The 141,460-nt window shown below is 53.6% G+C and overlaps 2 protein-coding genes across 2 annotated transcripts; both read left to right on the top strand.

The window, feature by feature from the left end:
* Positions 1 to 25,045: 25,045 nt before the first annotated feature.
* Positions 25,046 to 66,289, top strand: KIAA1755 (KIAA1755 ortholog). Its single transcript, XM_030309621.1, has 15 exons — positions 25,046 to 25,205; positions 35,828 to 36,025; positions 40,636 to 41,965; positions 42,412 to 42,600; positions 47,313 to 47,436; positions 49,934 to 50,027; positions 50,872 to 50,958; positions 52,504 to 52,620; positions 54,333 to 54,431; positions 55,396 to 55,544; positions 57,538 to 57,676; positions 57,938 to 58,180; positions 58,912 to 59,034; positions 59,723 to 59,926; positions 63,736 to 66,289. Exons 1-15 carry the CDS (start codon positions 25,203 to 25,205, stop codon positions 64,321 to 64,323), a joined length of 3,687 nt encoding a protein of 1,228 aa, XP_030165481.1. The 5' UTR covers positions 25,046 to 25,202; the 3' UTR covers positions 64,324 to 66,289.
* Positions 66,290 to 103,464: 37,175 nt separating this feature from the next.
* Positions 103,465 to 135,377, top strand: TGM2 (transglutaminase 2). The gene is made up of 13 exons (XM_030309623.1): positions 103,465 to 103,589; positions 107,137 to 107,316; positions 111,907 to 112,149; positions 115,608 to 115,726; positions 118,217 to 118,345; positions 119,409 to 119,586; positions 123,204 to 123,339; positions 124,036 to 124,139; positions 125,688 to 125,930; positions 127,944 to 128,216; positions 131,951 to 132,111; positions 132,708 to 132,844; positions 133,576 to 135,377. The coding sequence occupies exons 1-13, from the start codon at positions 103,580 to 103,582 to the stop codon at positions 133,724 to 133,726; spliced, it is 2,064 nt and encodes a 687-aa protein (XP_030165483.1). The 5' UTR covers positions 103,465 to 103,579; the 3' UTR covers positions 133,727 to 135,377.
* The last annotated feature ends 6,083 nt before the right edge of the window (positions 135,378 to 141,460 follow it).

A 141,460-nucleotide genomic window follows, 5' to 3' on the forward strand; every position in this document is an offset into this window, starting at 1 on the left:
GGAGACACAGAATCCCAAGCAGGCTCCAGGCCCCGAGCTGTGGGCACAGAGCCCGAGGCGGGGCTCGAACCCGTGAACCGTGAGATCATGACCCGAGCTGCAGTTGGACGCACAACCGACTGAGCCACCCAGGCCCCTAAAACTGTATCCATTTAAAGTATACAGCGTGATGATTTGATATATGTATACATTGTGGAATAATTGCCACAGCCAAGCTGATTAACACAGGCATCACCTTATACAGCTATCCTTTCTTGATAGTGTGTGTGTGGGGGGGGGTGAGGGGAGACACTTAAAATCTCTTGGTTTAGCGAATTCCAAGTACACAATATAGTATTCTTAACTGTACTTTACCATGTTGTACATTAGCTCCCCAGAATTTATTCACGTCATAACTGGAAGTTACATTTTTCTTTCTACTTTTGATATCCTTGATATTTCCCATAGTAAAACAGTTTTCAAAAACAGACTCTTTCGTATTTTCTTGTCCTCAGAAGCAGTAGGGGATAATGAAATGCTCGAACTTTGGAGTCCAGTAGCTTAGCTGTGGTTTTAAATCTGAGCCCTGTCACTCTCTGGTGGTTTGACCTTGGTCAAGCCCCTTAACCCCTCTGAAACTCAATTTCCTCTTCGGTAAAGTGGGGGTAATCAGAGTACCCTCACTTCTGGGATTGTTGTGAAGACAGAGAGGGCTTTAAACCATGCAAAGCAGTTGGCACAATGCCCCCGCATAATAAACACAGAAATGGTAGCTATTAATGCCTCTCTGACTTTAAAAGTAATCCGTGTTCATTGGCCAAAATTTGAGAAAGAACTAGGAGAAGAAAAATCGCATGCAATCCCCAATTCTGGAGACACCAAGCAGAAGTGAGTTTTAGAGTACCCCTTCCGTGTTTTTTGAACAAAGAAAAATGGGATGACACTGGTCAGTTTTTTAAAAAATTTTTTTTCTAATGTTTATTTATTTTTTAAAGAGAGAGACAGAGCATGAGCGGGGGAGACGCAGAGAGAGAGGGAGACACAGAGTCCCAAGCAGGCTCCAGGCTCTGAGCTGTCAGCACAGAGCTCGACACGGGGCTCAAACTCACAGACCGCGAGATCATGACCTGAGCCGAAGTCGGACACTCGACCGACTGAGCCACCCAGGCGCCCCCACACTGGTCAGTTTTGTAAAGTTCCCTTTTTCCAATGAACGGTACGTAGTGAATGTCCCCCTCCCCACCCCCCCCAGCACTACGCGCACCATATGTCATTGCTTCCACGCCCCACATGCTTCTACGCGCACCATATGTCATTGCTTCCACGCCCCACGGTGTTCTGCACCAAGCTTTTTTTTGCTCCTTTTTCCCCCTTCCTTTGACAGTTGTGGAACCCGAGGCTTGGACAGGGGAAGTGTTCTTCCCCCAGTCACACAGCTAGCTGCTGGCAGAGCTGGGACTCAAATGCAGGTTGTCAGGCACATCCCACATCGGCCTGAGTCCTTGAGCGCCTGCAGGGGGGTGGGGAGGTGGGGGAGGTGTAGCCACTCCCCACACCCCCACCCCAGCTTTCCAGACAGGTCTCCGTCTTCTTCGCCCCTGCCCCTCCCTTTGCCGCAGCCTCAGGCCCTGGGTGGGCGGGAACCCCACCGGGCAGCCGGTTCAGTCTCCATGGTGATGAGAGGAGGGGCGGGGCTGCTGAGGGGGAGGCCAGCTTCTCTCCTGCTGGGTCCCCATCAGCCCCCTGGTGCCCCGGCTCCTCGTGTCCTCCTCGTCTCCTCTAATTTTATGAAAGTCTAATGACGCCCGCCGAGCCGGGAGGATGTGAGACCCGAGGTTTTTTGTTTTTGTTTTGTCTTGTTTTTCCTTCTCTTTGCCTGGTGCTAAAAGGCTCTCCCTTCCTGCCCCCATCCACAACAAGAATCCTTCTGGCTTGCTTGAGAATAAAAAACGGTGGCCACCCCTGGCATCTACTATGTGCCAGACGCTTTGCATATATTATCTCCAAGCCTAAAAACAGCCCTCGAGGGAGGGATGAGAGGGAGGGGTGATTATTCTCCATTTTGGAGATGAGGAAACTGAGCGATCGTGTCCCTGGCAAGGTCACACCGCCTTTCATGGAGAGAAGACTTCTTCCGCTTACTTGGAGCCATTGCCAGGAGGACTCGTCACCCTGGGCCCTCACCCTGGCTCTACCTTCTTGGCCCCCCAGAGTCAGATGCCTGTGTCTGTACAAGGAAGAGAGCGCTGAGCAGCAGCCGAGACACCTAGACTGATGATTTGTCAAAAACTTAGATTTTGAAAAAAAATGATCTCATACAGATTTGAACACTTGCAGCTCTCACTGCCCCCAAGTTCCCGAGTCCCCTGGGCCCAGGCAGATGTTGCATCTGTGAGGGTGTCAGACAGGAAAGGAGCGTTATGATGGAATTCATGTGACTGTGACTTACATTGCCACCAAAACGAAATCTTAAAGCCAACTGGCGAGTTTCTGCACAAGCCACCCCCCCCCCACTTCCACGCCCAGCCAAATCCTTTTCAGTGCTGCCACTGGCCATGGAGGTGCCTCACTGCTTCACATCTGACTCTCCACCGAGTCACAGAAATCCCCAGTTGACATTGGCTTCCACAATAGGCACATTATCTCAGAGGACTCCAAAGAGACAGGGCAGGTTTATGCTGATTCAGCAGCTAGCAGACATTTGCCATCTCTCCACCTCTCTGCTCTGTCATCCTGGCGTCTCAGATCTACCTTCACCCTGGCTTCTTTCATGGCTACAAGATGGCTGCAGCGGCTCCAGCCATTGCAGCTAAGCAAGCTTCTTCCAGTGTCTCCTCTTCCTCTGCTCCTCTTCCTCCTCTTCCTCCTCTTTGTTGGGTCTTATCGTTACTGTAAAATATTCCAAACATGTAGATAGGAATAGACTACCCAGGTTTATAAAATCTTCACATTATGCCATACTTGCTTCCTATAGTTTCTTTCCGATCTGTGAATTTTAATACACGTGTAGCTATATGTAAGGATTAGAATTTGCCCACCGTCCTCTCAAACTCTCTCCTCCTGTCCCGACTCACCATTGCTGCAAGCATAAGGAAAATACAGCATCCCTACAGGAATTCCAAGGTGGGGTGGATCCAAGATAGTTAATTCAGGTTTTGTCCATCTTTCTACTCTGTGGTCCTTGGGAAGCTGACTTTTCCCAGAGGCAAGCGCATCGGGTTTAGAGCAGGTGGGTCCGTCGTGGCCACCAGGCTACCCCACTCTCTGTGCGACCCTGATCACAGAATCCCTTCCGAAATCCAGGTTCCTTATTGAAAGATGGGGAGACAGCGCCAGTCGTGTGATGTGTTCTGAGGGCTGAGCTCATGTGTGAATCAGTCTGCACGGAGAAGGCGCTCGGTACGTAGTCTTAGTTCAGTCACTGGCTGGCTGGAGCGTCCTGAAACCGCCAGGAAAACATGGCAGGGGCACTACAGACTGAGCTCTCCGTCCTCTGAGCCTTGGGTCTGGGCTTGACGTGTGCAAGAGAGAGGCGTCCGTGGCTCGCATCCCCTCGGGGAGCCGCCTGGTGCTGTGAGCAGTGGCCGGTCGCCACACAGCAGTGGAGAGTGTGGGCTGGGAACCTTACAGACCTGGGCCCACATCCCAGCTCGCCGCCTGCCCGCTGTGTGAGTTTCGGCTGGTAGCCTAACCTTGATGAACCCCGCGTTCCCCCGTGGTCCCCACTTTATCCTCAAGCAAGAGTCCTTCGTGGAGGTCTGACCTCAACGTGCACTATGTACAAGGCAATCAGACGCTGCACTGTGTGGATGACCCCTTGAGAGGGTGTCTCCCCGACCTTGTTATACTAAGGAAGTGCCTCCTTCTGAGCCTCTGTCTCATAAACGGGCCCTTTGGGGTTCCCCGGTTGGGGAGGTGTGGGCAGATCTTCCTTATGGTATTCTTCTTCTTCTTTTTTTTTTTTCAACGTTTATTTATTTTTTTGGGGGGGGGGACAGAGAGAGACAGAGCATGAACGGGGGAGGGGCAGAGAGAGAGGGGGAGACACAGAATCGGAAACAGGCTCCAGGCTCTGAGCCATCAGCCCAGAGCCTGACGCGGGGCTCGAACTCCCGGACCGCGAGATCGTGACCTGGCTGAAGTCGGACGCTTAACCGACTGAGCCACCCAGGCGCCCCTATTATTATTATTCTTGTTGCCGCTGTTGTTGTTGTGGTTGTAATTGCTTCAAAGCCCAGAGTAGATCACAAGATATGTTTAATGGTGAACAAATGAAAGGAGGGTCAGAACCCAGAGCGTGAATTCCAGACGATGCGTGTTTGGAGCCTGAGAAGCTAAAGCACAGCCTGACCTGACGATCCCCCAAGGCTTCCAGAAGGAGGCGACCTTGGCCCTGGAGTGCCAGCCCACCCGGGTGTGGTGCTGGCGGAAAGCCGGCCTCTGAGACTGAAGGCGCTGGCTGTGCACAGAGGTTAGTTTCTGCAAAGAGCTGCGTCGCCCTCCCAGGGGACGGCAGGGACAGAGCGTGGCTCTCACTTCTTTCTCTCCGAACAGCTTCACCTCTGTTACGACACGGGCTCTGGCAGGCTGGGCCTCTTCCAGCCCGAGGGAGGGTCACAGGAAGTAAGGCAACATGCGGTTGCCAAATGGCCAAGGGCCTCCAGCAGCCAAGGCCAAGTCCCCTCGGCCACATGTGGAAATCGGCGCCTGTGCTCAGCCAGCCCCGGGGGCCGAGGGTGGTGGTCCCAAGGAGAACTGTTGCTGGGAAAGAGCAAATGATCCCTGCTTGGTCCTACCCAGGGTGATAAGAGCACGGGGCCGGGGACACAGACAGGCGGGGATGAGAGGAAGCCAGTGACAGACAAGGGCCTGGCTTTGGCTTTGCCTCTACGTGGCCCTGCCTCTCTGGACTCCAGGGTCCCCGTCCATAAGAGCAGCCTCCGTCTTTGGAGGGCTTAAACCGTGCCAGGAATGAAGCCAGGCCTTTGGCTGACGTTCCCTTTTAATCCTCCCCCATCCCTGAAAGTAGGTCTCCTTGGCTCCATTTCACAGATGAGAAGCTTGAGGCTCAGAACAGTGAACCAGCTTGCCCAGGGCCACACAGCTGAGAGGTGGCAAAGGGAGGTTGAGGGCTTCTGAATGAGGGGACAGAGGACGTCCTGCCACGTTGTGGGGTGACAGACCAGGTGGAGGGAATAGCTTGAGCCGAGGCATGGAGGGTGAAGATCCCCAGGGGCCGCAGTGTGGACTGCAAGGGGGAAGGTGCTGGGGGAGGGCCGTGGGGCCAGGCCGTGGTCTTGTTCTTGGGGACCAGGGACCACCCAAGTTTTTCAAGTACGAAGGTCGGCCCACGACCCGTAGCTGGATTTGCAGCTGGTGGGCCGAGGAAAACCACCGCAAATTTAGCAACTCTTTTAAATGAATTTGCATTTTTCTGGCCTCCCCTTTGCAGGCATTTGACATGAGGAGCCGGGGGCGTGTTTTGATGATATTTGATGGTTTGGCGAAGGGACCTCTGAATGCCCAAAAGTTGCCCTGTCCGTTCCCTGCCCCCCCCACCCCCCCACCCTGCCCGGCCCTCACTACACCTGGGAGCTGAACCCAGAGACCATCCTGTTCAGAAACAAAGTATTGATTCATTGTCATCTGGGCCAGTGGCCAGTGGCTGGGCTGGGCAGGAGCCAGAAGGCAGTGGGACGGGCCTCTTCCCCCTGCCCAGCCCTTCTCGTCCCGGCCTTGGGCTGGCCTCTGTGCTGAGTGGGGGGAGAAATCCCAAGGATGGCTGGCTTGGCTGGTGGGGGAGAGAGGGAGAGAGTTTGCAATTACTAACCAGTCGCACAGTTTGAAGAACAGAGAAAGGGACCCTGGGCCTCCAGCCACAGAGGCTAGGACACCAAGGCCTAGCGGCGTCCTAAATCCAGCTGATCGGAGCAGTAATTCCAAATTCCTAGGGGTCGGGGAAGGGCCAGAGATCAGAGAGGCAGGTGGGGTGAGTGTTTCTTCCCCCTGACTTGAGGATGTGTGCCAGCCCCCCAGACAATGCTTCATGGCCACGTGGGTTTGCAGACCCTTGGAAAGAAGTCAGAGCCTCTATCCCCGTGCCCACTGCGAGCACCCACAGCCTAGAGGCCAAGGCTTCCTTGGTGACAGTTGGGACCATGGAAGGACTTGGAACAGAGATGTGCTTTCGTTATCGGGTAACATTTATGGGACACGAACTCGACGCAAACGCACACAGTGGCCGCCTGAGCCGCTCAATTAATTTTTAAGAAGTTCACTCTGCCTTCGCGGTAGAGGCCTGGAGAACTTCCTATGATTCCACAAGTCAAACTCTTATCCTTGGCGCAATTCCTTTTCTGCTCTGATTAGCCACAGTTGCTCTCTGTTGCTTGCAGTTAGGAACAACACCCGCGTCTGTGCTGTGTACAAGGGCACGCACGTGTGGCTCTAAGGAACTGAGGCGGCCACAGGGACAAGCACTGCCACAGGCGGTGTCCTCGGGTCGGTTCCCAGGTGCCTGAGAGTCTGAAGGTGGTTTCTTTTTGGAGAGAGAAGGCAGACGAGCCTTCACAAAATGGCTCCATATGCCACATCTCATTTAACTCTCTCCACCAAGGAAGGGGTTAGCATTCACATTGGACAGATAAAGACACTGAGGGTCGGGAAGGTTGGCAGGTCTCAGAGCGACTAGGGGGTGGGGCTGAGGAGAAGTCCACATCCTGGCCTCCTCCCACCGCGCCCTCTTCCTGCCCCATGACGTTGACGCACTGAGGGCTCAGTGGCCGGAGAGGTAGCTAGGCGGGTGTTGACGGAGACAGAGCTCTGTGACGTCGCCCAGAGGAAACCCTGGCTGGGCCAGTGAGCGCCTCCCTTCCCCCGCCACCACACGTCTCCCAGCACATCAGTGGGTTCTGACGTGGGCCGTCCATGGGCTCCAAGAGAGATCAGTCCATGGGGCGCCCTAGAGAGCCCTGCCGGCCATCAAGAGGCTACTGTGCCCCTTGTCCTCAAAGGGTGAACAACTTTGGGGCTCTGCCCGCAAGTTGCTGCCAGTCCAACTGGGGATGAGGTGACTGCTGTAAACTGGGGCCACCCTTGCTGGGCCAGAGCTGGCGCTCTGCACGCGTAATGGGACACCGTTGTTGATGGCTGGAGATACTCAGTCTCTGCTCAAGCCCTGTTGCCGACTCAGCTGCTTCTGTCCCCTGCCACCTGAGGAGGGGGCTGCAGGGTTTTCTGGAGTTCTGGATGAAGAGGGTGGGGAAGGACCAAGGTTCTAGGTTTTAGGGTCCCCTCTGGGGACAGATCTGGAATCTACATGTGAACAACGAAGATTCTTACCTGTTTCCTGATTTATCCTAAGTATGGCTCCTGGCACCCAGTAGGTGCTCAGCACCTGCCTGTTGGCTGAACCAAGGGAGTTTGGAGCAGGAGGACCCCCAGAGAGATGGCAGAGATGGCGGGCGGCGAGGGAAGCGGCTGGTTGAAGAGACGGAAAGATTAGAAAGTGTTTCTGTAGACTGCACGTATTCCCTTCAGGATGCTCTAAATCACCGTGAAGAACTTGACCCGTTTTAAATTCATCCGGGGGGTGTCGGGTCCGCGACCCTGAGACCGCCACATGCCCTGGGATGGGGCCAGTAGGCTCATACATCTATCGGCTAGATTCCCACAACAGTCCCTTTATTTTTTAAATTCTTTAATGTTTATTATTTATTTTAGAGAGAGAGAGAGAGTGTGTGAGCGAGGGAGGGTCAGAGAGAGAAGACACAGAATCCAAAGTAGGCGCCAGGCTCTGAGCTGTCAGCACAGAGCCCGACGTGGGGCTCGAACCCACAAACTTTGAGATCATGACCTGAGCCGAAGTCGGAAGCTTGACCGACTGAGCCTCCCAGGCGCCCGATGCAACAATCCTTCTAAACATTACTGACACTTAAATGAGCCAGGTGTCCTTCTAAGCTATTTGTACGTGCACACCCGCACATATGCACACACAACATCCTGACGATGTCCACACCATCTTTATCCCCGTGTTACAGGGGAAGATACGGAGGCACAGAGAAGTTAGGTAACTGGCCCAGGGACACACAGCGCTAAGTAACGAAGTGGGAGTTGATCTGGCGGGAGCCAGAGGCCACCCTCTTGACCTTAACAGTTATCTACAAGAGCCTGGGGAGCGAGGGAGGGGTGAGCCGGCTCTGAGGGGCAGGGTGCCCTGAACGAGACTTCTGAGTCTGAATTTCTGTCCCTCCTTCCAGGCCCCGGCCTTGTCTGCCCAGGGAGGAAAAATAAACATTGACAGGACGAGACTCAGGGTTCATTCGGGGGCTGCTGTTTTCCCAGCTGCAGAGTGGCCGTCTCCTCCCAGCGTCCCCAAGCCAGCCCTGGACTCCAGCGGCTCCAAAGAGCCAGGACAAAGTGTGCTCATCGTGGGAAAATGAGCAAACACAGGCGCAAAAGAAAATAAAGATGAGCTGTAACCCCTGCGCTCAGAGAGACTCCTGGACACCGTTTACGATGCTTATCTGGCAGTTTGACTTTCTACCAGTGTGTGCATATGTGCACACACATACACACACACACACACACACGGAAGCTCATTTTACAGTTGTAGGACATGGATATTCATCTGACGATACTGCGGATGTTAATTCCATCTCATTGAATTGTTCTCGCACAGCAGGTGTTTTTTTAGCTCTCACATTGCTGGCTCATTTCATTTACAACATGCGGCACGTCTTACAGTTTGCATTTTGTTATTGAGGCGTCATTCGCCTACAGGAAGAGCCACCCTTTCTAGCGTTTAGGTCTCAGTTTTGAGCCGACTCACGGCCGTGTGATCATCACCATAATCAACACCAATCGCCTTCCTCCCCGACAAGTTCCCTGTACCCCTGTGTAGTCAGCCCCGCCCAACTCCCCAGCCCCCCCCGGCAACCCCTGGTGTTTTCTTTTCCCAGAAATTTGCCTGTTCCGGAAAGTCATGTAAAAGGGATCACAGAGTATGCAGCCTTTGAGTCTGGCTTCCGTCCCTTCACATAGTGCACTGAGGTTAACCATGGAGCTACAATCTATCAGCAGTGTTTCTTTTTAGAGCTGAGTAATAATCCACTGTATGGATATACCACAGTTTGTTTATCCATTCCCCAGGTGAAGGAATCTGGGTTGTTTCCGGCTTTGGGTGATTATGATTAGAGCTGCTGTAAACATTCATGTGCAGGCTTTGGTGTAAACTTATGCTTTTTTACTCTTTTGGAAATTCCTTAGGTTGGAATTGCCAGATCCTATGGTATGAGCCTAAACACACACCACATTTTGGGGGGGAATATGTAAAAAAAACGAATTGCATTTATTTGTGGTGTTTTTTTTTAATTTTTAAATTTTTAAAAATGTTTGTTTTTCAGAAAAAGAGAGACAGAGCATAGGCAAGGGAGGGTTAGAGAGAGAGGGAGACACAGAATCTGAGACGGGCTTTAGTCTCTGAGCTGTCAGCACAGAGCCTGATGCAGGGCTCAAACCCACGAACCATGAGATCATGACCTGAGCCAAAGTCGGACGCTTAACCGACTAAGCCACCCAGGGGCCCTTTATTTGTGTTTTTTTCACATTGTTATAACAATTCAAATAATACAGAGGAACAACTAACAGCTTACTGTAAATCCTTTCTTCTTTGTAATGCGTGTATGGACATCTTCTGGAGTACACAAAGAGGATTATACTATATATGTGGTCCTACCACCTGCTGTTTTCAGTACATCCGTGTTACCATGTTAAAACCCACCACACCTTTTTGGGTTACTGCACAACATACCGTTGTATGGATACACAAAAATGTATTTAAACAATCCCCTCTTGTTGGACAGACAAGTAGATGGTTTTTATTTTTCGGTTCTTACAAACAACATCCTACAACTAAGTATTGTTTCACATTGACAGTTATTTCTTTAGGATAAATTCCTAGATGTGGACTTGCCGACATTAAGAGTCACAGGCCATTTTATTTCATTTCACTTTTTCTTTAATATTTTTCTTTCTCTTGCATAGACGAGCAGCTGATATTCAGCCCAACCTGCGTTGCCAATCTGGGAAGAAAAGATGGCCTGTCTAATAAACAGTGCCGGAATAATTGGCTATTCAGACGGAAGAAAATGGAAGTGATCCCCTAACTCACGCCATACACTAAAAATCTATACCAGATGGATTAAGGATTTAAATGTAAACGGTGAAACTTACAGCTTTAGAATGAAATATAGGACAGCCTCCTTACAGATAGGTCCTTGAGGAAAGCTTTTAAACATATTATTCCAAAAATTGAAACCATAAAGGAAATATTTGGTAAGTTTGGCCACCTTCAAGTTGAAAACTTCCATTCATCAAAAACCCCATTAAAAGAATAAAAAGGCCAGTTCACGATCTGTAGTAAGATGTTTGCAACTCTCATTACTAGACAAAAAGTAGCATCCATAATATATAAACAACATCTATGAATCAAAGAGACTAATAAATAACACAATAGAAAATGAACAAAAAAACGTGAACAGAAATTTCATAAAAGAAGGAACATTTGTCATTATTCTCCAAACTGCACACACAGGCCTTTCTTTCTGTGGTACGTTCCGCAATAAAAATGAAAAAAAATCCATAATCATTTTTATTTCCTGTAAAAGCAACACATCATTGTACCAACATTAACTTCTTAGTTTTGACAAACGTGCTATGATTGTGCAAGACGTTATCATTAGGAGAATTGAGGTGAAGGATAAATCGGAATTCTTTATACAGTCTTTGCAACTGTTCTGCAAGCCTAAAATTATGTCAAAATAAAAAGATTCCTGTTCAAGTACTGCAGAAGTCAAGCCATGCAGAGACTTGGAGACTAACTCCTCTGAAGAACTTGGATTCTGTTCTGTGAGCCGTGGGGTCAACGCAGGGTTTCCAGAAGGTGGGGCAGAGTCCAATGGATGTGAAAAGACAAAACACAGCTTCTTAAAAGTCTCAAGTACTGTCAGAGATGTGGAGGCAGAACTTCCCTTCGGCCAGATGGAGATTGCCTTGACCATGGTCCCTGTGAGTCCCTGTGACGGGGAGACGCGTGGAGGCGAGCCAGGGAGAACACAGCATCCATTGATCAGAGTGGACATCGGGTGGGGAGGGAGAGTCCCACAGCCGGTCGTCACAGGGTCCTGGGGGACACAGGGAGGAAACGGGGGCGGGGGGAGCCAGAGGCTGCGGGGGTTGGTGGGGTTGGGAGGGAAGCCTGGGAACTGAGCATACAACGCCCCCCCACCCCCAACTTCCTGTGTCCTGCAGTCAAACCCTGGGGCTGTCTGCTCCCCCCAGCTTCCCACCTCTGGTACTTCCACCCTCAACAAGTGGCCTCCTTCTCCTCCTTTCTCTCTCTTCCGATGCTCAGGCACACACACCTGCCTCTCCCCCCTCTGCCTCCCTCCCTTCTTCTCAGCTCCCAGGAGAGGCTCTTGCCTTTTCTGAATTTTTTTGTCTTCTCGGCTCACAAAATTCTCCATCAGAAAATCAGATAAACCTTCTCTTTGATCCCACGCCTCCCTCCTGCCACCCCTTCCTCCTCCTCTCCTTGGCCAAACCTCCTCAAAGCCCCATTTGTCTGGGGGGGGGGGCCTGACTTCTGCTTCTTGCCCTCAGGCCACCCTCTCCACTCAACTGCTGGAAACTCCCATCCCATAGATGAGAGCAACACCTTTCCCTTGGCCAACTCACCCCTGCGCCCTGCTTTCTCTCTTTCCGTTACACCCCTCATCCCCCAGAGGTGTTGTGTTTCTTGTCTGTCTCCCTCACCCTGTTGAATTGTGTGTCCTCCCCCCTCCCCCAGCCCTGCTGCTGGATTCCTATGCTGTGGTCCTGACTTCCAGGACCACAGAATGTGTCCTTCTTTCGAGATACGGTCTTTACAGAGGCGATGAAGTCAAAATGAGGTCGTTACAATGGGCCCTCATCCACTATGACTGGTGTCCTCATAAAAAGTGGAAATTTGAGCCCGCGTATTCACAGGAACATGTCGCGTGAACATGAAGGTGGCCAATCACAAGCCAACGAGAGAGATCTAGAACAAATCATTCCGTTTCCTCCCTGCCGCCACCCTGATTTCAGACTCTTAGCTTCCAGAACGGGGAGAAAGTAAGTTTTTGTTGTTTAAACTATCCGGTCTATAGTACTTGGTTACCGCAGCCCTACAGACTGATCTAGATGGTGACAGCAGGGACCTCGCTCTGCTCACTCCAGTGTTTCTGGTGCCAATGACAATGCCTGGCACGCAGCGGGAACTCAGTAAAAATATTTGTTGTGGGAGGGAATGAAAGGCCTTTTTCTGAACTCAATGGACACTCCTGTTGGTCACCTGGTAATTATTATTATTTTTTAATATATTTCTTAGACGGGGAGGAACCTGTAAGATTCAAAGGGACAAGCCACAAAGAGCATCTCCTCTCAGAGGTGCTCACTGAAACAGGCACCGTGTGCTTAGGTAGATGGGTGACCTTCTAAAGACTTCCACAAACCACTGTGCACCAAACATACGGTGTTCTTACTGTCTTTGTTGTGGAGGCTGGCCTCCACGGTGGCCCCCGGGACCCCTGCCTCCGTGTAGAGTGCCCTCCCACACCGAATAGGACTGTGACATGGAGGAAATAACAAGGTGTGACTTCCGAGGTTAGGCCATAAGACACGGTGGTTTGCACACTCTCAGGTCACTGGCTCTGGGGAAAGCCAGCCGCCATGTTGTGAGGCCGCTCAGGCAGCGCCCGTGGGATGAGGAACTGAGGCCTCCTGCCAATAGCCAGCACCAGCCAGCAGCCGTGAGGACCAGCGGGCTCGGAAGCGGGTCTGCCAGCCCCAGTCAAGCCTTCGGGTGACCGCAGCCCTGGCCAACGGCCTCGTGAGAGACTCTGAGCCGCGACAGTGCGACTACGCCATTCCTGAGTGCCTCATCCGCAGAAAACTGGGCAACAGTCAATGCTCCTTGTTGCTTTAAGCTGCCGAGTTGAGGAGCCATTTGCTACCCAGCAACATATAAGGGACATGACCTTGGAAACAGCTCCACATCAGTGCACCGAGAGCACTGTCGTTCGGCTCAACGCCCGGCCAAGTTCCCACCATGGATTTTAGCCCTCGATTGAATGGGTCTTTGAGCAGCCTGAACACTGCCTGCCTCTCTCTCCGCCTGGAGCATCTGTGCCTTCACCCAGCTCTCTCCTCACTCTCCTGGGGGCCAGGACAACTCCTGATCTGGCTTCTTGGGGGCTTTTATTCCACCCCTTAAGCCCCGGGGCTTCCTGAGGCTCTATCCTGGGCTCCCTTCCCTTCCCACTCAACAATCATGAGCCAACTCAAACCACCAGGGGGTCAAGGGTCCCCCACCCCTCGTCGTGCTGCCAGCTCGCCAACCCCCTCTCCAGCTCAGATCTCCTGGGAGCCCCCAGTTCGTCATCCTCCTGGTCAGGGACATCCCCCACGAGGCTCGAGCCCAAAGTTCCGATCTAAAGGCACCTTCTCGTCAGTCTGGCTCATCCGGGTACGCCTCCATCACGAGTGGCATCCCACCAGGAACCTGATGCCATCCTGGGCCTCCTTTGCCCCCAGCGATAGCAACCACTCCAGCCCTGTGGGTTTGCCTCTCGTACCGGGATGTAAGGTCCGCGAGGGTGAACATTTTGTCTGTTTTGTTCAGTGTGCCCAAACTCAGTGCCGGAATAGGGTCTGGCATACAGTAAATGAATGAATGAATGAGCCTGGATCTAGCCATAAAACTTGCTTTGTAACCCTGAGCAAGTCTGTGTCCCTCTCTGGACCCTAGTTTTTCTCCTCCGTGTAACCAAATGTCTCACCAACCAGCTGTGTTTATTAAAAATACAGTTTCTGGTCCTAGCCCTGGGGGTTCTGATCCTAGTGAAGGGGGGATATCTGCGTGAGCGCTCCTCATGGGCCACTCTGATGTGGCAACAGCTTAGACACCATGGCTTTCCAGACCACGTCTTGCCCTGCAGACCTGAGATGACGCTTTGACAAGAAACCAGAAGGGGACGGTGGCGCCTGATGGCCCCTGGAGGGCTGGGGGTGGAGGTACGAGGGTGTGGGCACAAAGAAGGCGGCTGTCCCCTCTCCTATCAGGGCTGTGAGACTGAAAGGGGGAGAAAGACCAGCACAGCTGCACAAGACAATTTAGCTCTTTCATGACGAGCTAAGTTCTCGGGCAGGATGACCCTGCCCCCTCCCCGTTGCCGTCCCCACAGCACCATCTGCCCAGTTTTTTCACACTGTCCAGACCCCTTCACCCCAGGAAGAGGCCCAGGGCGTCCTTGGGCGGCCCCAGATCCCTGGAGTGGGGCCACAGAGGGAAGGGGCCACCGCCATGAGAAAGGACTCAGAGGGAATTAGCACTTTGGGGGAGGAGACAGCACTGCTGGGACTCCCAGGGATGGGGGTAAATCAGGCTAAGGTGTGGCCTTGGAGGCAGGTGTGGCTTGGGGAGCCCCACTTCCTCTTTTTTGGCAGCTCTGACACTCCAAGGTGATGTGGGGACAGTCCACTAACCCTCTGAGCCCCCCTTGCCTTCTCTGTGCCAGCTCTGGTGATGCTTTAAAGTGGTCTGTCTGGTCCCTGCCATTCCCAACACTCAGATTTTGGGGTAGATCCCTGGGCTAGGGGTCAGAATGGTATATTCTTATCCTGATGCTGCCATGGACATGCTGTGTGGCCTTGGAGAAGACTGTTGCCGTCTCTGGGCCTCTTTGCAAGGCAGGTAGGGTCAGAATGGAGGGTGTCTGAGACAGTCTGTAACTTAATTACCCCGTTCTTACAGCATATCAGGAGTATCAACTATCAACATGACTCATCAGTGTTGATGTTGACCTTGATCCCCTGGTCAGGTTTATACCCTGTAAAGCTGTTGTTCCCTCCTTTCCATACATGCTCTTTGGAAGGAAGTCACCAAGTACGGTTCGCTTTAGGACTGGGGAGTTCTTCTCCATCTCAAGGGCTAAGTATCTGCATAAATTCTTTGGAATTCTTGTGCATGGGAGATTTGTCTATTCTCTCCCATTTATTGATATCCATGTAATGCTTCCAGGTTTTTTTCTTGCTCAGATCGTCCCAGCTTTGGTCATTAGGAGCCCTTCCAGTGGGTTCCTGGGTCTTTGTGCCATACTTCCATCATTGTGGGTTTTGTCTGTTTTTTAGCACCTCCTTACTTTTTCCAGGCTCACTGTGTATTTCCTACCTCAGTCCTAGAATCAGCGATTTCCCCCTCTGGTTTCTTTTATTGGAGAATGATATTAGAAACCAAGATGTGGGTGTTACGTGTGCTTGTTGCTGCTGGGGTATCATTAGCTTGTAAGCTCTTCAGTTAATAGAGCAAGCAAATATATGTGTATATACTGAGTTCTGTATACACACATATCTGTAATTTTCTATACGTATCTATCAATCTCCCTTCATCTTTATCTATATTAAACTAAGCATGAGTTCGTATCATCTCTGGCTCTAACCTATTAGCTGCTTGTCTGTAAGCTCACACCATCCCTGCTTATCTGTAAGCTCTCACTCCAACAGGGAGAAACCACATCATTCTTCTTTTGATGGTCAAATGGTCCGAACTTTGGTTAGTGGAAGCCCTTTAAGTTGGACCCTTTCACTTGGCCTCACCATTCTTGAGTGCTTCCTTGCTTTCTGATGTGAGATCTCCCAGGTTCACCTTGTACTTTCCCTGTTCTATCCTGGGATCGGTCTCTTCTTTAAAGATGTGGGTTTTATTTAGTGGGGATTGGTATTTAGGAACCAAGATCTGGGCACTGGGTGTGCTAATTGCTATGAGGGTATTGCAATTCCCTAGTCCTGTCAGTGGGCAGAACTAGGGAGTGTGTGTGTGTGGGGGGTTAATGGTATGTTTTTTGTTTGTTTGTTTGTTTGTTTGTTTGAGAGAGAGAGAGAGAGAGAGCACAAATGGTAGAGGGAGAAAGAGAGAATCTTAAGCAGATTCTATGCCCATCACAGAGCTTCAGGTGGGGCTCTATCTCACGACCATGAGATCATGACCCAAGCTGAAATCAAGAGTCAGATTCTTAATCCCTGTGCGTGTCTTTTAAACCATGAGATAGGGGCGCCTGGGTGGCTCAGTCGGTTAAGCGTCTGACTTCGGCTCAGGTCATGATCTCACAGCTTGTGAGTTTCAGACCAGCATCGGGCTCTGTGCTGACAGCTCAGAACCTGGAGCCTGCTTTGGATTCTGTCTCTGTCTCTGTCTCTGTCTCTCTCTCTGCCCCTCCCCTGCTCACGTTCTCTCTCTCTCACACAAATAAATAAACGTTAAAAAAAGCATGATCTCATACTGACGTCTCCAGTTAAAACTCAGAGCCACAGATCTTTCCGCCATTCCATAGTTTTAATTTCCTTTTCCCATAATGAGGGCTTGGGTTCCCAGGTCAACATATTTGCTCATTTCTTCAACACACACAGTAGCTTCAGAATTATAACACTGATACTCTGCCAACTTCTACATATTAAAGTTCAAGATTTCTTTTTACTTTTTTTTTAAGTTTATCCATTTATTTTGAGGTTGGGGAAGGGCAGAGAGAAGGAGAGACAGAATCCCAAGAAGGCTCCATGCTGACAGTGCAGAGCCCTACGCAGGTCTCTAACTCAAGAAGCATGAGATCATGATCTGAGCCAAGGTCAAGAGTTGGATGTTTAAATAGACTGAGCCACCCAGGCGCCCCTAAAGTTTCGGATTTCTTTGTTGTTCTCTTTATCCATAAAGTCTATCCCACTAAGGGGTCAGGACTCAGTTACTTGGCCAAAAGTTACTTGAATGAATTCTTTTCTTTGTGTGGCTATACTATTTACTCGACATATGGTTAAGCTCATGTTTTCTCTTTGTTTTCAAGTTTAGAGTTTGGGTTTTCATATCTTTATTTAATTTTTGAAAATGTAAAGTGTTTACATCGTCAAAACGTCAAGATTGTATTATACAAATATATTCAGAAAAATCTTACTGCCACCTCTTTCTTCTCCACGGTGTTACCACCAGCTCCTTATGGGTAACGGTTTTCAATACGTTTCTGATTTATCCTTCCTGGATACATTTTTGCATAGTTAACTAAGTAAGCACACACATAGCACAAATACATGGTTTTGAAAAACTTTTTCTCACGTGGAAAATAACACACCATATACAGTCTTTTATACTTTGCTTTTGTCTTTGGTTTTGCTTAACCGTATGTGCTGTAAATCACCATATAGGTTCATAGAGACCTTCCTTCCTGCTTACATGACTGTGTGATATTCCTTGTTTGGTATCATAGTTCATTCACCCCGTTTCCTATACATGGATATGGCTATTTTGCTATTGCAGATAATGCCTCTGTGAATAAATGTGTGCACGAGGTCTTTTGTTGTTGTTGCTTGGTATTTGTGGGATTGTATCTTCAGGATAAGTTCTGGAAATAAAAATCCTGGGTCGTAGGGTACAGCGTTTGTCATTCTGCGAGGTACCATCAAATTCCCTTCTACCAGTGAGCGTTCCTACCAGTGATGTGTGAAGGTGCCTGTTTGCTCAAAGCCTCGCCAGCATGTGTTGTCAAGCTTTCGAGCCTTTGCCAACTTGATAGACAAGAAATGGCATTTCAGCGCGGGTGGATGAGTATTAAAGCTTTTCCTACGTGTCAGGCTCATTTGTAGATATGTTTCCCTGGGACACATGCTGGGCTATTTCAAATAATCCCAATGGACTGGATCTCAGGGTTGACCTAACCCATGAGGGGCTGGTGGCTGTGGCTCCCCATCACGCCGGGGGCCAACGGGGTCCCCACAGAAGATTGAGCCAAGGGGGTAACTGCTTCCTCCGCACAAAGAAGGCTCAGTGAGGAGGGTGACTTGCTCTCTGAGAAGTGCTCAAGTCTTGACCTCCTCCACAGCCCAGAGGGCCAGTCGGGGCTGGGGAATGACAGGGCCAGAAACACGGGGTGCAAAGGATAGAGTCAGGCTGCTGCTGGGGGAAGCTGGGTCTGGAGACACGAGGCAGCCCGTCTCCCGGAATGACTGACACAGCCACTTGCTTGGCTCTCAGCCCCAAGGCTCGTCAATTCCACTGTCCCCTACCTTTCTGCTGAATGGCCCACCTTAAACTTAGATATGACTGTGGCAGTCCCGGATTACAAATTTCTTTTGGCTTTCCAGGATCTGACCCCCCTCTTGCTTTCCCAGTAGACTCTCTGTCCCTACCTCACACACTCTTTATCCATTCATTCTATCTATCCCCCCCCACCCATCCTGGGTTGGAGGGTCCACGTGCGGCCTGTTCCCACGGCCAGCAGGTTGGTACCGACCACCGGCCGGAGGCTTCGGTTCCCCGCCACGTGGGTGTTTCTGCAGAGTCACTCGAGCGTCCCAACAACACAGAAGCCGCCTGTCTCTTACGACCTACTCCCGCCAGTCCCGTGCCATCACTTCCTCCACGGTTCTGATTCTTGCCAGGTGGGTGTCTAAATCCAGCCCACACTGAAGGGGGCCCCACCTTGGGAAGGCAGGAGTGCTAAGATATTTGTGGACACGGTTGAGAATCACCCTATCCATCCAGCGGGCCAGCATTTACCGATCACCTGCTGTGTGCCTGGTGCGGTTAGCAGCTTGCGTGGTTCAGGGCCTTGGGAAGCATCTCGTCCAGATCAGGGGCGCAAACTCGAATGTCTACAGGGTCCAGAAAGTGACTGAGGAAGTGTCAGTGAGTGAAGTGAGCCAGGAGGATACCAGGCACCCGAAGTGCACGAAGGGAGAGGCTGCTGCCCGGGTTAGGTAAAGCCTCCCTGTTGTTAGATGTTGACAACTAGTTCCGCTCTGGGTGTTTTTGTTTTGAACCCCGTGTTTGCCTGGTTTGGCCCATACATCGCCACCTTTGCCAACGGATGCGGCTCTCCTGAACTTCTCCATGTTCTCCTCAAACCTTCCTTCATTAAGGGGCGCCTGGGTGGCTTGGTCGGTTGAGCGTCTGACTTCGGCTCAGGTCATGATCTCACGGTCCGTGGGTTCGAGCCCCGCGTCGGGCTCTGTGCCGACCGCTCGGAGCCTGGAGCCTGCTTCGGATGCTGTGTCTCCCTTTCTCTCTGCCCCTGCCCTGCTCATGCTCTGTCTCTCTCTGTCTCAAAAATAAATAAAAACATTAAAAAAAAAAAAGACGTTCCTTCATTAAAAAATGCATGGGGGTCCCTTTCGCACATTACAGAAACGACTCACAAACACAAACTGTGTCCTTGGCCCGGAAGGCCTTCTCCTCTTTCTTCCCAGCCTCCTCTGACCCTTCTCCTGGGGGCGTTGCTGGTTTCCTCCTGAAGCCTGTCACCATATTTGTGTCCCCAGTGCCATCTTTGTACTCCCCTGCCTCCCTCACCTTGAAGAGGGCTCCTGAGGGCTTCGTGGAGGGACGGGGTTGTTGAGCAGAGGGGGCGCGATCAGGGGTAGCGCGTGGGGAAGAGCTTCCCAAAGGAGGTGGTCCTGGGGGGGGGGGGGCGATGCAGATGCAGACGGGGAATCCCCCCGCAGGAGGGAAGATGAACAAAATCAGAGGCAGGAAAGCGTGGGTGGCGCCTGAGCTGGCAAAGCCCCAGCTCCTTCCTCCCCAGACTTCCCCCCCAGCTGGAGGGGCTCTTGGCTGCCTTCCTAGATGGTGAGGGGCTCAAGGAGCTCTAAGTAGCTGGGGAGGGGGAGGGGGCTGGAACAAGAAATCCAAGTCCTGGATGAGTCATGGATGGAGTGTGTCCTACAATAATAAGAAAAGGGCTGGACTGGGAGGAAAAGAGAGGCCCGGGGGGTTGGGGTGCAAGCCCAGAGGGGTGGGGGCTAAAGGATGGGCTGGGGGAGTGGGGTGGCCCTCGGTGGTCCCTGCCTTGGGGTCTTGGCTCTTGGCTTCCACCGTCCTTAGAGCTCTGCCTTTCTCCAGCTCTTCGTGTCAACCCCTTGCTGGTGGGTGTCCTGGCAGCCTCTGCCCCACCCCCCACCCCCAAGCAGCTAGAGGAATCTTTTGGGGAAAAAAGCCTGATCACATTACTCTCTTCTTTGTTGCCTCCCATGGCTTTTCGGGGCCCTAAGGAGAAAAACCTCCCCCACCTCTTCTTGTGTTCCTGTCCCTCCCACTGTGCCTCTTTTGTGCCTCCAACCGTTCTCCTGCCCCAGGACTTTTGCACATGCTGTTCCTTCTGACCGTAATGCTCTTCTCTGACTTCTTTCACTAGTTCATTCTTTTCTGTCTTCAGATCTCAGCTTAAGTTTTCAGGGGAGCCCTCCAAGACCCTTGGAATCTATTGGGTCCCTTTGATATGTGCCTTTCCATACCACAATCTGTATGATGCTTCGTTATTACGACACGATTCCCTACTGCCCTGTGAACTACACGAGGGCAGGGCCCTTCTGCCACGTCCACCCTGCTACTCCCAGCACTCAGCACACTGTCCCTGGCATACAGGGGGTGATCAATAAATGCATCTCTGCCTCTTGTAGGACACGGCCAGTGCTCATGACTACTGCCTCACAGCAGACAGGGGACGGAAGCAAAGCAGAGATTCTTGGCTCCGTGGCACAGCTGAGAAAACTGAGATTTGGATGATTTAAGTAACCCCCCATGAACCCCCAGGGAGTGAGTGAGTGGGCGGGCAGGGACTTGAACTCAGGGCCCTGGATATATATCATGGGCTCCCCTACCAGGAAGCAATGTTAGCAACAGTCTAAGACCTGGTATCAGGAAACTCATTTAAACATCACACTTTCACCTCCAAGAAGAGAAGGTCCTTGAGGGATAACACCAAGTCTTTTCCGTCTTTTCTCTTCCCGCTGTTTACGAACTGGGCAATGATCCCCCAAGCTTTTGTTGGCTTAACCTGTGTCTCCATCCCCCTCCTTCTCATTTCTTTGAGGAACGTCTCCCCACACCGTGCAGTCCTAACAGAGGTACCATCATGTGCTCTCACGCAGGGGTGGGCATAGAATCTATTCCAATGAAGCAGAATATCCTCGCTCCCCTGACCATGGTGATTGGCTTAGGAATAGCCATGGGGCCCAGACAAGGCCAATCAGGGTCTCTTCTTTAGGATTAGTATATAGATGTGGCGGGGGGCCGGGCTGGTGCCAGCGGTGCTGAGTTGAGATCCTGCAGGCCTGGAGTTCCTATCAGCCATCTTCCATTGGACAGGAGAGAAACTACCAGAAGAATGATGGCAGATATCTGGCACCCGTTCTCACTTTGAAGACCCTAAATTCCCTTTTTTAAAAAATTAGACTGAGTTGAACTTCTGTCATTTACAACCAAGATATGGGCAAGGCCAATTTCACCGAGGGCGGGCCATAGGTTGTTTCTCTACTCGTCAGCTTCCCTGTTCTGGGTCTTTGCTTCCAGCCCTGACAATAATCTCTGTGCCTCCCCTTAGTCCCAGCATCCCGGAGAGGAGCACACTCCCTCGCAACCCAGACTCAGGTGGCTCAGCGCTGTGTGAACCGCATCGTCTGCAACAGATGCCAGAGACAGAGTTAGAAGGGCGAGCAATTTGTTGGGGGTGATGCCTCTGAGGATGAAGGGGAGCTGGAGGCAGGAAGAGCCCGGGAGAGCCTGCAGACCGTGCCACAGTCCTGGCATCTGCGAAAGGAAGAGGGGACGAGAGAAGGACGGCGGAGAAAGAATTTCAGACTGTGGGACAGCGCTGAGAAAGTCTCAGCCAGCCCGGGGGGGACCTCTGGCACAAAGATTGTTCGTAAGAGAGCCCACATCAGGCAGACATGGTGACCCCTTGAGCACACTGTGCTTAGCCGGACGCTACCCCAGAAGCCTGTATCCTAGGAGAATCCACGACTCATGGAACGTCCCGCTAGAGGATCCTTCTTGAAAGGATGTCTAAGTGGGACACTCCATGGCTGATACGGTGCCTCAGTCCCTACTCACTTTAATAACAGTCTACAGGGGATTTTCACGCAGGAGTCAAACCCAAGCCTTCTGCCTCCAGAGCCTGTGCTGTTTGCAGTGTTAATCTTCCTTATACATCAGGGACTGTAAATAACAAATAAGCATTGTCTTAATGCCAACTCACATTGATTGGTAGTGGCTGCTTGGGCTCTGTGTTGAGGGGCGTTCCGAGGCTGCTTCTAAGTTCTGCAGGAAGTTCCATGATTAGTTAATGATGTCTACCATGGGTAGGGAAGGGGTGAAACGTGCAAATGTGTGCCAAGTATTTGCTATCCTTATGGAAGGAACAGATAAATATGTATTGAAAATGAATGAATTCTGAAGTAGGCAACTCTCTTCCCCCAAGTGAGACCGTCTCCGGGTGAGGTGTCCCGGCACCCAGCCCTGGGGATCTCAGAATCATAGGGACAACTGGCATTTGCTGAGGACCTACTATATGCCGGGCACTGAGTTCAGCTCTTGCAATCATTATCTCATTGGATTCTCCCAAGAGCCTCATGAGGAAACGATGAGAGCCTCCATTTTACGCGGAGGAAATTGTGGTCCCCAAAGAGGAAGGATCTGTGCAAAGCTACCCAGCGAATCAGTAGCAGAGACCCATTTCTACAGCGCTTCCCCTTATACGCCACACCAGCATGTGTAAGACCAGTGATGGCTTTCATTATTTCTCTGAATCTGGTGTAGCAAGCAGAGCAGTATTCAGTGAATCGTTTGCCAAAGAGAGAGGAAATACTTTGAACAGTCCTTGGAAAGTCCTCTGGAAAGTCCCTGAGAAATACACCAAATCCAATCCAATAGTCAAGCCTGTGTAGCTGGAGACTGATTTCACAACCATTGGCCCCTAACATAAAAACACCATTTTTCCGGGTTCTGTATTGATTCTGCTGGGTACCAGAAACGGTGCAAAGCGCTTTACAATCATTAGCTCGTTTGATGTCCAGCATGGTTTCATGAGGACGGAAGTTACATGCTCTCTGTCTTACGAAGGATGGATCTGACGCTCAGAAAGGTGAACTTCCTTGAGGTCACACCCAGAACAGAGCCAAGCCATACAAGGCTGTAGGTAGGTGTGTGCACATTTTTGGCTGCGTGCGGAACAGCACCAGGTCAACAGGGAGTATTTTTGGAAGAGTGTGGATGGGAACAGAGGTGCAAGGATGTTGAGGGGCCCAAGGGCTGGACTGTTGTGAGTACTGATCTTTATCAGACATTTCAGATCCAATCCCACCTTCTCATGCAGCCTAAGTTCCCTTTAGGTGACCAGCTCTTCCCGATTATGTCCAGTGTTAGGGGACCTTGTGCACACGGTCCGATTAGAATCTCTCCGTTAAGTCTCTGAATCTGCCAGGGAGCGGCACGCGGCTTGGGATTCATTCAGGTAGCGCAGGAAGGTGGCTAACAACATGATTTCTGGGAATGGACAGCCTCGTTCAATTCCAGGCTCCACGGTCAGTACCTATCCCACACTGGGCAAGCTACATAACCTTTCTGTGCCCTGGTTTTTTCATCTGTAAGATAAGGACCGTAATAGAATCGACTTCATAAATGTTACACACGTAGAGAAGTACTTGACACAGAGAAGGTTCTCCTTTGGCGTGTTTTTCTGTCTTGTTGCATTGTCATCAGTCTTCAAGGGTTTGCAATTCATTCCCACAATGAGACCCCCGGCACATCTCATTTGGTTCCTGTGCTTTCCAGAGGGCGGGTCCCTAAGCCTTTTCATTGGTTCTGTGAGCTCCCGAAATTCTGCTAATCCATTGTTTCTTGATAAACGAACTCAGAGTCAGTCTCTGTTGCCTGCGACCCCAGAACACTAGATGTAGATGTCATGTCAAATCTGTCTCCCTGCAAAGCTGGGACTCTGGTCCCTCCAAGCTGCGATCCCTCCAATTCCCAGTAAATTCTGCACCTGACATCAACAGGGCTGTTCTCTCCCAAGTTCATGTCTGGGGCAGTGTTACCAAAAGCAGACTGGCTCCTGAAGGTTGGAGATGCTTGTTTGATTGCTTAATACAGACTATCGGGGGACTCTCTGGGCTGAAGCTTAATGGTGTCTCAGGGCCTTTGCACATGCTGTTCTTTCTGCCCGGAACTCTGTTTCTTTCCCCCAACCCTACCTCCACTCTTCACCTAATTCCTTACCCTCTTTCAGATCTCGGCTTCTCTGTCCCTTCCTAGACCACCAGCTCCAGGATGGTCCCCCACAGTTCCCAGAGCCAATATTTGCCTTTGCCTCGGTAGCTACCACACTCAATTATTATTTTTTTCCTGTTTCTCTGTTTCCTTGTCCAACTAGATTATACATTACCTGAGGGCAGAGACTCTGACTTATTCTGGCTCAGGGCTTGGACCCTGTTTGGTCAATATATGGATGAATCCCAGATCATCCAACCAGAAATCATTTAGTTTCTAGTCTCCCTCCAAAGCGGAGGAACAATGGCTTGACCGAGGTCACAAAGCTGTCATTTTCTAGGAGAAGGAAGCCCAGAACTCGCCAACAGCCACTGTCACCTCTAAGCTTGAATTGAGCCATCTTGATGGTGTGCAACGTGGACTTCACAGGGGAAGGACGTTGGGACAGATGCCTACTCCTCGCCACCAACCCTAAGAGGCAGATACTATCACCATCATCATACTATCGCCAGCAGCATCACCCCCATGTTACAGATGAGGAAACTGAGGCTTACGACACTTCGTGACTTGCCCAAATCGCCCATCTGGGAAGTAGACGAGGAGGAGCCTCGAACCCAGGGCTGATGCCCAGGTCGGTGCGCGCCTCACCCGGCGGGGGGCCTGGCCCGTCTGTGCAGCGGGAGCTGAGGGGTTGCGAGGACCGAAGGGAGCAGGGGAGCAGGGGAGCGGTCGGAAAGGCGGCGGGCGGCCCAGCTCCTCTTGGCAGCCAAGGCCCTGGCTGGGAGGGGGGCGCCTGCCTGTCATCCCGCGCGGCGGGCGGGGCGCGGGCGAGGCGCCGGCACAAAAGGGCTGCCGTCGCGCCGCCCCGTCCCACGCGGGGAGCAGCGCTCCGACCCGCCCCTGCGGCCGCAGGCGGCCCCCGCTCGCCTCGCCCTGACGCCAGTCTCCTCTGGCCCGCCGCCTCTCTCTGGCTCTCTCCCTGGGTCACCGGCCTCCCCTTCCCCTCCCGGCCAGCCCGCTCCGCTCGCTCCAGGGCTAGGTGGGGGCTGGGGCTGCGCACCGGATAGACGGACCCGCGGACCGACTGACCCGGCACCAGCTACAGGAGAAGCCCGTCATCATGGTAACGCCTGCCAAGGCCTGGACCACCTGGCGCTGTCCCCTTTTGGTGGGGGTGTCAGGGCAGACCCCAACCTTTTATACTATGACCCTCAGCACCTCACCACCGGTCCGTGTTAACTGGTCGCGGGGCGGGGCGGGGCGAGGGGGGGGGTTGGGAGGGAGGTGGGCTGGCGGTGCCGGGTGCCCCCCTTCTGGCCACATCCTCTCTCCTCTCTGGGCCCCATCGATCGAGGCGCGAAGTGGATGGATAAGATTGGATGACTTGGGAACTTCTGATGTCGCCCCATCGCAGGCACAGATCAGAGCTGAACTCCAGCCCTTGGGCCTTAGATGAAACAGGGGGCGGGGGGCTGTTGCATTTTAGACTTGGGGTGGAGGGTCGGGTATGCCCAGTGTCCCCGCGCAGGGTTTGGATGGAGAGGGGAGTTAAAGGCCCTTCCCAGTCCCACAGAGCTGGGCAAGGTGGGTTAAGGGTGCCCAGGGGAGAGGAGGGACCTGCTCACCAAAATTTGGGGTGCTCTTGCCACTTGAGAGTCAGGGCAGGAAAGTCAGATGTGCACAGAGTCCTGACATGAGGTGGCCCCATGGGAATCGGGTGGGGAGGTAGGCCTAGGAGGAGGGCAGGGGGCACCTCGATAAGGTTGGGATGCTCTGAGAGGTGTGTGTGTGTGTGTGTGTGTGTGCGCGTGCACCTCACGCATGCCAGTATCTGGGAACAGGGGATGAAAGAAAAGTCTGTTTTCAGGGAATCCCAGCCCAGCCCCGAACAGGCCCCGGAGCCCCGGGCGGATTCATGGGAGCCGTGGGGATTTGGAAAAGTGCTCTGAAGACAGGCCAAGGCTTTAACCTCTTAGCTGTGATCGAGCGTGTCGAATTGGTGTGGGCTTTCACTGGATGCACGTTCACACGCGGACTTCTGTTTAGAGACATGTGTGCACGCAGGCTGAGCACACCAAAACGCGTTCCACTGACCTACGTGGCCGAACCCACGCGCCCTCTCGCGCACACAAGCCTTACCCACCTGCTCTCTCTACCGCTGAAATATGAGCACACACCGGCGTGCGTGCCGCAGACCTATTGCAAAACCAGGCTGCTAAATCCACACGCCCGCAGGACAGGTGGATTCGCACATCGCTCTTGGAGCTGTTTGACGGTAACCTTCATACGCCAATGGGTATTCACCTCTCACCACAGGCAAGGTCCTGTGCTGTGGGATTTGTGTGCAGGAGCTCGCGTAGCTCACACCAGCTCTAAGAATACACCTGCTGGTATCTCCACCCCCACAGACGGGGACCTGAAGCTCTGGGAGCTTCCGTGGCTGCCCAAGGTCACCCAACCAGAAAGCAGGAGGTAGGATAGCCTGAATTCTGAACGTGCATTCAGCTGTCACGGCCACCCCAGAGCCACACCTGCACCAAGCAGTGTTTGCTAAGCTTTACCTAGTTTTGGACCTAACTCCGTGATTACTTTTTTAAAATCCAGAAATTCCTTGCTGAACGCCAGACTCTCAGATCAAGAGTCAGGCCTCGGGGGGGCTCCTTGAAAAGGTTTAGCAACTCCTTCCTGAATAGGAATGACGGACAGATTTTTCTCCCACCACCCACCTACCTCTCTGCTCTCACCTCTGTACTTCAGCTGCTCTGACATTGGTTCAGAGCCTCGTATGTTTCAAGCTCCCTCCCGCCACAGGGCCTTTGCATATGCCGTGCCTGCTGGGTGTCACCCCTTCACCTAAAGAATTCTTATCCCTCCTATAAATCTCCACCCCAATATCGTGTCCTCAGGCAAGTCCCACTCTAGCATGCCATGTATCTTTCCTTCGTGGCCCCATCACAGTTGTCCTTTTCATGGGATGATTTGATTAAAGGCTATGTAGTGTTCTGAAGCAGCCCAGTGTCAGAGCACCTTATGGCAGAGGGGCTTCGGGCTTGTCCAGGTTCATGTTCCCGAAATTTTAGTATCATCGTGAAATTTTTTGCATCTTCTCTTACTGGATAAGGTATTATAAAGAAATAACACAATCTACTATTTATTCTTTGCTTACTATTTCTCTCTGAATCAACTCACTTTATAAACGTAAAGATATATTTAAACAAGACATTTTATATCAAGACCATGAAAAATCTGTATCCATTGTCATCAATACAAAGTCACTCTAAAAATGTATACCATGAAGGCGAATTTGTATCCGTCAATTCTGGCCGGAAGAGGTCGGCTGTGGATGATTCCAAGCCAGGGGGCTGCTTTCTTTTTGTTAAAAGGAATAATCGCTCAGTGTCTGGGAGGTATTTTAAGATCTACCGGCTGAACGGAGACCGTCTCTTTGGTGTTACCGTGAGGACTGGATGAGACTTGGGGTAACTTTCTTTCTGTGGTTTCACATAGAGTTCACGTCCTCCCCAACTCATCCTGTGGTTACCTGCCATCCTATCCCAAGCTTTGAGAAAAGCCGGTTGAATCCAATTGAATTCATTTAACATTGCCAAAGTACTTACCTCATGGCGATCCCCCGAGGTGCCGGGCCCTGTGTAAGGACCCGAATGAGAGAAGACGAAGCCCTGGGCCCTGGCCTGGGGTTACAGTGCCCACTCACTGAGATTTCCAGGCGGGGTGATGGGCGGCGGGAGTTCCTCTCTTTGCCTAGAAGCGGAAGTGTCATAAAAGAGAGATGCGGGTTGCGTGGGTCTCTGAAGGGTGGGAAGGAGCTCACCCGATCCAGGGAGGGGCGCAGAGCGAGTTCAGGCAGTGCTTTCAAAGTGGGGCACCTGCCATGGGTCCCAGGGCGGGGGGAGGGGGGAGGGGGAGACTTTGGCTACACATTTATTGTTCTACAATTTTTCGGCTTAGTGTTAGGAAGGTAATTTAAGCAGCACAAACCCGTGATAATAAATAAAAATCAGTGGATTTGAGTCGGAAACAAATTGGCCGAAAAGACAAATGTGAAGTAAGCAACAGTCCATATCAAGTAAAATAAATTGGGGTATGTAAACCGCAAACAAAACTCATGTGCGAGGCGCACGGGTGATTGGGAAACCCCGGGCCAGGGTGTCAGGTGTGTTAGGAGAAGCAGGAAAGGTGGGCTGGTGTGGACCGATGGCCGCTATCGGCAGGCTGAGTTGTTAAGACGGTGGGGAGCCACTCAAGACTGTTGAGCAGTGAGGGTCACAACCGGGTCTGTGTGTTAAAAGGCCATCGTAGTGGCCAAAGGAGAGCCTGGCCTGGTGGGAGGGAGCAGGGGAAGGGGCAGAGGAGCTGGTGGTGATGTGCGCGTGTCAATACCCCAACTCTACTATTTGCTGGTGGTAGAGAGCCTTGGGCTCAGTTTCTTACCCTATGGAATGGGAATAATAATACGTATCCCACAGAACTATTGGGAAGAGGAAATCAAATAATGTTAATGAAAGGGGGCGCCTGCGTGGCTCAGTCGGTGAAGCGTCCGACTCCGGCTCAGGTCACGCTCTCACGGTCCGTGAGTTCAAGCCCCGAGTCAGGCTCTGTGCTGACAGCTCGGAGCCCAGAGCCTGCTTGGGATTCTGTGTCTCCCTCTCTCTCTGCCCCTCCTCCGCTCTCACTCTGTGTGGCTCTGTCTCAAAAGAAATAAACATTAAAAAAATAATTAATGTTAATAAGAGAATGGAAAACGCTTAGGATAAAACCCGATACAGAAGCTTGCTCAGTTAGCAGCTGTAGTTATAAGTGCTATTATCATTATGTTTTCTGGGTGGCAGACGGTGAGCCCCAAAGCAAAGGCCAAGGGGACGGGGAGCGAAAAGAACAAACACAACACGAAGCCCCAGGCAGGTGAAGGGACTTGCTCAAGGTTACCCACAAGACGACACATGACAGAACTGGATTTCTGAATGTGGGTCTTCTAACACCTACTTGCTTCTCAGTTCACTGCATCTGGGCTGTTTTTCCAGTTTCTGAAAGTTTTTTTGTTTTTGTTTTTTTTTAATGAGGAGCCAATTCTCACTCCTACCTCCACCCACACACACATACAAGGGATTTAAAGCAGGAGAAGTTTTAGTTGGACATGATCAACCACTTCCTGGCAGCCAGGGCAGCAGAACCCTGGTTTTGGGACCTCCAGCCTGGAGAAGTTCAAGGGCAGAGTCCCCGATCGTTGAGCCTGGCGGCCACAAGCTGATACCCGCTGGGCTGTAGCTGACTCACAGACGTATTTGGCTTGGCTAACCTTTAAAACATTGGGAGGCTTTACTAAACTATCAGCAGATCCGGCAACGCTGGGCCAAGGCAAGGCTGGGCAGGAGCTGATGAGGTGGGGCATGTGTCCCAGCCCCATGACTCCCTACTGCTTCCCGGACACTGAGGTTGACTGTGAAGGGCCACTCACCGAGGGACCGGAGGGGTTATTTTCTCACACTTGGCCTACTTCTGTCTTCCCTGTCACCTGTCGGTCCCCTGTGGGCATTTGTGTCTGTGGCTGGTGGTGTAGACTCTTCCTGGGCTGAGTACAGAGAGGGAGAAGGGTCTTTTCGAACTTTCCCACCAACTGAGGATTACGTGGGTCCCATTTAGAAACCACGTCCCAGCTCCAGACCTTCTGGAGTCCGATCACAGCTTGAATTCTAGAATGGCCCCGACTGGAAGGACCCTTAGAGATAGATAAGCCCAATGCCCCCATTTTACAGATGGGGGAATTGAGGCCATCGTCACCCCGTGAATCAGGGGTGGAATGTCACCTTCCCTAGATGTTTCTGCCATAGAGGACAGTAGGGGATGGCAGCAGCCCTGGGACACTGACTGCCTCAGCTTTTCCCAAGCTAGGAGGTGCTGATGCTAAGTGATACGAAAACGCTTTGTATCTTGCGGTAGATGGGTAAATCTGGGCCTTTAAGAAGAGTTCAGCACACATCTCAGAAAGCCCAGCTAACAACATCTGGTGAGACCATTTAAAAAGGGAACAGACCTTAAAAACACACGCAATCGCACTTTTATTTTTCCCCCTTGATTATAAAAGCTACCCAGGCTGGTTACAGAACGTTCGGAAAATTCAGCAAACTATGAAGAAAATTAAAACGGTGCCTTATGAGGCCCCTGCCCCTCACAGCGCTCAGGGGTGACTACAGTTAACACTTTATTCCATGGCCTCTTGGCTTACACGCGTTTTTACGCAACGGAGATCACGCTGCATGGGAATTTTTCTTTTAAAAACTCCCAACAGTCGGAAGAGTAGTTACCTTCGGGGTGAGGGCCATGCCGGGGAGGGAGCCGTTTTCTGGGCTGGTGAGATCCTGTGCGTTGACCTGGGTAGTGGTCACAGGGATATGCACGTAGGTAAAGATGCATCGACCTTGTTTATTTTACTGTAAAATAATAATGGAGGCTCCTTGCAAGAGGCTGACACAGAATTCTAGAAACCCCTTTCCTCCCCGCTCCTCTCATACCCAGAGGGAACCACTGGGGACCGACACTTTTCTATGTGGCCTTGAGCTCCATACCAGGTTCCCCGAATCCACCCAGAAGGCCCCTGCGCGTCACACATAGTTCTGCGCCCCCGCCCCCCCACAGGGGGCTCCTTGTCTCCTGCCTGGGAGGGGCTGGAGGGCTGAGGACAGACGGCTCTGGCTTGTCTCACCTTCTCCCTTTCCAGCTTCACGCTGGCTTCTGCCGAGGAACAGTTAAAGGCCCAGCCTGGCTACACTCACTGGGAAGGAATGGAAACACATCGATTAAGTTTCACGGAAATCATTTTGAGGGGCCCGCGTCTGGCCAACGGTGTTTGGGTTCCTGCGGTCCCGGGCAGGGCTGCCCGATTGATTCTGAGGGGAGAGTGGCCAGCTTTCCTTCCTGCAGGCTCCTGGGCTCGTTATCCCGTACTTGGACGGCTTATGACGCCCTGGGGTGCGGGCCCGTAGCAGGTAAAGCTCTGGCCAAGAGCTTGGAGCCCCATTAACTTGGAACATTCTTGTTTTTTACTGGCCGCCCCTTAAACGGTTACAGCGTGTGGCCAGTGAGCCAATTTGCGAAAGCCAAAGGCGTCCCATCTGTGCGCTTTAGTGTGCGAGAAGTAAACAGCTTCTTCTTCGGGCCCCGCTTGAAACACTGGAAGACAGGCAGCTGGGAAGGCCGCCCCAAAGGCTGGTGGCTGCTCGTGGCCCCAAGACAAGCAAGGCACTGGGGGCAGGGGAAGAGAGCGCACCGGACTGGCCAAGGCTGCGTCGGATGCTGGCTCTGTCTTTCCCCTCCTCTCTGCGACCTTGGCCTCTCTGATCACCTTTGGCTTCTTTATCTGCAAAGTGGGATGTTCCTTCCCTGCTCCAGTCCGATCATGTGCAGAAGCAAGAGAATGTGAGCACAGGGCCTGGTGCCCAGCAGGTGCCTGGAAACTGTTGCTGTTCTTGGGGTAACGGTAGTGGGTTCAGGAAGGGATCAAGAGGGGGCCTTGTCTTCACACAGAGGTGGGGACTCTAGGCCGGTGTGACAGGAGCAGTAAAACTAAAAAACAGGCGGTCGTACCTTTTTCTTTTCGTGGGACCCCTACATCCGTCATCGCCCCGGCACCTGCAGAACAATCATCGGAGCAAGATAGGATAATTCTAGAATCCCCGTTTATAGATGGGCAAACTGAGGCATGTCATGGCAGAGATGGTTTAGTTTGCTGTTGCCCAGAGGTTGGCATGCAGGCCATGGTTGGGCCACACGCTGTCACGGACTGGAGCGAAATAACGCGGGGGACCGTGTGCTGGGAGACTCGGTCCCTTTGAACTTCCCTCTGATCTTCTGAGGACCCCCAGCGAAAACCCCCCTCTCACGATAAGATGCCTTTACCATTACCACCTTTCTAACGCAAAGAGAACCTTAATGAGCCTTCAGGAGGTGACCAGATGTCCTAGAAGTTCATTTGGAAAATGTATTTGTTCTCATGGCTTACTTGTTCTTCTAAAAAGTAATTTATTTTTGTAGAACGAGAACAGTAAAGATGGGATATATTTTACATAACAGATGCGTATTTGTTATATAGTTATAGAGTACATTATTGATGTACCTATATACTGACACAAGGTATATCCTACAGCTCTCTAGTAAGTATATATAATAAATACAAATGGAATAATGTAAAAACCACCCAAAGCCTCGTTGGCTTATTTTCGGAGTTCCATTCTATTTATGCCAGTTGATGCTGATTTTTTCCTTTTAACACGATGACAGCCCTGGTAATGGCCAGAAACATGGCAGCAATGGCTGTGGCTGAATGGGCACCTGCGAAGCGCTAGGCCTGTGCAGAGACCCTGCGTGTCCCAGCTCATTCTGTCTCGCTCAGCTCTTTAAGGCAGGTGCGATCACAGGCTCCGATTTCCCGGAAGTTGAAGCCGAAAGGGCTCAGCAGCTTGCAAGGTCCCATCACCAGGAAGTGGCAAGAGCCGGGATTTGAACTCGGGCAGGCCGGCTGCGTTCTCATAACCAGTATGGAGGCATTTAGAATGCAATTATGTAAGCTTTTAAAAAGTGAGTGGATTCGCAAACACAACACACAGACAAACCAGTAAGCGCCCAAAATGCAAATGGTACTTGGAGATGCTAAAATTCGTGACGATGCCAGTAAGGATTCAATTTCCAAAACCAAGATGAAGCAAACCTAGCCCAATGCAATGTGCACAGGAGAAAAGAGGCCCAGGGAGGGAAGGCATCTACTCAAGGTGGCACAGTGAAGGGGAACCCAGGAAAGGGAGTGTCCCGAGAGAGGCTGGGTGGAGTGGGAGGGCATGTGGCCGGGCTTACCTGACTTAGTGTGTGTGTGTGTTCACCGATGTCAGACGGGGTCCTCTAACTCTGGGTCCCCATTCCCACTGCCGTCCTCATGATTGCGTGGGTGAGGGGGTAACTATTAGGGTTTGGCCTTGCTTTGGAGGGGAAGAGCATTAGGAGAGGTCGCCAGGCCAGAGGAGCCTTTCCTTACTCTGCCAAATCGAAGACGTCCCCCTCCCCCCTTACCTGGCCCCTCAGTGTGAAAATAGCCCTTCCTGGGCACGCGCAATTTTGTCATCAAGTGCCTGCCTGCAATACATCATCCCCGTTGGGTTTCTGCCACGTCGGGGGCAAGACCCTCCTTCCTTCAGAATGGGGGTTGCAGACATTCATTCATTCCTCCTGCAGAGAGTAATGGGGGCCCTACGCTGTGTGGGTGCTGGGGACAGAACGGTGACAGGGACATTTGTCCAAATGCCATGGGCTAGCGTCCCTGTTTTACAGCCTCCTGGCATTGGACTCTTACTGAGGTAGAGTAGTGTCATGTTCCTCCTCCTCAAAGTCCCTGTTTAATCTCCCCGATTCAAGGGACCTCATTTGTAAAAAAAAAAAAAAAAAAAAAAAAAAAGTGATTTTTCTGTCTTAAATAAGCTCCTTTGTGCGGGAATCTTATTTATTCTCATCTTCCCTTACATCCCTCCGTGACAGATGGACCCAGAGCTTGCAATCAGTCTGGGCCACCCAGCCTGGCTTCCATTAGGCTTTTTAAGAGTTGAAAACCATAACCCATGGGTTCTATTACACTTGGTCAGAAACCTCTGGCTTTGTCCAAGCTGTTTTTACAGATGGAAAACGTTGTGGTTCAGAGAGGGACATTTTGTTTGTCCTTCCACAACATCGACTCGGCCCCTATGTTGGCCCAGGCCCTGTGCCAGGAATGGGAGACCCCAGATGAAGAGAAGCCAGTGCCTGCTCTGGTAGTTTCTGTCGCTGCTGACGGTGGTCACAGACTCGGTAGCTTAAAGCAACACACCGTTATTGCCTGGCGGTTCTGTAGATCGGAAGTCCAACGCGGGGCTCGCTGGGCTTAAATCGAGGGGTCGGCAAGCTGCATTCTTTCCAGGAGACTCCAAAGGAGAGTCAGCTCGCCTTTCCCAGCATCTAGGGGCAGCCTGCATTCCTTGGCCCGTCCTCCGTTTTTAAAGCCAGAGACATCACATCTCTCGGATCCTTCCTTCATCACATTCCCCCCTGACGCTCACCTCTCCGGTACCTCTCCCACTTTGGAGGACCCTTGCGATTGCGTGGGGCCCACCTGGAAAACCCGGGAAACCGTCCCTATTTTAAGGCCAGTTGATTGGCAATGATGATTTTATCTGAAGCTTCAATTCCTCTTTGCCTTATGAGGTAGCATATGGACAGGTTTTGGAGATTAGGTCATGGGCACCTTTGCGGGGGGCGTTATTCTGCTTACCTTTCCCATCCTCAGGGAGTCTAGAGTCCTTGAGGGGGATGACAATCAGGGTGGAAACTGCTATGATAGGGGCACCATCGAAGCCCAGGAAAGGGGGCGCCTGACTCGGGTGGTGTGGGAGAAGGAAGTCAGAGAAAATTCCATGGAACAGATGAAGGCTGACCCAAATCTTGACGGGTGAGAGGGAGTTAGCCAGGTGGAGAGGGAGTGGAAGTGGAAGGCATCCCAGGAGGAAGGTACAGCATGTGCAAAGGCCCAGAGGTGAGTGAGAGAATGTACCGTGGCTGAACCATGAGAGAGGCAGAGAGGCTGGCCGGGGAGGGGGTGGGGAGGCTGAGTATGGGATGCCAAGATCACAGGGGACCTGAATGCCTAGAGGCCAGTGCTTTCCTGAAGGCCGTGGGGAGGGAGCCTTTGAGGGTTTTGAGCATGATACATCCGTGATCAGCTTTGCATTTGAGGAAGTCACTGTGGGGTCCTGGTCTAGCATGGTTGGAAGTGAGGCAGCCTAGAGATTGGACGGCAATGAGGAGGGGATTGAGTGGGAGAGCCAGAGGCCTGAGTCAGGGCGGGCACAGGGCAACAGGGTTGAGTGGGCAAGTTGGTGAACTCTGGAGGTGAGACAGTTATAGGACATGGCTGAGGATTGTGTGTGAATAGAGGAGGCAAGAGGAGGGGCGGGACGATGAGCAGAGTTCTGGGAGTCTGAGTGGACCGTGGGGCCATCACTGAGGTAGGGACATGGGGGAAGGGTAGGTTTAGGGAGGTATTGAGTTGGGTTTGACGTGTTGATGATCTGTGCCCGATGGACATCTAGGGGAGGCATCCAGGAGGCACCTGGTTATGTGAGTCTGGATAGAGGAACTCACGAGGCGGCTACAGTAACTTCCATTCATCAGTTACCGCTGTGTAGCAAACCACCCCGACACTCAGTGGTAAAAAGCAACAATTATTTATTATCATTCACGCACCCGCATGCTGACGCACCTGCGTGTCAACTGCAGGTTGGGCTTCACTGACCGCTCGGCTTCAGACAAGGTCTGCAGGTCTGTCAGGTGGTGGGACTTACGGACGCTGAGCTCCCCTTTCCTTCGGGCCCTGACCTGAATCCCCCCTTACTCTTCCTCCACTCTGCCTTGAGCCTGTGGGTGACATTTGAGCAAAGACCTGCAGGAGGTGAGGGAGTGAGGATGTCTCGAGGAAGAGTATTCTAGGCAGGGGGAGCAGCCGGTGCAAAGGCCCTGAGGTGGAACGGTGCCCGCTGTGTTTGTGTTTGAGGAACAGGAAAGAAGGCCAGTGCGGCTGGAGGGCATGATTGAGGGGTGCAGGGGAGGTCAGGGGCCTCGGTCATATGGGGCCCGGAAAGCCATGGCAAGTGGCCACTACCCTTATTATTGCTGCTACTGTCACTTTTCACACTCTCCTCCTATCCCCTACAGGACCCCCCGTCCCTGGACACAGCCATTCAGCACGCCCTGGCGGGCCTCTATCCCCCTTTTGAGGCCACAGCGCCCACCATCCTGGGGCAGGTATTCCGACTCCTGGATTCTGACTTCCAGGGGGATGGGCTGAGCTTCCTCCTGGATTTCCTCGTTCCTGCCAAGCGCCTGTGTGAGCAAGTGCGTGAAGCAGCCTGTGTAAGTTGGAAGGGACAGTGGGGCCGGGGGACAAGCTCTCCCAGAACCGCGGGGCTGGCGCTGAGCAGAGAAGGAAGCGGGCCGGTGCGTGTCTTGTCTCAGAGCAAGAACTGAGGACACGGGATGGTTCTCCGGGTATCACTGCTCGCCCAAGGGAGACTTCAGCCCCCCAGTGGAACGGGAGGTTCATTTGACCCTCTGCTCTCTGGCATCTAGGAGCCAATCACGCTTATGCTTTTATCCAGGAAGAAGTCCTGGATAAAAGACATCCCTGCGTGACGGCCCCTCGGAGCCTGCCCTGGGGCTGCCATTGTGGGCAACACCAGGCTGCCTTGGCCGAAGCGGGTCAGCTTCAGTGGAAATAGAGAATGTTCCAGATCTTTCCTGGAGCCCTTGAGGCCTCAGGACTCACTTTCTTCCCAGCAGACCCCTTTGAACCCAGATCTCAGGGAGGCCTCTCTAAGGCAAAGTGGAAAGAAAAGTGTTTTAGGTAGGGCTCATTGGCTGCAAATAACCCGTTCTTTACTCAGACCGGGTCAAGGTAATCGGTCTCAGCCCCGAGTTGATGCACCAATCAAATGCCTTAAGGGGTTTCTGTCTCTTGTCTCTGCTTCTCCTTGCTTGCCAACATCATTCTTTTTTTTTTTTTAATGTTTATTATTTATTTGTTAGAGGAAGAGAGAGAGACAGCATACAAGCAGGGGAGGGGTAGAGAGAGGGGGAGACACAGAATCCGAAACAGGCTCCAGGCTCCGAGCTGTCAGCACAGAGTCTGACGCGGGGCTCGAACCCACGAACTGCGAGATCATGACCCTGAGCCGAAGTCGGACGCTTAACTGACTGAGTCACCCAGGCGGCCCTTGCCAACATCATTCTTATAGGCTGTCTCCACACGCCTGGAGCCCAGGGCAGCTCTGGGTTCAAATCTTGTCCTGGGGAAGAGAAAGAACTTTTCCCCAACAACAGCAGATAGAAAAGTTGCAAGGAAGGATCCTGATTGGCCAGGCTTGAATCATACCCCTACATCTATGGCCAGACGTGGTGACTGTTGTAAGGATGGGGACAGGCTGTTGGAGACCACACCCGGGAACTTGTGCACACCCTCCACGGGATTGCTCAGTCCCCTGCGGCTCCTGCCTCAGGAATCACTAAGAGGGTCCCAGAGGGTCCCAAAAGGTCCTGCTGGCTGATGTGCGTCCGGGACACGATACCTCAGGCACAAAAAGTAAGAGCAGAGGCTGTGTGCATCATTGCAGTGGTAGAAAGAAATGGAATGTGGCAGTAGCTAAAAGCTCGGGTTTTGGAGCCAGAACTAGAGATGTTGGACCTGGAAGGAGACGGAGGCCATTCATCTCACGTGCTCAGGATGGTTCCTGGCACAGAGAAACAGTGAGGTACAGTCATGGTTACTGCAGAGGGAAGACTCACACCGAGCTTATGCTGCCGACTCCCACATACCCACCCCGACACTATTTCACGTACGTCCTTCCCCTCCTGATGCCTTCCCCGTGGCAAGCTTTAGAAACTCCCGCTTCCCTTTTCTGGTCATTAAAACTGCATTTTCACCATCTCTTTCCCTGTTTCTCCCGGGAACAAGGGTCACAACGTTTTAATTTCTCTATTTTTAACGACAGGCGACTTTAATTATAATTATAGGTGACTCCCTATCACCTCCGAGCCAGGGGTGGGATCAATAGTTTGGTTTCAGGAGTCAGGTGCCCCAGGTTCAAATCCAGCCTCCGTCACTGTGGAGCTGGGGGGGGGGGTGTCCGTGTCGCCTGTCTGAGCTTCACTTTCCTTAATGGGAAAGTGGGAATGTTAATAACACAGTCCCTACCTCACAGAGATGATGCGTGCAGCTTAGCACAGAGCCTGGCGTGCAGTGAGTGCTTAGTAGCTGTTGGCCGTTTACTATCACACTCTCGCCTCTCTCCCTTGGAAGAAATGTGCCAGCTTCAGTCTGTCCTTGTAACCGCCAGCACCCAGAGGCAGCCAGCACCCTCAGATGAAGTCCCGTGGGGGTTAGGGACAGACACAGGTGTCCGAGCCTCACGCCCCCTGAGCCTCAGTTTCCTCGTCTCTAAAGTGAGGACAGTGATGCCTCAACTCCCTGCCCCACTGAGTTACTGCGACGTTCAGATAAGACGATCATCACCATCATCTCTATGGTGCATTGCCGTTTGCAAACTACGGCCGGGTTGTCCGGCCTCGTTCAATGGGACGGTGGGGGACAGCACGTTGTCAACAACAGAGCACTAAACGAAAGTGGTGGAGGAACTCACGGACTCATGGGGTTGATGGATGTGAAGTTTCCCCGAGGCAGCTGAACTTACAGTGTCACTGACGTGAACCGGCGTATCAACTTGGGGTACAGATACGGTCGGTTCTTGATATTTCCCCCAGTTCATAGTCCCAGGAAGCACCTGCTTCATTAGCGGGAACGTCAGCGTCATCGTGTGGAGGTCTCCCCGCCCCGCCCCATCCAGATTACATAAGATTATCCGGGTTCTACTCAGTCCGCAGGAATCCGACCCCTTTCCAAAAGCCAGGTAGCGAGAGACCTGTTGTCAGTCTGGCGGGGCTGTTGTTGCCACGTGGGGTCACTGCTGGACGCGGGTCTCGCACCACCCAGTGGAGCGGTCCCACCAAGAGGGATCGTTGTGTTCAGAAGGGCTCCTGGATGCCCTGCTGTGTCTCTACAGAGAATTGCTGGCACCTTCTGTGTAAACGAAGCTTTTTTTCAGTTTCGCCTCACCTGCCACGTTGTTGCCCAGGAAAGGGACAGAAACAAGGAAGTAAGTAGATCATAAACCGGGAAACAATACACATTCAGGCCCAGAATAATGGAATGATTTTTTTCACAGTCATCCAGCAAGTTAGTGGCAGATTTCCTGACCTTTCTCTCAGTATTGTTTTGACCTCTCTGTAATCTCTTTGCCTAAAAATTAGAGAATGGTGGTGGGGGGGGTGGGGGGGTGGAGCGCCTGGGTGGCTCAGCCAGTTAAGCGTCTGACTTTGGCTCAGGTCACGATCTCACGGTTCGTGGATTTGAGCCCAGCATCTGGCTCTCTGCTGTCCTTGCAAAGACCACTTTGGATTCTCTGTCCCCCTCTCTCTCTGCCCCTCCCCTACTTGCACGCTCTCTCTCTCTCTCTGTCTCTCTTTCTCAAAAAGAACATTTAAAAAATTATAGAATGGTATAAATGCAGTAAGTGGCCATTTTATTTTATCTTTTTCAAGTTTTGTTTGAGTGGGGGAGGGGCAGAGGGCGAGGGAGAGACAGAATCCCAAGCAAGCTCCGGGCTGTCAGCACAGAGCCTGACACGGGGCTCAATCTCACGAACTGTGAGATCATAACCTGAGCCAAAATCAGGAGTTGGACACTTCACTGACTGAGCCACCCGGGGCGTCCCTGGACTGTTTTATTTTATTTTATTTATTTTATTTTCTAAAAATGTTTTTATTTACTTTTGAGAGAGAGGGAGAGACCAAGGGGGGGAGGGGCAGAGAAGGAGGGAGACACAGAATCCGAGGCAGGCTCCAGGCTCTGAGCTGTCAGCACAGAGCCCGACGTGGGACTTGAACCCACCAACCCATGAGATCATGACCTGAGCCAAAATCGAGAGTTGGACGCTTCACCGACTGAGCCACCCAGGTGCCCTTAGACTGTTTTATTATTTTTTTTAATTTTTTAATGTTTTTATTTATTTTTAAGACAGAAAGAGACAGAACATAGCAGGGGAGGGGCAGAGAGAGAGGGAGACACAGAATCCGAAACAGGCTCCAGGCTCTGAGCCGTCAGCCCAGAGCCCGACGCGGGGCTCGAACTCATCAACCATGAGATCATGACCTGAGCTGAAGTCGGACGCCTAACCGACTGAGCCACCTAGGCGCCCCCAGACTGTTTTATTTTTTAATTGAAAATTCCCACGATCTTTCAAAGGGCAAATGTCGAGAGGAGAGGAAATTAATGTTTGTTGAACATCCACTTAAGTAGTGTATGCCAGGCATAGGGTTGTGGATTTTTGTTTTCACACACACGCGCACGCACACACACACACACACACACACACACATAATCTCACTTAATCCTCCTGCCGACCCAATCATATGATACATATTGTTATTCCTATTTGCAGATAGGAAAATTGAGGCTGGAAGCAGTTATATCATCTGTACAAAGTAGTGATTCAGACCTTGGAACGCACGTCTCCTGGCTCCAAAATGGAGGGCTCAGACTTGAGCGAGGTTGAGAGAGGTTTCAAATAGGTGGGGAGAAGGGACTGTGACCCGAGCAGAACGGTCTTCATGGGAAAGGCACCTGCTAATTGGTGCCTGCCACGCAGAGCTTTTCTCCCTTGGGCTAGTAGGCTAGCAAGCGTTTTCAAGGTCACGGCCGGGACTAGGGTGAGGCAAGAGAAGGCACCCACTCTCAGGTTTGTGTGACTTGCAAGAGACGGGCTGTCCTTAGGTGCTGCGCCTCTTAGAGGCCAGGCACCTCTCTTGCCCGACCTGCTCGAGTCCATCTGGGAGAGGGAAGGGAGCAGACCCGCGGGCAGGGGCAAGGTCTTTCAGGGCGGGGCTCTCTGACATCGCCCTTCTGTCCACAGGCCCCGTACTCACACTGCCTCTTCCTGCATGAGGGCTGGCCACTGTGCCTGCGAGATGAGGTCGTGGTGCACCTGGCCCCCCTCAACCCCCTCTTACTGCGCCAGGGAGACTTCTACCTCCAAGTGGAGCCCCAGGAGGAGCAGTCCGTCTGCATCATGGTCAAGTGCCTCTCCTTGGACCTCCGCACAGTGGACGCAAAGCCTGTTCCCGCGTCATCCTACCCTACACTCTTCACCCAAACGTGGCTGGAGGCCATCAACAGTGACTTTGAGGGAAGCCCTCTGCACAGCTGCCTGGTAGCTTCCGAAGATGGGATTGCCCCTGTGCCCTGGACCAAGATAGCCAGCCCAGAGTTTGTGGATGACAGACCCCAAGCAGTGAATGTCCTCTCCCGGGCCTGGGGGTCCCTCGAGTTAGAGGCCCTCGATTTGAGCAGCCCTCCAGAGCCTCATCAGCCCAGGCCCTCCGGCAGCCAGGGGCTGCTTGCCCGGAGCTTGGCCAAGGGTAAGGGCAGGACACACGGGAACAAGTACCCAGGACTCATCAAGGTGGAACAAGCCAGGCCGGGGGAGGTGGCTTTTAGGATGGACGATGTGGCCAGCCAGGACTTAGAAGGAGACTATGTGGCCCTCCTGGAGAGCAGAGGAGGGCCTCCCAGTAGGGAAGTGGAGACGTCCAGTGGGTGTCCTTTGGGGGCACTGGAGGAACCATCCAGAACTAAGGAAATCCTGCTCTCTCAAAGGATGCCGCCCCTCTCAGGGGCCAGGGGGGGACCTTCCTTGGAAAAATGGGCTTGTGAGAAGACAGCAAGCTCAGAAGAGGAGCCCTGCAGGTTGGGCTCGAGGAGAAAGGTCAACTATAAAGTTAACGCATCCACCCAGGACTCAGAACCCCAGCCCCAGGAGCCCTACCTCCGCGTCCTTGAGGAGCCACCGCCGTGTGCCTCTGGCCTTGAGGCAGGTGGTTCCTCCAAGATGCAGGAACCTCTGGGAAGCCCAGAAAACATGGCGCAACTCAGGTCTGCACCAGAACGAGCGTCCTCCCTGCACCTGTGCTCGGCTTCCCCTCCTGTTGCTCCAGCCCCTGAAACCAAGTTGGAAGAGAGGGCCAAACAGGGGCACGGGAGACTTCCCAAGCCTGAGACTGGCCCCAGTCAGAATACCTCCTCTTCTACATCCCCCACTTCTGGGCTCAGATTCTCCCTCTTGAAAGGGCAGAGGCAAGCCCCTGGGCCCCCAGAGAAAGCCTCCCCCCAGCCCGACAGGCCCTGGAAAGTCTTGCGTTCGCCCTCGTCTCCCACGCCCAACCGAGCCAAGAGAGTGGGGAAAGGTAAGGTGTCCGCTCGCTCAGCCGGACGGGGGTGCTGTTCTCTGGATGTGACCAGGCGACAAGGTGGCGCGGGTCGGCAGGGACGGAGCCCCTCTGAACTGGCTCGGTCTGGGGGATTTGGTGCACAGGTGGCATGTCGAGAGGCTTGAGGTCTCATGGGTCTGGAAATGGCTTGGGTTGAGTGGGCCTGAGTCCTCGCCCAGCTGGGTCTGGGTGACCTTGATCAAGGGCTCCTTCTCTGTGCAGTGGGGGCCTCACCTGCCTCCCAGAGTCGTTTTGAGGTTCAAAGACACGCCAGAGGTAAGGAGCTTAGCACAACGCCGGCCACCCAGTAGGAGATCAACAGCCGGAAGCTTCATCATCAGTCAGAAGGTGAAAGAGAAGACATTTCCTTTGGGAAAACCCAGAGGATTAATACCCTTTTCTTTGTTGTCGTTCATCCCCAGCTGGAAAGACTCAGACCGAAACATCTGGCCCGGCTGCTGACTCAGGCCCACGGACTGGGGAAAAGGCCGGCTTCCCAGAAGTCCCTCCAGAAAGAGACCCCCCTCTGGATGAGGAGCCCCCAGGGCCTGAGCCTAGGATTGGGGCTCTGAGTGTGGAGATCCTCCAGTCGAGGATGGCATGCCTGCCAGGTCTCGGGGGTCGCAGGGCAGCTGGAGGTGAAGGGGAGGGTGCTGGTGGGGGGGGGTGGGGGGGGCTAGGGCGGCCTCTGAGCATCCTGGTGCTGGTGGGTGTGGAAGAGACAGGGAAAGTCCTAATGGCTTGTGTTCTGGGCCAAGCCTCTCTGAGACTCAGGTTCTTCATTTTTCCAGCGAAGGAGTTGGATTCTACGAAGCAATTTCTAGATACCCGTCCATCCATCCAGCCAGCCAGCCAGCCATCCTACTTTCAATGAGGCAGCCGGGTGTCTTAGGTCAGTTCCGTGGGAGCAGGGCCTGAGACAGAGCTCCTTGGGAAAGCGATTTGTTGAAGGTTGCTCTCAGGAGAAGGGGAGTGAGCGAAGCAGGACAGGGCAGGGGAGGAGCTAAGCAAGGATGTGGCCTGACCCTGTGAGGAGCATCAATTCATACCACGGAGCCGGTTCCATTTTAAGGTGTAGGAGGCTGGGCTTTTGTGGGCTTGGGTCCGTTGGTCACCACCCCAGGCTGATCCTGGGATGGGGGTGCATGATCCAGGATGCATGAATGATGCCCGAGCCCATGATCCAGTTCAGTTGGGGGCAATTCTCCAGAGAAGGGAACATCTGTGAGCCAGTACCGCCAATGGCCAACCGCCTCTGGGGGATGGGTAGTCTGGTCTGGCAAAGGGATCGGAGTGGGGTGTTACCAGCATCCAATACAGACGGTGTCATCACTCCTGTTTAATATTTATGCATCTTTGCAATAAATATTTTTTTAGTACCTGCCGTGTACAGCTAGGCTCTGGGCTTAGCACTGAGGACTCAGCAGGGAACAAGTCTGATGTGGGCTCTGCTCTCAAGAAGGCTATATTCTAGTGGTAGAGAAAATTCGACAGGTTTTTACAGCAGGTTATTACAACCCCGTGTAAACATATCGCAGCTGTGGGGCAGTACAGGGCTCTGTGGGAGGACAGATGCGCACCGTGGCCCAGGCTTGGGGTGGAGGAGAGGTCAGGGAGGAAGGAGGAAGCAATATAGAGCTCAGTCCTGTGGTATGAGTAGGTGTTATCCAGGTGAAGGGGTGGGAACAGTGTTCCAGACAAAAGCAGCAGGATGTGCAAATGTCTGGGGTTAAGAGAGACCACAGTGGTCTTTGGGACCTGCTGTCTTGAAATTCTATTTTACCTTATAGACTTCGGCATCTCCGCAGGATCCGGGACGGTGCTGTGTCTTTTCGAAGCTCCTAGGGGAGCACTGTCTGTCTTCTTCCTGGTCATCTTTGTTGAAGCTCATGCTGTTTTTTCCCCATATTAATTGCACACAAGGGATCTCACAGTCCTTTTAGGGCTGTCACATTCCAAGCGCTCAGATTTTATCCGTCGAAGGGCCCTGCTCTGAGAGGTGGGAGACCATTCTAATTTCGGATCTGTCAGCTTCCTGTGTGACCTTGGAGGAGTCACTTGCCCTCCCTGAGCCTCAGGCTCCTCCTTGTGTAAAAGGAGAAGCAGCAGACAGGACCTGGCTCACCGTCACTCTTTCCACAACGACTCTTGTTGTAATTTTGGGACTTGCAACATACACTGATGGGTCCCAAGTGCCTGGAGCAGGGTCTGGTACATAGTAGGTGCTCAAAAGGCGTATGCTGAGTGAATGAATATTCTCCATGTAGATGCTCCTTCCAGTTCCTTCCTTGACCTCCTTGTCTTCGGTGATCTTGTCCTCGCTCCCCCAGGGACTCCTGCCACAGCCACCTCCGTAATTACACCATACTGCCCCTCTTCCCTGCTCCCCCACGGGCCCAATTTTAACCCTCTTTTGGTCCCCCAGGCCCTCAACCTGTCGGTCCGACCGCCTTCTCGTTGTCCCTCCTCACCTCCACCCTGTGCTCACTCCTTCCCAGCGTAGATCCCAGGCTCATGACAATCTCTCCCTTTCGCTCACAGGCCCCTAGCCTCTCCCTGCCACCTGCCGGCTTCCCTGGATACATCCCGGCCCTCCATTAAGTCCAGCTCCCTGCCTGTCCCCGACCCGCACCCTCATAGCTGGACAAAGCCCGGGATTCACACAACGGCGCTGACCGGTGGCCCGTCAGACTAGTGACCGCTGACCGGCCACGGGGACCTGTGGTGCTGTGGATCCCCTCACCTCCCGAGTCCTAAGTGCATCCCCCCACCGGCCTCATCGATGACTTTGCACTCCACTTCTCTGACCTTCCCCACTGCCTCCCTCAGCTTTCCTCTCAGCCCAGAACCTTCCTCTATCTCTCAATGAGCAAGGAGAAGCAACCCAAAGGAGGCTACAAACTCCTGCTGCCCCACGTAGCTACCTTCTGGCCTCTGCACAGCCAGCGTTCTAGAACAGGTGAGCCCTCGCCGGTGCTCCGCTGCTGCTCACCTACTTAGAGACATCCCTCCAGCAAGATTCTCCTCTCTTCCTTACGTGTTCACCTTCCTCTTCTCTCTCGGACCAGTCACACCAGCGTAAGATGTGCTGGTACATTACCCATCTGTCTTCCTACCTTTCTCTGACCGCCTGAAGCCAGGGAAGGTGTTCGGCTTTTAAGGATCCCATGATTAGATTAGAGTATGTGACTAGAGTGCGTGACCCAGGCTAATCTTCCAACTGGAGGTCCTGATTTAATCATATCTGCAGAGTCTCTTTGTCCGGCAAGCTGGCGTTACTCACAGGCTGTGGGATTAGGACGTGGGCATCTCTGGAGCCATAACTCTGCCGACCGCAGGCCCAGGCCTTTGGAAAGGGCTTCTCAGAGTTGTTGCAGAGAAACCCCGGATGCAGAAGAAAGTGAACAGGGTCCCAGGGGTTGAGACCTCACCCCCAGCTCTCAGTTGCTCTGCACATATCTTTGAAATCTTTTCCGTCTTTAAAATTTCTGTCCATTTTGTATGCTACTTAAGAATACATTCGTATGTGTTTCAGTATTAGAAAAAAATGCTCTAAATTGCTTGCCAGTTAGATCACGTACCATTCCCCCCCCCCCCCCCCGAACTGGGAGTGAATAATGCTGCAGAAAAGTGAAACAGTTTTTTCTTAACGTTTATTTATTTTTGAGAGAGAGAGAGAGAGCTCAAGCCGGCGAGGAGCAGAGGGAGAGGGAGGGAGAGAATCTTAACCAGACTCCATGCTCCGTGTAGAGGCTGATACAGGGCTCGATCCCACAACCGTGAGATCATGACCTGAGCCAAAATCAAGGGTCAGACGCCCAACTGACTGAGCCACCCAGGTGCCCTGCAACAGGTTTTTGGTGGCTTTCGGTACCCCGCCCCCCTCCAGCAAGGCCTCCCAGCAAGGCCAACTTTCCACCCGAGACTCCGAACCCAATGTGAATAGCGCAGCTTTAAGCCAGGTCTCCGAGGCGCGAGTGAAGGCCTCCCTGGCTCCAGCTGTCAGCTGAGGGAGGCATCTGGGGGCAGAAGGGCCTCCCAGCTGAAGGCACATCAGGGGACAGCTGCCCATGGCTCGAGTGGACCCAGCCAGCATCTGGGTGCTCAGTTAGCCCTGGTGGTGTGCAGGCCCTACCCCAGGCAGGGCTTCGTGGGGGACCAGACACATGAACAGATAGCCGTGTCCCCGTGGGTAATGTTCCGAGTACTTGAGCCCTCTGCTACTCAAAGTGTGGTCTGGGGACCAACTATGTCGGCATTTCCTTGGAGCTACGGAGAGATGCAGACTCCCAGGCCCGGTGAGTCAGAATCTGCGTTCTAGCGGGATCCTCAGGCACATGGAAGTTTGAGAGGCACCCCTCAAAGTTTGGGGTGCAAAGTTCGAGGTCTGCACCCCTGTGTATGACAGCACTTGTGAAGGTAGTTAAGTCTGTGTCTGAGACTTCACGAGCCACAAAGGGTCTCACACACTTACACACTGTAGAGGGTTGTGCCCACGTGGAGTGGGGGTGACCATTGCAGGAAAGTTCTGTGTGAGGCGACTCTGGGGGGGGGGGACGGGGCTCTGAGCCCTGAGTGTGAGACAGGCCCCGTTTCCACGGGTCTGAGCCTCTTATTCCCATCGTCCTTCTCCCTCGCCCCGGTGCGACCGGGCCGTGCTGGTTCCCCGGACCCCGGACTCTCAACCCCCGTGGGGAGAGTGGGTCACACAGCCCCGATTCCCGGAACAGGAAATAGTCTGTGGACAAGCCGTGGGTAAAAGTCTGCAACAGTAAATAGTGAGCTGGCGGCCGTGGCTGCATGCCAACCATGCGGGGGGCAGAGACGAGGACAGGATGATGGTCCTTATAACAACCGCTGTCACCGAGCCTTCGGCTCAGCGTCCTTCTCAGGAGCTGTCTCCTTTAGTCCCCGAAATCACCTAACGAGCTCAGCATTTTATTCTCCCCGTTTAGCAGATGGGGAAACAGGCTCAGAGGCACATGGGCCAGCCCAAGGACACACAGTGAGTCAGTGCAGAGCTGAGACTTGAACCCATCCACGTGGCTGCAGTCTGTTCCGCGAGCTGTGCCTCCCAGGGTGCCCTGTGCAGGGTCCACAGAGGGGGAGGCTAATTCTGCATGCGGGGGGGGACATTCAGGGACGGTTTTTCTGACGAAGTGGCGTTCAAGCTGGGTCTTAAAGGCTGACTAAGAGGTCAGACTTCATGGGGGACGAGAGAAAGGGCATCCCAGGTGGAGAGACCCGGAGGCCCCAGAGCAGATTCCTGGAGTGAGGGCTCCACCAAAGTTCTCGCTGCTCACGAGTGTCCTCTCTCCTCCAGGTGGTCGGGACAGGGCCGGGAGGCGCCTGCTTCTGGTGTCAACCACCGAGGGGGCCTGGGAGGCACCGTGGTGCACGGCCTCGGAAGTCACCAAGCTGCTCTCCTACCTGTGCACTGTCCCCAGGTAAGGGGTCGGGCCAGCTGGTCGCTCTGTCCCCCGTCAATTTCTTGGCCCAGAGCCCAGGACCGGGGACTGAAGGGAGAGACCCCAGGAACTTCTGTTCCCAGAGCCAGTCCCAAGCCAGATGCTGGGGTGACGGGGGGGGGGGGTGGGGTAAAGCAGGACAAACTTAGTCCCTGCCATCAGGGGGTTCCCAGGTTGATGGGGAGGTGGATGGTGTGCAAGAAACAGCATGGACAAGAAGCGCTCAGGGGGGTCTGTGTGGTGAAGAAAACGGGGGGATGTTGTAGATCAGTGGCTCGCAAACCCGAGCATGCATGAGTCACCCTGAGCGCTGTTAAAAACACATCACCGGGTCACACCCCAAGTTTCTGAGCCGCTAGGTCTTGGGCCTGAGAATTTGCATTTCTAACGAATGTCCTGATTCTACTGATGCTGCTTGGCCAGGGACCCATTTGGAGAACCACGGTTGTAGAGTGGGAAGGGTGGGTGACGAATTTCAATTGGGAAATCAAGGAGGGCATCTCCGAAGAGGTCATAACTGAGCTGGCAGGTGATAATCATAAATACTGTTGAACCAATAAAGGGCGAATGGGTGTGAATGTGTGGATGAGTAAGAGAGTGAAAGAAAGAAGTTGTGAGTAACGGGCGATCCAGGCTGATGCTAATACCTCTCCTCCCCCACCGCTCAGACTTCACATTGGACCGGCTGGGGAAAGTCACCATTTTTCCTCGCGAGTCCCAGCCCCCGGCTAGGAGGGTCTCAGAAGTGGTGTCTGCTCAGGACCGTGGCGACAGACCCCAACCCAACCTAGAGGTTGTGCAGCTAGGGGTAGGGGGTGGAGGGACTCGTGGAACCCTTTGGAACCTTCTCCCCGTGCTCCATCTCATGGGAGCTATCACTGCCACCTGCTGGCCATTGAGATTTTTCTTCCTCTTCTCCAAAGTGGTGTGGCTTTTCTGGCCTGAGGGGGGAGATGGGACCCCCTCTTCCGTGCTGAGAAGTGGCCAGTGTGGTAAACAGAGCCCTGGAATCCCACCAACTTGCCGTGTGACCTTGGGGCGGTAACCTCCCCCTCTGAGACTCACCCGATCAAAAGGAAACACCAAGTGGACTCCGATGAGCAGTGTAAACTGTGGGGTGCTGGGCCCAGCTTCACGCTGGGACATGCCAGAGACTCTGACTCCTCACATCGGCCGCTGCCCTCCAGGGGCCTCCAGGCTGGTGGCAAGGCAGGGGTGGAAACAGACCGCTCTCCCAGCACGAACACAGCCGGAGGCAGGTGAGGTGTGGGACATGAACACAGGGGCTTCACCTCCAAGAGCCTCTTCTCACTGTCTGCTACGTTGCTGCTCTGTGCCTCAGTTTCCCTTCTAGGGGAATAGCAACGGAAGACATTTATATTCCTCTTACTCTACAGCAGTCACTGAGTGCCTTACGCTCATGAATTCATCGGTCCTCACCGCAGCCCCACAGGGCCCAAACTACCATTCTCCCCATTTACAGATGGGAAAATTGGCTCTCGGCAAGGTGAAACAACTTACCGGGGTGACCAGGTACTATGGCAGTGCCGAAACCCCACCTCCACACTGGCGATCTCTGGTTTTATCTATGAACTGGCTGGACATAAGGCTGGAAGGCACTGGGGGTTATTTTCCCAACCTGCCTGATCATCAGGATGGCCAAGGGCACTTGGAACCACACAGACGCCCTGCCCCACCCTGTACGTGCTGGGCCAGACGTCTGGGGGCTCGGGGTAGGGGCGGAGGTGAGGAATCGATATTTTTAACAACTCCTGACCATTGAGCCAGTTTGGGAAATCCTAACGTAATCGCTGAAAAATACAGACTGAACCAGTGACAGCGTTTCGGCTGCAAGTAACAAGTTCCAATTCGAAATGTCTTTACTCATGAGGAAATTTATTTCTCTTGGTCTCTGCTTTAGAGCTCTTAGTAAGAGCCTCTTCAAGGAGAGCCTGTGTTTCCCAGAAGTCCCCTGGCAAACGTCTCCTCACTCCTCATTGGACAGAAACATGTCACGTGACCCCTACGTAAAGCAACCATTGGCCAGAGGAATTGGCTCGCTACTCTCGGCCTCAGCCAATCAGAAACCAGCGCCTGGGGGACCTGCTCTATGGAGGGAATTGGCTTCTTGAACGAAACCAGAATTCTGCCCGTGGGAAGGGGGTGGGGTAAATGCTGGGCGACTCACCCACCGCAACTGGGATGGTGGCTTATAGCTTATGATTGTTAGGGTGTGAGAGAGGGCTGTGTGAGGTATTGTGGGAACACCACAGAAGAAGCAATGGACTCTGCCTGGAGAAAGATCGTGGAGGGCTTCCTGGAGTGGGGTGCCCATGGGCAGTCGGTCTTGCGAGATGAAGAGCTCACCAGTACATCAAGGTTTCTGGCAGCCAGCCCCCTCCCCTTCCACGAGGTCCTTCCCCCTAGAAAGTCCCATCCATCCAGCAAGACTGCCGATTCCGTTTACCACCCACAGGCCTGAAGATAAAACCAAGGGGCTGGCGGTTATGATTGATTCCAGGAAACAGCCTCCACACCCTGGTCTGGTCAGTGCCCTGCAGGCCACCCAGGTGAGTGGGAGGCGGACAGCCTCAGCCTAGCAAGGAGGTTGGGAACTCCAGGGGACTTTTGACATTCATGGGCCCCAGGGGGCACAGACCTGGGACCGGAAACCCCAGGCAGGAACTCTTCGTTGCAGATACAGAAATCCCAGCCCAGTCTTGAAGACAGAGTGAGCTCATTGGTCCATGTGACTTGATAATCCGGAAGTGAAATGCCTGGATTCAGGGGCTCAGCTATTGTCACCAAGACCTGGTTCCTGTCTCCATTTCTGGCCGAGTTCTCCTGGGAGGGCGCTATTCTCAGCCAGGCTTCCCGCCCTGGTGGCAGTCTGGTTCTCACTTCCCATGGTTTTTCATTGAAGGCCACCCAGTAGGAAAGAGTGAGAGATTCGCTTCCCAGAGGTCCCAGGAGGTTTCTTTCTGTCTCCTTAGCTCAGGTGTTCATCCGCCAACCGATCTCTGTGGCCACCCCGATGGGCTTAGACTTAGGTCCCATGAGCCTCATGAACAGAGGAGCAAGGAAGAGGTTTGTAAGTTGCTGGCTTAGGCAGCGGAGAAAGTGGAAGGTTGGCATACACTTACTTTATGGTCTGATCCCCTCCTCTTCCTTCCCCTCCTCACTTTATAGATGGGGAAACTGAGGCTCAGAGGGGACTGGTCATCTAGGAAGCTTGCAACTCGGCTTGGACCTGGTGCTCTATCGACTTCCAACCATTCGTCTTCCAAACATACCACATAAACGTCCCAGCCGAGCCCCCCCGCCCCGACCCCGCCCCAGCTGTTTGCCTGAGTCTTAGCAGGGGGCTCAGTGAAGGTCTAGACAGAGCACCTCTGAAACGGTTCTCTCTGACAGGCCCTGGCCCCAGCCTCCATCCGTGCTGTGTTCTACCTGGGAGAGAAGGAGGCTGCCCTCCAGCTGGAAACATTGCCTGACGTCCAGGTGAGGGGGAGGCTGAGCTGAGCCGGGGTGCAGAATTCACCAGCTGGGACCCGCCTGGAGTGACCTAGTGGAGGTCAACAAATACAAGGCTGGGCGTTACAATTGTCAGCCCTGCCTCCGTGGCAGGTGTGGCCAAATCGATCATCTAGTGCTCGCTCTCTGGCAATCCCAGAAGCTCCTGGTGGGCTCTACCACGTGACCGAGAGGTGCCTGTGGCATGAAACCGATTTTTAAAGTTTCAGCTCCTCGACCCCTCCCTCCTTTTCAGATGGGGAAACTGAGGCCCAAGGCCACCGAGTAAGCTAGAGGCAGAGACGCCTTTTCCATATTGCGGCCTTGATCTTCCCGCCTTTCTCTCCCTGGTTTCTCTCTCACCATCGCCAGCTCAGCGGCTGAGATGATTTGGGACTTTACAGCAAAGAGCCCTGCAGTTTTCTTTAATTAGCGCCGTGTACCGCAATCATGAGCGTGGGCCCCCTGCCCTCTGCCCTGCTTCGGGAAAGGATTTTCAAGGCCTCCTTCCTCCTCCTCGTTGGTGCAGAGTCGCATTGGGAGCTAGAGATGTGCTTTTTTTAAAAAAATTTTTTAATGTTGATTTATTTTTGAGACAGAGCATGAACGGGGGAGGGGCAGAGAGAGAGGGAGACACAGAATCTGAAACAGGCTCCAGGCTCCGGGCTGTCAGCACAGAGCCCGATGCAGGGCTCGAATTCACGGACTCTGAGATCATGACCGGAGGCAAAGTTGGATGCTTAACCGACTGAGCCACCCAGGCGCCCCTAGAGATGTGCTTTTTAAGGGTTTATGTGCCAGTGAATCCCTTGGGGACCTTGTCAAAGCGCAGGTTCTAATGAAGTAGCCCTGGATGGGGCCTGGGATTCTGCATCGCTAACATGCTCCTAGGTGATGTTGATGCTGCTGGTCCGTGGACCACACTTTGAGTACCGAGGATAACAGATGGGCCCAAACAAACAGAATCCGCCCAATCCCAAGCTTAGGTATCTGGAGCTGTTCCTAGCATAAACCTCCAACTTCACCGTCCGGGAGAAGCAGCCACCTCGTCCCTCCTCCATGTCTTAGAGGATACGGTCAGGATTTGGTGACCTTTCTCAGCCCCAAGAAGGAGACGGCACCTTGGTGGGTCACTGGAGAACAGAACAAGGATTACAACAAAGAAGTTACGTGACCAGGGTCAGCTTTCATCCATTTGTGTGATTTCCTGGAGATCTGTGTTGGGAAAGAGCCCAGCTTAGAGGGAGTCAGTGCGGTGACTGATTAGTGATGTCTGCCTCGGGCACGTGCTGGGGAAGGGGCAGTCGGAGTGCTGTTTACTTACCATTCCTTAGCCAGGGTCTCATTCTGAATTTTGATTTGTCAGACTTTCCAGAGAAGATCCTTGCCCGGAAAAGCAACTCTTAACGCCAGGGCCAGCCTTACCTGTGGCAGATGGAGTGGTGTTGGGGCAGGGATCTGGCAGGCCCTTCTCAAACAGGTGTGCCCACGCTGAGCCCCCTGGTCATCTTGACTGTCTTCTTTCACCTGCAGGTAGAGGTGGTGACCTCACTGAGAGCTCTCAGCCACCACGTGGACCCCGGGCAGCTGCCCGCAGCCCTGGAAGGCCCCTTCCCCTACTGCCACAGCGAGTGGGTGCAATTCTTCCAGGTGCCTACCCTCAAAGCCTTTACCGCCCACCCTAACTCCTTCTCTTCCTCCCTTCACTCTCCTGCCCCCTGGATCTAGTGACCCCGTCAGGCCCAGAGACAGTCATCCAACATACATTTATGATGAGGGTGCAGAGTCCAGTAACGAGGAGCTCAAGCTCTGCACCCAGACTGCCTGGGTTCCAGTCCCAGGACTTGGGGAAGTCACATAGCTTCTCTGAGCCCTTTTCCTCCACTACAAAATGGGGGGTAATGGCAGTACCTCTCGAGGGGGCCGTTGTGAGGTTTAACTGAGTTCATGTGGGCGAAGAGCTTAGAAGAGTGTCGGGCGCACGCTAAGAGCTGTGTCTACGCTAAGTGCAAATGAAATTGACGGACATTCGTTCTGTGGACCCACGCAGCTCGGAGAGCTCAGGGTCTGGTGAGGGAGGCAGACTCGTTCCCTCCTGAAAGAGGGAGGGAATAAGGAAACTCCTTCTCCCTATGATCTCAGGCTCTTCTCTGCACAACCCTGGAGGGGGCATTTCATGCCCACTTTAGTACATGAGGACACACAGGACGGGGGTGGCTGGCACAAGAACACACAAAAGATTCCTGGCTTAACTCGCACAGAAAGCAGTGCCCATAAGTGCTGCCCTGGACTTTCTCTAGACCAGGGCTGCTCACCTTCGGCACCAGTCACGTTTGGGACTGGCTGCTTCTTTGTTGTTGGGAGAGATCTTGTGCACTGTAGCGTGCTTAGCACCGTCCCTGGCCCCTACCCACTCTGACAGGAGCACCTCACAAATGATGACAAGCAAAAACATCTCCAGACATTGCCTGTTGTCCCCTGGGGATCGAAATCCCCCCCCCCCCCCAGGTGAGAGCCACGCGTCTCCACTAACAATCTAATGTGGTGCTTTGTTTATTTGTTTTTGGCCCCGGTGCTCTCCCGCTTATCATGTGTCTGTTTTTGAACAAGCAGTATGTGAAAACTTCAAATGGTACTAAAGGGTATATATTGAGTGGTCTCCTTTCCTACTCATCCCACAGGCGCCCCCCAGTTCCCCTCTGGTGAATCCAGTGGCCTTTGAACTGTATTTTCACTTTAAAACCTTCCCTCGAAATGACATCTAACCTGTAGACCCAGAATGTGAAACTGACAATGATGTTGGCTAATAGGATACACTGAGCACCTCACACAAATGCACACGTTTCATCCTCACGCTAGCCTCTAAGGTAGGAACGACTGCGATCCCATTTTACAGAGGAGGATGCCGAGGCACAAAGAGGTTAGGCGATTGGCCCGAGGTCTCACAGCTAGTCGGCGGGAAAGCTGGGCCGAAGTGGGACCCAGCAGAAGACGCCCCCTAACTCTGCCCTCCCCCATCTGCTCCTTCCCCTTCCCCAAAGTATCCCCTTGGGGGCCTTCTTTCTCCTCCTTCTTTCATTCCCAGCACCAGTGGTTCTCAAAGTATGGTCCCCGGACCAGCAGGCATCGGCATCACTTGGGAACTTGTTAGGTGCACATTCTCAGGCCCCACCCAAAAGGAATGAAACCGGGGACTCGGGAGTAGGGCTCAGCAGTCCGGATTTTCTCCAGACCTCCAGGTGATTCTGATGCAGCTGAAGTTTGAGAACCACTGCCCAAGGCCCTCCCTGTGTCCTCCTGGAGTGGGCAGGTGGCCTCACTGGCCCGGGCTGACACTCCCACTCTGGCTTTCCATCGTGCAGAAGCTGGACCCCTTTCTTGCTGACCTGCACCAGGTCTCCTCCTTGCTAAAGGCTTCCATCAAGCAGTTTGAGAAGAGCGACCTCCCTGGAGGGGTGCAGGTGAGCCAGGAGCATGGGGTGGGGAAGCCTCACTACACCCCAGATTCCGTGGACCAAGGGCTCAGTGAGGGGGGCAGCCGGGGTGGGCGTCATCACCCCTTTTTTTTTTTTTTTTTTTTATCCGCTCACTTGACTAATATTTACTGGACACTCACTCTATGTCATATCCTGGAGACCCAGCCTGGGGCACACTGTCCTCCTGTCCCTGCCCTCATAGGGTTTAGGGTGCAGAGGCAGGAGTAGTCATTAAGAAAATAAGCAAAGAAACGGGTGCGTAGTTCCAAATTGTGCCAAATGCTATGAAAATGAGATTGAGAACAAGGGGAAGGAGGGAGGGCCTCCCTAAAGAGATGGCATTTCGGTTGAAGATGAGAAGGAGCCGGCCATGGGAACAGAGGGGGACTGCTCCACCTGGAGAACAAATACGTACCAAGGTGCTGAGGTGGGGGGGTTCTGGTATGTTCGAGAATAGCATGGAGGCCGATGTAGAACAGAGCGGTGGGAGCGGGGCAAGAGAAGAGAGGAACTAGAAGAGAAGAAGCCAGAAGAGGTTGTATCAAGGACTTGGGTTGGGATTCGACTCTAAGCCGGCAGGAAAGGCCCCGGAGAATTTTAAGCAGCAGGGCGAACGCATCGCCGCTTTGAGATCCTGCCAGCTGCCATGTGGGGAACAGACTGCAGGGGGAGCCAGAGAGCAGCAGGGAGACCAGTGAAGAGGCAGGGGTGAGTGTCCTAACAGGAGGTGTAAACCCTGGGTTGGTGGGGGTTGCTCCCAGTGAGGTTGCCATGGTGACAAGAGGAGGCGTGGCTCGAGGAGATGTTTTAGCGATAGGAAGGATAGACTTGGTGCAGGACCTTGAATGCCGAACTGGGGGAGTCAGGCATGATCCGGGTGTGGGGAGCCCTGGAAGGCTGTAGAAGGAGGGTGGGGATGGGGCCTCAGGCCACCTCCCTACACTGGCAGGAAGCCTCCAGGTGTCTGAGCAAGTCCAAGGAGCTGATGGAGACCGTGCTGAGGGACCCAGGGCTGCTGGGCCTCCAGCGGGAAGGGGGAGCCACTCTGGCCAGGCTACGGCAGGAAGCCAGTAGGCTGGACTTCAACCCTGACGTCAGGTATGAACAGCCAGGTTTTTCCTCCCCAAGCTTTGTCCACTGGCCTGGGAGCTGGGAGCGCGTAGGGTGGGCCCTAAGGATGCCTAGCCTGGGGGCATTTGCAGGGTCCGTATCCTGGGCTGAGGCTTTGGTAAGGTCCCTTCTCTGCTGCCCCTCCTTCAGCCCCGGCCATCTTCAGCCCAAAGTGGGCATCAGAGGACAGCCCCTGCTCGTTTCCAGTCACCCCCAAGCACTTTCTCTGACTTTCTAAGACACTGGGCTGAATCCCTTCAAGGGTCCATCTCGTTGATTCCTCAAAAGAACCTTGTGAGGGCCACATCGTCCTCATTTTGCTGATGGGTAACCGAGGCTCAGCGAAATGATAGATGAGCCAGGACATCTGAGCAGTAACCCCTGCACCGCCCGGCCTTCCCTGGTGGGCTTCTCAGCCTGGCCGAGAGAACCGTCAGCCGTGGCCATGGTCTCAGAGCCACAAAACACAAAAAAATACACATTCCTGGAAATTACGGGTTTTCTTAAGTTTAGGGGCCGGGGTGCCAATCAGTAATTAAATCAGTCAGTAATTGGAGATATTTTGTCTCCGTTAGAACAAACACAATTACTAAGTTCGCCTAAGCTTCCAAGAACAACTTGTTTATTTAACTAACACTTAAATAGCGCTTAGTACGAGCATAGCCTTGTGCTAAGGGCTTTGCAAATATTAACATGTCTAATTCCCACTAGGTGGAGTCTCGTATTATCCTCATTTTACAGTGGAGGGGTCTGAGGCTCGGAGAGAGGTTAAGTGACTTTCCCAGGGTCACACAGCTGAGATGTGTGGGGGTCAGGACTTAACCCAGGCAGCCTGGCCCAGAATCTCGAACACACCGCCCTGAGCTGCGTCCACGGACGGATTCGCACTGATGTGGGTCCTGGTGCTTCTCACACAGCCTGGCACTGTCTTTCCCAGCGTGACCCCGCCTCACTGTCCTTGTCGGCCATAGGCCTCCCCAGACTGTTGGCCACCAGCAGCTCCACCAGGGGGCGGTGTGGTCCCACATGAGCCGCTGCGCTTGTTCTGCAGAGGGGTCCCTGCAGCTCCCGCCTGCCCACCCCTTCCTCCCGGTGTCCGCCAGGCTGGCTGGCATTTTCCATGCACCGACCCTGGGCCTTCACCCCTTCCTGGAAAGGCAGTGATCTGCGGGAAGCTGCAGTCAGATGGGGGAGGCCCAGAGCAAAGATGGCAGGCTTTCGTTCCGTGTCCTTTTTTTCCCTTTTCCATCTGAAACAAGACCCTGTAGGGCAGAGGAGGGTGGGGTGGGATTCCCGAGAGTCCTCCCCTCACCGGAGTGTCACCGTGCCTGACTCCCGTCTGCTCCCTTTCATTTATGTCTTGCTGGCTTTGACTATTTTTTAAAATTATGTGCAAAGAAAGCTGTAGACTGCACTCCAATTCAGAATGCGATGCGCGAGAGTCAGTTCCTCTCTCTGGACCTCAGTTTTCTCATCTGTGAAATGGAGGCTGTGGTGGAAAGGCGGGTTACAGCCACTCACCATCATTACAATAGGAATAATAAGCACTAACAGTGGGTGTTGGATACTGTTAAGAGTTTTGAATGTGTGAGGGCTGGTTCTCAGCCCTTGCTGCCCCCCTGAAACCATCTAAGAAGCTTTAGAAAGTGCGAATGTCCAGGCTGCACTCAGAGCCTGACTCAGTTGGCTTAGGGTGGGTGTTGCGATTTGAACCCAGATCTGTCCAACTCGGATTCCCAGGGCATCTCCCAGGGAAGGGGAGGGTCTTTCGGTTTCCCACTGTGTCCTCTGGCCTTCTCCGTCCCAGGAAAGGCCGAGTCTGAGGCCCAGAGAGGTATAGGGACCTGCCCAAGGTCACCCAGCAAGTCGGCAGCTGGAATACCCAGGCTGGAGCCACGGAACCGGTGGGGGTCGGGGGGGGGGCAGGCGTACTGGTGGGGAGGGCATCTTGGGCCCTCTTGCACCCTCTTCCACCTCCCAGGAGCCATCTGGCCGAAGCTGTCGCCTGGTACGGCCTCGTGGACGAACAGCTGCATGTCCTGGTCACTGCCTCTAACCACCTCCTGGGGGCGCTGGAGCTTCGCGTCCGCCTCGGCCGCCTGGAGGCTGCCATCCACCAGGTGAAAGGGGAGGCTGGCCTCTGGGTGGGGGAAGGCCCTGCTCCAGGCCCTGCCCCAGACAGGCACTCTGCTCTGGTGTAAGGACACGAGGCTGGCCGTTATTCAAGAGCCAGGCGGGCGGCCTGTGACGCGGCGTATGACACGGCACTACAGAAGTGCCGCGCGGGTGAAGACATAACCCCGAAAGCTGTTCTCATCCTGCCTAGCCCCGGGCCAGAGCCTTTGCGTATACAATGATTTTCCAACCTTACCGCCTACCAGGGATGGGGGAAGATGCTAGGACTGCTCCCACTCATCGATGAGGAAACTGAGGCCGGAAGACATTACGTCACCTGCCTGTGGTCACACACCTGGGAATCTGACCTTGGAGCCCACCCCCGGCATCACCTCACCCGACTGCCGGCGTCTAGAACCAGTGCAGCCCTTCGTGCTGGGGGCTGGGGGGGGCACACGGACGGCCTGGGTTCTAGTCCTGGCTCCAGCACTGACCCGGACCCCAGACAAGTTATTTAACTATTCATTGCCTCAGTCTCCTCATCTGTCAAATGGGGGGGTAATAGGAGTGCCTGCCACAAATGGGCTTTTCGAGGGTAAAGGGAGTGAGTACATACTCTTTAAGGCATCCCAGGGTAAGAAGGGGACTTCTGCTCCTGGGTTCGAGGGCCGTTTTATCCCCTCTGTCCCTCATCGAATCCTCACGCCTACCCCACTTTGCCACTGAATAAACTAAGGCCCAGAAAGGGGACGCGACTTGCCCAGTTCGCACAGTGAGTTAGTTCACAGCGGGCCCACGCACCTCGCTCTACAGAAGGCAGCATTTCCTGTTTGCATAGCCCCGGGGATGAGGAGCTCATTACTCTCAAGGCTGCCTCTTTTCTGATTAGCAGCACTGAGTGGTTAGAGTAAGCTCAAATTTGCCACCGTGAGACTTCATTCAGACAAGCGCGCACGGACGGCCTACTTCGTGCATGGCACTGGCCGGGCCAGATGCCCCCTGGGGTCCCACTCGGAGAGTCCTGTCCCCTTCAGCTACTTGAAGAACATGACAATGCACCCACCCTCCCCAAACTGTCCCTTCTGCCCAGAACCGGGAGGGTCTCGGTCCAGGCCAACGGGCGCAGACCCCGCCACCGAATCAGTGAGGACACGATCCCCACTTCCAAGGGAGCAGGGAGCTGGCCGAGGGACGTCTCCCCAGGCACCCCTCATGTCCGCACCTCCCTCCCCTGCCCCAGGTCAGCAACTGGATGGAGCAGGAGGGGAGCCGGTGCCTGCAAATGCTGACCCCCAAAGACAGGAGCTTGGAGACTGTGGAGAAAGCCCACGCGGAGTTTGAGGACTTCTTTCTCCAGGCTGCAGTGCGTTCCTAAAGACTGAGGAGCAGGATCGGAGCAAATGGAGAGGGCCGTGGAGGAGGGGGGGGGGGGCACTGCTAGGGCAAAGGTGTGCAGGTGGGAAAGTGCAAGGAAACGTCCAGAGACAGTGAAGAGACCGGCATGGATCGGAAAGGGTTCCGCTTAGATGCTGTCTCCTCCAGGAAGCCTTCCTGGATCACCACATCCAAAAGAAGACCTATCTCAGAATCCCTGGAAGATTTTATAAAATGCAGACTCCAGGGTCCCACCAGAGACCTATTAAGTCAGCCTCACAGGTCAGGGGCAAGGAATTTGCACCCTTGATGTACGGGAGCCTAGGACACGGGTGATTCAGCCCCTCTCAGCCCTCAGGGAGCTCCCAGGCCAGTGGGGGCTAGGGGTGCCGGAAAAACAGGGCAACAAACAGAAAGGGAGAAATGTGGGGACACATGGCAGGAGTCCCTAACCCAGACCCCGGGTCAGGGAAGTTTCCCCGAAGGAGGTGACAGCGAGCAGAGTCCCAGCTAGGCATGGACTGCTGAGGCGGAGGCCCGGTGCCCATTTTGTAGATGACACAACAGAGGTCTGGGAAGCCCGACAACTCAGCAGTGGGGCGGCAGAGGTTCCTGGCCTCGGAGGGAGGCCTCAGCTAAGATGGCACCCGAATGGACACCTCTCCTCTCCCGCTCAGGCCCAGTACCGCCGGGGCCTGGAGCTGTCCAAGCAGGCAGCTCAGCTGGGAGCTGCGGCCGGAGGAGCAGAGCTCCCGGAACTGGTGGCCTTCACCTCCACCCAGCGGGCCTTCCAGGCCAAGCTGACCCACTTCTACATGGCGGCCGAGCGGCAGCGCACGGACCTGGAGACGCTGCTCCGTCTACACCACTTCTGCAAGAAGGTGAGCCTGTGGCCGCCCGCACAGACCCTCCCCGCCCCGTCCAGCTGGGAGGTGAGGGGGGAGGGGGCGGGGAGCAGCCCACACACAGCACGAGGCTCTCTGGAGGATTCATTCTATTGTCACCTGCATTTTCCAGAAGAGAAGCAAGGTTGGCGAGGATAGGTGACCCCTTAAGTCAGTCCCAGCCGATCTCGGACCCCAGCTTGTCCCATTACACCAGGCAGCCTCCCAGCAGCCTAGAAGTCAGCTCTCAAAGGACACTCAGATATCATCGGCCTCTTAAACGTTGGCATTAGGGGAAGGGGACCTGGTATTTCCGAGAGTCCAGTCAAAGCCATTGACTTCCTGTCTATGCATAGCTCTCTGCAGACAACTTCAGGCGGTCAGACCAGCCTAAGAAACTTCCGTTGCAGAGTTGGGGAAACAGGATCAGAGAAGGACTGACACTTAGCCAGTGTCACACGGGAAGCCCATGGCACCATCGTAGTGCTCTTTTCCATGCCTCGCCTTGCCTTACACAGTGGGTGGGAGCTGGGGAAGGAGGGGACAGTTGGCGGAGGGTGGGCCCGGAGTCTTTTCTGAGCACCCCCAGAACAGAGGCCTTAGTCCTGGCCAGGAGCCCAGAGTTTGGCCAGCAGTGGGGAGGAAAAGACAGGGCTCCTCCGGGGGAGGGGATCGGGGGCAGTGCTGGGGTCGGAGGCAAGACGAACTCCGCTGCTTTGCATCGGTCGTCTCTGGGCAATCCAGTGTGGCAAGGCAGAGTGGTCCCATTTTACAGATGAGGATGCTGAGGCCCTAAGAAGAGAAGGGCCTTGCCCAAGGCCACACGGCTGCAGAAAAGAAGAGCTGGAATTTGAACACAGACGCGTTCCTGCTCTGTGTTCTTCTCCAAAGGTGGGGGTGTGGATGGTAACAGGTTCCCATGTTCAATCAGGTGTGATGATGATAGGATTATGATGAGAGTAGCCCGCATCCGTGACTGCGGACTCCCTGTTGGACACTCTTCTAAGTGCTTCACAAACCTTATCTGATTTGATCTCACCATATCTTTCTCTTTTTTTCAATTCTTTTTTTTTTTAAGTAGGCTCTATGCCCACCGTGGAACTCAAACTCACAACCCTGAGATCAGGAGTCACATGCCCTACTGACTGAACCAGCCAGGCTCCCCTAATCTCACCATATCTTTATGGGGGAGGGGCGCGAACATTGTTTCCATTCCGCAGATGAGGAAACTGAGGAATGTGCCTTGCACAAGGTTCCCCAGAGGGCCGATGGTCAAGCAGGATTTGACTTAAGAGACCCCACCCCCCGATCCATTTGACCAAATCTCTCACTTTTCTCCTGGGGGCACTGAGGCCTAGGGGGACCAGCAGCAGCCTGGGAGAGCTGTACCCTGGATGGGACAAGAACCCACAGCTCTGGTCCAGGCCCAGCACCCCCAGACTCGCCCCTGAGGACAGAGCGGGGGAAGAGCCTGACCCCGGCCACCCAGCTGTCAGGCTGGCTCAGCACACAAAGGATGGAGAAGTCAGGATGCTTCAGAGGGGAGTCGAGAGGGACTCTGCTCAAGTCCCCCTGGGGCGCTGGGAGGACAGGTCATTTTCTCTGCCTCTGAGGCGCAGCGGGCAAGGGATAGGGACGGTGGCAGCCAGGGGATCCCACTCCCAGCTGACAGAAGAGAGCCAGGCAGTGGCAGAACCTGAGGCTTAGAGCCAGGGCCGGCTCCTGCCCGCCCAGGCTGTGTGACCGCAGCCACGGTCTTCACTGCCCTGGGCCTCCGCTCCTCGTCAATAATAACGATCAAAATAGTAATAATAACCAAGGCTTCTGTAGCTCTTACTATGTGGCAGGCCCTGTCTGTCATTTCACATATCATTTTATTGCCACACCCATCCTCTGAGGCAGGTGCTATTATTATGCCCAATTTACACACAAGGAAACACAGAGAGGTCAAATAACGCATCCAGGGTCACACAGCTGGGAAACGGCCGAGCTGAGATTCAAACGCAGATCATCTGGCTCTTGCTGGGTAGTGAGAGAGTTAAACTCAATGTAAGTAACCCCCCCAGGCTTTACTCAAATTTGGGATGATTATTATAAACGCCAATATTATTATCATTAGCAGCAGTAGGAGTGGTAGCAATGCCCCGTGCGTCAAGGGCAGCTGGCCCCTTCTCTCCTCGCGTGCTGACTCCGGCTGATCTCAGCCCCATAAAACACACTTGCTGCACCTCTGGGCCTTCTCACTTGCCCTTCCCTCAGTTGGGAACGCTTTTCCTTAAGACCGGCTGGTTTCTTAACTTTCTTCAGTGCTCAGCTCACATGTCCCCTCCCCGCCGAGGCCCCTCCTGGCCCCCTGGCCCCCATTCCCTCTCGTCCCCCCACTGTTTTTCTCACTTCACGGTGCTCACCGTGATCTGGAATTTTCCTGTCGCCTCCTCACCTGCTTGTCTGTTGTCAGTGACCAAGTGGATGGAGGAAGAGTGAGGAGGGAGGAGGGAGCAGGAAGGTTGGGGGCATGTGGGAAGATAGAGCCCCACCCAGGCCTGGGAATCCTACAGGAGGTGGCACCCTGACATTGAATCCCACCGCGCTGGCCCTCTCGCTGTTTGACCCGGTTCCTCTCCGGCCCCGGATCTTCATCCGCACAACGAAGGGTTCGGCAGGCCGCCCCCACCCCTGTCCAGCTCAGCCTGGAAGATCAAGTGCCAGACAGACAGACAGACAGGACAGCCCTGTGCTGGGCCCATCCCCGGGCAGAGAGCGCGCGTGCGGCGGCTTTGGCACTAAATAATAATAACACAATCGCGCCGCTAACAGAGATTTATGGAGCCCTTTCCCAGCCGTGAGCTCCGTGTGCTTCCGCGAATATGAAGCCATTTATCTAAAGACAAGTTCCCTTAATCCGCGGAAAGATGGTTTCCTTGGAGAAAACCGTTCTCCAATCCCCACAGCTAACAGCTCGCTGTCGGTTCTAAATTAATGGAGAGAAAGATTATGTTTTTCACGAGCTGCTGGGAAACGTGTTGGCTCCTTTGCAGCCTGCAGACATTTTGTGGCTGAAAGAGGGACACGCAGAATCCCACAGTGGGGCAGAGGCCGGGCTGAGGGAGGAGGGCCCCCCCCACCCCGGGCCGGGTTGGCTGATGGTCTCTCCAGCGACTGCTCGGGGACGCAGCCCTGCCTGAGCCGGTGTCGCCCGGGCAGGGAGGTGCTTGCAAGATACTCTGTCAAAGACTGGATACATCTGAGTTCAGATCCCACACTGAACTGCAGTGTGACCCGGGGCAAGTGATTTCCTGTCTCTGAGCCTCGGATTCGTCCTCCGTAAAACGGGCTGCGGGGTGCGGTTCAGTGGGATCGCGCGTGAGATGCACAGAGCCTGGCCAGCCGAAGGTGCTCGATAAACATCAGCGCGACGCCTCCCTCTGCGCCAGTCGTGAGGGGTGAATGCAGTGGTTAGGACAACCCGAGGAGCCGAATGCCCCGCTCTGGATCGCCCCCCCCCCCCCCGAGAGGGGTGAGGCTTGGCTGGCCCCCAGGGCATGCCTGAGGATCCCCAGGGGGCCGGGGGCTGTTTGCTGGTCGCAGGTGTGTTGACCTCAGGGGCGAGAGCGAAACCGTGGCCTTGGCTGGCGGCAGAGACTCTCATGACCCCACAGAGGAGGCCGGGGCATCGACTGGGCAACGTCTTAAGAATTCAACCCGGCAGTCCGTGTTTTCTGCTCGGAGATGCACACCCCGTCCTCATGGAGCCCCACGGCCCCGCTCCCAGCCTGAACCCCACATCCCTCTCTTCTCGCCCCCAGATAACCTGGTTTCACGTGGACTGTCAGGACCTGATGAGGCAGCTCAGGCTGGGCAAGACCCAAAGGGCCAGCCCCGGAGACCAGCGCCTCGTCCACCGCTACCTGCGGCGACTGGCGTCCGAGTTCCCTGCCGAGAAGCTCACGGCCATGGGGCTGCAGGTGGCCTCTCTGAGCCAGGAGGGCCCCGGCCAGGCCCTGTGGGAGGAGGCCCGGGTGAGACACGAGGAGATCCAGACCCTTCTGAAGAGGGCACTGGCCCACTGTCCGTGCCCAGCGGGGCCCGCCGCCCACTCGGCACACCCAGAACTAAGAAAGGCAGCGGCCGAGGGTCGGGGTCTGAATGCAGCGGTGGCTTCTAGGGGAAGGGGAAGGCGGGGCCTGCCCCTCCGGGACTCCCTGGGCCTGGATCGACCGCCAAATTCCTATTGGCCTCGGGCCCCCCGAGAGGGGCAGAATGGAAGTTTCCAGGCAGGCCTTCTGGCCCAGGAAGCTGGCCAGGCTGTAGAGGCTGATGAAGGCAGAGGTCCCCGTGAGCCCTTTGATCCTGCCTCGGAGCCTCTCCTTGCCCCTCTCGTCTCCTGGCAGTGACTCCCCAGGCAGAGTCACACCCCCCACCCCGCTGGAGGCAGCTTCTCCTCAGAAGGGACAGACTCACAGACGTCTCTGGAGGACTCACCCAGACAAGTCCCCTGCATCTCTCTAGCTAGGACCCCCACCACTCACACCAGGCTCCAGGGGGTGGCTGGGGAGGGGCCCAGCGACAAGAGGCAGTTCGGGAGCCCTGGCTGAACCCCTCTGGACATGGCTCCTGACCCTTGCTGTATGTGTCGCCAGGAGAGGGCAGGAGCCTGAACCCGCTCTGAGCTCCGGGAAACTCCAGGAAGACCCGACTCACGTAGAAATAGGGAGTATGGAGGGCAGGGCAGGACAGAGTAGAGCCCGGGACCCCGGGACCGACTGCATAACGCCCGGTCCCGTCGTGGAAAGAGTAATTGGTACAGACCCTTCCAGAAGTCTCAGAGGCAACCACCTGGCGTTCAGGGGTGCACAAGCTTGCCCACGGGGCACCCTTGTCGTGAGCGGGGGGACTCGGGAGTGGCTTCTTATCTGAGACACGGATTCCAGTGCCTGTTTATCTGGCGGTGAACTCAGGATCCTCTGGTGGAGGAGTAGAGGGGAGTCTGGGAAGGGAATAAAGGGTGTGTTGTCAGGCAAATCCCCGCACAGCCGGCTGTTTGTTCTCTGGGCCGTTGGCCTCCGCGAAGAGAATCCTCTCCTAGAAGCCAGTTAGCGCACCCCAAAGGAGTGAGAATGCACTCTCTGCTCTGCTCCTCCCACCGGCGAGGGCCCTCTGTCCCACCTTCCAGGGACCCCACTTGTCCTGGCCCTCCAGAGAGAACCCGCTTCCCCTCCCCACATGTCTTCTCAGACTCTATGGGGTCCACTCCCCCGACCCCAGGACGCTCTTTAGGCACAGCGCCATGGGGTTCTGCTGGTGTTGGGACTGGGTGAGAGTGGGGAGCCACATCCCCGTCCAGCAGGGGGTCAAGGTGGGGAGGCCTTCACACCTCTGATCTCAGAGTATCTAGAAGACAGCCGGCCTTTCACATGGCCCAGAGTATCCCCTGCTAGCACCTCCCCGGAATGTCCTGATGCTGAGAAACTGTGAACCCCTGTCTCCACCTCCGGTGCGTTACCAAGGTGGCCCCTGGCAGCCCGGCCCTGGAATTTTCCTGGCTCCAGACAGAGGGTGGGGCCCTTAGCTCATCTGTGGAAGGAGAGGGAGGCGGCACTGGTGTGGAGGACAAGGCGAGTTTTTCCGGAGACAGCTCAGCAGGGAAAGCAACACAAACCTCAGTGCCCAAGTTGGCTTTCAGGAATCTTCTAGGACTTAAGATTTTGGCAAGTGTGGTCTGTGGCCTGCCTGCCTCAGGACCACTAGCAGAGCTGATCAAAGGCAGCCTCCTAGGGGGTCCCGCCCAGTTAATTAAAATCAGGCCCTTGGGGCCAGGGCATGGCTGGAATCTGCATTTATAATCGACCGCTCAGGTGTTTCCCATGTGACACAGCGAGGTGGGGTGCTGCCGGGCAACACCTGGGGCTGGGGTCTGAGCTGGCCCCCCACCCCAGGCTAGCTCTGTTTCTTGCATTCCACTCTCCTGCCTTGCAGTCCAGACGGGCCTGAGGATACAGGAGGCATTTGATAAGCCCACCTCCCTCCATCCATGCCTGTCGCCTCAGACAGGGGGCCGAAGGCTCTTAAAATGCTGTTGCTATAGCAACAGCATCCAACCAGTGGGGACCACAGGCAGGGAGCCAGGGCACCTGGGGTGCAAGGATGGAAACTAACTTCTGAGAGGATACAGACACCGCGAGGGTTGAGGGGGGCTGAGGAAGGGGACGGATGGTCCTGGAATTCTTGGAAGGGAGGGCTCCCTAAAGCCATCTTGCGCATCCCTCTGCTCTCTAAAAAGAGCCAAATCCCATCACAGTAGCCCATGGAGGGGGGGACGCCGAAACGAAATATAATAACGAATAAATAATACATAATGTATAGCTGACGTTTACCTCTGCATTTTCTTCCTGCCTAGCTCGGTGCTAAACACCTGAAAAGCTGTACAGGCTCCTGAATCTTTCACGACAGTCACGTGAGGCCAATACCAATTTCACTCCGTTTTACTGAGGAGGAAACAGACTCCCAAAAGTGCCACGCAGAGAGTGGCAGAGCCAGGACCTGATCACACGCTGATGCTTTGGACTCACCTCGGGACAAGCCCGGGCCGATCGCTGGTTCCGCGGGGGTCGCAGCTTTGTCCCCTCGGAAGTCCTGCGGAGCTTGGCCGCTGCTGTGTGCCCAGCTGTGTGCCTAGGCTGGACCAGGCTTGGTCCTTTGGGCCCTTCACACCTGGTCTCCGGTAGTGCGCGAGCCAGTGTGGCAGTGTGGTCAGTCACGTGGCTCTCGAGTTGGACAGACTGGATTTCTGCCCAGGCTCCGCGGCTCACGAACTGTGAGTCCTTGGCCAAGTTGTGTGGTCTTTCTGTGCCGTGGTTTCCTTTCTCGAGAGAATAATCAGATCTCAGAGGCTTGCTGCGTTACGTGAGTTAGTATGTGGAAAGTCCTTAGAAAGGTGCCTGGAGCATAGTAAGTGCTCATTAAATGGGTATCTTGTATTATACTTTAGCACCGGCCTGGCCAGCCCCTGCTTTCATTATCTAGCAAGCCAAGGGAGACATTTCTCCAGAGGCCACCAGTAGATTCCCAAAGAATTTTTTGGTCTTTGAATCGTGTGGATCTCTTAATTAATTTTCTGATTAACTGACTTCTGCCCTGACCCACCCGTGGAGGGGGCGTGGCATGGCCTCCCCCTAGAGATGTCGCTCTAGTGACAACAGAGCTTTGTGTCAGCAAAGCCTCAGCCCCAAGAGGCTGCTGTGCAGAGGCGAAGGTGCGGTCCCTCTGTGCCGGTGGGAGGAAGGTGGACCGTTAAGGAACCCCGAGTCCGCCAGTGACATGACGGTGACAGGAGCCCCTTTTCCGTGCTTGAGGGGTTGCAGGAGGAGCACGGCCTGGGAGGCAGGGGCCTCAGGTGACGCACCATGTTGCAGACCGCCTGCAGGACCCCAGGCGGGTTGCTTTCCCCTCTGGCCCTCAGTTTGCCCTATCCGTCCCATCAGATCACTAAAAGGATAAGGATTTTTCTTGTCTTTGGACTCAGAGAGCCCTGCCTTTGAATCCAGGCTTACCCGCCTGGCGGCTGTGAGCAGGGCAGCCTCTCAGTTTTCCCCACCTTCCAGTGGGTTTATCAAGCCTCCCGGGCCAGCACGATAAGATCTCCGGATCCCCGAGCTCCATACCAAGCGTTTTTCTTCTCCAGAGGGGTGACTGTCGTGTCAAGGAGCAAAGCCTTAGGAATCCACTGGGCCGTGGCAAGAAGCAGGATGAGCCCAGATTGAAGTTGAGGCACTTCACAGTTTACAAAGTATTTTTTTTTTTGTCCGTCGGTTTTTTCCTCTGAGAGTCACTGCAACCCCGAGGGCACCAAAGTCATACTCTGGGATGTCCCCGTGTTGCAGTTGAGAAGACGCAATGAAGACCGGAGAGGGGAGGTGACGTCCCCAAGGTGAAACTGCAAGGAAAGGGGTCGCAGGGCAAGAAGGGGAAAGCCCAGAATCTTGTCCCGCTTCTGGTCAGTGCCAAACCTGGGGGCGCAGATAAGCCTCCAGTTGTCAGCCACTCGGAAGGGGGTGCGCCACACCCTCCTGCCGTCAAGTTACCCTCACCAGACCCAGACAGGGCAGCCGGTTGGAGTCAGGGCGCAGGCAGCCGTCATAAAACAGAGATATTCTGTTCTCTGGGGGCTGTGAACTGGCTTCCAGCCCAGGACAAACCCGTCTGGCTCAAACCCCCGCCCTCTCCTAGCTGACAAATTAGCTTTCTGAGGCTGGAGCCAGTGCGTCCCCCAGAGAGTGAGTCTTCTGTCTGGGCAACAGGATTCCTGAAGTCCTGTCCCTTCTGTTTGGGGCACTGTGGGGGGCCCCGGGGGAACCACTGCACCGCTCAGGCCTCACTTCCTCCATCTGTGAAATGAGGGGGTCGGGCCCGAAACGGATGGCAAGCTGGGGTCGTCTTGCATGTGGAACTCTGCTCTACTGTCCCAATGCCGCCTCCTCCTCTGTGCACTGCCCACGCATTCAGGTGCTCAGGCTGGAAATCTGCAGCTTGTCCTTGAACTTCCCCACAGCCCTGAAATCCGCCGGCCTATCCTTCTCTGATGTTCCATTTCTGTCTCCCTCCGCATCCCCACCGTCCTCCCAGCCTCCATCCTCTCTCCCCTGGACGGCTGTAACCGTAGCTTCCGTGGTCCTCCCGAGCCACAGAACCTAGAGGAACCTTTACAAACCGTAAGATAACGTCGATGTCATCCCATGGCTCTCCGGACGTAAACCCAGCCCTCGCTGTGCTGCACGAAGCTGTGTGTGGTCAGGCTTCTGCCTATCACTCTAGCCTCGCCATGTGCCCCAATCTCCACGTTCTCTCTGAATTGTGGCAACACTGACGTCCTTTGAGTTCCTCAGCCACTCCAAGCTCTTTCTGAGGTCAAGTTCCCCTAAAAGCAGAACCTGGAGATGAGGCTCCGGTGCGGGTGATTTGTCGAAAAGGCGATCAGGACAGAAAGGCAAGGAGGCCAAGGTGTAATTGCAGAGCAGCGTCAGCCTCTGGCTGGTAACACGGAGACGCTGGAGGGCATTTTACACCTGCAAGGCACACGGGCTGTGTGCAAAATGCACCGCGCTAAGCAGGGTCCAGGAGCCCGAGGGCAGTCTTTGGAAGTCTTTGCAGGTGTGGGTCCATCCGTAGAAGATACTATTCTGTATAAAGAATATGCAGGAAGCTCTCACAACTACATAATAATAGTGAACAATTTAAAAATGGGCAAAGGATCTGAATAGGCCTTTCTCCGAAGAAGAGACACAACATGCCAATGTTGGAAAGCAGTTTTCCAGGTCCTCAAGTGGTTACCATATGACCCAGCAATTCCAGTATGAGGAATATACCCAAGAGAAAACGTGTGCCCACACAAAAATTTGTACGTGGATGTTTACAGCAGAATTATTTATAGCCACCAAAAAGTAGAAGCTACCCAAATATTGACCAACTAATGAATGGATAAACAAAATGTGGCATATTCAAACAATGGGACATTATTCAATCATTAAAAGGAATGAAGTCACTTCCTCACTTATTCTACAAAGGCACCATTATCCTAACGCCAGAGCCAGATAAAGATATCGCAAGAAAAGAAAATTATAGACCGACGTACCTTGTGAATGAATATACATACCAAAATCCTCAACAAAATACTAGCAAAGTAAATATAACAGCATATTAAAGAGATTATACAGTGTAACCAATTGAGATTTATCCCAGGAACGCAAGGGTAGTTAAGCATATGAAAATCCATCAATGTAACATACCATAGTAGCAGAAAGAATGGTTCAAAAACCCACGTGACCATCTTGATGCAGACAAGACATTTGTCAAAATCCAACACCTCTTTGTGATAAAAAAAAAAAAAAGTCAGAAAACTAGGCATAGAGAGGAACTTATTCAACATTCTAAAGGACACTTAAGAAAAACCCACAACTAACATCACACTCATAGGTGCAAGACCTATGATCTTTCCCCCGAAGCTTTCCCCCTAAGATCAGGAAAAAGGCAAGGAGGCCTGCTTTCACCCTTGCTATTCAACATTGTACTGGAAGTTCTAGCCAGAGCAATTAGACAAGAAAAACAAATAAAAGGCATGAACAGTAAAACTGCCTCTATTCACAGATGACATAACCCTGTGTATAGGAAATCCCAAGTAACCCGCAAGAAAGCTACTAGAGCTAATAGCTGCAGGGTACAAGATCAACACACAAAAATAGTTGTGTTTTTATACACCAACAATGGATAATCTGAAAAGAAAATGAAGAAATCAGTTCCATTTACAATAGCATCTAAAAGAATAAAAGCTAGGAATAAATTGAACCAAGGAGGTGAAAGATTTATACGCTGCAAACTTTAAAACATTGCTGGAAGGGCACCTGGGTGGCTCAGTCAGTTAAGTGGCCCACTTTTGATTTCGGCTCAGGTCGTGATCTCATTGTTGGTGGGTTTGAGCCCTGCATCCCCACTATCGGTGCGGAACCTGTTTGGGATTCTCTGTCTCCCTCTCTCTCTGCCTCTCCCCTGCTTGTGTTCTCTCTCTCTCTCTCTCTCTCTCTCTCAAAAGTAAATAAACTTGAAAACAACTGCTGGAAAAAACTAAAGAAGACCTAAAAAAATGGGAAGACATCTTAGGCACATAGATAGGAAGACTTAACATTATTAAAATATCAATACTACCCCAAAGCGATCAACAAATTCAATGTAACCCATATCAAAATTCCAACAGCCTTTTTTTGCAGATATGGAAAAGCCAATCTTCAAATTCCCACAGAATTTCAAGAGGCCCCAAACAACCAGAACAACTTGAAAAAGAAGGACAAAATTGGAGGACGCACAGTTCCCAGTTTCAAAACTTACTACGAGATTACAGTAATCCAAATAGTGTGGCATTGCCATAAAGACAGACATCCAGACAAATGGAATAAAACTGGGAGTCCAGAAATAAACCCATATATCTACAGCCAATTGATTTTCAACAAGGGTGCCAGGTCCATTCAACAAACCGTGCTGAGGCAGCTGGATTTCCACATGTCAGAGAAGGAAGCCGACTCCTACTTCACACCATATACAAAATTAACCCAAAATGGATCAACGACCTAGATGTAAGAGCTGAAACTATAAAACTCTCAGCAGAAAATATAGAACTAAATCTTCATGACCTTGGATTTGGCAGTGGACTCTTAGATATGACGCCAAAAGCATGAGCAACAAAAGGAAAAATTGATACATTTGAGGGGCGCCTGAGTGGCTCAGTCCGTGGGGCGCCCGACTTTGGCTCAGGTCATGATCTTGCAGCTCGTGAGTTCGAGCCCCACGTCGGGCTCTGTGCTGACAACTCAGAGCCTGGAACCTGCTTCGGATTCTGGGTCTCCCTCTCTGCTCCTCCCCCTCTCGTGCTCTGTCTCTCTCTCTCTATCAAAAATAAATAAACATTAGAGAAAGTTGATACATTTCACTTTATCAACATGAAACCTTTTGTGCATCAAAGGACCTTATTCAGGAAAGTGAAAAAGACAACCTAGAAAATATGTCGAAATCATATATATATTAAGGTTTAATAGTTAAAATCTATAAAGAACGCTTATAAGTCAACAAAAGGACGCAACGCAATGTAAAAATGGGTAAAGAACAGGTATTTCTCCAAAGATACACGAATGGCCAACAAGCACGTGAAAAGATGCTCAACATACTTAGTCATTAGGGAAATGTAAATTAAAACCACAGTGAGATACCACTGCATACCTGCAACGAGGGCTATAATCAAAAAGGCAGAAAATCACAAATATTGGTAAGAGGGTAGCGACATTGAAACTCTTGCCTTGCTGACAGAAACGTAAAATGATGCAGCGACTGTGGAAAAATGTGAGGATTCCTCCGAAAGATCAACATAAAATGATCCAGCAATTCCACTCCTAGAAGCATACCCCAAGGAATTGAAAATGGGGACTCAAACAGACATTTGTGTGCCAATGCTCATTGCAGCATTATTCACGACGGCTAAACGGTGGAGACAGCTGAAGCGTCCATCAACAGATAAATGGGCAAACAAAATGTGGAATGTACATGAAATGGGAAATTATCCATCCATAAAAAGGAATGTTCTGGTGCATGACACGATATAGGTGATCCTTGAAAACAATATGCTGAGTGACACAAGCCGGGCAAAAAGGACCAATAATAGCGTATGATTCTGTTATACGAAATATCTAACACAGGCAAATTCATAGAAATATAAGGCAAGTTGGAAGTCACCAGGGCTCGGGAGGAGGAAGGAATGGGGAATTATTGTTTAATGGGCACAGTGTTTCTGTTAAGGTGATGAAAATAATTTGGAAATCGTGGTGATGATGGCACATTTCAAATGTAAACGAAGGCCACTGAGTTGCACACTTAAAAATAGTTAAAATGGCAAATTTTATGTTATATATATTTTATCAAAATACAAATTTTTTAAGGAAAAAGTACTGATAAGTGCTACCACATGCATGAACCTTATAAAGTTTAGGTTAAGTAAAAGAAGCCAGTCTCATATATGTTAATATATAATAAGAGATTATATATCATATGATTCCATTTACATGAAATGTCCAGAAAGGTAAATCTGTAGAGACAGAAAGTGAATTAGTGGTTGCTTAGGGCTGGGGGTGTGGGGTGAGAGAGTATGAATCCTTAAAGGGTAAAGGGTTTCTTTTGGAGGTCATGAAAATGTTCCAAAATTGACTGTGGTGGTTATATGTATCTGTGAATACACTGAAATACTATTAAATCATACACTTTGCATGAATTGTATGGTATGTGAACTCTACCTCAATAAAGGTGTTTGTTTGTTCTTTTTTTAAAGCCACCAGAAGGATGCAGAGAAACAAAAAGTGATCATAGGGAATGTGGGTGTAGCAGTGACAATGTCTGCTTACAATCTCTTCCTTGTCTCAAGGCCTGGAACGTTCTTCCCCCACCTTTTCAATTAGTTAAGCCCTTCTCATGCTTCAGATATCAGCAACATCAGCCTTTCCTGGCCACTGTGGACAGGTCAAACCCCTTTTGTGTTAGAACCAAGGGCTTCTCCATCACGGCACTTATCCCAACTGCCGTTTTGGAATATTTCATTAATGCTCACGCCCTCTTCTAAACTGTGAGTTTCGTGAGAGCAGGAACTGAAAGTCTCTGTTCAATATATCCTTGGCAACCGGGGAAGAAACTCAACCAAATTCATCAGATGAATGGATGAATGAATGCCAACTTTGATCAATTAGTAGGGACTGCCTAGAGTGCACGTTGGGCTCAGTAAAAAGAAGTCTATGATTGATTAATGATGTCTGCCATGGATGCCAGTATAGACAGAAGTAATAGATGTGTCCCAAATTTGCCATCGCTGAGCTAGATAGGGCCATGCCTCAGGGTCCCCCATCAGAGGGCGCTCTAGAAACAATCTCATCTCCGCCCAGCTCCCAGGAGGGGAGTGCAGTTGTCATCCCAGCTGGCCTTGATAATCAATCACACAGCCATGCGGTGCCCGTTAGGATTTGTCACCGACCGCATCCAGGTGCGCCAGGCAAGAGCAGGCAGGTTCATTTGCATCTCATCTGCATGGACATTTGCATACGCCTCCACAGCCCCGTCTCCTTGCAATTTTCAAGTTAAAATGTCATTATGGCTCCTGTGAAGCCTGTTATTTCTTGATTTCCTTCTCCCTGCTTCTCTACCCCCACTCCCCCCACCCCTCAGACACTCAAGCCAGCAGGGCTGGGAGAAGGACCCGGCTTTGAGCGCTGGTTCGGCTGCTAATTCACTTTCGACTTCCCTTTTCTCAGCCACGTGTGGGCCACTGGGCACAGAGGCAGGGCTGTGGCTGCAGCAACCACCCTTCAAGCCGCCACAGCGGGGTTGACACGAACTCAGCCATTGGGTGCCCTTCACGCAAAGCCTCCGCTTCCCCACCTCTATGTTTTTGCCCCAGCGGCACCCCCCTCCTGCAAAAGCGACCTCCCTTTTCTGAGAGTGGCGGTCCAACACCCTCAGCCAGGAGTCCTCTGTGAATCCCAGGTCCAGGGTCGCTGCAGCCGGTTGGATGAGGAGGAGACATGTGACCCAAGTTCGCCAGTAAGATTCTTTCCCCAGGATTTGAATTTGGGAATCGGCGATGCCAGGCAGTTTCTGACTATGACTATGACTTCTGACTCTTACAGAAGGGCCTGGACCAGGGCCCTGCCCAGGGGCTACCTCTTTCAGGAAGCCCACCCTGATGCTCCCAGCCAACTCTGGCCCTCCTACATCTCTGAACTCCACAGCCCTGGGTCTGTCTTTCAAGACTTCATTCCTACCAGAGTGTGCCTACGGGAGGACAGGGCCCTACCTGAGACCTCAGAGGTCTGCCCCTTTCAGTGCCTGGAATCATTCATTAATAACAATAAAATTAATACAAATAACAATGGCCTCTTATTCCCTGAGCCTTTAATCTGTGCCAAAACTGTTGTGATGACTCCCCTGCATTATCTCAGCTCCCCTTCACCTCAGTCCTTTGTGGGTAGGTCGGTTTTATGGATGAGAAAACTGAGGGTCGGAGAGGTTAGGTAAGAGACCTGAGCTCACACAGCCCTCTCTTGAGGGCTGATTCTACTTCTTAGTAGAATCAGGAGGTGAACCCAGACAGTCTCATTTCAGAGTATGTGTTTCTGAAGCTCTGCACATAGATTTGAATCCCCCTAGGCACGTCCTAGGACTTGAGGGGTTCTCAAAAATATATCTTCCAAAGAACTCTTTTGCCCTAGTTTGTGGCCGGAGCCTTGGTGTCAGACATTTGTGCTTTCTGCACTTTGAGCTGAGCAATTAGCCCAGCAGTAGAGTGATCAGACTTCCCTGTTTGCCTTAGAAAGCCTAGGTTAATGCCTCCTGTCCCCACATAATTATTAATAGCTCCCCAAAGCATTCTGCTTTGGACAGTAAATTACATGGTCACCCTACCCATCTGGTGCCTTTCATTGGAGGACAACGCTTCCCCAGGAACGGGGAAGGTCTGGTGCCTTCTTCGCTGCTGAGGAAGGAGGCTGGGGTAAGGAGGCTGAAGCTAGAGCAGCCTCGGGGCAATGGGGATGTGGAGATGAGTCATGGGGACTATCTGATCAGTTGATGTCTGCAGGGAAGGAGCTTCTGGCTCATTCCTGTTACTCCATCATTCCTACACATCCTAGTCACCCTGGGGAAGCAGCCGTGTGGGCAAGATATTAGCTGGGATCCAGCTGCGGCTTGTGCTCCCCGCCCCAACTCAACTCCTCCAGAAGAGGGATGATCTGATTTTTCCTCTGGGCCTCAGTTTGCCTATCTGTTAAAATGGGGACAATCGTCCTGACTCTGGTTGCCGGGAGGCCGGGATACAATGGCTGGGAGCGGGATGTCTGTAGGGACCACCTGCTTCCACACCCCCCCACCCCCACCCCGAGGAACTCCTGTTGACATAGCCACATCTGGCTGGGGTTCTTGGGAGTTCTAGTCGCCAATGATCCAGGGCAGGAAGTGCCAACACGCTTGAGCGAGGACTGGGAATATGCCAGCATGCCCAGCCCTCTCGGAGCAGGACGCTTCCCTCTCTCGGAGTGAGTGAGTGCCGGGCTCAGGGTCTCATCCCTGCTCAACCCACCTATTTGCTGTGTCAGTAACAGCCCCCACCCTCCCGCCCTGCCCTACGTAGGGCTGGGTGAGGAAAGGCATGTAACGCTCAGCCTAGGGGCTCCACGAATGGGAGGTCACATTGTTATTAACATTTGGATCCATTTACAAGAGACTTTGAACCCTAAGAGTTCTCTGCCGGGCCACCTCAGCAGAAGAAGGCAGAACCCTGGGTTCAAGTCCCAGCCTGGCCATTGGTTTACTGTGAGCCCTTCCCCTTCTCTGAGCCCCAGACTCTTCTCGCTCTGCTGGGGAGGGTAGAAGTCGGGAATCAGCTGGATGTGATTCTAGGGACCTGTCGTTAATCTAACTAGGGGGCTGGCCCGCCTCTCAAATCTGCCCCCAGAACCTCAGCAACCCCAATCTCAATGGCTCTTTCCACTCAGACATCTGCTCACAGCCAGGTGACCCTCGTGTGCTCCTGGCCTCTTTCAGAGGCCCCATTTTGACAGCCGGCTCTCTGAGAGTCTCCGCGCTTTGGGCCAGGCCAGGACCCCAGCTCCGCCCTCCAGCCCTCGCGCAATTGCGTCCTCTGGCTTGAGGAGGCGTTTCCCAGCTGGTTTTGTCTCGACATTTCCCCATCTGCTTGGCCAGCCCTCCTGCAAATGCTGGGGTCACAGGGCTGATGTGTGTGTGTGGGGGGGGGGGTTGCTTGTGTTTCCTTCACTGTTTGTAAGAAAAAGACTTCACCACTCTTCCCTCTGCAGGAAGGGTCCCAGGATCAGCTCTGCGTGGAGACCTGGGATTGAGCATGGGCTGAGTTGGACCAGAAAAGTCTTGACTGGGTCTGAGGGAGGGGTCTGAGCAGAATGGGCTCCCTGCGACAGCGCTGGTGCTGCCTGGAACCGGCAAAGGAGATCCCGGGTCCAGACGCCTCTCGGGGGCTCTCCTACCATGTATATGGGACAGACTGTGTTTCCCAAAGATGGGCATGACATCTCCCATGTCCTCCATTTTTCTTATGATGTGACCCTGACTTTCCTTTCATAGAGTGGGGGGGGGGGCGGGCGGGGTGTCTATATTCCCTCCCCTTTGTGACTGACCAAAAGAGCCCGGCCAAAGTGACGCCATGTGGCTCTCAAAGCTAAGTCCTAAAACCACTCATCTACTTTGCTCGCTTGGAACCCAGCCACGATGCCGTAAGGAAACCCACACTAGCCCACAGAGAGACCCCACTGGGAAGGGTCCCGTGGAGGTGTTCTGGCCAGAGCCTCCCCGAGCCCCCAGCTGACAGCCAGCGTTGGTCGCCAGATCTGCAAGTGAGGACGCTTCTGGATAGTTCCAGACCCTCACCATTGAATCATCATGCAAGTGTTCCCAGCTGACATCATGGATCGGGACAAACTGTCCCTAATTGGGCTGGGTCTGAATTCCTGACCCACGGGACCTAGGAGCGTCATGGAATGGTCATTTTACCCCATGGAGCGTTGAGTGGTCTGTGATGCAGAGAAAGTACTGGAACAGCGTGCCTTGCTGAGGGTTTCCCACCCGAGGTTCTCAGGTCTCCCCACCATGGCTGCTCTCCTCCCCTCTCGTTACCCAGCCTCCCCTAGAACATCCCCTCACTGCTCAGGTGAAGAAACAGATTCAGAGGGACCAGGGACTGGTCCGGGGTCACACAGCCTTGGGCGGCTAAACGCTCTGCGGCAGGGGAAACTCTTATTAAACCAGATGCCTTCGACAGCCTTCAGGTTGGGCCACCGCCTGTTTTCGTAAGCGGGTTTATTGTAACACAACCACACCGGCTCACTTACAGAACTCCCGTGGCTGCTTATGCTACGAGGGCACAGTCCAGGATGGTCCACAAAGCCTAGAACATTTATTTCCTGGCCCTTTCCAGAAAGTTTGCCTTCCTTAAAGGCCCGGGGAAACCGCAGCCCCTTCTAGAAGTGCAAACCTCCCCAGAGACACATTGGAAACCTCTCGGCAAAAAAAAAACAAAAAAAAAAAAACCTCTAAGTTTGTCCCCAGGAGGCCTGGGTTCTAACCTCCTTCTCTCCAGGCCTCGATTTCCTCTTCTGTGAAATAGGGCAATAATTCGCTGCTTCTGACAGGTGCTAGATGCGCTGAAAAAAGTGATGAAGATAAAACCACACTGTGCCCAGGCATGTGGCAAGACTTCGCTTCTCTTCCCTTCTACCCAGAGAAGTTTCTGGCATGCAGGGAGGGGCAAGAATGGAGCTGGAACCCCTAGAGAAATTAGTTCCTTGGCCTGGGTGGCTTCACCTCATTTGTGATGTTAATCGCATAGATTTGCATAATGTGCTCACTGAGGTGTTATTTTACTCGCACATTTAAATCATTTAATCATCTGTGTTTTTCCCCTCTTAATCTTGATGAGGCCAAGAGGGGGAGGGGGAGGAAGAAGAAAGAAAGGAGACAGTCTCTAGGTTTCTCTCTGTCTCTGTGTCTCTGACTCTCTCTCTCTCTCACATACACACACACACACACATACACACTGACAAAACACACTCCTGAATGCAACTCCGATGCTCAACACACTCTCCCTCTCCCTCACTGGACTCCAGTCAAGCCACACAGGCCTTTTGGCATTCCTCACACATTAAGCACATGGCTGCCTCAGGACCTTTGCACTGTCTTCCCCACCCCCACCCCCCTTTTTCCTGCTTGTATGATAAAGATAGGATAAATAGGCAGAGAGGCAAAGGTTAGGACCTGAGGGCCCTGGGTGGGGAAAAATACATATTTTGGAGCAATGCTGTTAGCGGTTGACCACAGCAAACCCCATAGGGTGCAAGGGCCCTCTTCGGAATGTGACAGACATCACCTACTCCCCCTCAGTTTCCTCTCAGGAATTTGACAATCCAAATACCTAACTAAAAAAGGTAAACCATAAAACTTGTGTCACACAAGGGACAGTATGACCAGTCTGACGCCTCACGCAATGGAGCGGAGCCAATCAGGAATGGACCACCCAGCACCCAGTGATCCAGCCAGTAAGGACAGGGCCTGAGAAGGAACAAGGGGGAAGGGAAAGGAGGGGGGGTGGTGGTGCTGACCAGAACCTTATAAAGCAAGGACCCTTGTCCTTGACCCTTGACCCTTGAATGCCAGGGGGCATTCACCTTTGAAAGCCCCCTCTCTGTAAAGAGAGCTCTCCTGCTATTCTTACTTTCTGATCTTCTGACCAACTTCCGTCTGCTGCTCATTTTGTGTCCCACCTCTTCATTCTTGGAAGCGGTGGGACAACGAACCCCGGGTATTGAGGTAAAAAATCCTCCAGCGCCTGGTGTATCTTTTCTCCACGTAGTCCCCTCTCTTACCTCCTTCAGGTCTATCCTCAAACATCACTTCTTCAGAGAAGATTACTACCATGACACCCCTGTCTTGTTTGCTGGCTCCTAGCCTGGATTTTTCTGCAAAGCGCTTGTCACCGCTGGCACTGTGGTACGTTTGTCTGTTTGTCCCTCGTTCACCCCCTTAGTCGAACGGAAGCTCCGCGAGGACAGGGTTCTTGGTTTGGTTTTGCTCTGCTTGGTTTTTGTCGGCTACGATCTCTCTTAGCGCCCAGGAGAGTGCCCGGCACGTAGTGGAAAGTCAGTAAATATTTGTCAATAATGGACACCCAATGGAAGCTCAAAGACCCCCCCCCAGGATACGACGTGATAACTATGCAGTCATGGATGGCCCAAGGACATACGCCGAGGCACTCGTGGCTCTGTGAGCCCAGGACCCAGCTTTGCTGCCACCGAAGGCAGACTTTCTCCAGAAATGGAGCTGTTTCTGCAACGGCCCTCAAAGCACTGACCCCAGGTCAGTTTCCCCTGGGGGCTGACATTTCCCAGGCAGGCAAGAACAGCGGTCTGGGCCAAGCGGGTCTGGACAGGCCGTCTTCTGGGGAAGTAGGCGGTTTTTTGCAACCCGTATGTGACATCATATGTGGGGGTAATCGGAGGTCAGGCTGATAAGCCCGGAGGTCACTCGCTATCTGACCACGGAGGACGCAAAGGAGGCATCTGTGGGTCACAGGGACAGAGGTCACTGAGAGCCCTTAGATGGCTTCCGTTGCCACTTGTTGGTGGATGTTGTGAGGCAGCAGTCAGGTGGAAGTCCAAACCTCATTGTACACGTGAGGAAACCGAGGCTCGGCCCGGAGGATCTGCTTGTTCAAGTGTCCCGAAAAGGACCCGCCTCACCCAGGACGTCCCAGGCTGAGAAGCCCCGGTCAGAGAAGCATCGGGCATCTGTTCCCTCTAACTGTGCTGTACCTCTCCTCCAGGTCTCGGCTCAGATGTCACTTCCTCAGGGAAGCCCTACCTGATACCCCCGACTTAGGTCCAGTTTCTTTGCTCTCCAAGAATCGCATTCTTTCCCTTCAGAGCCCGCATCTCTTTGCAGTGACCATCTGGCCAATCTGGCACCCGTGTCCCCAGCCAGGCTCCAAGCTCGAGGCGGGCAGGGACCACGCAAAGCTGTTTCGGTCACCTCCCTGTCCCGAGAGCCTAGCACACGGTGTGTGCGTCGCGGGTCTTGCTGGCTACGGGTTGAGTGGCTGCACACAGCAGGAGCAAACGTGTGGAGGCGGGACAGTGCGGAAGCATTTTGCAGATGACAAGGCGGCCACAGGCACTGGCCCGGGGACAGGGATGGTGCTCAGCTCCTCTAAGCACAGGTAGCAGAAGCTCGTGGGCTTTACTCGGCCCAGACCCTTAGCTCTCTTTCCCGTTTTCCACACACCAACTCTGGATGTGCACACACTCCCAGCAGCCCGCACCTCCGTCTCTGTCGTGGGCGGCCTCAGGCCATCGGGAGCCCCTTTGCCTGTGGCCAGGGGGCACTGGAAGTGCCTGGGCTTTGATGCCCCCTGCCCACTCGGCGCCTGCCCGGACGAGGTAATAGAGACCCCAGCTCTTTGCACCATCTGCCCGGCAGGGGGACTTACCTGGCACACCTTTGCTTGACCGCCCCCCCTGCCTTGTCCCGCTCCCCCACTGGGCTTCTGGTGCTCCTGGAGACACGCCCCGATGAACCACATTTGCACAGATCCTCTCTCAGGGTCTGCTTGAGAGGCCCCACCTAGACAGTCCATCCCACTCAGGAGCCCTTGCCCAGCTGGCTGAAGTAGGAGTCAGACACACCTCGGCCCAACCCCCACTCGGCTTCTGACCGGCCGTGCAGCCCTGGGCGACTTCATCGACCTCTCTGGCCACCGCTGTGACGCAGTGTGGCAAGAATCAGAAACGGTATTTAAGAGGTGCCTCTCCAGGCCAGGCCCACAGGGCAGGGAAGGGGGGTGGGCTCAGTGAAGGACGCGTGCTCGTCGCTGTCACCAGCAGTGATGAGTGAGATTCTAACTCTGAACATCCTCCCACCTGTTGGAAGCCTCAGATGGGAAATACAGACTCAGGAAGGCAGCCGCCCTGCCCCCGAATACGCATGTGCCAAGAGCTCAGGGGTCTGTTCTAGAAAGTTCCAGAGAAAGTGCCAGGCCTTCAGCTTCCCTGTCTTTGCTGATTGTCCTTGGCAGCATCCCCAGCACCCCTGCAGCATCTCCTGACCCTAGTCTGGGTCACAGCAGGTCCTCGGGGAGCTCAGAAACGTCAGCATCAGGGGAAGATCTGAGCTAACTCCTACATACCCTTCAAAGCCCGCCTCCGACATCACCTCCTCCTGGAAGCCCTCCCTGATCATGCTCTTCCCCAGGTTGGGTTTAGCACCTCTTCTGGGTACGCCCATCTCCTGTTCCTGGACCACCACAGGGCTGGCCGTATTTATACATTTTTGTAACTGCCTCTGGACTTGTTTTTCTCCATGAGAATCGGGACGGGTATGCTTATAACTGAATCCCAAACAGCCAGCATAGGGCCCGGAACACAGTAGGTCGTCAAATGTGCGGTGCATGAATGAGTGAATGAATGAAGACAGAGTCCGAGGTGGGGGTGGGTACAATTCCTTGTGGCTTTGTGTGGTTTTGGTTTCATTTCATTGTGTTTTTTTCCCTTTCTAAGAAATGACTTCAGTCTGGAGGGGCCCTTTCTTAACCATCTCTTTATCAGGAAAGTGTGGGCTCTGACATCACAGGGGCATGCAGCAGGGGCTGGGGAACCACTGACACCTGCTCGCCCCCAGCCTGCCCCACCTTCTCCCGAGCCCCTGCAGCGTTGTGTTGAGAGCTGGACCGAAGAGTCGCGCCGTCTGGGCTTGGCCTGTCCCCTCACTAGCTGACGGACCTTGGGTGACTCCCTTCCTTGCTCACTGCCTCGGTCTCCCCAGCTGTTAAGTGAACAGCTTAGAAGTCCCTGCAGGCATTCTGAGGTTCCTCTGCCTGTCTCTTGCTCCTGGGGGAAATAAAGGGCCAAAACACATGTTCAGGGACAGAACGAAGATCTCGTCTCAGGAGAGAGGGCTGGAGCCTGGGGCAGGGCTGGGGGGCCTCACGCTCTTAGGGCTGAACATCCCGACTAGCCCAACCTCAGCTCTGAGGAGGACAGCTGTGCCACTGAGGTCTCTAGCAGGGCGGGGCAGGCTGAGTCGGCAGAAGGAGGAGGCTTCCCTGGGGGAAGCCCTTTCTTGGCCTGCGGGGCTTGCCCCAGCCCCTGGCACAGCCAGGCCTCAGCTGGGGGTGGGAGATACTAATGGGTGACCCTGGCCTGGTCCCAGTCTCCTGCTCTGACTCTGACCTGGTCCCACTTTGGCCTTCCCTGATTTTTAGCCTGCGCATACATTCCCTGGAGGCCACCCCCCACCCCCACCCCGATGTTGGTGGTGGTGATGCGGTTTTTTGTTTTTTTTTTTTAGTTTTACTTCTTCATTCCGAGAGACAGAGAGAGTGAGCGGGGGAAGGGCAGAGAGAGAGGGAAAGAGAGGGAGAGAGAGAATTCCAAGCGGGCTCTGCGCTGTCAGCGAGGAGCCCGATGCGGGGCTCAAACTTGTGAACCGCGAGATGGTGACCCGAGCCGAAACCCAAGAGTCAGACGCCTAACCGACTGAGCCACCCAGACGTCCCATGGTGACCGCCTTTTTGAATCCCGGCTCTGTCTTTTAACTTTTCTGGGCCCCAGTCTACTCATCTGTAAAATGGAACTAATAATAGCGTCTGTGTACCTCTTGGGGTAGCTGGGAGGGTTGGCTAAGTGATTGTTGGCTTGTAGCAACGTATGGCACCCAGTCAACGGTCTGTAATAAGTTTGTACTTACTCCGTGGATGTGTGGGCCACCGCACGTTCAGACCCTTCTCTGAACGTCTGGTCCCCGGAGGCCTGAGTAATCCCAAGAAGATGGGCAGCAGGTCAGACAGGGACAGTGTCCAGGGAGCGAGGAAGGAGGAGAGAAGGAGAGTCTCGGGGAAAGGAGAACATGGAGTGGGAAGAGGGAATTTTTCTTTGGGAGGATGGACTGCTTTATGTCCAGAGATCCCCAGGGTGTGTGCACGCGGAAGAGACAGAGCAGGGGGTGGGAGCCACGCTCCGGGCTGGGTCCCAGCCTCGGCTCAGACCTGCATTGAAGTGTGACACAAGAGAGGCACTGCCCATTTGGAGGCCTTTGATTTCTTGGAGGCCCGAACCGTCTGGTCTCAAGGGGTTGCTTCCAGCACAGTCGACGGTTGGACCCAGCCCATCACACTCTGAGCCACTTAAATAAACCGTGTGTCTCCAAAGAACAACGGAGTGTATGTTTACGCACGATGGGGGTCATGTTTGGGGTGACCTGAGCTTAAATATAGGCCGCCTCTGGTTATAGAGCTCGCCTTGGTGCTCCCAGGTCTAGCCAGAGCATCCCGGGGAGAAAGCAGCTACCATTTAGTGGGACCAAGCTACCATCAGAAGGTCAAGTGCATGTTGTTGCAGTCATGTGTCCCGTGGCAAAAGACAGCAGGGCTTACGTGTCTCGTGATGATCGACATTCCCGCTCGGCTGTTGGAGGCAACTCAAACCTCACATGTCCCGGACTGAGCTCCCGTTCTCGCCCACCAAACCAGCCGTCCCATCCCAGACACTGGCGACTGCCTCCTTCCTTCGGTCAGACCCCCTGGAATCATCTTCGGTGTCTGTCTCTCGTGTTCAATCTGTCAGCAGATCTTACGGGCTCTCCCATCAAGATATGCCCAGAACCTGACTGTTTCTTACCACCTGCCCCACGGCCCTTGCAGTAGCCCCTCACTCGACCTTCTGCTTCAGACCGTCTCTCCAGGGCGATCTATTCCCCCACACAGCATCCTGTTAACATCCTATTAGAACCTAAATCGGATGGTTTGTCTCCTCTGCTCAAACTCCTTCAAGGGCTCCCATCTCACCGTGAATAAAAAATAATGTCTTTGGAATGTTCTAGAACGCCTAAACAGTCTAGTTCTCTTTGTTGGCTTCTTATAATACTTCTGGGAGGTAAGCAAGGGAGGAGGGAGTGGTCCCGCTTCATAGACAGGGAAACAAAGGCCTAGAGATTGCGTGCGTGTATCTGAAGCACAGGTCACCCATTTGGAGGCTCTGTCCACCCCTCTGTCCCAGATGCTTGAGCAGGCAGCTGCTGGTATCTCTAATCTGATGGGCTGCTCACCCTACCCTCTCCACAGAGCACTGGCTCCCTGCCCATTCTCCAGAGACAAGCCAGATTTCGAAATAGGCTTGTAAGACACTGGGTGCTTGGCTGGGACAGGCCCCTGGATTCCACCCCTTTTTAGGCCAGATCAGAGCAGTGCATGGTCCACTCTGGGCTGCTGATTCGCCACCAGAGGAATTTCAATCCCCCAGGACCTGAAGCGGGTCAGCCCTGGGGCAGCCCGCTGTACCCTGGCTTTTATTCTTATTTGCCAAGTGACCCTGGGCAAGTCACTTCCCTGTTCTGAATTGCGCACTTTCCACCCCAAGGGGGTCTAACACATAAGCATTCAAACAACAAGCTGATGAAACGTGGGCTGCGTTCTATGAGGTCGAAAAATAACCAGGAGCCAGAAGATGTCAAATATAAGCTCACTGCCGATCTGAGGAGAGGTCTAGGGTGAAATGTCACTGGCTTTGGTGCCCAGCCCCGTTCTGTTCAACAGGTCCATTGATCACTTTAAGACGGGAAGGTGGCCCTTTACAGTGTGGTTGGGGCAGGCAAGAAGACATTGGACGTCAGAACCAGGATGTCCAAAGTCTTTGACCTGCAAGACCAATGGGCTGGTTATAAGAACACAAAGATCTATTAAGAGTGAATATCTACCACTGTACTTGGGCCCAAACACCAACAATTGAGTCTGGGGTGAGGAGGTCATGATGGAGACAAAGCAGGTTTAAATCAGTAGTTGTTGGGGGGGAGTTTCCTCCATTTCCACAAGTGGGGGCCTCTAACGACATTTAGGGGGCAAGAGCCAGGTTTGCTGGGCATCCCACGTTGCACAGAACAGTCTCACCCTGTTGAAAATTGCCCTACATGCTTCACGCCTTACAAATGTCCATCAGATGAAAACACAAGAAATACAAATAGGTCAGATTGTAGTGCACCCCAATACTGAAAGGTTCTTACAAGAAGTTACGTGGAAAACTCAGTCACTTAGGAGAAGGTTGCTATCGACAGGGAAGCATACATAGAATAAGGACAGTAATTCAATTATTGAATCATTTCCTTTCTGCAATCTGTGAGGTCAATGCATTAGACCATCACCAGCTACGTATTTGGAGGAAAGGCCTTCCAGAGCATGAATGCCGTTCCTGCAAAAACAGTGAGACCGACCATAAATATTCAATAAGGATGTGTAACTCCTTTTTTATGGGCTTAGAGCCAAATACAGTAAGACCTTGGTGTGCGAGCATTATTTGTTCCAGAAACGTGCTTGGAATCCAAAGCACTTGTATATCAAAGCATGCGTCAAGAACCATTGGCTCAGTTGTGATCATGTGACATTCGGCATCACGTATTACTCGTATTGCAAGACATCGCTCGTTTATCAAGTTAAACTCTATTCGAAATGCTTGCTCGTCTTGCGGAACACTCACAGAACAAGTTACTCGCAACCCAAGGTTTTGCTTGTATTCGTAAATTAGAGATGCAAACAATCTCATTGGATTTTTTTCAAGGGAAGTTGGTTTGGGTTTCTTTGAGGATAGTAGTTTTGAATCTATGTGGTGAAAATTACATGTTGAGATGAAAACCCTGTTGTTATTCTGTCTTCCTCAGAAATTGTCCCCATAGATGCCCCGCGGGGTTTTCAACGGCATCGGAAGGAGAAGTTCCTTTTGTGATCCGTTCATTTATCACCTCTGCCTAATGAGGAATATGATCACAACGTGCATTTTTAAAAAATGTTTATTTATCTTTGAGAGAGAGAGAGAGAGGCAGAGAGGCAGAGCACGAGTGGTGGAGGGGCAGAGAGAGAGGGAGACACAGAATCCAAAGCAGGCTCCGGGCTCTGAGCTGTCAGCACAAAGCCGGACGCGGGGCTCGAACTCACAAACTGTGAGATCACGACCTGAGCCGGAGTCGGACGCTAAATCGACAGAACCACCCAGGCGCCCCCAAAGTGCATTCTTTTAAAGATCTGAAGACAGAGTGCACCCCTGTCGAGGAATGGGTCTCTAAGGAAGAAGTGTTTTCTGTGTGACCCTGCCACCCTGTCCTGTGTCACAAAACGGGAGATCTGTGTCACTGCACTCAAGGCTCACCTTCCTCATTCTCTCCATCGGACAGGCTACGCTGTGTCTTGGCATGTTCTCCTTCCTGCAGTTAGGGTTATTTCTCTCTTTCTCTTATCGTACACAAAGAAGTCGGGACTGTTGTCTCTTGCCCTAACAACAGTTTTTACCTTAACTTCCACCTGTGCCTCCTGGCCTGTCATTTACCTGCGCTTCTCGTGTATAATGGTGTCTGATCTGCCTACACCTCCGGAATCCGAACGTATTCATTATGGGTAGATACGGGTTGCTGCGGCTTGTTGCGTAGCTGTGCCCAAGGACGCAGGGAAACACACACGATTTTATTATAAATCACTTCCCTTTTTATACCCCGTTTATATTACGGACTGGGCATCGTGTTGGCACATATGTGTGTCAGGAGATTATCGCCCGTGAGTTTCATTTCAGAAAATTAAAATGAAAGGAAGCATCAAATTGCTATAGAAAGGGAACTTCGGCAATTACGCTCGTGGGTTTATGCCCCACTAGAACATTCTACGTGTTCACCAAAAGGCATGTGGAAGAACATTGGCAGCAACAGCAGTTGTAAGAATCCCGAACCGGGAACAACGGGCTATCCATCAAAGCTGAATGAATACCTAGACCGAGGTGAGCCGTGCAGCGGGGTGCCCCACAATGGGGAGGATGGACCATTCACGGCGACGCAGGGCACTGCGGAAGAATCTCACGTGAACAAACAGTTGAGTGACAGAAGCCAGGCCCCAAAGAGTATGTGCCGAAGGATGCCTTGTACAGGAAGGTCTAAAACCAGCACGGCGAATCTATGCTGTTAGAAAGGAGAAACAGTGACATTTGGGCGGGGGGGCAGGGAGGTGGTGATTGGATGAAACACAAGGGAACTTCTGGGGTGATGGGCAGGCCCCATGTCTGGATCTGATGTGTTGGTTTTGTGAAAATCCATCAAGCGGTACAATTATGTGCACTTCCTGTGTGTGTGTGTGTGTGTGTGTGTGTGTGTATACACATACATATACATATACAAATACACACACACCATACATATATCCATAGATAGAAAGAGATATCTATATCTGTATCTATATCTATCTATATAGAGAGGGGTGTTTGGGGTTTCTTTGCTTGTTCTGAAATAATTGGCTCACACAATTGTGGATCCTGGCAAGTTGTGGATCCTGGCAAGTCCAAAAATCTGCAGGGTCGACCAGCAGGCTGGACCCCCAGGGAAGAGCTGATATTGCAGTTTGAATCTGAAGGCAGTCCGCTGCTAGCATTGTCCTTTCTGGCAGGGGATAGGGAGTGGGGAGCAGGAAGGTCAGTCATCTTCTATTAAGGCCTTCGACTGATTAAACGCGGCCCACCTACATTACGGAGGGTACTTTGCTTTACTCGAAGTCTACTGGTTTAGATGTTAATAATATCCTCACACAAACAGCTAGAATAATGTTTGACCAAATATCTGGGTACTGTGGCCCAGCCAAATTGACACATAACAACGCTTTACTTCAATGAAGTTTTTAAAGGGAGGGGCTTTTGCACTGACAGGTTGAGAGCCACTAATTAGTTGAAGCTCATAAAAGAATCTACATTATGACTGTGGTCGCCAAATATCATAACTTGATCAAGGAAGGTGACTCTCTCTTTCTCTGCTGATTAGTCATCAGTTGGAGAGTTTTGGTCATTTCTGGAGGCTACACCTTCATAGTCGCCCAGCTCATCCCTGGAATGATGTGGTCAAGGGAGTGACCAAGGAGAACGATTGGCATGTCAAGGAGCATGATTCAGATGACAAGGCAAAAGCCTTCAAGAAAGGAGTGAGCTCTGAACCTGCTAAAGGACATCTGTGAAAAACCCAAAGCTAACATCTGGCAAAAGGCTAGATGTTTCTTCCCCTGAGATCAGGAGCAAGACAGAAAATGAGGCTCACTCTTGCCACTTTTATTCAACATTATAGTGGGGGTTCAGGCCAGAGCAGTCAGTTAAGAAAATAAAAGGCATCGAGATTGGAAAGAAGTAACACTCTCTTTATTTGTAGATGACATTATCTTATATACAGAAAATCCTAAGGAACCAACTAGGAAATTATTAGAACTAATGAACCTATTCAGCAGGGTTGCAGAATACAAGTTTAATATACAAAAATCAACTGTGTTTTTATACAACAGCAAAGAATGATCTGAAAGGACATTCAGAAAAAAATTGTAATAGTAAAAAAAAATTTGTAATAGTATCAAAAGAATAAAATATTGAGGAGTAAATTTAACAAAGATGTACAAGATATATACTTAAGATTACAGAACACTGAAGAAAGAAGTAAAAGATCTAAATAAATGGAAACGTTCCATGTTTATGGATCAAAAGACTTAATATTGTTGAGATGGTAACACTTAGAAGAAAACATAGGAGTAAATCTTCATGAGCTCAGGTTAGGCAAAGCCTTCTTAGATATGACATCGAAAACGCAAATGGCAAACAGAAAAATAGAGAAGTTAGATTTCATCACAATGAAAAACTTTTGTGCTGCCGCACAGTATCATCAAGAAGATGAAAAGTCAACCAAGAATGGGAGAAAATATCTGCAAATCTCTCTCTCTCTCTTTTTCTCTCTCTGCCCCTCCCCTACTCATGCTCTGTCTCTCTCTAAAATAAGTAAACATTCAAAACATTAAAAAGAGACAATAGTATGTGCTGGAAAGGATGTGGAGAAAATGGCAATCTATACGTTGCTAATGGGCACGTAAAATGACCCAACAACTATGGAAGACAGTCTGGCAATGTCTCAAAAGGTTTAACATAGAGTTATCATATAATTCAGCAATTCTGCTTCTAGGTATATACCCAAGAGAATTAAAAATACATCCACACAAAAACATGTACACAAACGTTCACAACTGCATTATTCACAATAACTTAATAGGAGGAACAACCCAGATGCCCTCAACCGATGAGTGGATGAATAAAATGGGGGATATCCATAAAATGCAATATTGTCTGGCATTGAACAGAAATGAAATTCCGATACGTGCTACGACATGGAATGGAAGCATCATACCCAGTGAAAGACGTGTGTCGTAAAGACCATGTATTGTGTCGGGGCGCCTGGGTGGCGCAGTCGGTTAAGCGTCCGACTTCAGCCAGGTCACGATCTCGCGGTGCGTGAGTTCGAGCCCCGCGTCGGGCTCTGGGCTGATGGCTCAGAGCCTGGAGCCTGTTTCCGATTCTGTGTCTCCCTCTCTCTCTGCCCCTCCCCCGTTCATGCTCTGTCTCTCTCTGTCCCAAAAATAAATAAACGTTGAAAAAAAAAAAAAAGACCATGTATTGTGTGATTCTGTTTATATGAAATTTCCCAAATAGGCAAATCCAGAAAGACAGAAAGAAGATTAGTGGTTGCATCAGTTGGGAAACGGTGTGGACGGTGACTGCTAATGGGTATGGAATTTCTTTTTGGGGTGAAGGAAATATTCCAAAATTAGATTGTGGTGAGGGTAAACAACTGAATATATTAAAAGCTATTACACTGTGCACTTTGAGTGATTGAATTTCATGACATGTTAATTATATCTCAATAAAGCTAAGCAAACAACAGACGAATCCTGGATTCCACGGTTAGAAATTTTCCCTGAGGCAATAATTTGTCAACAGGCTCAAAGATGTGGTTTATACCCGTCGGAATACCAGAAAGCAGAGATTACATTTATCGCTTTAAACAGAAAGAGATTTAATACAGGAAGCTGGGTTCTTGCAAAATTGTGGGAAGATCTGGAGAGTGGGCTGGGCCTCCAGGAATGACTCAGAACATCCCCCACCATGCCGCCCACCGTGGGAGCTGCTGCTTCCGTCACAACCCAGGGGCCTGGGACCGCCGTCTTCAGGAATTTGTCACTTTGGCTTTAATGTAGGGATCAGATGTCGATGATGTCTTCACCGCCACCCCAGGGCCCCCACAGGCTGGTGACTGGACACAGACCACGGCTGCAGAGAATCCTAATGGCTTTACAATGGGCAGGATACAGCCAACGCTGAGAAAGAGACCTCCACCTCACTTTTGTCTTCCAGGTCGTGCACGGGTGCATTTAATGGGCACGACCTCACTGGTCTCCAGACCGTAGCTGCAAGGGAGTCTGCGAAATGCGGTCTTCACGCTTCCCCAGCCCCTGAAGTACAGGAAGGCGCACAGTACGAGGTTGAAATGGACATTGAATGAACCGACCTGCCGTCACCGGTTTAGCAACACTGAAAGAAATACGACAAAATGCCAACGATGGCTCTCTCTGCTGATGATATTTGAAGTGACTTTCATTTCACTCTTTCGGCTCTTTTGTATTTTATAAATGTGGAACAGTGACCACACATTAATATCAAGTAGGAGAAAACCACAGATGTTCTGTTAAAGCCCCAGAAAGGAAACATGCCTGCCTCATTTCTCTGTCTCCTTCAGGACTTGGCACAAAACTGGGCCCAGAGGGGGCCCCAATCCAGGCCAAGCGAGTGCCCCCCAGTTGGCTGCCTGAGGGATTTCTGGGTCCTTCTCAAGACCCAACACTCCAACCTGAGGGTGGAGTTGAGCTTCTGAGATAATCCTGACTCTGACAGGGAGGTGCTTCTCCTTAGCTAAAACTGGCCAAGTGCCAAAGCCGTGTGACCCTTCCCAAGTGCCAGTCTTGAGCGCTTGTGGATGCTGTGCCAGGGGTGAGGTCATGTTCAGCTAGATCAACGACTCAGTCCTGCCTCTCCCGTGCACCCGTCAGGCCCTGGGGCCATTGCTGCTTTGGTCTGCTACCAGTTGGGCTCGGCCATGCAAAGGCCCTGTGAGGACTGGAAAAGAGAGTCTGTCCTCCAGGGCTGCCCCTTGGTATTGTGAGGAGCTCCTCGGTGGGGGAGTTGTACCACTTTCACTTACACAGCTGTTAGGTCTCAGGTCCTATTAAGAGAAGCACAGGGACCAGAATGAGAAAAGTGAACGTCTCGATTGAGCCACCCACAGCCACATCCGGGCTAGTGAAGCAGATTATGTGCCTCTGTTTTCCCATCCCACCGAGAGCCAGCTTCTGCCTCACACTTCCTGCCAGTGGACAGGAAATGTGTTAATAGCTGTTCTTCTTCCTCCTTGGGACTTTAGCAAGGGTTGGGAGAGACCCCAGATGGCCTGATAGTCATCAGAAAGCCATCCCCTCATTTACCACATCCACTAACCAGAGGAGAAAACTGAAGTCGCAAAGGGGAAGGGACACGGTCAGGGTCACAGGGCCAGACGAGGAGCTTGTAGGGAGAGGGCTCCTGTATCAGTCATGGCTTTCAGAGACTCCAGGGCAGGACTGATGGGGAGAAACAGAGAGAGGAATGTCACCGAGGTGTGGGAACTAGTCCTCTTGGGGACAGTTTACCCCACAGGATCTGCACACATATCCCAGCCTCAGGGCTCTGCCCACCTAGAGAGACCAGGTTGGAGAAAACATTTCTGCCCTTGACCGGCGATGGGCATCATTTCCGTCTTTGGCCGCAATTTGTTTATCTTGAAACTCCAGCCCAGGGATCCAGGTAACCACTCAATTCAAGCTCCAAAATTCCATGGTTAGTAATTACCCCATCATCTTCCCCAAACTCAGCCCTAACTGCACCACTCAGTCCCCTGCTTAAAAGCCTTCCCATGGCTCCCTATGGTTTCACCTGAGTCTGGCGTACGAGGCCCTTTGTGGTCTGGTTCCTACTAAGCTCTCCAGCTTTGACATTCCTTCTGCGTCCCCCCAAACTCCAGCCATTCCGGTTGCCCCCCCCCCCCCCCCCCCCCCCCCGCCCCGTGGATTCTGCACACTCTTCCTCGCCTCTGTGACTGCCCCTGAATGCCTACCTAGGTCCCTTTGCATGAAATGCTCCTCTTTGCCTTAATCTGCCTGACATATCCCAGCTCGTCCTGCAAAGCCCCGATTCAGGGTCACCTCCCCCGTGAAGCCTGCCCTGATTTACGACACAGAAAGAATCCCTCTCCCGTCTCAGGTCCCTCAGGCCCCAAGCCTTCCTCCACCACAACCCCGAACATCGTTTATGGGAATTACTGTGTACCCGGTGAGCGGATTATAACCCATTTCCTCCACCGACCCGACGATTCCTTGACGTTAACAGGAACTGTGTCTTGTTCATGGATCACCCACAGGAGGTGTTCAATAAATGAATGATCCGGTAAATAAAGTAATCCCTAAAACACAAAAACAGGAGCAAAAACAACTCCTCAGCCCCACTTCTAACTTTTTGTGGGTCTCTGGGCAATCTGAGCCCTCTCTGGGCCTCGGTGTCCCCAGCTAGAAAATTGCAAGGCTGAACTCTCTGGCTTCCGAGGGCATGACCTATGACCTATGTCTTCCCACAAGCTGCGATAACTCAAACCCCAGTGATGCTATCAGCTCACTTAAGAACTAGTTAGCCACGGAGGAAATTGAGCCACAGACAAGTGAAGCCATCTCTAAGATCATCGCACAGCATCTAATGTGTGTTGGCCAAATCTTCCCCTCTTCGTGACTGAATTTCCTTCTGAGCTTACGACAGCCGGCCATTCAGACGCAAAATACACCTCTCAGGCTGTGCCTGAGAACACCCTTGCCGTGCCCAGGTCGCCACATCAGGGAAGGCATCTCGGGCAGAGGAGACAGCCAGTGCAGAAGCTCCGAGCTGGGAGCCTGCCTGGTGTCTACAGGACTGTCAGGGGGGTCAGCATGGCGAGAGCTGAGGGAGCAGGGAGAGCACGGGGGGAGAGGAGGTCAAAGAACAGTGGGGTCAGACTGTGGAGGTCTTGGGGGCCTGACGAGAGTGAGCCGGGGAGCTATCGCAGGTTCTTGAGCGGAGGCGTGGCGTGATCCGACCGATGTTTTAGAGGATCCCTCCGCCTGCTGTGTGGATGCGGGGACAGGGGAAGGGACAAGAGGAAGCAGGGAGGCTTAGTCCAGCTGAAACACACTAGTGGCTTGGACCCGAGTGATGGCAGCAGAGGTCGTGAGAGAGGGTCAGATTCCGGAGATAATTTCAAGGCAGATGCACAGGATTTGCTGACATACGGGGAGTGGGGTCTGAGCAGGTGACACGGGGAGAGTCAAGACTGACTCCAAGGTTTGAGGCCTGTGCAAATGGAGTGGTGGCGTTGCCATCCACCGAGAAGGAGGGGCTCGGGAGGAGCAGGTCAGGGCTCAATCTGGAGGGTGGAGGAGGCAGTCAGAAACCCGGGTCAGGATTTAGGGGTGGGGACAGGGCTGAAGATGCACCTGTGGGAGTCATCAGTACACAGCGTCTAAAGTCACGGGGCTGGCTGAGCCGCTCACGGGAGTGGCAGGTGGTTGAAGGAGAAGATGGATGGCATAGGCCCCGGCCTACGGTCAGTGCTGAGCGAATGACGGCCATGCAGCTGTTGATGTGGACACGAAGGGACACGTAGTCCTGGAGTCAGCCAAGCTGTGAAGGACAGACAGGCGCAAGGAACAGAATGGGCAAAGGCACAGGGGTGTGAACAGGGCCCCACCCCCCTCCCTGGCCCCGGGCTCCACCCTCTCGGGCCTGGATACTAACACCAGCCCCCCCCCCCCGCCAGCTCCCCGCGCCCCCCTCCCCCCATGTCCCTGCGCCCACCCCAGGGAACATGCATTCTGCAAAAAGCATAGTTTTGGAGCCAGGCAGGCCCGGTCCTGGGCAGGTGCGTCAGTTTCTCCACCTGTAAAACGACAGGCCCTCGAAAGGCTTTTAACAAAAGCCACTGGAGGTGGCTGGGGTGGTGCCTGCTGCTCCCTGAGGACCTGCGTGGGAAGGTTCATGAAGGCCAAAGTCCCGCCGGCCTCTGCCTCTCAGGACACTCCAGCGGATGGCCTATCTGAACACGAGCAAGGTGATTCCAATGCCTTTCTCGGGGCTGCTGCTCTCGAAAGATGCCCTTTGGACTACTTATGGCGGGGGGTGGAGCGGACCCTTGTGCTCAGTTGGCAGAATGTGTCAGAACGCAGGACCAGGGGCTGCAGGAAAGGGACAGGTGGGACGTGTGCCCGCCCTGGCGGACCCCAGGGCCCATCCTGGCTCCTGAAGTCCCCCCCCGTGACTGTAGGCAAGCCACTTGATCTCTCCGACCCTCCGCCTTCTCATCTGGAAATCGGGGGATAGAGCCATTCATCAGGCCGACAGAGAACCGCTGGAGAGAATGACAACGTAGGGTCCTTGTGCAGCCGGCTAGGGCTGGAAACAAACCAATAAAAAGCAATAACGTGCATAAATGTCCTCCACACAGAGCTGGCACGGTTGGGGCTGGATGATACTGGCATTCCTCTCACACGCCCGAGGGAGAAAGTGGAATTGAGGTCCTCTAAGCCCTCGGGAATCATAAGAGTCATAAAAATAGCCAACATTTATGCAGCTTTTCCTGGGCCCAGTGCTATCCCAGACACTACTAACTCATGTATTCCTGAGTCTGGGAGGTTGGTACTCTCATTATGCCCATTTTTTGGGTGAGAAAACTGAGGTGCAGAAACGGGAAGTCACCTGCATAAGGCCATGCAGCAGAGAGCTAACTAACTTTGAAGCCCTCCATCGGCTCCGCCTCTGGTCCCCCTGATAAGCTTGGGTACTGTCCTGAGCACCCAGGGAGGGTGGGGGCCTGGGATGAAGGTAGGTCCTGATGCAGGATTTGTTCTGACCTGAGACGGGGCATCGATCACTTCCGTCTTTCCACTTCTCCGTTCCCCAGCAAGCCAACAGCCAACCGCCACTGGGAAAGGGCAGGGTTAATCTCCCAAGCTGTCAGGTCTTGTTTAGAAACCTGAACATTCCGAACATATTGACAAAGCAAGGGGGCTGCATCGGGGAGAAGGTTCTTAGCAAAAGAGGCGATGCTAATCCAATGTGACAGAGGTATTTTTGTCTTAGGCCAGAAAAGCAGAGAGTGAAAATTGCTCCTGGGGAAGCGGGGGGGGGGGGTCAACCAGCTGGGTGCCGACTCAGGAAGCCCTGGGTGGGGGCTGCCGTGGGGTGAGCGCGGGGCTCCATTTCCCTGGAATTGTCTATGAGAAGGCAAGGCCTTGATGTCTCTGCTCTTACAGTCACAGCATGTGGAAAGCATGGGCTAGGAGCATGAGAAACTCGTTATTTGGTCCAACCTTGTCATTTCTCAAGTGGGAAAACTGAGGCTGGAGCAAGGGAGTGAAGCCTTGATTCTATCAACTATCCATCAAAGAGCATTAGTTAGAAGCGGTTCCCCTCCCACCATGGCAATGAGGGATTTAGAAGAGCAGCTGTGGCTCCCTTCATGACTTTGATTTGGATTCAAGTCCCTGCTGTGTGGTGCAGGGCAAACTATTTAGGCTCTCTTAGTCTGTTTCCTTGGTAAAATGAGGACAATAATCCCGAAACCCCAGAGAGCTGTGGGGAGAATTACACGAAGGAAATGTAGGTGCACCCATCCTGCCCTTTGGTCGCATGAACAGGCACAGACTCAGGGCAGCTAAACATCCAAAAACTCAACTGGAAGGACAGGGGCTCACAGATATTTACTCAGAAGAAAATCCAAAGTCCCAGGAGAGGTTCTGATTGGCTGAGCTTGGGTCCCAGGCCTGCCCTTAACTACAGTTGGGCAGGGCTATTGATTGACAGTCCACTAAGCCTATGGAAAAGGGAAGTTACTCAGAAGCAAAACAATGGACAAACTGACTGTACTGAAAGGGCTCCCATCAAGTTGCAGAGACCTGTGTGCATTGGAGTTTATTCTTCTGGTCACTAAGGTCAGTGCTTTCAGGAATGAGGTCAAATTTCCCGCCTCCTGTGACACTGAGACATGGTGACTGCCAGCCCCCCGCGGAGGGGAAGATCGGGTTTCAGGCAAACTGGGTCAAGCCGGGTGTTGCTTCAGACCTCCAAGCGTTCAGTTCAGGCAGACAGTCACTGGACTGGCTCATCTAAAAGGCGGGGGAAACAAGTAGTCAATTCAGGCAAACAAGTGTTCGATTTAGTCAACAAGCTCAGCCACTGCCCTAGAGGGTCATTTGTTTTCATGAAAGAAAGTGTGTTTGATTCATATTGACCAAACTGGGTGCGTCAGGCAGACACAACCAATGACTCAGACTAAGTGGGGGGAGCAGAGATGCTGGGGAACACTGCGGAATCTGGCGGTTCATCCGCCATGCCTCCAGCAGCCCAAATGGGAGCTTAGCAGGTACACATCCCACGGTGTAACTCCCCTTGCTTGAAATGCTAACAGGATTGCTTATAGCATGGACTTCAGGACACCCATTCCGCCCCTTCCGAGCTGTGCAACTTTGGGCAAGTCACTTTATCTCTCTGATCCTCTTAACAAAGTAAAAGATTTTTCAATACTTTCTTGGAGAGTGTGTGTGTGCGTGTGTGTGCGCGTGTGTGTAGAGTGCCCCAGAAGCAGTCTGAGATATAAATAGGGCTGTGGAGTAAACGCAAATCCAGTGTGAAGTCCTCGAAATTCTGAATTTCAGATGTGGGAACTCAGATCGTAAAGCTCCCCTTCATTCATGTGCTGCGTTTGTGGGTTTGATTTTGATTTTGAAACTTGTGCCAATACTGACAAAAATATTTTGTGGGCTGGTGGTGGACTTTTTTTTTTTCTCTTTTATCTCTGTCTATATTTTTGGTATCTACTTTGCCAGAATTTCTTTGTTTTAGAATATTTCCCTTTGTATAAAAACTTGATTCTTAATCTAAAATGGGGTATTCTTTCCTTTTGAAAAATTAACCTTTAATGACATAATGGATACATGAAAACATCTCCCCCTGTAAAAGTGCCCTCAACTTTCAGGGGAATACTGAAACCACTTTAAGTCACTGGTACCCACCCTCCGAATCATGGCCCCAACACCCCTCCTGCCATCATCAGCAATTTGGAGTGGATTTTTTCAAACTTTCTGTATAACTTACCTTTACGTACTCTACGTATATTTCCTTATTTGTTCTCAAGAAAATGAACAATCATGTGGAAGTCACACCCCACATAATATCCTGCCATTCCCCTTTTTTTGCTCAACATTATGACTTGGAATCAATTCCATGGCTGTATGCTGAGATTACCTCTTTTTTTTTTTTTTCAACTGCTGCTTAATATTGCCATGCATGGCATATTTAGTCATCCCCCTTTGGTGGGCACTTAGGTTGTGGCCAGTTTTTGCCATAACAAATAATACTGTAAAGACCTTCCCTGTACATTTCCCTTGGGTACACATGCAAGTGTTTCTGTTAGGGTTTTGATTTGAGAATCCTATGTGTAAAGGATTTCAGAGCTTTTTCTTGGCTTTTGGTTTGTTTTTAACTCAACCAGTATTGGGGCGCCTGGGTGGCTCCGTCGGTTGAGCATCTGAGATACTTCAGCTCAGGTCATGATCTCGCGGTCCGTGAGTTCGAGCCCCGCATCCGGCTCTGTGCCGACAGCTCGGAGCCTGGAGCCTGCTTCGGATTCTGTGTCTCCCTCTCTCTCTGCCCTTCCCCCGCTCGTACTCTCTCTCGAAAATAAACAAACATTAAAAAATTAAAAATAAACAAGCAAAAATAAATAAATCAACCAGTATTTTTTACAAACCATGCTATTGAGATACACTTCATACCCAACAGGATGCATCCGTTTAAAGTACGCAGGTCAGTGGGTTTTACTATATTCCCAGATTTGTACAGCCATCACCAAATCTGATTTTAAGATATTTTCTTCCCCCCCCCCCCCAAAGAAATCCCATACCCATCAGCAGTGGCTTCTTAATCCCCTCCCTTCAGCTCCTGACAACCATGAATGTACCATCTGTCTCTATGAATTTGTCTCTTCTGGGCTTTTCACATACACGGAATCACACAATATGAGGTCTTCTGTGACTGGCTTCCGTCACCGAGCATAAAGAAATTCGCGCATGTTGTAGCATGTGTCAACATATCGTGCCTTTTTATTGTCAAATAATCAACCCCCTCTTTTGACGGCTTACTTTCTACCATGCAGGGTGTCAGTTCCCACAGAGTGCCCATCAAGCATTGCTCCTGTGATCATCCCCCTTTTACAGATGAGGAAACCAGGGCTCGGCGAGGTGCTGTGACTTACCCACGATCACGCAGGAAAGTAAGCGGCAGAGCTGGAGATGAGCCCGGGTCTGTTGAGCTCCCAAGCCTGTGTCCTCGTGGCGGAACCACGCCACCACTGCAGGAAGCAAGAAGGGAGTGGAGAGCGTCTCGTGAGCCCGATGCGCAGATCACAAAGTCCTTTTTGCTCACATGATGCCTCTGGGTCACTGTCATGATTGCTGACGATTGCCCCGTGAGGCTGAACGGAATGCGAGGGACGTCTTACCCAAGGCTAACACGACCAAGGTCAGAGCTCCCACGCTGCTTGCTTGCACAGCTTTTCAGCATGTCTCCCTCTCTCGCGCCTCCCTCGTCTAGTGCTTTTTCTCTCTGATCCTAATTTCTCAGCTTCTGATCTTCGGGGGCTATGACATCAGGCTGGTATGTTACCTCTTTTTTAGGGCTGGATGCCAAGAAAGCGATAATGGGTTGTAAGTAGGGTCGAAGTGGGTTTTCCCATGAGTAGGGCAAATCTCGCTGCCTGAAACGGTCAAGACTCCACTCTCGAAAAGTCCTGCAACTCTCCATCCGACTGTAACCGCCTAGCGGGGACAACAATAATAGAAGTGACTTTCTCCTTGGGAGAGGCTTTCGCCTCCTCTTTGGATCTCCTCCTCTGAGCCCAGTGGGCTGGGGGTTTAGAGTCTCTTTTTGTAGGAGACTAAAGCTTGAGGCCACACATCCGGTAGGAGGGGGCCGGGGTTGGAGCCTGGGACTGCGGGACCCGAGTCAGCCGCTGCCACACCAGCTCACCACTGGTTCCGTCAGGCATGCCTCGTGTCCCACCCTGCTCCCTGGTACGATGCAGTACCCAATCGCAAGTTGAATAAAAGCAGCTTCCTACATTTTTAAAATTGGGAATAGAGGTACCGGGCCAATATTTGCTTTTGTGTAGTGTTTGAAGGCTCAAGGGCAACTCTGCTGTTACTTGCTGTGTGGCCCAGGGAAAGTTGTTCACCCTCTCCGGCACCTGGCTGGCTCCTGGTCCCGCCAGGGGCCACTGGCACCATAAATCCTGCCAGTCATGGCTCTGGGTTTATCCCAGGCTTGAACAAGTCCCTTTCACTCTCTCTCTCTCTCTCTCTCTCTCTTGCTCTCGCTACCACAGGTCACTTATTCACGCAACAAACATCTATTGAGCAGGTGAGTGGAGAGAGATAGATGCACACACTGGTCCTGATTCAAGGCGGGCTGCGACCGTGCCCTTCGGGCGCTGCATATGAGGGAAAGGAAGTCCTGCTCTGGATGGGCTCCAGGAGCAGGTGGCCTCTGGGAGGGGGGCAGAGCCCGGGTGCAAGTGACAGGTAAGAGGGGAGGGCATCCCAGGCAGAGGGCGCAGCTCGAGCAAAGGCCCAGAGGTAGATAACCCTGGGGTGTGTCTGGGGCCAAGCGGTGTGCCTGGTGAGGCCGGAGGGTGCAGATGTGGGCGGCGCAATTGGAGGGTATGTTGGGCCAGACCTGGGAGGCCTCGAAGGCCAGGTGAAGAGCTAGACTTGGCCCTGAGGTCTTTCAGCAAGGAGGGGGCTCACACAGACCTCTGAAGGCTCCCCTTGGCCCCGCGGCTCCCCACACCGTCAGAGCAGCCCCGTGAGGTCTGCGGTGTGATTGCTGCTTTCACAGAAATGGAAACCGAAGCCCCACCAAGGTGAATTAAAGTGCCCACAGTCACAGAGCCGAAGGGGCATTGCGAGGACAGAGCTGCAGACAAGATGGCCAGGTCAGTTTTTCCATCTGTAAAATGGACATATTGGGAGGGCCCTTCCCAGTCAGGCGCTCTGCTCTCTGGTCCCCACCCCCGCCAGCCACCCGGATCCCAGTCCCAGACAGGACACCCGTTGAAAGGTCACGCCTATGCCTTGACATTTTCCGTGCGTCTCGCCCCCCCCCCGTCTTAACACCCCTACCTCATCCCATCCCACCTCAAGGGAGTCTGGCCCTGCCCTCTCTGGGCTCTCTCATGCCAGACACTGCTCATCTGCCATTAGTCACCAGTTGGTAGAGAAATTGAGGCCTTCAAATGCCCTATCATGGTCCCACCCACTACTCCCCTGCCCTGCCCTCCCCCGCTTCTCCCAGCTCAGGCCATCTCTGGCCTGGGAGTTCCTTGTCCTTGGAGAACAGCAAAGCCCGGCCAGGCCCTGGGATCCCAGTCGTGCTGTGTGACCTCAGGCAGTTTCCCCGACCTCTCTGAACCTTATTCTTTTCTTCCTTTCCTTCCTTCTTTCCGTTCTTCCCTCAACTCTCTCTGACTCATCCCTCCCTCTCTTACACCACAAACGTTTATTGAAACTACCAGGCACCAATGGCTCAGAAGCATTGACAACTGCCCTCGGAAGCCTCACTTACAGAGAGCTGTAGGACTGAACCTGACCCAGGCCCCTGAGGCCCTACCGCTGGGAGGGAGGGGGTGGGGAGCAGGTGGAATCGGACTGACCTCTGAACCACGGAAGAGTCAGCACAGGCTTTTGAATCAACCCCGGGTTCCAAGCTCCCACTTCCTGGGAGCTGTGTGACTTTGGGCAAGTCACTTCACTGCTCTGAGCCCCAGTTTCCTTATTTAACAAACGACGAGCATCGTATTGTGAGATTTAAAAGGCACGTCTGGCTGGTACGAGGTTATTCAAAAGTTCTAAGAATTCACTTCTGTCAGGGTTCCTGGGTGGCTCAAGTCGGTTCAGCATCTGACTCTTGGTCGCGGCTCAGGTCATGATCTCACGCTCTGCCCTGGCAGTGTGGAGCTTGGAATTCTCTCTCCCTCTCTCTCTCTGCCCCTACCCCACTCATATTCTCTCTCTCTCTTTCTCTCTCTCTCGGATAAATAAATAAGCTTTAAAAAACTTTAAAAACCCTCACTTTTGAGGCCTGGAACCTTAGAGAGGTGAAGGACTGATCTCCCTAACGGTGGAGTTTAGGGAGTGACTCAACTTCATCAGTCAGCGACCCCGGGTACAAGACTTATTTGGGAGGCAGAGACTTCTTCTGAGCACCTCTAGACAATAGACAATATTCTGCGTTGTCTGCAGCCTGTTTTACTCACACATATTAAAACTATTAAAATGGTATTCTTAGTATACCCGTTTTATATAGGAGGAAACTGAGGCTCAGAGAAGTCTAGTAACTTGCCCAGGGTCACACAGCCAAGAGTGAGCCCAGATGCTCCCCTCTGACCATTGCACTGCACTCCTCACGCGTGGAGGTGAAGGACCCCTGCCTACGCTCTCTGAGGACCTTAAGCCCATTGCCACCCTCTCTGGGTCTGCCTTTCCTTTAGTGAAATGGAGTTTTGAATCTTTACTTGTCCAATAAAGTAAGACAAGGCAGGATTTCCCAGCCCCTCTGAACAGATGGGAAAGAGTGGGGCGAGGGTCCCCTGGTCCCCAGGCCTGGAATCAAGCCTTTAAGCCCAGCCTGGGCTCTGGTCACTACTTGTCACTTCTTGGAAGCCGGTCCCGACCTTTGATTGCTCAAGTCACTGTGTCACTAAGGTGGCCGCAGTTCTATGGAAAGGGCAGAGGAAGGAATAGCAGGCAGCTGTCTGGGTCGCGTACAGGCCCGGGGCTCTGGGCCAGGTCCCCTACCAGGAACAACCCGACGGGTATTCTAAAGAGAGTCGAGTGGGTTCCTGTCCTGGAGGGAGCTCCCAGACGGGTTGCAAAGGAAAATTAGTACCAAGTAGAGGAGAAGGTATTATTTCCAAGTGGAAGAGAATGGACAGAAGCAAAACGCACCCTTTCGCCTGGGGCAGGGCTGACATTTGTAGAAACATACAGCCTGCGGTACCCCTTCTACCAAGCCTGACAGTCCCCAGCCCTCCTGTTTCTCCTTGAGGTCCCCGTCCCTCACGGCCAAGTGTTTTGGGACACTTGGCTATTTTGCTCCAAAACTCAGGGACCCCCGGTTATTAAGTGCTCGTTACCGACTAGGTGCTCAACCTCAGTCTTTTTGGTAGTCTTAACTCCAGGCCTACAAGAAAGGAATTCTTGCCACCATTTTGCAGAGGGGAGACTGAGGCCCGGAGAGTCAACCTACCTGCCTGCGGTCACACAACTGGTCGGGGTCGGAGCGGGAACTCCAAACCTGGTTTCTTGGTTGCTGTCGCTCACCCTGCTTCTTCCTCCGAGCTCTTGCCAGCTGCAGGAAACAGTTTTTGTTACCGTATCTGTAAAAGGGGGCAATTACACGGTTCACTCACAGGGTTCTATTTTACAGGTCAGCAGGACCCAGCACTGTGTCGCGAGTTTGCTCCCCTAAGACCCCCGACAGGGCCCATTTGACCCAGGGACAAACAGCCACTAAAGGCACGTGGATGTATTCCCTCCACTAGGTCGCACAGGAATGGAAACTAAGGCCAGTTTGGTAGCCCAGATCCATCAATACGTATGGAACTTGTTCCAGAAAAAAAAAATTGGGGGAGGCCCACAGGCTCCAGTCTTTCCGGGGACCCTCCCTGCTCAGGCTTCCCGGTGGGTGGGAAGCATAGGAGCCTGGAGAACCAGAGAGACCAGGATGAGTTTGGCCAAGGTGCTGGGTTCCAGGGGTCAGAGGCTGAGTCCCTGGAAGTTTGGCTTTGTTTCTTTCTGGCACACAGTGGATCCGCCGGGAAACTCAGTGGAGGGAGCGGAGGGGAAGAGAGGGAGAGATGGGTGGGGGAGCGGACGGGTTGCTGGATGGACGACGGATGATGAGATGGGCTGAGGGGTGGACGGGAGAGGCAGATTATCAGTTTTGCCGCAGGAAGTGGTGTGGGTGTGCCTATCTTTGTGGGACGTGTGCATGTCTGCACGCGAGCCCACGTCTGCGTGGGGGTCTATCTCAGAGTTTCTGCAGTTTTGTGTGTCTGTGGGTGCCCCGCTCTGCTTGTGTCCACACCTGATGATGTGTGTGTGTGTGTGTGTGTGTGTGTGTGTGTGTACTTCTGTGCCCAGGTGCCTCTATCACCCAGAGTCTGATGATGTGTCCAGGTGCCTCTGTGTGTCCTGCTCTAATTCTGTGTCTCTGTCCATTGCCGTCGCAGCCTCGAGTGCTGTCCGCTCCCCCAGGGGGCGCCCTTGCCCAGCTGCCACTCCTCTCCTCTCAGGCTCCTGCCCCCGGTGCACCAGAACTGGCTGAGAGCAGGGCCCAGAATGGGCAAAGGTGGCCCCGCCGTGGCCCCGCCTTCTGGCGCGGCCCCGCCCCCTGCCCGCCCAAAGCGGGCTATAAGTTCTCTGTCCCTCTCAGCTTCAGCATTGCTCGCCTTCAGTGGTCGCACTTGGAGGGTCCTGCCACCCGTCAGAGGAGCCACCGCCACCACCTGACCATGGCCGAGGGTGAGTATCAGGGTCAGCGCTGCCGCCACTCACGGGCCCGCGCCTGGCCACCCCTCCCTGTCCCAGGGGTCCCCCCTGTGCCATGGTCGGCTGGGGGTCAACACCTGGCAGGCGCTCTCCCCAGTCTGGAGAGCAACAGGAAGGCTGGGCTGGGTGAGAAGGGCCCGGCTCCCCCTCAGGCCTGGCCCCGCTGGGGCCTTTCCATCCCCAGGGCAAAATCATTAACCCCTGCCTCCCCGAATCAGATAAAGCAGTGGAACATGCAGGCGTGTTGTCAACTGCAGAGCACTGGACTAACGGGCCACTGTCACTTGTCCTCGGTCAGTTAGCGGGGCTGGGTCCCTGCTGTGGGCCGGCCGGCACGAAGCTGTGCAGCGGGGTCTGGCCTGGCCTCAGGACACTTAGCTTTGGTTGGTCCCTGCCAGCCGCGGGGAGGAGGCCTGCATGTCGTACCTAGAGGTGTGCAAGTCATGCCTGGCTGACTCCTTGGCCCTGGGGCCAGAGAAGAGGTTCTAGCACCCTCTGGGCTGAGAGCACACATGTTCTCTAAGGTCCCCTCCGGCCCCCAAGTTCTGCAACCCCAGTCTTTGGCCACTTGTCGATTCTCAGTTTCCCCTCCCATAAAACATGGATGGGTCGCCCTCGGTACATCCGTGAGGGCCAAGGGGAGTGGAGTCGGGGTCCGATTAATTTCCTACCTGCTCCCCCACTCCACACACACACACACACACACGCACACAGTCGCAGCGGTGGCAGCACTCCTGTCCCAGGGGAGGGGTTTCTGCAATGCAGGGTGTCCGTGGACTAAAGCGGCTGGACCCCGTGACCCGGCTCACTCTCGGCTCGAGTCCATGTGGAGAGGGCCTCCACACCACACTGCAGCCCGGGAAGGAGGCGCTGGGAGAGGGGCTCTGAAGAGGGACATGGGGCATGTGGAGCAGGGACGGGAGGAGGGAAGCTGACCAACCGTGTGACCTCGGGCTCCCCTTGTCCCTAGCTGGGATCTGGCCCCCCAACACGTGAGATCAAAAACCAGCTCAGGGCTGGCTGTGATGGGTCCTCTAGGTGGCATCTCGGATGCAGTTTCCCATCCCTGGCCCCGAGGGAGGCTCCGTGGGGCTGGGGGACCCTGGAGGTGCCAGCTGTGGATGACCTACCTGCCCCATTACCACAGTGGCCGTCTCCTACAGGGGTCCCGCTGGCCTGGGAGACCTGGGGTCCTTTACTCAGTGCAGAAATCCTATGATCCTGGAGCTCAGTGCTTCTGCACCTTGGGAGCTGGGCATGACTTCTGGAAATTCTTCTTTAGATAATAGCCCAAGAAAGCACCCCACCTGTCCCAGCCCAGGAACTGACAATCTCTCTGTGGTCTTCCAGGGGCGCGATGGTGGTCTCTTCCTGCTTAAGCTCTCTGGAGTAGAAGTTTTCAAAAACAGTGTTTCCTCACCCTAGCGGGCCAGCCAGAAGCCCTCCCTGGCGGTGGGGGAGGTCTCTCCTGCCGTGAGCCCCAGGGGGCAGCTCCCTCGGGTCTCTTCCCAGGCTCAGAACAACACGGGAGTGTTAGGGAAGGGAAGGAAGGAGTGGGGGAGATGGGGAGCAAACCCCGAGCCGTGGAGCGAGGGGCTTCCAGTGCAGGCTCCAGAATCCACAGCCCGGGTTCAAATCCCAATGCCGCAGCTTGCCTCGGAATATCTCCTCCCAGTGGTGATAGTATCTGCATAGGTGGAGTCTTTGTTGTGAGGTTTTGGGGGAGAAAAGCCGTGTCAAAGCCCTCTCTCAGCAGTCACCGGGCACTTGGGGATCTTCCACGGCAGAAGCAGGGCACCCGAGTCGATGGCCCCGTGGAAGGACCCACTTGCTGAGTGACTTTGGGCAGATCCCTGCCCCTGGGTCTCAGCTGGACCGCGTACTCTCCAAGGGCCCCACGGCTCTGAGAGTCCACCTTGCCCACTCTCCCCACGCTGCGGTCTTCTTAATCTTAACCTTGAGCTTGCCAAGATTTCTGAGGTGTGTGCTGCCTTCGGACTCCCCACCCCCGCCCATGACCTCTACCCCTGCCTCGGTCTTTAGCTCCCTCTGAAACCACAAATAGAGCTTCCACATAACTTCCTCTCCTAGTCCTCTCAGCAGCCTTTTGAGACTTCAGAGGAGGCACAGAGAGGGAGAGAGACCCGTCCAGGATCACACAGCAGCACTGCAGAACCGAAAAGCGTAGGTCCGGAAGTCTCCAAACCCTCTGTCATTTTCAAACCGTTTTTTATCATGGAGAATATTGAAGACACATCAAAGTAAAGAGAAGAATATAATATAATACATGCCTGTGTTCTCATCACGCAGCCTCCTGTGGCCACTCCTGCCGCCCAGTACCCCTCGCCTCCCCACCCCTGCCCCTGTTATTTGGAAGCAAATCTCGGACATCACCATTTCACCTGCCAATATTTCAGTAAAACATAAGGGCTCTCTCTCTTTAAGACATGAATAACTTAACCAAAAGTCCTTAATATCGCCACGATTCCACGGGCATTCAAATCTGTGATTGTCTCATGAGTATAATAAACGTTTTAGAATAGTTTTTAAGGATCCAGATGAGGCCCGCAGAACACGATGGGTCGAAATGTGTCTTCCGTTTCTCTTAATCTATAGTTTCTCCCTTCGACGAATTTTTTTCTTTTTTTTCCTTGCAGTCTTTTTTTTTTTTTAAGTTTATTTATTGATTTTGAGAGAGAGAAACAGAACGTGCCTGCAAGCGAGGGAGGGACAGAGAGAGAGGGAGAGGGAGAGAGAGAGAGTCCCAGGCAGGCTCTGTGCTCTCAGTGTGGAGCCAGACGCAGGGCTCGGTCTCAGGAACCGGGAGACGGTGACCTGAGCTGAAATGCAGAGTCGGACGCTTAACGGACTGAGTCACCCAGACGCCGCCCCACCTTGCGGTGTATTTGTTGAGACAACCAACTCCTCTGCCTTTTGTCTCCCAGAGGGTGAATTTTGTCGATCGCATCCTGGTTCTGTGTTTAACGTGTTCCTCAGTCCTCCGTATGCCCTGTAAATTGAAAGCCGAACCTAAAAGGCAAAATTGAACCTCCGCCCGATACTGCCCCGCCTCACTTTTAACAAAAGAACCCTTTAATCTTGACCGAATAGCTCCTGTTGAGTGAGCATTTGTTATGTGCCAGGCACTGTACTAAGTGGTTCACAGCAGTCCCGTGACAGGTGAGGAACGGGAGTCCAGAAAGTGGACTTGCCTGAGGTCACGATGCTGGAAGGCGGCCAGGACTTCTCCCACCACGCCACAGTGAGCACGACATTGTGACTATGACAGTGAGCTCGGCGTTGTGACTATGAGGAAGAGACGAGTCGTCGGGGAGATTCGGCCCCGGCTGACCCCAGGGTGACAGGGCGGGGTGGGGGCTGGGGAGGGGGCAGGGCGGATAGCCATCATCCAGAGAGGCCTGGCTCCCGGGGATCCCCACATCCACGGAGCCCCGAGGGCACAACTGGCTGAGGGAGGCCACCCCGGCTCAGGCTCACGCCCCTCCTGCTGTCTCCGCAGAACTGGTTCTGGAGAGATGTGACCTGGAGCTGGAGGCCAATGGCCGTGACCACCACACAGCCGACCTGTGCCGGGAGAAGCTGGTGGTGCGGCGGGGCCAGGCCTTCCGGCTGACTCTGCATTTCAAGGGCCGAAACTACGAGGCCAGTGTGGACAGCCTCACCTTCAGTGTCACGACCGGTGAGTACCACCCCGTCGCCCCGACCTGCTCTGTTCTGTGATCTCCTGGCCCCCTGACGACGAGGCAGGTGGCTCCGTTCCTCTTTGCCAACCCCCCCCCCAGAAGGTCCTAGTGGCCACTAGCCCCATTGTACAGATGAGGCAACTGAGTCCCAGAAAGTGGAAAGGGGATGCCCCAGGCCACCAGCCTCGTAAACAAGTTTGTTGGACACCCGGTTCCCGAACACCTGTTATCGCCCTGGATAACGGCTTCCCACCACAAAGGTCATCAAGATCCTGCCCAAATCAAAACAGCTTTCCAACTCTTATCAACAGCTACTTCCCCCAATCCACATAACCTGAAGGCCTCTGGGATCGGGCTTACGTCGGCTCTGGGTAGTGGAGAGAACCCAGCTGCCATCTCCCTGAGGGGACAATTTTGTGTTCCCATAGTTCCTTCTCCAGGCCTCAGGAGGGCTGCCTCAGGCTCAGGGGGTGGCAGACCTGGGCTCTGGTGCGGACTGGACTGCCTACCCGCTGTGTGACCTTGGACAAGTTGCTTAGCCTCTCTGGGCTTGAGTTTTACCTTGTGAAAAGCACTCCTGGTAGAAGGTGTTAGGTGAGAAGGGCCAGACGTGGCGGGGTGCCTTGTAGACGTTAGTAGCCGCTGCTGCTTTTGCTCTGGGGGGCCCAGTGACGGGTGGCCCCAGCCACCTCATCCCCACATGCCCGGTTCGCAATCTTCTCTGCTTGCCATTCCTGGGAAGGTGGCCTCGAATGCCGAATCTCTGGATTTGGCTCCTGGTGGGAACCACTCCCTTGAGGTCAGCTAGGGGCCACCTGGCTGGGACTCTGCCCAAGGGTGAGAAAGGCCAGTTCTTTCTGAGACCACCGAGGGCAGAGAGAGCAGCAAACAGGCTGCGGCCCATATTTACCTGGGTGGCCGTTTGATAAGGCTTATCATGGTGCTTGCAGACCGGCCACGGATATCTCCCCCATGCCTTTCCTTCCTCCCTCTCTGCTTCTGGCACAGATACACCTACTACCCAGGGGCAGCACCCCCCCCCCCCAACACACACACAACCAGTCCCCTTGGGGCCCTTTCTAACTGAACTGAGGAGCATCTGGGAGCCTCTGATCTTTCTAACTCAGTTTCCCTCTCTGTAAAGTGGAAGGTTGTAGTATATGACAGTTATGTGCTGGGTAGGATACCCTGAGAAGAGTCAAGGTCAGGGTCAGGCTTGGGATGATGAGAATCACAGCAACCTACTGCATGCATGCTCGTTCTCGATCTGCCCATCTGGGAAACATACTGAGACCCCATTTTACGGATGAAAATACTGAGGCTCAGAAAGGTCAAGTTACCTGCCCAGGTCACGCGGTAAGTTAAGGACAAAGCAGGGTTCAAACCCTGCCCCCAGAATTGAGGCTTTTCACTGGTGAGCTGACAGCAGACATATTTACCTAATCACCATAAGGGCCTGCTGGGCCTCAGTTTGTTCTTCTGTGAAATGGAACAGTAGAGAAACTCCCAGAGGAGGCTACCACTGACTTCCCACCTTCTTTCTCTTCTTTCAAGGCATCTCCTTTCTTGTTTCTTCTCCATTTAGCGAGGCGGCCGGGGGGCCAGGTAATTAGGCCTCAAGTTCAGGGCTGGGGGAGGGGGTGGGTACAGCTGACCTTCCCATCCCAGCAGCCAATCTCTGTTCTCCAGTCTCTACGAATTTATCTCAAACCATAGCCGGTCTGTGCTGGTCACCTCCACAGTCCCTCGAGCAGACACGGAGGGCACTCTATCTCTGGATGCACACAGCTTCCCTGTCTGGGCCACCAAGACCCTCCCATGGGCTGAGGAAGCCTGAGGGACAATACCAGGAAGCCAGGCCTTTCACCTCAAGGCCTGGTTTGGATCGGCACCCAGCCCCGGGCCTGGCCTGAGCACCTGGCTCTTGTGCTGGAACATTCTAGCTTGTGCTCAGCCTGTCCTGCCTCCTAAGGGAAACTGAGGCCCAGAGAGAGGAGAGAGCTGGCGAAGGTCACTCAGTGAATGGAGTATGTGGCCTGATCCTACACATACCCGGATGCTGTGTATCTCACCCAGACAGTTGGAGACCTGACAGGCTCTGTTACGGGACACAGACCGCAATAGACAAACACTTTATCATGGGAATAAAGCTGTTTCCTTCCAAGAGGGGACCAAGCTTTGGAGGGTGAGTGGGGTGGGAGTGAGGCCAGCCTGAGGGGGTGAAAAGAACCTTTATGAGGTTAATAGAGGGCTTTCCTCTGGAAGGTTGCCCTCGTCCACCCCCCTACTCCACCCAGTCATGGTCTGGGATAGTCCCCAGGACTCCTCAGGTCTCCAGGTCATTTAGGCCCACAGGGATTCCCCGAAGCATCTCTGGCCCCACAAAGATGTGAAACCAAAGCCGATGACTTTTCGAAGCCAGCTTATGTGAGCAGTGGTGGCGGGGGGGGGGGGGGCGGGAGGGGGGTGTGGGGAACAACCTGTTCTCTCCCCGACCCCCCATCCGGGGACCCTTGGAAGAAAGCAGTGTGTGTGTGTGTGTGTGTGTGTGTGTGTGTGCACGGCTGCCCCAGGACGGGGAGAAAGGGAAATGTTTCCTGACCTGTCCTTGAGAGTGGTATGTCAATAGAGAGAGTGGCTATGGGACCTGGCCCAGGCTATTCCCATGGTGACCAGATCACTGGATGTCCAAACAGGGACATTTCTGAGAATGAAAGGACACCATTAAGAATTATGCTGGGGCCGCAGGTATAAACTGGGGCTGTCCCAGGCAAACTGGTCTCCCCGCCTTTGTCCCTTGCAGCCTCAGTTTCCATATCTGTAAAGTGATTCAGTTGAACAAGACAATTTCTACATTCCGCCCCAGTCCTCAAAATCTGTTGTTTGGCCTGGGGATTCTGACTTTTAATAACACTGAGGAATGCTCACATTTACTGCACAATTACTGCACTGGTCACTGTTTTGAACGCTTCCTGAGAAGTCCTTTGCCGGTCCTCCAAACCGGGCTAGGAAGTGAGAGTGACAATAATAAACCAGAGCTATCATTTATTGAGCACTTACTGTGTGCCAGGCACCATGCGATGTACCTCAACTGCTTTAGGCTTTACAATGACCTTACGAGGAGCTAGGTATACTGTAATTGACCCCATTTTACAGATGAGGACACCGAGGCCCAAGGAAGCTAAGTAGCTTGTCCGAGGTCACAGAGCCAGTTTCAGACACAGGATCGACCCTCCTCAGGCATGTGGTCCAAGCCTGTTTTCTTCCTGGATGAGAAAATTGCAGATCAGAGAGGCCTGGTGATTTAGCCCCAGCTCACGGAGCGCTCAGAACCTGAGAAGGGGGACCAGACCCAGGCTGGCTCTTGGGGCCCTGTGCTGCCTGACTTCTCAGGCTTATAGCTGACTCCTGGCACCCAGTCAGGGCCTCGGAGGCCTGTGTCATGCCTGTTAGCTCATGGTTATATTTGGGCTCGGGTGTGGCCGGGGCTGTCGGGTGGGTAGGAGGAGGCAGGGTGCTGGGAGGGAGCCCCTCCGTGAACAAGCCCCCATATTGTTAACAGCAGGTGGGCAGAGCTACAGGGAGGGAGATGAAAGGATAAAAATAAACTTTCCCGGGCAGCCGCCCAACCAGGCAGAGAAGGTTCTGTTTCTCCTCTCGGCCACCCAAGTCCAGAAAAGATGACCAGCCCCTCCTCGCCCTCCCATGACTCAAACCTGCCTGCACAGGCAGGGCCCTCCCCGCACCAGGAAAAGCAGGCTCCCTATCTCACTGAAGCTTCCAGACCCCTCACAAGAGACCACAGGAATGAGAGGCGCCGTGGAGGACAGCCCAGAGCCTAGAGAACTGGGCTCGGATGCTGACGTTGCCCCAGACCCCTACGATATCCTCAGGAGACCCCCTCCTCTCTGAGCCTCAGTTTTCCCATCTGTACAAGCGGTCTCGGGGAAAGCAGGCGGTGGGGGGCGGTGGTTATAACTACCTCCTTGGAACTGCCTTTGAAGATACAGAGGCCAAAAGCCGGAGGGGGCCCTGGGGAGACAGACACCTAGAGGCTGGAAGGGGCCTCCCAGACGGGTTCCTGTGGGGCATCAGAGGACCAAGGTCTTATCCTACTCAAAGTCTGGGCTTCTTCTTCTGAAAGGAAGAGCTGGACCCTTGCAGGTAAAGGATTTAGGAGGAAATGGAGCATTCATTGGTGCTACAGATGGACAAACTGAGCCCAGAGAAAGGGCGTGCAAAGTCACGCCAGCCCGGGCAGCGCGACGGAGGCCCTGCCCCAGGTTGAGCGGTCCCCTCCCCCGGGAGACATCTGTCCGGTTGGGAACCTGCTGTGGGCGCGAGACCTGTCGTATGCTCTTGCAAAAGCGCCCTGTGAGGTCGGGGTCTGACCCTCGCTTTACAGACGAGGAAACCCAGGCTCAGGGAGGTGAAACCTCTCGCCAAAGTTCCCTCAACGGTCGGCAGCGCACCTCGGCCTCCGACCCAGGCCCGTGGGACCCCCGGCGTGTGCCGGCCGCCGCCGGGTCTGCTGCCGTCCCTCCCTGCCCACGTCCGGCTCACGGCCACTGCTTCTCCTCTGTCAGGCCCAGCCCCCAGCGAGGAGGCCGGCACCCGGGCCCGCTTCCCGCTGTCCGATGCCGTGGAGGAAGGTGCCTGGACGGCCGAGGTGGTGGGCCAGCAGGACAGTGCCCTCTCGCTGCAGCTCAGCACCCCGCCTAACGCCCCCATCGGCCTGTACCGCCTCAGCCTGGAGGCCTCCACCGGCTACCAGGGCTCCAGCTTCGTGCTGGGCCACTTCATCCTGCTCTTCAACCCCTGGTGCCCAGGTGAGCCATACGATCCGTCGGCAGGGTGTGGAGATGGGCAGGGCCGGGCCCACCCACGGGGGCCACTGAGGGTGGGGGCAGTGGGGCAGAAGAGACATCAAAGCAGGTTGAGCGAAACCCCCTCAGCGCCGTGCCGAGCTCCGGCCTCGCCAAAACCTTGCGATGTGAGTACTCTTATTATTATCCCTACTTATGGAGGAAAAGACAGGCACTCGGACACAAAATGACTTGCCCAAGGCCACACAGCTACCAAGGGACCTCACCCTGTGCCGGAACTCATGTGTTCCCACGGCACTGTGCCGGGGCACAGACGCGTCTCGGGTTCAGAGCCCCATTCGGGAATGCGGTGCCCAGGGGAGGCCCAGGGCCATGGCTCCACGTCTGGTGGTGTTTCGTGGGGCTCTGTTTGAAATCTCCCCAGACAGGCCTGGGGAGGGGAACCTGAGGGAGGTGGAGGGGTAGGGTAGCCAGGAGAGGCGGGCAGGAGCAGTTCGGTTACCTACGCGCCTCTTTGTACGCTCCCTCAATTCCTCCTCTCAGTAATCCCAAGGGGGAGATTGTTAGTGTCCTCGATTCCCAGACAGGAAGCAGGCTCAGAGAGGTCAAGTGGCTTTTGAAGGGTCCTCTAAGTAAGTAAGTGGGCAATGCTGGACAAAACTAGCAAGTTGCAGGGGACAGCTCAGAAGAAAGGAGGCTGGCTCGAGGAGGAAGGGGGAGGCGGGGGCTGCCACATCCCTTCCCGGGCCTCAGTTTCCCCATCTGACCGACAGGGCAGTCAGATCCATTTCTTTCTTGCTCCTGCACAGCACGGCCGAGAGAGATGCCTTGTGGGCAGGCCTGGGAATGGGGAGTCCCTCCTCGACGCTGGGGTCCAGCCACACATTCCAGCCTCTCCAGCATCAGACGACCAGTTCCTTACTGGACCACTGCTTTTATTTTTTTCTTCACCATTTTGGGACATTTTATAACACGTTTGAGGGGAAAGGTTTTTTATTTTCTCTTTTACATATCTTGGCTTTCATTTTTTTTTTTTTTAAGCTTATTTACTTGGAGAGAGAGGGGACGAGCAGGGGAGGGGCAGAGAGACAGGGAGACGGAGAATTCCAAGCAGGCTCCGCGCTGTGAGCGCGGACCCCGATGCGGGGCTCAAACCCATGAACCGTGAGATCATGACGTGAACTGAAATCAAAAGTCAGGCGCTCAACCTACTGAGCCACCCAGGGACTCCGGCTTTTATTTTTAGTATAACAGTAAGACAGGAGAACATCCTCTTCACATAAGCTTTAAGCATTACAGGGAAACGGCCCCCGTGTTGACTCTCCTCCTTGGGGAGCACCATTATTAGCTGTCTTGGGGGGCTCCTCTCCTTAGATTCGAGTGCATGTGCCTGGAGGCATCGCTGCGTTAATGGGTTTCTCTTAAACATAAAAGGATCCCACAGTATACATCAACCTACAACTTATTCCATTTTTCCCCTCTACCGTACATCCTGAGGATTTTTCCCCATCATTGTGCATCCATCTGCTTTTTCTTCTTAAGAGCTCAGAATGTTCCACATCTTGCCAGTGAGGACAGTGTATTGATCTGGCCCTCCACCCAGGGACATGAGGTCATCCCCGGGAGGTCCTCACAGGGAAGATCGCTCATCCTTGCTCACATGCCCTGGGGCCACATGACATGGTGCCTTGGGACAGAAGTGGCTTCTCTGGACCGCACTGGAGATGTGTTTTGATCTCACCAATCTGCAAAGCTTACGGCTAGTCGCCAGCCCTGCCCGTGGAGCAGGAAGACGCCAGTGTCCCCCACTCGTCGACACTGCAGGGTCTCAAAAAGTTCAGGGAACAGGGAGCGGAGTTCCGGGGATGTCCCCTTCCTTTGGCCTTTCCTCCAGCCCCGCCCCATCCCCGCCCCGCGGATTGGGGTGGCTGTCAGCCAAGCAGCACAGTGACTAAAGTGACCCACATCCCAGGGCGGGAGCCCGGAGGGGACAGTTGGAGCTGATGATGCTGAGGCAGGAAGTTGGGCTCAGTGGAGGTGTGGGTGTGGGTGGGATAGGAAAATTGCTGTCCCTCTGGGGCCTGCCTCTGGAACCCGAGCCTCCTATCCCCGAGGGCGGGGGGGGGATGGTTGAGGAGGGGGGGGCGGGGGTGGGGTTCTCATCCCCACCTTGACCAGCAGAGCTGCGAGGAGGGCACGGTCCCTGCCTGCTGAGCCAGGGTGGGGCCGAGCTGACATTACTGACACTCTCCCCACAGTGACGAAACACCCTGGGTTTTTCTTTCTCTTTCGTTCTCCCAACCTATCTGCTGACTTACCACTACCTAGTTCATTTACTGTAAGGCTATTTTTATTGCAGTCCCGGGAGCCAACAGTGCAGGATATACAAGGCAAAAAATACTCGGCCACTTTCTCATTTGCTTTCCTCCGTGCAATAAGAGGGGGTTTGCGGGTGGGCCAGACAGCGCCCGGGGACCCAAGGGGCCTGAGCCTCTGCATTCCGGGCCAGGGCCACCATATTTTTAGGGACCTTTACAAATATATATTTTTTTTAACGTTTATTTATTTTTGAGACAGGGAGAGACAGCATGAACGGGGGAGGGTCAGAGAGAGAGGAAGACACAGTATCCGAAACAGGCTCCAGGCTCCGAGCGGTCAGCACAGAGCCCGACGCGGGGCTCGAACTCACGGACCGCGAGATCGTGACCTGAGCCGAAGTCGGATGCTTAACCGACTGAGCCACCCAGGCACCCCAAAAATATTTTAATTTCTTTTAAAATCATGAGAAAAAAAATGAATGTTTAGGTCAGAGGATGTGTTTTGACATGTGATATTAATATATTTGTCATGGTACCAATGCAGTCATAAAGTATATTTAAAATTTTTTTTTCTTACGGAGGAAGGGGCCCACAGAAGCAAAGATGCCCAGGGCCCACCAAAGTCATGACGTGGCCCTGGATTTCCTCTCCCCAGCCTCAGTTTCTTCACCTGTGAAGTGGCGAAGGTAAAGGCCAACTTGACCTTTACGGCTCCTGCCCTCTGGCCCCGACTGCCGCAGCCCTCTTCTCTGCGGTCATCAGCCACAGGCCACTGAGTTCCAGGCATTTCCTGGCAGCCGCACCTTTGCTGTCTCTGGTCCTCTGCTTAGAATGTCATCCCGCCAGTCTCCAAGTATCTAAATCTTAGTCCTTCATCAAGGCGGCATTCAGAGGTCACCTGTTCCAGACGGCCCTCCCGGACCCCCTCGAGACGGACAGGATCCCGACTCCCCTGAGCCTCGGTGACCCTAGTGGGCTTTCTCTCTGCCTTGAATTACCCTCCTGCTCACACCGGCTGAGGGCTTTAGCTTGCAAAACACCTCCCAGATCTGCATTCCATGTTACGGCGCCTGGCTGCCCTATCTGTGGTGACCCTGTGCCCTGCCAGACCCAGAGCTGAGGCCCCTTCTTTCCCATCCCCAGGGGATGCTGTGTACCTGGACTCGGATGAGGAGCGGCACGAGTACATCCTCACCCAGCATGGCTTCATCTACCAGGGCTCGGCCAAGTTCATCAAGAACATACCCTGGAACTTTGGGCAGGTAGGGCCGCACGCTGCCTTTTCCACCGCTACAGGCCCGCTGTGTGCTGGGCCCTGGGCCTGAGGCACTGAAAGCTTCAGAGGTGGGAGCTGGTCTCGGGGTTGTGACCACAGGCTGTCAGGGATTCAAGGGCCCCGAAATGGCTGGAGGCTCAGAGAGGGCCCAGGCCAAGCCCGAGATCATACGGCAAAGGGTTGCCCTACCCACCGTGGGAATGGCAGCCCCAGATTCAAGGTGGGGAAAGAATCAGGAGAGCCTTTGGGAATTGTGGGGCCGGTCGGTGCTCCAGGAGGGAGAAAGGGAACATTCAAGGCCATATAACTAAGTAATAAAAATGCTTACTATGTGCTAAGTAAGTCCCGAGAGGAGGCTTTAAACCATCGTCTCGATCAGTGGTTTTCAAACTTGAGCGTACATTAGAAATCACCAGAAAAGTGTGTTAAAACACAGATCACTGAGTCCCCACCCTTAGTTTCTGATTCAGTAGGGCTGGGTGCGGGCTGAGAATTCGCATTTCCAACTAGATCGCAGATGATGCTGATGCTGCTGACCAGTGGTCATACTTTGCGAACCACTGGTTGTATCAGTCAGCTGCTGCTGAATAACAAACAAGCCTGAAATGTACACACTTAACAACACGTTTACAACTTAACAACAACCATTTATTATTTCTTACAAATTCATGGGTCAACCAGAGCCTAGCTGTCTAGGCTGGGCTGGCCTGACCTCAGCTAGATGGCTCATCCCTGTTCCATGTGGTTCCTCACCTTCCAGCAGGTCATCCCAGGCTGGTGGTTCAAACTAGTCGTCTTATTTCCTCTGCCATCCAGCCTCCCATGAAAGTTCTTGAGACATTGCTGAGAAACCTCATGAAGCAAGAGTCCTCCCACTCCTGGCCCTTCAACCTCCTGGTGTGTTAGGGGCTGTTGGCCTTCTGACATGGGATTCACCTTGAGACTTTTTCCAACAGCCCCTGAGGTGGGGTTTCCATATTTGGGCCTCCAGAGTCCTGCCCTGGGGCCACAGAGAAGTCTTCTCTGTGTGCTCTGGAGCTCTGACCTCAGTTTCCCCATCTGAATATTGGGGATAATGGTTGTAAGCATATCTGCCCAGGAACCTGTAGCCTGCTGTGAGATGTACATGAAATGGTGGCATGACCGGGATACATAACATACATCAAAGAGTAAATTGGCTTTTCTTTCCCAGGGCTCTGTATTTTACCCTGACCAACAGAACAAAGCCAAGTCCTTCCTTTCATCCCCTGAGTTCCTGTTTTGGGTCCAGGCTTGTGTTGAGCCACTGGACACAGCCCTTGTGAATCTTCGGGAAGCCATCACAATCCGGGATGATAAGACCTAGAGAAAGGAAGTGAATAAATTGCCTGTGGGGATCAGGGAGATTCCTGAAATAGGGCAAGGTCTGAGCTGGGCTTTGGAGGAGGCGGAAATGCGGTCTACTAAGCAAGGGGAAGTGCCTGAGCAAAAGCTCAGAAGAGTCATGCTTAAGAAGAATTTTGTAGCCTTGGGGAGCACTGTATGTGCGAAGGAGCCCCAAGAGATGAAGAGAGAAAAGTCAGCAGTGTCCGGGTTGTGAATGTCAGGCTGATGTCACTAGGGAGCCACAAAGGGGCTCAGAGCCATGGGGAAGCTGTTCTGCACCATGGAGGGAGGCCTGAGATAAAGTCTGCTTTGGGGCAAGACCACAGAGATGGGGAGGAGGGGCCAGGTTGCCTTTGGACTTGTCAGACTAGGTGGTGTGGTGTAATGAGACAAGGAGGGAGGATCCTACTTTTAATAATGACAATGAGGATGAGAAGGTGTGAGCCATACAGAGAGTAGCAGGAAGAACATTCCAAGCAAAGGAAATAGTAAGTGCAAAGGCCCTGGGGCAATGAGTGTGGGTGAGAGTGGTGATAAGAGGTCAGAGATGGGGTGTGGCCCGGATTGTGAAGGGCCTTGCAGCTCACAGGGAAAGTCTAAATTTTATCCTGGGTGCAGTGGAAACGGGAGTCATAAGACTAGATTTATATATATAATTGACCTCAGTTCCAATCAGAGCAGTGTGTGGGGGTGGGGTGGGGGCAGGAGAGGAATCTCATCAGCTCTGCAGGGTGAGTCAGGCCTTAGGGGAAGTGGGATATTTGGCAGAGCAGAGATGGGAAAGGGGCGGTGGCAGGGCCTGAGGTGACTCTGAGGAGAGGGACGCTCCAGGGACACTGTAGTTTCTACTCCAAATCCCCAGGACCCCCCTAGCCAGGCTCTGAATGCAGGCGCATCCCCTTCCTCTTTCTCACACTTTGTCACTGTCCCACCCCACCCCGTCCCGGGCCAGACAAAGCCGGCATCGCAGAGATGTGGCAGACCCAGCCTGGACCTCCCTAGTGCGAGAGGTGGACCAGAGAGGACGTAGAGCTGCAGACCTTCAAGGCAGGCTTCCCGGAGGAGGTGACTTCTCATTTCCCTCATCCTCCTCTTGTTTCCTACAACACAGTTTGAAGACGGGATCCTGGACATCTGCTTGACGCTCCTGGACATGAACCCCAAGTTCCTGAGGGATGCCGGCCGCGACTGCTCCCGCCGCAGCAGTCCCGTCTACGTGGGCCGTGTGGTGAGCGGCATGGTGAGTGAGTGGCTGGCCCGCCCCGGGGTCGAGGCCCACGATGGGCCCCAGCGGACTCCTCCCTTCCTGTGATATGGAGGCTGCGCTCCACACTGGGCTCGGTAGGGGGACTCTCAGCTAAGAGTGCGTGTATTTGGAAAGGCAGGATTTACACCAATAAGGGTAATGTCGTGTGGTCCCTAACTCACTCATTCATTCATTCATTCATTCACTCAGTCAGCAAATAGTTACCAAGTGCCACCTGTGTCCTAGGCACTGGGGAAACAGCCGGGTATAAGCCACGTATGGTCTCTAAGTTCATGGAGCTTATGTTCTAGTGGGTGGGTGGGAGGAGACAGAAATGTCATTAACAGAGACATTAACAGAAATGTCAAGTGAACGAGGGCACAATCGTAGGCGATAACGCACGTACTGAAGGAAGCCAGAGGGTGTGAGGGGGTCTAACTGCGGAGTCCAACTTCGGGGAGGAGCTGTGGAGGCCTCCCTAAGTGGTGATCCTTCAGCTGATATAGGAACTCGGAGACGAACATCCCAGGCCGGGGGCAGTTTGTGCCAAGACCCTAAGGAGGGAAAAACTTCGGCAGGTTCGAGGAGCAAAAAGGAGGCTGGTGCTGCCGGAGTGGAGTGGGCAAGGGGGTGCGGCGTGCCCGACGTGGGCAGGGGTTAGACCACGCAGACCTCACGGACCCCGGTCGGGAAGCTGGATGTTATTCCCAAGGCAACAGAGTTTGGGAGGAATGACACAATCCGGGCAGGGGCCAGAGAGGGTCTTCGTAAAACTCAGATCACCTCTTATCACCTTCCTGCCACCCCACGGACAAGTTCACATCTCCAGCGTCACCTTCGTAACCTCGACCCCTCTCCACCTCCTCCCTTCCCCTTCTCTCTCTCCCACCTGGGGCTCCGGCCCCAACCGTCTCCCACATACCGGCCTGTCATACCTTGGTATCTTTGCATGGGCTGTTCCCTCATCCTAAACTCCCTTCCCTGCCTTTCCCCACGCACTGAACTCACAGCACCTGCTTCCCAGGCTCAGTCCCTCCCATGCCCCCGCTGGTTGTAGGTCAACTGCAACGATGACCAGGGCGTGCTGCTGGGGCGCTGGGACAACAACTACGGGGACGGCATCAGCCCCATGTTCTGGATCGGCAGTGTGGACATTCTGCGGCGCTGGAAGAGCTCCGGCTGCCAGCGTGTCAAGTACGGCCAGTGCTGGGTCTTCGCGGCTGTGGCCTGCACGGGTGAGCTGCACGCTGGATGGGGGCAGGGCCTGGAACCGGCGCCGGGAGGGGGCCAGGGAGAGCTCTCCAGTGGGAATCAGCAGCCCCCAGTTCCGGTCCTGCTTCTGCCTCCAACACCACCAATGTGCCGTGTGGCCTGGAGTCAGCAGCTGCCCCTCTCCGGTCCTTTGTCCAACAACTAGCCCTCAGGTGGTCATTGGGACCAAGGGATGTCATTTGGGAGGCAGCCTGGGCTCAGGGTTGACGACGCGGGCTTTGGAGCACACCCGAATTAAATATCCCCAGTGACAGTCGCCTGCTCTGTGACCTTGAGCAAATGACTTCTTTCTGAACCTCAGTGTCCTCATCTGTAAAACGGGGGTAATAGGACCCATCTCCTACGGGAGTTGATATAAAGCTGCTCAGCAGAGAATTCGGCCTAGGGCAGCTCTCAGTAAATATTAGCTGTTAGTAGCTTGACAATAACAGCGCTATCAATGTCAAGAAAGAGAAGGCACTTTGTAAAATGCAGACGAGGAAAGACAAAGCAACGTAAACCCAAGAAGTAAAATGAATCTGTAAGAAATCTTAAAAATTCGAGCCCAGAAAATGCTGAAGGTGGTTCTGGGTTGATGATGGTCCGTATGGGAGTGGATGAGTAGCCTGAACCAGTTAGAAACACAGACGTTGGATCCATGGCCTGAATTCAGATCCCAGCTCCGCTCTACCCGCTGTGTCCCCGGACAATCACGACCTTCTCTGAGCCTCAGCTCTGCCGCACGCGACGTAACAACAGTGCCTTTATCCTGGGGCCACTGCGAGGATTGAAAGAGTGAACATGTGCGAAGTGCGTGAAATGATTTCAGATGCATAACAGTAATTATTTATCTCCTGCTGTATTCTCACTACAATTACTGTGCAGCTGTCATTTCTTAGGCTCAGGAAATCTAAGAGGCGGGTCCTGGTTCCCAGCTTCTCTGACTCCGGGACCAGGCCCCAGGCCCAGAGAAGGGCCTCCGGGAGCCCCAGCGCTGTCCTCCACACCAGCGATCTGGAGGCCGTGTGGCCCGGGCTCCCAGCTGGGCTGTCCCTGCTCCCCCTTCTCCACGGCCACACCACCCGTGACTGCCAGCTCCTGGGACCTATGCGTTCCCTTTTCTTGTGCAATCTCAGACCCCTTCCTCTGAGGGGCCCACGGGTTTTCTGGAGACACATCACCAGCCATGTCCTGGGTCCCCCAAGCTCACCTTGCAGACACCTCCCTCCCCTGGGCTGTGACCTCCGGAGGGCTTAGCTGTGGATCTTGCGCTCGACCCCTCTCTCCCCAAGGCGGGGGCTGAGTCTGGGTCCCTGCAGCCTTCTCCCAGGCCTGGCCTGTGACAGAACCGGGGAAAACCGGTTCTGGCTTACGTTTGTGCACAGGCCCTGGGGCCTCTGCCGGGAGCTGCAGGCGGGTGGGGGGTGGGCGAGGCCCAGGGACTCCCCTGGGGTCGGGCTGCCTGTTTGGAATCCCAGCTCTGCCTCCGGCCCCTGGAGGGGTCCTGGGTGGGCTTGGGCAAGACAGCTGGTGTCTCCAAGCCTGTTTCCTCACCTAGAAAAGGGATACAATGGTGACTGACCAAATTCACAGAGAGCTCTTAGGTCCCGGGCAGATGTCACTGGTTCAGGTCAGGCTCGGGTTTGTGGAGGAAGGTGGGATTCCTCAGCTGGATCCCGGAGCATTTTTGGAATGTCCACGAGTCAGCCAACGGTGACTGGCTGGGCGTTTGCAGGGACGGGCACCACTGTGCTCTTCTGCCCTGGGCACCGGGGCAGACGACACTGCCCACACCCACCGTCTCTCTGAATCACCACAGCGTTCCCCCAAAGCTGCTATTTATTAGCTCCCCGTAGAGGAGGAAATGGAGTCCCGGAGACCGGAAGTGGCTGCCCAAGGTCACACAGCTGGTGGGCAGCACAGCCAGGCTTGAAACCAGGGGTCCTCGGTTCTGGGGCAGCCTCGAGGCCTGAGACTGTGATGGTGAGACCTCTTGGGACACTGTCTCTTGGACACCGGTGGCGCCGTGCTCCTCAGGGACAGGCCTCCCCCCACGTCTGGTCTATATTCTGAGGCCTGTGATGTGGTGACGGGGCAAGGTCCGGGGTTGGGACACCAGCCTCTGCCAAAGGGCAGCAAAGAGCCTACTGCCCAGGTCCCAGGACAAGCAACCAGGCTGGAGGCAGAGGATGAGCACTGTCCTTCCTCTGTCCCCTCCCAGGGGCCCTCGTGTCTCCTGGCCGGCGTCCAGGGCCGTCCCAGAAGCTCTTGTCCGGCTTGATGGAGAGCCAAGGGCGACAGAGCCAAGGTCACACATCCTGCCCCCTCACCCCCACCCTCTATCTCAGAGACTCGGTCTCAATCAAGACTAAAAGACAAAAGTCCCCCAGGTTACATTTAGTAAGGCTTTCCTCACTTTTTAAAAGAGATATTTACTTTCTTTATCCCACCCCGAGAATATGTTACTTTCACAAAACACATAAAAAACACAGGAAACAATGAGGGAGTGAGAAGACACCCAAAATGCCATGTGTCAGGAGCACCCCGCCGCTCAGGCACGAATCGTGCCCCTGGCTTCCTTTCTGGCCAGAGGCCAGCGGCTGTCCTGTCACCGCAACCTGGCCCCTCCCCCGCCACTACGACCTCTCTGTAAACCGTGCCTGGGCGTGAGCACAGGGCCCTCTTCTTCCCCGACGGTGTCCCAACGCGACTGCCGGCCCTGCGTGCGTACCCCAACCCCGTGTCGTAGAGGAGGACACAAGGCCCGGAGAGGTGGGGGGACTGGTCTCGGCTCACGCAGCCCACAGCAGCTGGGGCTTGAATGGAAGCCTCTCCCTGCTCCCCACCCCCACCCCACCCCGACCCTTGTTCCCTCCTCTGCCTGCTTCACTGTTTGCTCCCTGCCCTGAATCTCTGCGGTTCCTTTGCTCCTTCCCTTACCCCCTTCCTCCTCTCCTCTCTCCACTTCATCCATTTGACAAAATTGTCTGTGCCAGGCCTGTCCTGGGGTCTGGGCACCTAAAGGAAGACAGATCCCTCGCTGCCCTCAGAGAACTAGTTACATAATCCCTCCCGTGCCCTTACATTGAGAATGATGATAAATCCCCAGTCTTGCTACGAATGCAAATGAAACAATCTAAACCTGGCGGGTGGCCTTCCAGGCTGAGGGAGCAGCATATGCCAATGCCCTGTGGCTGGCGGGAGTGTAGAGAGTGCAGGAGGAACAGCAAGTGTGACTGGAGGGAAATGCGCAGGAGGCGGTCAGGGGCCAAACCTTGTATGGCCAAAGGCCACAGCCCGAAGTCTGGCCTTGACCTCAGCGGCCATAGGGAGACATCGAAGGCTTAGCAGGGGAGTGTTGATGTCAGACTTGCATTTTGGGGTCTTCTTCTGTTAGCTGTGATGTGAAGAGTCAGAGCGGACATGGGGTGACCGGCGAGGTGGGCACCACCATCCAGCTGAGGGGATGACGCCCGCTCTTACTACCTAGACAATGGGTACAATGCTGCCTGGGATACAGATGGGCATGTGGAGGCCCAAAGCAGGGCAGATGTCCCCAGAGCCTAATCCCTCTCTCCATCACGTCCTCCTCCCACCCTAGTGCTGCGGTGCCTCGGCATCCCCACCCGAGTGGTGACCAACTATAACTCGGCCCACGACCAGAACAGCAACCTGCTCATCGAGTACTTCCGCAACGAGTTTGGGGAGATCCAGGGTGACAAGAGCGAGATGATCTGGTGAGCTGGGGCCCAGGGTCAGGGGTAGAGCCCACTGGGGAGGGTCCCGCGGAATGGAAAGCCGGGAAGACTTCTCGGAGGAGGTCACATTTGAATTGGGTTTCAAAGTTGAACAGTATTTGGACAAAGGGGAACAGGACTTGGGGAGGGCTCTCCAGGTAGGGCCCCAGCGGGAGCAAAGGCCAAGAGGAGGGAAAGTCACGAAGTGCATGAAAAGGTGTCAGGGGATTGGGTTTTCAGGAGTCTGGAATGCCAGGTTAGGGGGTCTGGGCTTGCCTCCCAAGGCAACAGGTGCAACAGGTTGTCACCAAAGTCTTCATACTTGGAGAGGGACACAGATGACACCGGAGAAGCTGACAGAAGGAGGCTGGGGTGTGTTCCAGGTGCACAGGGATGAGGCCTGAACCAGGGCAGAGCCCTTGGGCTGGAAAAGAAGGCACAGCAGAGAAGTGAGGAGGTCCCATCGGCTGGACTAGAGGAGCCACCGAAAGCGGAGGATTGTGGGAGGGGGCGATGACAGTGACTCCGGGGTAGCAGCGAGCGCCTGGCTAGGGCCCAGGGGAGGAAAGGCAAAGAAGGGTGTCGGGGACACCCTGGGTTCAGCTTGGGACAGGCAAGTGTGGACTGCCCGTGGGAGGTGACAGTGAAAGTCTTGAGTTTGAGTCCTGGCCAACGTTCGCCTCGTTTCCCCAACAGGAACTTCCACTGCTGGGTGGAGTCATGGATGAGCAGGCCAGACCTGCTGCCGGGCTACGAGGGGTGGCAGGCCCTCGACCCCACGCCCCAGGAGAAGAGCGAAGGTGGGTGGGTGTGGCCCCCTTCCCCAGGCGGGGAAACTGAGTCTTGGAGAGGACTCCCCCACAGTCACTTGGCCGGTTCTAACCCCAGTGTGGCTGATTCCAGAGACCCCTGACTAGCCCGCACGAGGGTGGGAGCCCTCCGTTGACCGTGTATGTAATTCACACACGTCGTGGCAAACGGAGATTATGAACAAGCACAAAGAAAAAAAAAAATCAAATCGCATCTTTGTCCTCTTCCCCCGCAGAGGAAGTATCGTTAACGTTCACGCACAGCTTCTAGTATTTTCCTATTATATACGCGTGGGTATGTGTGTGTGTGTGTGAGAGAGACAGAGACAGAGACAGGGAAAGAAAGAGGGAGAAAGAGAGACAGAACGCCACAGCAAAATCGGGTGAAACCAAATGGATCCTTTCTCAGAAGCATATTTTTAAATGCATAGAATATATTACCCAGGGTAACAAAGGAAAGCAATTACACCGAGACAGAGTTATCAACGTTTTTTAAAAATAAATTTATGATATAATAATATATGCCTTACATAACAAGATCTAGGGGTGGAGATAGTAAGTTCCATTACGTACTGGTAGAGATGCATAGAAGTGATATTTCCAGTTATCTATGACAACTATAAAGCGATATAGAAATATCTGTGGTCCTTATGGCTGACAAGTCATAAGTGCATCTAAGACGATGGTTTGTCTGCTTTCACAATCGAAGGAAGTGTTATCAGAATTCAGTGAAGATAAAGATGTGATTTTTTCCCATCCAAGTTCACGGGCCTCTGAATTCTGTTTGCAGCGCTTTGGGGGTCCTTTGGTCCCTGCATTAAGATCTCGGGCTGCACGTGGCCTTTTGTCTTGGTTCCATCACTTCTCCGTATATCGCCGGCCTTTCTCGATCAGAGAGTTTTTGGTGATTTTAGATTTAAATTGATATTGCTGCGTTCCATCGAATGGTGTAGCTACCCAGCCTCTAGCCCTCAACCTTGAACTGTGTTGAGCGGTCAGAAGCAGTTGTAAACCCCACGGAGATAAACACCCGGCTCTCCTGTTCATTTGGTCAACGTGCCCTCCCGAGAATGTTGTTGGTCCCTGGCTACAGGTCTCTGCGCGGGCAGGAAGCAAGACAGACACACTGCCTTCTGCCGTGTGGCTCCCTCATCGCCTCGGGATGCCTGGTGACACGCTTCTATTTTATTTATCAGACCCTCACATGGCATTTAGCATATGCAAATCCTCATTAGCTGGGTACAAATATCCACACATAAAACAGGCTTAGGGAAGGGAAGAAACTTGCCCAAGGTCACACAGCTAACAAGAGACCAGCTGAGATTTGAACCCCAGAGGCCGGGCCGGCTCCAGAGTCTCCACTCTTCATTCTTAGTCTCTGCCGCCTTCCCAGAAATGGAGTCCCTGCGTCAAAGGGCTGGGTGGTCTTGGGATTCTTTGCTACATGTGGTTGAAATGGGGGAGGTTTGAGAGGGTGCCACTCCCCCCGCCTCCCCTCCCCCCACTCAGCCCACCGTCTCCCCTCCTCCCCCCAAACAGGGACATACTGCTGTGGGCCCGTTCCGGTCCGTGCCATCAAGGAGGGCGACCTGAGCACCAAGTACGACGCGCCTTTTGTCTTTGCTGAGGTCAATGCCGACGTGGTGGACTGGATCCGGCAGGACGATGGGTCCATGCACAAGTCCATCAACCACTCCCTGGTCGTGGGGCTGAAGATCAGCACTAAGAGCGTGGGCCGTGACGAGCGGCAGGACATCACCCACACCTACAAGTACCCGGAGGGTAGGTGCCCCGCTCCTCGGAGCCTTCAGCACCGCCTTGCACACAAGCAGCTCATTTCACCAGCCAGCGGGCTTGCGTGGGCACGCGCACACGTGCGTGCACCTGCGCTTTCTTTGGCAGCCTGTGTACAATGACCTGTGGGTTACTCTCCATTTTACTTTTTTTCTTAAAAAAAAAAAAAAAAAGCACACCGGGGGGCACCTGGGTGGCTCAGTCGGTTGAGCCTCCGACTTCGGCTCAGGTCGCGATCTTGTGGTTCACGGGTTTGAGCCCCGCGTCGAGCTCACTGCTCTCAGCGCAGAGCCTCCTTCGGATCCTCTGTCCCCCTCTGTCTCTGCCCCTCCCCTCCTACCCCCTCTCTCTCAAAATTCAAAAAAAAAAAAAACTTTAAAAAAGAAAGAAGCACCCTGGGAGACAGTGGTAGACGATTATTCATTTAGGAAAAGAATTCTGTATTCCATAAAAGGATTCCATTTGGTTTTTGAAGCCTGGCTTTTTTGGCTGGTTTGACTCAAATAAATCTGAAGGGATGACAGTTATGTAGGAGAGGCATGCATCTGAACAGCAAAATTAATGACGTCTGTGCTGTTTATTAACAGTATTTATCGTAGTGGCATCTACAACTGAAAATGGGCAAATCCCACTTTTTTTTTTTTTTTAATTGCAACATATCTGGCCCAGAGAGGCTCGAAAGTCCAGAGGGCCAAGGAAGAGAGATGCCAGGAGCTCTGTAGTGTTTATTCATGCAGTATTTCACACACGGGTGGGGAGGTGAGTGTGACAATAGATGGGTAAGGAGAGAGAAATGGAGCAAGAGAAACTTAGAGAGCTTCCATCAGAGACAAAGATGAAACTGCTTTCTGCATCTCATGTTAAATCAGTAGCGGCAAAAAAAGAACACAGCTTATGTTGAAAATTGCTTTTGAGCACATCCAACAGCCAGTTCAACACAGTAGATGTTTTCTAAGCATCTACTGTGTGCCAAGCACAGGGTGTATTCACAGAGGTCACAGACACCATTGCCCCTGCCTCCATCTGACTCCCTCGGACTTCCCAGGGCTGGCTGGGGGTGTGGGTGATAAATGGCCATGCCTTAGCCGGAAGGGACGAAACAGAAGGAAAAGGTGCTTTCCCTGGTCTCTGAAAGGTCTAGAGCCGATGGTTGGGTGGGAGACATAGATACGCACCCAGCGACACTGGGGACAAACCTAAAAGGAACGGGGCGGGGGGGGGGGAGTAAATAGTGCACCAAGAAGGGGAGCTCCGCAGGTAGGGAAAGGGAGGGAAAAGATCTCAGGCAGAAGTAATCCCTGTGCCAACACTTGGAGGGGAGAAAGTTTGCATTGTATTACTGTTTACTACCCACCGAGCACTGTCATACGCTTTGGGTACGGCAAAAAGATAAGTAAAATACACTCTTAGTCTTTGAGCAGCTCAAGAGGGCAAGTACATAAAGAGAAAACAACTTCGTTAAATGAAAAGCATGATAGGGGCGCCTGGGTGGCTCCGTCGGTTGAGCGCCTGACTTTGGCTCGGGTCATCATCTCACGGTTTGTGAGTTCAAGCCCCGCGTCGGGCTCTGTGCTTCGGATTCTGTGTCTCCCTCTCTCTGCCCCTTCCCTGCTCACGCTCTGTCTCTCAAAGATGAAGAAACGTTAAAAAAAAAATTTTTTTTTTTAAAAAAGCATGATAGGCAATAGGTACCCGTGAGACTCCAGAAGGCGTTGTGATTCATTCACCCTGCGGAAAGAGCGGTCGGAGAAGGCTTCCTGGAGGAGGAGGTGGGGGGTGGGGATAAGGATTTGGGGCTGGGTCTTGAGGGATGTATAGGAGTTTACTTGTGGGAAGTAAATGAAATACTCTTTCATCCTCCTGGCGCAGAAATGTAGACAAGGGGCTCCTTGCGGCTGCTCTGAGTCCCCGGGACCCTGAACGTCGGCCTGCCCTGTGCCAGCCTCCTTATCCTTGGTCCCTATTTCAGCTCTAATGGAGCTCTCTCCTCCCTCCTCACAGGGTCCCCAGAGGAGAGAGAGGCCTTCAAGAGGGCCAACCACCTGAACAAGCTGACTGATAAAGAGGACACCGGGATGGCCATGCGGATCCGCGTGAGCCAGAGCATGAGTATGGGTAGCGACTTCGACGTCTTCGCCTACATCGCCAACAACACCTCCGAGGAGCACACCTGCCGCCTCCTGCTCTGTGCCCGCACCGTCAGCTACAACGGGATCCTGGGGCCCGAGTGCGGCACCAAGGACCTGCTCAACCTTTCCCTGGCGCCTTTCTCCGGTAAGGCCCCGTGTTCCTGGAGCACTTACTGACCACCAACCCCCAAGGCACGAGGTCGCATCCTGAGCGCTGGGCATGTGCAGTTTTCTTCCCCTGGGTCAGGCCCTGCCCAAGTACTTTGTAACTAGCAACCCATTTCATTCTTCATCGGAGGTGGCTTCTCGCATTGCCGCACTTTTCGGGTGAGAAGACTGAGCACGGAGAGGTGAAGCAGCTTTCCCGAGGCCACACGGTTAGGGAGTGACAGGACTGGGGCTTGAACCCGTGCTCTTAGCAACTGTACTGTTTTGTCCCGTCTCATCTTCACGTGACCTTCGACTGCTTTCCCGGACTCTCTACTGCCTGCTTCCAGCTAATTCCTTCCCTCGGCCTCCAGTACTGCCCATGCCACGGCCCCTGAGAGCACCTCCCGGTCTCCTCTTTATCAGCCAGCTTGTTCAGGGGGTTGGCCCTCCAAACAGTGCCACCTCCTGGCTTCTCTATCTTGGGTCCCCCAGGGGCACTCCTGGAGACTCACGCCCAGAGCAGACCGTCTATCAGGGTCCCTAAGAATGGGTGAAGCCCTCAGGGACAGAGCCAACGGCACCGGAGCTGGGCCCCAACACTCACGGCTGCCCAAACACATGTTCCGAGGCCAGCCGGACCTGGCTTTGCCCCTGGCCTCCCCCACCTTCTAGATGTACAAGCTTGGACAGGGTGAGCATGCTCTCTGAGCCTCCAATCATACTCATCAGTCAGGGGGTCAGTAACACGTCCCTCCCGATGGGCCACTGTTGAGGACTGAAGGAGACCCTGTGCTCAGGAAATACCTGGAAAGTGTAAAACTGATCATGGGGAGGCAGAGAGGCCTTGTGGGTCTGTCCCGAACACCTGCCGTGCCAGACGATGGCCTCAGTGCCGGGCTCCGCGGGTCCTGAGCCCCTGCCAGCCTTGATGGCATGCAAAGGACCCAGCCCTCACCTCTGCATCCGGGCCCCGAGTGTCGGGGGCAGGGGTCCATCCCTGTGCCATGGCCAGGACCCCCGAGTTCTGGTCCCCACCACCCTGTCAATGGGCCGTGGGCTCCTGGGTATTTGTCTTCTCCGTTCCAGGCATCAAGTTCCCCACTCGCACAAAGGCTGGCTGGTGTTTGAAGAGTCGCGCCAGCCCCTCTGTGTGAACGTACACCCGTCAGGTTCTTCTCATGCTCGGAACCGCTTGAAAGGCAGGAAGTGTCTTTCCTGGAATGTATGGCACGAGGTGAACTCCAGCCCGGGCCAGGGATGTCAGAATAACTTCCTTCCTATTGAGTCACCCTTTGCCTCCCAGTTACCATCTGGGCCCCTGGAGCATTGTTCTTCCAGAGCTCAGCCAAGCCTGACGGTGTTTCTCATCATCCTGGGGATGTGGTCACGACAGAGCGGTCCATCCCGCCTCGGAGACCCTCCCGCTCCGTGAGGGGCACAGCCTGCAGCGGGGAGGGGCGGAGGGGGGGAGGAGGGGAGAGGTCCTGTGTGTTGCCCTCAGGCTGCAGGCCCAGTCTAGGGTGCCTGACCAAGGCCTCCAATGCCAAGCTCAGCCCGAGATAGCCGCTTTGGTGACCCCACACTTTGGCCGCCTTGCTTGTTATTCTTTGATGATAAGATCTGGGGACTTTCCATGTGCTAATTAATGGACAGGAAACCAGACGCAGGACAGGGAACAGAATCCAGTCATCCCCACCCTTGCCTCCTTGCATTGCTTCTCTCCCTTCCCCTTCCTGCCCCCACCCGCCCTCTCTCTCCTCCCCTCTCCCCTCCAGGTGGGTCACTGGGAGTGCAGCCACTGTGGCCTCTGTGACCACGCCCAAGGTACCTTCTAGAACAGGGCAAGTCATGTAAGGAATGACTGAGACTGACCACACAGGTTTTCTTCTCTCAGCCATCATCTGGCCCAAGGCCAAGGCCCTGGTCCCTGGTCCCACCCTAGCTTCAGGCTTCTGGAAAAGTCAACAGTTGGGACCACGTCCTCTAAGTTCCTGGAGGGCAGTGTTTTCCTTCTTTCCCGTATACCTTTCCAGAATTTCCAGTCAGTTCCACCAGGCTCTGACCCAGGGATTTTCACTCCTTTCTGTCTTTTTTGGCAGAAGGTTGGGGTTTCTTCCCCCACGTCATCCGCTCAGAGGTTGGGGCCGATCCACCCTGGGATTGAGCAGCTGGGGTGCGGGGCACGCTGGAGCCTAGACCTTAACTGGCAGGGAGAAGGTGGTTGTCTGTCGGGCCCTCACAGTCCTACGGATGCCCTGCAGGGAATGTCTCAGCGGCGCTCCTGGGCCCAGCGCCCCCCCACCCTCGCCCATCTCGGGTCTCCGCCAGAGCCCTCAGTAGAAAGAATACCTAGCCGGAACCGAACAAGCATGACTTGGCTTGTATTCATTTTTGCCAGTTACCTTCTATTTATAGTACATGACCCTGGTTTGCCGCACAGAACGTAAAGTGCCCCTAAGCAAGAAAGGTTGAGAAGTATAAAGCGAGTGGACGGAGAGAAAAACAATGTGCAATTGATGAGGCAATAGTATACAAAGTTCCGAGACTGGCTGGAGCCTAGTGGGGGAGGGAGGGGACAGATGGCGGGAACAGAGACAGCGGCTTCTCCCATCGTGGCCCTGCGACAGCCAGCGAGGAGAGGTTGGCTGGGCTCCCCTGAGCCCCAAGCCCCAAGCCCGGCCCTCCAGCGCTGCCCTTTCACAGGGGGAGTGGAAAAGGATGGCCACGGTTCTCTGCGATGAAAGGACAAGCATTCAGGGGCGCCTGGGTGGCGCAGTCGGTTAAGCGTCCGACTTCAGCCAGGTCACGATCTCGCGGTCCGTGAGTTCGAGCCCCGCGTCGGGCTCTGGGCTGATGGCTCGGAGCCTGGAGCCTGTTTCCGATTCTGTGTCTCCCTCTCTCTCTGCCCCTCCCCCATTCATGCTCTGTCTCTCTCTGTCCCAAAAATAAATAAAAAAAAAAAAAAGTTGAAAAAAATTTAAAAAAAAAAAAAAAAAAGAAAGGACAAGCATTCAGTGGACCAGCCTGTGGATTCTCAGCCCTGTGCTCCTCGCACTGTTCTTGTCTGCCTCCCACAAGCCGACCCCTAGTGCCCTGGTGCCTCAGTGGCGTCAGAGAAATGGGGCTAGAAACTACACTTCACCTCGCTGCTGCCGAGGGAGGCGTTGGCCCAGCTGGCTTCTTCCTCATCTCGTCATCACGGGGTGGCTTTTGCTCTGAAATGACTTTTGCCCTTAGCTCCTCCCAGCCGGTGCCGCTGTCCCAGGGAACAGAAGAGGAACAGAGAGGGGAAGTCACCTCCCCGGGCTCACACAGCCAGTCAGCGGCCGAGCTGAGCCGGGGCTTCCTTACTGGCACAAGTGTTTCTTCATCTGTAAAATGGGTGCAATCCCGCCAAGTTCATGGAGGGAAACTGAGGTCCCGAGAGGTGAAGCGACGTGCCCGGCGTCGCCAGTTAGCAAAGGCGCAGAGACGAGATTAGAACCCAGGCCCGTTGGAGCTCCAACACTTTCCTTACCAGCCGTTCTGCCTGCACCGCCCCCCCCCAGCTCCTCCCTGGGAACCCCACAGCCCGGGCAGGTGGGGGAAGGGGGGATCTGCCCATTCGTTCACTAGTTATGTGGCCTCAAGCACATTCTTTCCATTCTCTGTGCCTTGTGGAGATGCTCTCGGAGAGGTGGGGGCCGTGATTCAGCAGTCACGAGTGCTGTCCCCTGTCCCCTCCTGCAGAGAAGAGCATTCCCCTTCGAATCCTCTACGAGAAATACTGTGACTGCCTGACCGAGTCAAACCTCATCAAGGTGCGGGGACTCCTCACTGAGCCGGCTGTCAACAGCTACCTGCTAGCTGAGAGGGACATCTATCTGGAGAATCCAGAAATCAAGATCCGGGTAAGGGCTTGGCCGGGCAGGGTGTGGGGGGGATGGGCGGGGCCCCAGGACAGGCCGCCCACGCATGCACACGCCACACCCCTGCCATCTCAAGATCTCTGATGCCCCGGGCTTCCTCAAATCCTAACTTCGTCAAAGGAAAGCATCGTGAAGCCAAAAGAATTTGGGACTCAGACTTCTAGAAATGAATCCTAGAATCCCAGAGTGGTAGGGTGGTGGGATTTAGGGATCTCAGAACCGTGGACCCTTGAAAGCTAAACTCCTAAGGTAAGATCCCCAGGCCCCGGGGCCCTGGTGGGGCAGGGAAAAGCACAGACCCTAGAACAAGGGAGGCACTTTACATATCCCCCCAAGTCGTGTGGAGCCTCGCTGCCGGTCTGTGAAGGAGACCTGGGCAGGTACCAATATCCATGTTTCCTAGATGAGGAAACTGAGGCACAGAGGCGGGGAGTGATCATGCCAGAGCTCAATCAAACAAGGAGCCAAATTGCAGCGAATGCAGAGATGGCCCAGCCGGGACTCTGCCTGCCCTGGAGGGGCGCCGGGCCCCTCTCCCTCGGTGCTGCCCCTGACACCTGTCCTGTACCCTCTTCCAGATCCTGGGCGAGCCCAAGCAGAAACGCAAGCTGGTGGCTGAGGTGTCCCTGCGGAACCCGCTCACCACGCCCCTGTCAGACTGTATCTTCACCGTGGAGGGGGCCGGCCTGACCGAGGAGCAGAAGGTCGTGGAGATGTAAGGACCGGTCACTCCAGCTTGGGGGCCTGGGAGCACGGGGCAGGTGCTAATGGAGGGGGGGGGCCGCCCTGCCCTATAGCTCCCTCCTCTCATCTCCCACACACCCGCGTGTCCACTCCCAACCCCCTTAGGGACACTTGCCACCCCTGCACCCTCTCTGAGCACCCACACCCCTCTAGCTGCTTTCCAGGCCCGCGTCTTCACAAACCTCAACCGGTAACACATTCAGTCACTAAGCGCCCGCCTCTGGACACACGGGTCCTCCGTTCACCTTGAATGTGTACCCGTGTGCCCTTGTGGGTGAATCCTCATAGGGACATATTTGCATGTGTGCACGTGAGCGTAGACACTGTATTTTTACTTTTCTGGTGCAACGTAACTGACACGCAGTGAATAACACAAATCACGTACGTACAGCTCAGTGCATTTTCACACGTGTGGCCCGCCGAGCATACCCACTCTTACCCCAAGCGCACGCGCGCGCGCACACACACACACACACACACACACACGGGCCCCTCTTTACGCGAGAGGCAGATGGCCCAGGCTCTTAGAGAGAGGAGAGTGGGGCCTGTTTTATTCTCATCAGCATGAAGCTGTACGTGCACGAGGCTCCGTGCGAAGTTCTCAGTAGACACATGTCATCCCTGGCCTGACCCCGCCACGGGGACCAGCCCGGGCCCTCCCCCCGCCCCCCGTCCTCACCCTCTTGCTCGTTCCCTCCACAGCCCGGACCCCGTGGAGGCGGGGGAGGACGCCAAGGTGAGGGTGGACCTGCTTCCACTCCACGTGGGCCGCCACAAGCTCGTGGTGAACTTTGAGAGCGACAAGCTGAAGGCCGTGAAAGGCTTCAGGAACGTCATCGTTGGTCCCGCCTAGGGGCCGGGTGCCCGGCCCCACCTCAGCCAGCTGAGAGCCCCCAGCTTGACCCCGATTTTTGTTCCAAGCTAATGAGCAAAATTTGCCCCTTCTTGGGCCCCAGACCCCAGAGTCTGCGGGGACTCTTTGGAACGGAACGTATTCCTGCCTCCTCTTGTGGTTCCCCACCTCCCTTTACCTGTGCAGATTGTTCTGTGCCTCCACAGCAGGAGCCAAGACTGGCTGCCTGGGCCTGGGGTGGGGGAGGAGCGGGGACCCATGCCTCCCTATGCAGCCCAGATGCCACTGAAAAGCCACTGACTACCCATCCTGTTGTTTGATTTACTCCGGCGCCCCTTGGAGCAGGCGAAAGAGAGACCGTGCCCACTGACCAGATCCCAAACGACGCACAGGCCCCAGGAGCCCTCGGGGAGACCCAGAGCAGGCACAGGTGGAGTCCCAGGAAAGGCCAGCCCCGAGTTCCCTCCACATCCCAGCAGGCCTGGCCCAAAAGTCCCCCCCACCGCCATCGTGAGGCGCCTACTATGTGCCGGGCACGCCCCGTCTGGCTGACGCTCACGCGGCTCCCAACCCATTTAATCACCACGGGAAATCACCGAGTGGGAGCTGCCTTCCTGACCAAGAGACTGGGGCCCAGAGGAGGGAGGAGGCCCACGCTGCACCAGCGGGGTATTTGCAAGGCTGGGGAGTAGGAAGACGCTGGGACAGAGCCCAGGACTTCTCTGAGTCCGGCCTCCCGTTCACGGTGCCAGCGCTGACCTGAGAATATCAAAGGGACCATTTGGGACCTGACCCAGAAGGGTGCAGTCGGGGTGAGGTGGGGAGGAGGACTGGAGGGGTCTGAGTCCTAGGTTTGAGCCCCACGTTCAGCCAGCCGCTGCCTTCCCTCTCTGGGCCTCAGGCTCCTCCCTGGGCGATGGAGTGGCTGCACCAGCTCCTGTGCAAGATTCCGGAGCCTTACAGGACCGAGCCTTGCAAATGATAGCAAGCCCTACCCCCTGGCTCCCCGGAGCCCGAGGCCACCAGATGTCTCGGAGTGTGAAACCCTGACCATGACCACCTCCCCGCCCCCAGCCCTGCCTGGGTCCCCCGTCTGTGCCCAGGCACCTTCCTTCAGACCACAGTTTTGGGGAAAAGAGCCCCAGGGGCCCCTGTCCTACCCACGAGCCTGCACACTGCAATGCGTAGACTTCACAAGAGCCTTAGCTGCCTGTGCTGGTCACTAACCGACAAGGTTGGCATCTCAGCTGCCACCTTTTGGCAGGGCTAGGGCCCAGGAGTACAGCCCCTGCCCTGAGGAAGCTCCAAGAGCCCATGAGCTGTCATCTCTGACTTTATCCCCCGCTCTCTCCACGTGACTGGGCAGGAAGAGGAACGAGGGAGAATTCTCTATCTGGGGCGCGGTCACAGCCTCCAGGGCCCGGAAAATCCCAGCGAGGGACTTGGAGAAAGTCATGCTGTTGCACACGGAACTTTCTGCTTTGCATAGGAAAGAAACACAAAATGAGCCGACATATCTATGTTCTCACAAATGTGCCTCTAATTCTCTTTGGTTTTATAAACACTTTAGGGTTCCAGGCAGGCAGTAGACATGCTTTTGAGCCACAAAGACTGAGCACTGAAATAAAATAGTTTACTTTGCACATTCAAACAGGGTCTGGTCTGGTTCTTTTACACTTTTGAGGAGGGGAGGTAGGTGAGGGCACTCGCGTTGCCACCAGCCACCTCCTGCCTAGGAACCTTTCCTCGGCCTCGGCCCCTCCCCCCAGGTCTAAACTTGACGGGGATTCGACGTTCTACCCAGTTTGGCTCTGTCTCTAGCTTCTTCTCCCAACAAATCATGTTTGGGTCACGATAAACGTCCCAAAGCCCTCAAAAGACCCTGTGCACCTGTCAACCTCTTAGCTTTGGCATGGGTATTCCCTGAGCCTGGGGTGCCCTTCTTCTTCCTTAGCCATCTGGCAAACTCCTACTCATCCTACAGTGCTCAACACCAAAGTCACTTCTTCTATGAAGCCTTCTTAGATTTCTTCTCAGCCTCCCAGAACCCTGGAACATGAACCAATTCAAACATTCATCACAGGGAATTTTGGTTCCATGTTGGTCTATCTGTCCCGCTCCCCATCCTATCTGAAGTCTATCTCTCTCTCTCTTTTTTTAATGTTTATTTTTGAGAGAGAGACAGACTGAGAGTGGGAAAGGGGCAGAGAGAGAGGGAGACACAGAATCTAAAGCACAGAGCCCCACGCGGGGCTCGAACTCACAAACTGCGAGATCATGCCCTGAGCTGAAGTCAGCCGCTTAACCGACCGAGCCACCCAGGCGCCCCTGAAGTCAATCTCTTAAATGGACTCCAGTGAATGCTGAATTGATAAACCGATGTATTTCAACTCAGCTCCCGTAGGACCAGTGCTTATTTCCAAGAGAAATGTCATGTGGGCCACAAACGCAAGCCATGTATGTAACGTAAATTTTTCTAGTGGCCACGTTAAAAAGAGTGAAAAGAATCAGGTAAAATCTGTCTCAATAGTGTATTTTATTTAACCTAGTATGTCTGAAATATTGTGCCAACGTGTAATCAATCTGAAAAATATTCATGAGATATTTTACCTTCTTATTTGCACGGTAAGTCTTTGAAATGTGGCTTCTATTTTACACGGACAGCCCAGCTCAATTTGGACTGGCTGTGCTTCAGGTTCTCGAGAGCCACAGGTGGCTTCTGGACTGTGATTCCGAAAGTACGGGAACTTGGTCGCCCATCTCATTCCCCACTGACCAGCCGCTAATAAATGTTTGTTGATTGAAGAAGCGATAGACGACGGTCTCTGCCCCCAGGGGACGCGTGTTGAAACGCACAGGAAGCGCCTAGAAGAGAAATCGGAATGAAAACGTGACATCACACGTTCTGGGTACTGACTCCTTCTGTCCCTTGAAAACTACAACTTGTTCCGGCCTAGACGGCCTGAACGTTTTGTCAATTAGTGACCAGCTAGAACACAGAAAACCGCTGGGCTATTTCAGGCTGAGAGGATGAGGGAAATCGGTTCCAAAGGCATCCGAAGTGCAGGAAGAGTAGAAGGGAGACGGACTGTTACAAGGCAGCTGCCATCCAGAACAGTCCGAGGCCCCCAAGCCAAGCGGGCGCTCACCACCTACTTTCCGGAGGCGCTCTCACCACGGCCCTGGAACCAGTGGAACTGATGGGAGTCTGTGAAGTCCGCTCAAGTCGGCCTGGCCGTGGCGGGAGGTAGAGGCAGGCTGGCATCTCTCGTCCTCCTGCCTTCTCCCCACTGGCAGATCCCATCCAGAAACTTGCTGGCAAGGGGCTCTGGAAAATATCACGTTCAGGCTTCCAGCCCCCACCGGATAACAGATGGCCAAGCCAGGGGGGGTCGGGGGTGGGGATGGAGTGGAGCCGCTGATGCCTATCAGCTGTTCCCTCTGCTAAGAAGAGCTTTACCATCATCTCTGCCTAAGGAACTCTTAATCAGCCTCCAGAACCCTGCTCCAAGGAGGCCTCCTCTGTGAAGTCCTCCTGGACTGTGGCCAATGGCCTCAACCTCTGGTTCCCCGGGGTGTATCATAGGTAGCTTTTGCAATACTTGGCAGCCCGGGTCAGGAACAGCCGTTCGAGTGCCCGGCCCATGTTCTGGAGCACCCCAAGAGCAGAGTCAGGGCACGCTCCCTACAAGGGGGCCACCGAGTGGACTCGGGACTGTGGACTGGGCCTCCCTCCTGAAAAGCAAAGGCAAGGTGCCTCGGCAAAGCCGGCAGGTGCTGAACAGATTCAGAGGCCTCTCCCGACCAGGCCCCCGTGCCTGTCCCACCCCTGAGAGCTCACTAGCCACGAACCCAGGAAGGAGGAAGGCCCTGCTGTTCGTGTAGGCCCATTTAACAGACAAAGCAGATGATCCTGAGATCCAGCTCCCCAAACCAGGGGAGGCATGAGTCTGGGTCCCTACAGTCCAATGCTGGGCACCGCGCCACGGCAGCTCATAGCCCTGGGGTCGGAGGCCTGGGTTCCGGAGTCAGACGGACGCAGCATCGAAGCCTGACTCTGCCACAGATGTCACGGTGTGGTTTCGGGCAGGTTCTCGGCCTCTCCGTGTCTCCACTTTCTTATCTGCTGAATGGGGACGAGAGGGGGTGTGCTCTCCCGAGCAGTATGCAGGCTCAGTAAAATTGTGCCCATAAAACAGCTGGCTCCCAGCACATTATAATCCTGACAGCCAGCTCTACTCCAGGGTCAGGAACCCTCATGTGCACGGAGTTATTTCCTCCTCAAACAGCCCCAACCGGATGCTGCCCCCATTCTACAGGTTTTATGGTCACAGAGATGGGACTTGAACCCGGGCAGCCTGCCTTCCCCAGGACACAGCCTGGCCCAGAGGAGGCCTCATCTGTACCCAAACCCTCCCTTCCCACGGTGTTCCAGGACGAATGCAGCAGAGCCCTCCACACGAGCCCCCACGGCCCTCAGCGGGGATCTGATTGGGTTCATCTTCCCACCCCGAAAAGTCCCTCTCCTCTCCAGCTGCTCTTGCTTACCTTGGATGCCTGCCAGCTCACCCCTCAGGCCTCAAGCTGAGCCGAGAATAACAGAACTTTGAGAGAGTCCAAAAGGGAGGAGCCTCGGGAGGAGGGCCAGGCGGGTGCCTCCTAGAATCACACGCACCTTGGGGCCAGGACGGGTCAGCACATACCCTCTCCCAGCCTCCCCGCTTCCCTCCCCCACAGGCCTGGGCAGATACACAGACACACACGCCCGGGAGACTGTGAAGCCTGGAATTCTGTTTCAAGAAGAAAAGCCCAAAGAGGCTCATTAAAAGCAGAAGCGATGAAAAAAAATGACGGTTCGCCCAGCCTTGAGGACAGGGGATCTATAACGACACCCAACAATACAATGAATCTCACAGACCTCAGGTTGAGCAAAAGAAGCGACCACAAAAGACCGTGGGCTACGTAGCTGCGCTCACACGAAGTTCACGAACGGGCGGAACTCTTTTCCCTGGTGGGGCAGACTGGGCTAGAGCGCAAGCGCGATGGGGGCGGGGGTGCGCGTGAGGATGGGGTTTCGATTTCCTTCATCCGGGCGCCGCATACACAGGTACGTTCACCTATCCACACGCCCCGGTGGTCTTTTTGCATGTAGGGCTTACTTCGATAAAAGTTCAAAAAAACACAGTGCTCAAAGATTCTAAAATTAAGTCCGAAGGGGGATGGAGAAAAGGGACTTGGCCTCCTGAGTTCTCTCTTTTTCTTCTTCCAGGAGACGAGATGCCAGCAGGTATACCTCCTGGGGCGATTGCGAGGCTTAAGCAAGATGCTTCGTGTGTAAATACAAGACCGTCGGGGCGGGGATCTTGTGTGTCTCCTTTGCTATGAACAGTGCGTGGCCCCTCAGCCACCAAGGGGAGTATTGAATGCGTGGACGTAAGCTGTGCTTTTACGATCTCAGCTAATCCTCAAGATGGACCATAGAGATTACCATCCGGTTTCCCAGAGGGGGAAACTGATTGAGAGATGTAAAATAGCTTACTCGGTGACCTAGCAAGTTGATGGCAGAGCAGGAGTTAGAATCCAGTTGGCTCTCCCATGCATCCTACGGAAGACTCTGAAAAGTGGAAGGGAGGACTTGGTCCCCAGACCCCGGACACTGGAAGTGGCAAGCCTCCCCGCCGTCACCACCCCCACCCCCACCCCCAAGGTCTGAGAAAGCCAGAGCCAGAAGCCTGAGCTCATAACCACAGAGTTACCACAGGACCCAGCAATTCCCCTCCTTGGTATATACCCAAGAGAGCTGAAAACATGTCCACGCAAGAAGTTGTGCATGAATGTTTACAGCTGCTTTGTTCACAATAAGCCAGAAAGTGGAAAGAACCCAAACGCCCATCAACTGATCAATGGATAAATAAAATGTGGTATCCCCACACGGTGGACTGTTGTTCGACCATAGAAAGGAACCGAGTCCCCATAACATGCTACAACACGGATGAAACTTGAAAAAACACTGGGCTCGGTGCAAGAGGCCAGTCACAAAGACCACAGGTCGTATGTACGACGTGCAGAATAGGCAAACGTATGGAGACGGAAAACGGATTGGTGGTTTCCCGGGGCCGAGGGCATGGAGGGACTGTGGGGGCTGGGGGAGGGGGAGGGGGTTGACCCCTACAGGGTTTCTTTTTCGGAGTAATTATAGTTTGAAAAATTGATTGTGGTGATGGGTGGACAAGTCTGTACTAAAAGCCACTGAGTTATATACTTTAACAAAAAGTGAATTGCAAGATGTGTGAATTATCCCTTCATCAAGCTATTTTTAAAAATAACGAACAATGAGGGGCGCCTGGGTGGCTCAGTCGGTTGAGCGTCCGACTTCGGCTCAGGTCATGATCTCACGGTTTGTGAGCTGGACCCCTACGTCGGGCTCTGTGCTCACAGCTCAGAGCCTGGAGCCTGGTTCGGATTCTGTCTCCCTCTCTCTGCCCCTCCCCTGCTCGCATTTGTTCTCTCTCTCGTTCTCTCTGTCACATATAAAATATAAAAAAAAAATAATAAAGAGCAGGGGGAAAAAAAATAAAGAAGGCTGAGACCCAGAACCGTAGACATGATTCTGATTCGGGAGGTCTGCCTGGATGAACTTGGGTAAATCTCTTCCCTCTCTGGGTCTTAGTTGCTCCTGCTATCACTGGGGAGAGGAGGGAGTTGGAGCGGAGTTGTGCAGTACCATTGATTCGGGCATGTTATCACACTTTTCACAACAGTTGTCCAAGATTATGTCTGCTCGAGTTCGGCGTCTTCCAGAGGCTGGTAAACCCCTTAACCGTTCCCTGGGGTCTTTGCAGATCATCTGAGCTCACCAGCGGCAGGCCACACTTCATCAATAGCCTTTATTTTATTTTATTTACTCATTTTGAGAGAGAGAGGGAGAGTCAGTCAGCAGGGGAGGGGCAGAGAAAGAGAATCCCAAGCAGACTTCACGCTGTCGGTGCAGAGCCTGATGCGGGGCTTGAACCTACAAACCGTGTGATCGTGACCTGAGCCCAAACCAAGAGCTAGAGGCTTAACCGACTGAGCCACCCAGACGCCCCCCATCAATATCCTTTAAAGATGACAGAGGAGATGCTTCTCCAAACATTGGTCCGGGCCACTGCTCTGTGTCAAGAAGGATACCGGAGGCTCTGGGGGGACATCCCAGGTTCCCTCCATGCCACTAGTCAGTTCTAACTCCACACCAGCTCCCTCCAAAGCCGTCCTGGAGTAGACAGACAGACAGACAGACAGAAGGACCACGGGGAAATATCACCCAGGCCGGTTGAGACAGATCTGCCTGCACTTGGTAAGTTAACTCCACTTACAGATGGGGAAACTGAGGCACGGGTGGGTCACGCCCACGGTCCCAGAGCCAGTGACGGAACTGCCGTCTGTCCTCCTTCCACTCCTTTTAAACAAGCCTGAGTGCCTAGTGTGCGCTCAGCCTGCAGTGCTCACTGGATGGGATGAGAGATGCCCTGGGACCGACGCTGAGCAGCTCACCCCAGAGTCCTGGCTGCGTGGCCCATCTCCCCCCTCTCTCTTGCTGTGTGACTTTGAGGGAGCCACTCTTTCCAGACCTCTCTGTCACCCTGGGGCTCCCAATCGATGCCTAACCCAGAGATGTGGTTATGGAAGGGAACGGGTCTTGTAAACTGTAAAAGGCCGTGGACGCAAAAGCCAACGGGAACTCTGGCCTCGTGC

This window comes from Lynx canadensis, chromosome A3 (assembly GCF_007474595.2).
Source record: "Lynx canadensis isolate LIC74 chromosome A3, mLynCan4.pri.v2, whole genome shotgun sequence".
NCBI lineage: Eukaryota > Metazoa > Chordata > Mammalia > Carnivora > Felidae > Lynx > Lynx canadensis.

Bases quoted from the DNA above. Each gene is read 5' to 3' on its own strand.
- TGM2 (XM_030309623.1), top strand. The intron at 125,931-127,943 runs GTAGGTGCCCCG...CCCTCCTCACAG, and splicing joins CACCTACAAGTACCCGGAGG to GGTCCCCAGAGGAGAGAGAG. The intron at 128,217-131,950 runs GTAAGGCCCCGT...CCCCTCCTGCAG, and splicing joins TTCCCTGGCGCCTTTCTCCG to AGAAGAGCATTCCCCTTCGA.
- KIAA1755 (XM_030309621.1), top strand. The intron at 42,601-47,312 runs GTCTCGGGGGTC...TCTCTCCTCCAG, and splicing joins GAGGATGGCATGCCTGCCAG to GTGGTCGGGACAGGGCCGGG. The intron at 57,677-57,937 runs GTGAAAGGGGAG...ACCGCCTACCAG, and splicing joins TGGAGGCTGCCATCCACCAG to GGATGGGGGAAGATGCTAGG.